The 144,179-nt window shown below is 42.6% G+C and overlaps 1 protein-coding gene across 3 annotated transcripts; it reads left to right on the top strand.

Moving 5' to 3' along the window:
- The first annotated feature begins 83,354 nt into the window (after positions 1-83,354).
- Positions 83,355-137,278, top strand: CTTNBP2NL (CTTNBP2 N-terminal like). 3 transcript variants are annotated; one of them, XM_047785003.1, is made up of 6 exons: positions 83,355-83,439; positions 96,752-96,875; positions 100,085-100,192; positions 125,117-125,347; positions 131,988-132,095; positions 133,185-137,278. In XM_047785003.1, the coding sequence occupies exons 3-6, from the start codon at positions 100,094-100,096 to the stop codon at positions 134,664-134,666; spliced, it is 1,920 nt and encodes a 639-aa protein (XP_047640959.1). In that variant the 5' UTR covers positions 83,355-83,439; positions 96,752-96,875; positions 100,085-100,093; the 3' UTR covers positions 134,667-137,278. The 3 variants fall into 3 exon arrangements, with proteins under 3 accessions (XP_047640959.1, XP_047640961.1, XP_047640960.1); XM_047785004.1 differs by lacking the exon at positions 83,355-83,439 and adding an exon at positions 83,463-83,752; XM_047785005.1 differs by lacking the exon at positions 96,752-96,875 and having other exon boundaries at positions 83,357-83,439.
- Positions 137,279-144,179: the final 6,901 nt, after the last annotated feature.

The raw sequence follows: 144,179 nt of genomic DNA, 5'->3' as shown, positions 1-144,179 counted from the left end.
TCCTCGTTTCCCATTCAAACCACATACTCCATGACAAGCAAGATGAATGGGCCTGGGAGGTTCCTGAGGAGAAGGGGAACGGCAGAAAGAGAGAAGGGAGATCCTGCTTCACTTTGTCCTCTCCCCACCAGCCTGACCCCACATAGCTGCCTCCCCCATCACCCAGAACTTGAACCCAGTGTTGCCTGGACCAGTCCAGCAGCCAAGCGGGGAAACCGTTCCCTTCCCTGACCCCTGTACCACATGGAAATTAAGTCACATGTCACTTAATCCATCCCTACGTTTCCAAGAAACACAGAGCTTCAGAAATGGAAAATTTGCTCCCAGATTTTCCTTCATTTTCTTAGTCCAAGGTCTTATTTTCTTTAGAAATGGTCTCCTCTGGTCTATCTGAAGTCCATCTCGCTGCAAATAAAGGTCATGTCCTCTAAGTGTTGACTTTGGTGAAGAATGAATTATAAACTGGCCTCCTTCCTTAGGGCAGAACCTCTGCCTATTCTTGGTCTGAAACTCTTAGGGGTAGAAGTGCTTCAGAAATGCTGGATCTAGCACTCCCTCCAAACCCATCCTCTTTAATGTGTTATTGGCCTGTGCAAATGGAACTGTTTGATTATTGCTGGAATGGCAAGAGGCCCCTTCCTTTCTCAATACCCTATTACATGCTCCAAGGCCACCCACAGGCTCTGCTACTTTACATTTGCCCTGCAATCCTTCATGCCAGTTGACTTTTCATCTCCAAATCCCTTTTCACATTAAACACAAACCCACACACTCTGTCCCATTTTCCTTTGAAATAAATCATAAGCCCATGCCAGAAACGACTCAGGGTGTTCTCTGGAATTTGTAAACAGCATTAAAGTCTTGTGGGAAATGTCACAGAGTGTTGGTCGGAATTTATTAAGTAATTTCTCAGCTTAAAATATATCTTTCCAGCCTGCTGTCTGACAACATTTACCTCTAATGGAATTTCATCCGCTCTTGATCACTAAGCACACCCCCATCCCAGAGGGCAGATTCCTCAGCTCCCCCCGTTAGGTTCTCCAACCGGGGAGATTTCCAACACACTAGCCGTGCCCCTGCTTCTCAGAAGAGAAGCTCCAGGATTCAGGCATTCTAGGACTGCCTGTCGGCTCTACGTTTCTGAGGGCACAAGCTTGCCATCACACTGCACACATGCGGATGCCGCTGGCCTTCGGAAAAGAGCCACAGTCAGCTCACACCAGGGCAGACCAGGGAATGGCTTGAGGAAGGAACCTTAGTTCCCCTAAGTCTCCATCAGCCCCCAAGCTGCCACAAACAAACATAGTATTTAAAGTAGAACCACTTTGCTGTACAGCAGAAATTACCACAACATTGTAAATCAACTGTACTTCGATGAAACTTTTAAAAATGGGGGGAAAAAATTAGAACCAGAACTTACTGCACAAAATAATTTCAAGACAAGTCCCCTAGTCTGCCTCCTCCTCTAAAACGACTGTCATCCATAAGCCCATTAGTCATAGAAATGGTGGCCCTTGAGATTTTTGAACTCTGGTTTCAACTATCAACTTACACATCCGTAAAGAGCAGCTGTTTTGTACAAAGTCAAAATTAAGTCGAGAAATAAGGGGGAGAGATCTCTCACACATAGATACTATTCTAGTCTACTGTGTTCTTACTAGCTCTGTCCCAGGCACTGTTTTCCTCCACCTTGGCCTCAGATCTCTTTGGTTCCAGGGCAGGGAGCGTTTCAACAGCACGAGCCCAGCATCCATCCATTGGGGCCTGAATTGGTCATGGTATTCTAAGCCCAGTATCCAGGGTGGCTAATCCCTAGACTTGTCACAACTCTGAATGTCAGTTTTTCTCCACTCCACACTACACAGAAGATAGTATACTATATCGGTCAAAACTGTGGACCCTGGGATCAGATAGAGCTGGAGTCCCAGTTCTGCTACTTACTAGCTCTGTAACCTTAGGCAGGTTGCTTAACCACTCTGTGCTTCCACTTCCTTATCTGTATAATGATGATAATATTAGTGCCTATCTTCTAAAATTGTCCTGAGAATTAAAAGAAGATCTGTAAAAAGCATAGAACAATACATGGTTGTTGTTTTTAAATAATGATTTATTAGTGATAATTAATAATTTTTGTTTATTTTTTAAATACTTGGTATTATTTTCTTATCTGGCTGGTACTATCCCCTTTGCTTCTCTTCTTCCAATTAAACCTACAAGTTCCTCAATCTCTGTGAACTAGTTCCTGCCTGGTGACTGGGAAAGGGACCCATACAAGTGTAGCCAACACTGGCTTCCAAATGGGGCTCTTCTCAGAGCGTTCTGACATTTTGTGGCAACTGGCTCTTTGTTTCCATCTCTAAGTCTCTGTTGCAGTTCGGCAGAAAAGAAAAGACGGGGTCTACCCTCTCTGTGGGTGCTCTCTCTGGCAAATGTTAGTTTGGCGATGTATTCTAGAATGTTGCTGGGTGTTGCTTTCAAGCCTAGAGGGTCATAATTTCCAAAATTCAGCTATTAGACTTGAACAAGTGGACTGACAGAACCTTGACCCCCTCCCTTCCTCTGGCACCACTGCTCTGATTCTCCATGAATTAACATCACAAAATGACCCTCACATTATATTTCCATGTTTGCTTTTTCAATAATCTGTATGTTCATCCATTCTAATTACAGACATGCTAAAATAACTGAAATAAAAATTCCAATATGCAATAATCCATAATAAAATACTAAAACATAAAAAGTGGGGCTCTTCTCCTTGCTCTTCCTCCTGCTCTGAGGATACAAGGGCATATTCAGCTCTCAAAAGGCTTTCATTTCTGAAACCGAAGGTAAAAGCGACCCTGCCTTCTTCCCAAGAGACTCCAAGGAGCCCCTTTCACATGGGCTTGGCCAACAGCTCCTGTGTGGTGGGTGAAGAACCAGGCCGAAGAGAGGTGAAGGTCATCAGAGACACTGCGACTGTATTTCTGAGGGTGCAAGCTCTACGGAGGTAGAACTAACAAATAAAGTTGTGATATACTTAAAGTATACAACACGACGATTTGGTATATGCTCACTTTATGAAATGATTCCCACAGTCAAATTAATTAACATATCCATCAGCCCATAGAGTTCATTACCTTTTCACTTTTTTCCCCTTCGTTCTGGTGAGAATGCTTAAGATCTCAACAAAGTTCAAGTATACTCTCAGCAAATTTCAAGTAGGCCATACAGTGTTACGAACTGTAGTCACCCAGCTATACATTCCATCCTCAGAACTCATTCACCCTGTAACTGGAAGTTTGTACCCTTTTGACCAACCTCTCCCGGTTTCTCCGACCTCCCAGCCACTGGCAACCACCATTCTACTGTCTGTTTCTATGAGGTGGACTTTTTAAATTGAAACTAGTCCCAAAGGCTAATTGCAGGATGGAAGTTAAAGCAATGGTTAATCAGAATAATTACAAAAGTATGGGAAAACTAGTAAGGAACAAGAAATCTGAGGCAAAATATAAATGAATTAAAGCTCACTGGGCCACGTTCAGAAGCCAAATATAGAATTGGAAGTGTGAACTTTTCTATTAGAAAATTTGTCCGTTCTGGAGCATATGTGTTCTATTTGAGTATAGCCCTTCTCCATTCGAAGAATACACATACAAAGGAGATGGAGTAGAAGGTGCATGTGCTGAAAAAAGTCTTATTTGGGGTTCCTTTGTATCTGGACTCAAGACAGTGCCCCACCTTCTGTTTGGCAACATCACTTTAAACATGTTACCAGTAATTATATGACGTTTCCTCACATCACATTTTAATTTGGGAAGACGTGGGAGACATCCTTGTTTCTTGAAGAGATTTCCAAATTAGTCTAAACTCACTGGAAATACACTGACAAACTCATAGTGGATGAGTTATATGTATTCTAAACTCATCTTATTTTTTCACCTTCAGAGGTGGTATTCTAATCTCGTCTCCAACGTCTAAAGGATATTTTGAGGAGATGGAATACGCCATATATTTATTTGTTAACTTTAAATTTTGGATTTTTAAACAAGTATAAGTTATTATGAGACAATATTAAATGTTTAATTCTTCCTCTTAAACCCTGATTAAATGAGTAAGTTATAGGAATAGTTCTACGCACCAAGACAAGCGCTCTGGTGACAAGCGGAAGGCAGGTCAAGTCCTGAACAACCAGAGTTAGAAAGCCTGAGCTGAGGAGTCTACGTGTGTTCCCCAGGGCTGTAAAATCCAGCAGTGAATGTGCAAAACCACAGAAAGAAAAGAGAGCTGGAAGACAAGTAAGGAGGTCAAATGCAAAGACCAGAGCTGAAAAATATAAGATATAAGATTAATTATAAATGAATTAAACCTACCAGCTCAAATTCAACAGCCAATTTTGCATTTGACATTTACAGGTATTTTTGTTGGTGACAGTTTTATTTCGTGTGTACATGTACATGTCTATGTTCTCAGAACGTATTCCATATTTATATTCTCCACATTTGTTAGGAGACTTATTTTTCTAGGAAAAAAAAATTGTTTTTTAAAAAGGTATGTGACCCTTCCTGTCTGCAGAATTGATTTTGCAAGTATTGCCCCTGGAAAGTCATTCTCAAATCTTGGTCTGTATCAGAATTCCTGGGAGACTCTGGAATGGCAGGGCATCTGCACTTTTTACCAGCTGCTCAGTGAGTCGGAGGACCACAGAAGCTTGAGAACCATCACCCCAGAGAATACTCCCTCCATACCCTAGAAGTGCTATGAGAAACTGCTACTTGGCACTTGAACTCTCTCACTTTTCCCTTTCATTCATACTTGGAAACTGGTTAAAATAAAAGGAGAGGAGTTCCCGTCGTGGCGCAGTGGTTAACGAATCCGACTAGGAACCATGAGGTTGCGGGTTCGGTCCCTGCCCTTGCTCAGTGGGTTAACGATCCGGCGTTGCCGTGAGCTGTGGTGTAGGTTGCAGACGCGGCTCGGATCCCGCGTTGCTGTGGCTCTGGCATAGGCCGGTGGCTACAGCTCTGATTAAACCCCTAGCCTGGGAACCTCCATATGCCGCAGGAGCGGCCCAAGAAATAGCAACAACAACAACAAAAAGACAAAAGACAAAAAAAATAAATAAATAAATAAAAGGAGAGTCACATAATGAGTAAGGACCCCTTTAGATGTTCCTCCTGCCCTCAATTTACCCATCTGGAGCACCTAGTAGGAAGACAGAGTTCACCACTAAGACAAGGCAACCTGGGGTGGGGGCGAGGGTGAGGGATGTCCTTATGTTGGCACATAAATGGGAGGTCAGAAAAAGAGAGTTAGGCCTGCAATGACCAAGGCAGGCTTCCTAATACAAGTGGGTATGGAAAGGAGCCCTGAAAGAGGGGTAGGGTATGCATAGATATGAACTTGGAGGCATGCTGCAGGGTGGGAGAAGGCTGCAATTTGAGGCCACAGGCGATTACCAAGTTTCTTCTCTTTGCAGTAGTAAGGTGCTACTTAAAAACTGCATTTAGCTCTCATAGGCACTAACTAGTTAAAGCTCAAAGTGGAGGAATTTTTTTTTGAGTCCACAAAATTTAGTACCAACTTAATTTTTATTCATTGTGAATCAATGCAGAAATGAGAACAGACCTAACACATTGTTGCTGAGTGTGTTCTGGAATTATGACACATTCTTGGCTGGAATCAGAAAGGTGGTGAAACTAAAGAAAAGGTCTTAGGTCTCCAATTCTACTTGTGATTACAATCCTGCCCTGCCATCTCCCAACAGGAACATCCTCAGGAATAGGAACTTAGCAAGACCCAGATTGATGGGTGTAGTGTAAAAATCTTCATGGGGTCTATGCAGTCCCACCCCTAAACCTGAGAAACCAGGGCTTCCGCCCTTGGCTCCACAGCGTGGAGACCACTGATGCCCACTCCTCCTCCTGATTATGCCCCTCCCCACGAGGTAAGAGGTCCACAGAACTAAGACACATGCCCACCAGGACTGTGATCTCCTTTCTAACCACGTTCTGGGTGGCTAGGACACTGGGGTTCTCTGCCTTCTCCCCATTCATCCATTCCCAAGGATGTGCAGTGCCCCCAACATGGACACACCTAGGCCCAAGGGAGAGGGTATGGACAGAGCTTGGAAAAGTGTGCAAAATGCATGAGGACTCCTATGAGAGATGGAAGGGAAGAGAACAAAGATAGGTGAGGAGAGCTTCCATTCCTTTTCTTTCTTTCTTTCTTTTTTTTTTTTTTTTTTTTTTTTTTTTTGGTGCTGCTCCCATACCATGCAGAATTTCCTAGGCCAGGGATCAAACCTGAGCCACAGCAGCAACCAAAGCCATATCAGTGCTGTTTATTGCCCATACCTCTCATTTCCAGAGAGACAGAAGCATTCCACTCTGTCTTCTGGGAGGAAACAGCAAAACCCTCTTCATCCTCTTTCTACTTCCCTCTAGTTCTGCCCAAAGGAGGAGGAAAAACGTCTGACCAGCGAAGTTGAAAAAATGTCTGTAAATGCATGGCTCAGCTCTTCCTGAGCTCTGTGTGTTAGAGACTCTACCTGCCTGCATCATCATTATCATCACTCCATGCAGGGATCAGTTAGAGAGGCTCAAAACTTCTCCATCCTGTGACTGGTGTGCTATAGACCCAATTCAGGGAGGAAAGAGTAGAAATCCTGCATTTGTCCATAGATCTGAGTTTTCCATTCCAGCAACAATCATACTTTACTCTAGCTGCAGACTCAAGGTCATCTTACGCATGGGGTGACACATGCACAAATCCCACAATGCCAAGTGTGAGATGAATCATGGCAGGCTCAGTGAATAATAGACAATAGGAAGTAAAAAGGGGGAAAGAGAAAAGAAACTTCTTATTTCTTGTCTAGAAAACAACTAGAACGAGAGATCAGGAACCACAGAGAATAAATTCCAGTGGGCAACCAGGAAGATAACAGTTGAAGGAAATAGCTTTGTCTCGAGAGAATACAGGAAAGGGCTTGAAAGGGAGATGGGAGTTAGGGGATGGCACTACTGGCATTTCATGTAGGCCACAGATATAAAAAGAAAATATTCAAGGGGACCTACCAGGACTCCAGAGGAGCAAATAGCCTGATTCTAGTGAAGACCTGGGATCCAAAAGAACCCACTGACCCACTGACTCCAGGGACCAAGACTGTCCGCATGATGTAAAAGTCCATCTTGTATGTTGAGCTTGGTCAAACTGCAGTTAATGACTCCACTAAGTGCCTGTGGTTTACCTAATCCTGTCTGTGTGTATCTTGAGGCCTGGAACTCCGCTCACTGTGAGGAAGGACAGTCTGGGTGAGGACCAGCTGGTTGGTCAGGACTGTGCTTTTGGACCATGAAGGAACCACAGTGCAGAGCTGGGCCCCAATCCCACAGTGAAAGTCTGAAAATGAGAGCAACTCTCCTAGCTCCTGCGGGGGAGACCACGGCAGTGACCACAGGGTCACACACTTTCATGCATGCTTCCCTTTCTATAAATTAAACGACCGTTGGAGGGTTGATTCGTTTTGTTTTAGAATTGCCTGCCCCCCATCTTGGGCTAAGTGAAGACACCTTGGCAGCGTGAAACTAACACTGGAATTCATAAAACTACACATTTGGGATGATTCGAATCCAAAGCTACAGAGATGAATTAACATATAAAAGCACAGAAGATACTGAAAATGAGGAACAGAAAGAAATAAAGAGTGCCCTTGGCGAGAAGAAAATTTAGGTGGAAAAAAGACATGGAAACAGAAGCAGGAAGATTTTTCTCAATGGAAAGGACGGTAAGAAGGAAGGGAGGGAGGGTGGGGTAGAGGGAGAAAAATGGGGGTTGGGTAGATAAATAATTAGGGAAAAATAAATGTCCTCCAAGTAAAATTATCTTCATCCACAGGAAAACGGGGCTACTTGCTGCATTTCATTCAACCTCTTTGTTAGTTGTTTCGTTTTTAAAAGCAGCAGGGAATGTCAAACAGCTGTTTTTACAGCTTCTGTTGCTTTGTCAAAGCTGGCCTGTGCAGTCTGACTGTTGGGCGCACCCAGACAGCAGTGCGGGTGGCAAGACGCTGCGTGAGCAGATGGGCCAAGTCTGCAGGCAGCTCCGCAAGAGACGGTGCCTGGCTCCCATCACACTCCTCAGCGCCCAGAACCAGGACCCCTGGGAATGCTGCTGGAGAGAGATAAGCAAACACTCCAGGCAGCATTTCTCCTTTTGATTTAGGAAAAAAAAAAAAAAATCACCTAGGGATAATCTTCCCTCAGTAGAAACAGCACAAAAACACAAAACTCAAAAGTCAGATGACATGGACTTGGGCCCCAGCTCTACCATTTCTGAGCTACGTGCCCTCAGGCCAATTGTTTCACCTCTGAAAGTCTGTTTCTCCATTTATAAAATGGGGACAATATTTCACCGGGTTCTCACAAGGATGGAATGAGGTGTTAACACCGCACAGAGCCTGGAATATAGTAGGCATTCGGTAACTATGTTAAAATCCCACATTTGGTTAAAAGAGAGAGAGAGAGGAGTTCTCATCGTGTCTCAGTGGTTAACGAACCCGACTAGGAACCATGAGGTTGCGGGTTCGGTCCCTGGCCTTGCTCAGTGGGTTAATGATCCGGCGTTGCCGTGAGCTGTGGTGTGGTTGCAGACATGGCTCGGATCCCGCGTTGCTGTGGCTCTGGCGTAGGCCGGCGGCTTCAGCTCCAATTAGACCCCTAGCCTGGGAACCGCCATGTGCCGTGGGAGCGACTCTAGAAAAAGCAAAAGACAAAAAAAAAGAGAGAGAGAGAGGTGGTAGAGACAGAGAGAGAGACGCAAAGATGATAGAGACTGAGGTCAAGATCAAGATCCAGGAAAGCTCTTCAAATGCACATTTGTTTTCTGATAAATGTATGAAGGGACTTTTCACACTCCCTCCCCTTCTCCCACTCCCTGCCAAGAGCGAAGCCACCTGGGAGTCACAGAGGTGGGCTCTCTTTTCTACCTCCTCTCCAAGTAAACCCGTAGGCAGCACCACTCAACCCTGCCAAGTCCAGCAGACATCTTTACCACGTAGGGGTCACCCGAGAAAGAGGCTTCCACCCCCGGTGACCTGCTTCCTCCTGTGAGTGACTGCCCAGTTCATGGTTCATGGGTGGTGGGGAGGGAGGAGAGGGCGTGTGGGGAGAACACCTGGGAGAGGGAAGAGACAAAAGCCCCAGATGATAAAGGGAGAGAACCTCAGGTCAACAGTGTGGCCAGGGTTGTGGTCAAAGGTCAAGGAGGGGTAACCCGGTTAGGGCCGTTTCCTCACAAGACCACGGGTCACAGGGCTCCTGTCAGCCCGTCTTTCTCATGGAGACGTCGTGGGTGTTTTCCCCAAGGCTTGGAGCATTACCCAGTGTTGCCCTTTTCCCTGAACGGTGTGTGACAGTCTGAAAGCACGGTGCTTGGCCTGGCTACTTCAGGGAGGCCTCTGGAGCCTGTTCTCACCACCTCCTTAGCTTGGGCACAGCCCTAACACAGGGCCAAGAACAAGACAGGCAGAAGTTATAAGTCAAGCTAACAAATTGTGAGATAAAATATGCTTTCTCCTCGACAAATACACCTTCATATGCCTGGAAAGTTTAAATCTAGAGTTCTCAGGCTCCTTGGAGTTCTGCTCTGGCATGTGGAGTTACAGGGCACTACCCCCAGGCTGCCTCCACCTCTTCCCACACTGGGTTCAGACTCATCCTCTAGGTACCACACACACACACACACACACACACACACACACACACAAGGATGTCCAGCCCACATGTCCAAGCTCTGTCCACACCCCCCCAACAACAGCCCATTCTATAAAGTTGCACTGTGGTAGAAGCTTATGCAAACACTAGAACCTGGCTTGGGGACATTGGAGCAAAGAATTGCAGGTTCCTAGGGGCCTGAAATGTCATGAATAAAGGGAGTCACGGGACTTAGATAGACATTTCCTCATGGCACCAAGGATCCCTTGCCCTCTAGGGAGGGTTATGGCTGAAAGAGGGCCATAAAATTAGAAGGCCTGTAAAGTTCAGGGTCCAGAGCAGGGACCCCTCTTGCCCAGAGCATCCTGCATCCTCATCAACATCCTGACCCACAGCAAATAGCAGGTCCACTCCCTGCCTAGGCAGTGAAGAGAGCGTCCCTTGGATTTGCTCCCCACCTGGGCTCCCACCACACTGGTCCAGCCATACTCTTACCAACTCCAGTCAGAAATTCAGGGTCACTCAGGCCCAAAGCTCCTTTGGGAAGGGACTGAGGAGCAGGGAGGGAGAGCCAGGGTGGAGACTGAGGCAGTCTGGAACTGAGCAGAACTGGGACTCCTGGGGCCCATCCCATTGTTAAGTGGGGCCCCCCACCAGACTTAATGGAGCATTTCTGCTGTGCTTTTCACAGTGTTGTGCCTCTAATAGGCTCCCCTGTTGGGCCGCTCAGGGCCCACACTGCCTCTGAGCAGCTGCTGTGCTGAGCAAGGGAGCAAGAGGCTCGTTTGCAGACCATGTGCCTGTCGCCTTCTCAGGAAGCCATCACAGCACATTCTGGAACAGGCTCCGAGGAGGTATCACAGTTTAGTGTAATTCATCAACTTCACAGCTGCTGCTTGGGAGGGAAGGGGCCTGGAGAAGCAAGTGCCAAGCTGCTCAGGATCAGGAGCACCCCCCAAGCCAGCCAAGCGAGAGGGAGACCAGCAAGAGTGGGCAGTGCTCCAGCCTGCCTCTGGCTCCACCTCCACCTGGTCAGAGGCCTGGACTCCTCAGAGGTAGTCAGCCCTTTGCCCAGGCCTCTGCTGCCTAAGGGCCCTGGGGGACCGGAACTCAGGGAGAGAGCTAGTCTTCGGCGTCAGAAAGATGGAATTCAGAGGTCCTTGCCTCATCCACGGGGTGTGTGATCTACAGCAAGTCACTTCGCCTCTCTAAGCCTCTATTAGCCGATCTGTGAAATGGAGGTGAAGGTAATTCTTACTCCCAGGCTTGACAGAAGTATGCAAGTAATTAAAATATTGAAATATTTGGCCAAGAGCAGTAGTTCTCAAAGTGTGGTTTCTAGACCAACAGCATCATTATTACCTTGCAACACCTTAGAAATGCACATTCTTGGGGTGCACCCCAGACCTACTGAATCAGGAACTCCAGAGCTGGGCCCATGTAATCGATGTTTTAACAAGCCTTCCAGGTGACTCGAAAAAGCAGGCTAAAATACAAGATGTTTTCACTGACCTAAAAAATCCTCTGTGCCCTAACCCCTGGCAACCACTGATCTTTTCACTGTCTCCATAACTTTGCCTTTTCCGTGACATCATATAGTTGGAATTGTATAATATTTAGCCTTTTCAGACTGGCTTTTTTCACTTAGTAATATGCATTTAAGTCTCCTCCACAGTGGCACAGTGGATTGGGGATCCAGCAGTGTTTCTGCAGCAGCACAGGTTTGCCCAGGTTCATTGTTTCTGCCTAGCATAGTGGGTTAAGGATCTGGTGTTGCTGCAGCTGTGGCGTAGGTCACAACTTTGGCTCAGATTCAGTTGCTGGCCCAGGAACTTCCACATGCTGCAGGTGTGGCCAAAAGAAAAAATTTCCTCCCTGTCATTTTATGACTTGATAGTTCATTTCTTTTTAGTGCTGAATAATATTCCATTGTCTGGATATATCACAGTTTATTCATTCACCCACTAAACGGCATCCTGGTTTCTTCCATATTTTGGCAATTATGAATAAAACAGCTATAAACATTCATGTGCAGGTTTTTGTGTAGCTATAAGCCTTCAACAACTCTGGGTAAATACCAAGGAGTGTGATTGCTGGATCATATGGTGAGAGTATATTTTGTTTTGTAAGAAATTGCCAGATTGTCTTCCAAAGTATTTGTACCATTTTGCATTCCCACCAGCAATGAATGAGAGCTCCTGTTGCACCAAATCCCCACCAGCATTTGGCATTGTCAATGTTTTGGATTTGGGCCATTCTCACACATGTGTAGTGGTGTGGTGTTGTTGCATTTCTCTGATGACCCATGAGGTAGAGCATCCTCTCAGATGCTTATTCACCTTCTATGTCTTCTTTGCTAAGGGGTCTATTCAGGGCTTTCACTCATTTTATAATCAGTTTGTTCATTTTCTGATTGTAGAGTTTTAAGAGTTCCTCTTATATAGTAAATAGTCCTTTATCAGATGTGTCTTTTGCAAATATTTTTCCTTCAGTCTGTGGCTTGTCTTCTCATTCTCTTGAGGTAAGTTGATGTTTTTTATTTTGTTTTAGTAACAAAGCGACAAAGGGTAAAGATAATAACTATTTAGGGAAAGGTGAGTGTTACAAGGCCTCTCAAACACCCCGCAGTGAGACATAGGCCAGATGGCTCTCACAAGTCCCCCTGCTCCTGTCCCTTATTTTCACTCATCTCCAAGACAAAGTTCTGTCCTTAGATAAGGAACCTTCCAGCCAAACTTCCCCAGAACAATTTTCTGCTTCACTAGACAAATAATCAGTGTTTCTTAACCCTTCAGGGACCACTGCCCTCTTTGAGAATCTGATGAAAACTGCAGGCCTCTCCCCAGGAAAATGCAGACACACACCTAAGCACACACATTACACACCATTCAGGTTTCTGCAGGCTCCTCAAAGCCCATGCAATGTTTAGTGAGCCCAGCTTAGGAGGCCCAGCTGGAAAGGAAAACAAGAAAGACTTGAGCTGTTCATAGTCAACCAGTCAGGGCACCAAGGGGCAAAGTGCCAGCCATTTCCTTTTCAAGGCAGAACCCGAACTCGCAGTCCCTGTCTTCCAAACCCTCCAGGTTCTTCCCTTGTCAGTGCCATGGTCTTTTGAGATTTGACAAGGAAATGAATAAAAACCGGTGGCCAGAACGTGGAGAGGTCATCCAGCCCTGGTGGCGCTGACCTCACGCAACCCCAAGCCAGAGTGAATGAGCTGTCCCCACCCCCACATCCCTGGTGGCAGCTGCCCTCCAGCTGCAGCAGAGCCACTCTGTGAAGGTGCCTCCCCTGCCCCACGAGGCCTTCTAGGGGCCCAGCTGGTAGTCTGGGGGGTGGGGAGGGGGGTGGCAGGGGCTTCAGTTCAGATAGGAGTCAAGCAGGAAGTAAGGGAGCAAGTGAAGCACCAAGGGTACAAAACATGAGGGACACTCACTCTCAGGGCCCTGCAAAGAGGCCATCAGCAGGTGTGTGGCCAGTGGCCTTCCCTGGGCACCGAAACAGCTGGCTGCCAGAAGGGTGCAGAAACTCTGGCTCAACTGAGATGAGTTGGTTTGTAGCCACCACAGCCACCTTGGGGCAAAGCTCCCTGGCATTTCACCAGGGCAAGCCCACATTTAGTGACCTTTGAGAGTGAGAGGGGGTTGGCTCCCATATGCAAAACGCAGCAGGGACCTTGTTAACGCCTTACACAGGGCACCGGAGGAGCTTGGAACTGCAAGGAGACATCTTTCTCCATGGCCCCAGGTGGGTGAGTGAGTGGTCAGGCCTGCTGTGCAGAGACAGGGGAACTCACCTCCGTGAGAGCTGGGTGTTGGGGCCGCTCCTCTCCAGGAAAGCCCTCCAAGGGCCATGCATGCACAGCCCCCCCGCCGGGGGGTCCCCCCAGGTCCTTCTGCCCCACAGACCCCAGTTCTGGCATGCCCCCTCCCTTCTCCCAATCTGCCAGCTGCCTAAGGCTTCCCCCACCTGCCAGGCTGGGGAAACGCCAGCACTCTAGAGGAGGGCAGCACCCACCCACCTGGGCCTTCTGCCCTGACCCTCTGGGGCCACTCAGAAGAGGGGGAGGGAGTGCCCAACAGGCAGGAACTGAGAAGTGAGAAAGGCGGGGACAAGGGATCATCAACAGCTCCTCAGGTGCAAGGACGGCAAGCCCCCAAGAGCTAAGTAGGGTGTGAAAGTCGCCTTAATCTCTTTTCAGAAATGCAGGTCCTCGCCCTGGATCTCCCATCATCATCATCATCATCATCATCATCATCGATCACCTCCCAGGGGGTGTGGAGCAGGTGTGACAGCAAGTCCTCAGCCAAGGGCTAGCCTCCCCGTTCCTGAACCATGCCCCTCTTTGTTCCCCTCATGGTCCCTCCATTACCCACACTTCATTCCACTCCCCTGTCACTGCCCCTACTGTGCTGGACCTTGGGAAAGCAGTGTGGAGGCCACCAAAGAGGTAGGGGACACCCAGGCACACAACAACCTAGAAGCTGAAGGTTTTCTCCCAATCCCTCATAGGTTAGGGAAGATGGTTTCTAGGGTTGGGAGAGTGAAGGCAGAGAACCTATAAAAAAATTGACCTGCAGAGAATGATGAGACTATAAATAATTTGAAGTCTTCATAAAAAGAACTTGTCACCGCTTTGCAGGCTTCAGGATGTCAGGACAGAAATGTCTGGAAGTCAGCTCTGTGGTTTGTGGTGCGGTGTAGCTCCCACCCCACTCCTGGGACATCACAAGATGTGCTGCCTTCCTGAGCCTCAGATTCATGACATATACATTTACTGAGCATCTTCATCATGCTAAGCATTGGAGATCAAACTAAGAATAGCTAACATTCACTTCTTGCTTCTGAGGTGCAGACACTATTCTGAGCACTTTGCTTATAGTATCTCACTTAATTCTCACTATATCCCCCTGAGGTAGACACTGCTATGATCCTCACTTTGATACAAGGACACCAGGGAACAGAGAAATTAAGCAACATGCTTATGTCTCCCAGCTAAGAAGTGGTGGGGCAAGGTTTGAACCCAGACTTTCTGATCCCAGGCCACACTCTTAACCATCACTGAACACTCCCTCTCAAGACAAAAACAGACACACTCTCTCTGCTTCATGATCTCAGTCAAATGAAAAGTATGGTCCATGGGCCATGCCCATCTTTATAAACATAGTTGTATTGGGACGAAACCACACTCGTTTATTTACCTACCCTTTATGTCTGCTTTCACACTATAATGGCTAAATTGAGTGATCCAATGAAAGGCACAGCCCACAATCTTACAATATTTGCTCTGGGGCTCTCTTTACAGAAGAAGTATGCCAACTCCTGGTCTAGTGAAATAGAACCATCTATCGCATCTGTGGGAAATCAGGAGAACACATGAGAGGATGGGAGGGACAATACTTTGAGCTCTTTGGTCTAAGAAGTGGTCACCACACCACAACCAGAGTATATCCAACTACTATTCCATCTCCAGGACGATCAGCCAGGATGATTTGGGATCACCCTGCTTGTAACTGTCCCACTGTCACTCAATATCCTAGACCCAGAGGAGACAGACGGGCACCCGCTGGCAAGCGTCATAGCTCATTACAGTTAGCAGGAACAGGTCTGTTCTCTGGGGCCCAGTCACTGCAGGCAGCTTGGGAGCTGGGGATCTCTGCCTCCAGCTGGAGAGGTTGCTCATTGATCTGGCTAATCATTCAGTATTTATTAAGCACCCACTGTGTGCCAGGCCCCAGGGTGGGTGCTCTGCTCATAAAGAGTCCCACTACGAATATAGTTCAGAGAGAACCCTACACTGGACAAGGATTAGACAGAAAGCATACTGCACCTTCTAATTCTAGGATGCTATGCTCCAGTGTTCTCTAGGGTTTGCTCCCTTGCAAAGAAGGCCTCCGTGCTCAGGTGTACACAAGAGAGGATCAAATTTGAAGAAAGATGCCCCCCATCTCTCTTCCTTCCAAGGCAAGCTTCCGGCTTTTTCCAATTCTACTCCCATTGTATTGCAGAGTAGGTTGCTCAGCAAATAGCACAAGTATATAAGGAAATACATATATAGATATACATATACATATATATAAAATAAGCCTCAGATTATTGTATTCAGCTTTGATTAAATGGCATCTAATGAAAAAACATTAGGAAAAAAACTAAATAAAAAAACTATTGACACAAGTGCTTTGAGGATGCAAAACCTGGGGTTGGCATGGGCCTCTGCTTAGATGAAAAAGGCTAGAAAATATTTACATATCAAATACAAAAATGTAGGTTAAATCCTTGCTTTTTCTGTATCTTGACATCATCAAGTTGAGTTTCCATCTAAGTATGTTCATGAAAAAAGATAAAGAAATTTCCTATAATATTGACTAGTTTAAAAGTTCTAAGGACTTGTAATCCTGAAAGCATTAAAGTTTGCTATAGGAGACAACATGTGTGGAAATGTTTGCTGTAGAAAATTGTTCACTTAAAGTAGCTCTGTTTATCAAAAGAGGTTGAATTTTCTCACCAGCCTTACTATGATTAATCCCCTGACAATGACCTCGCTGGTCTTGTTATAATTCAGCCAGTGAAAAAAACTTGGTAGAGCCTCTTAAAATTAGGAACATGACTAAAGGCATTCCTTCCTTCAAAAAAAAAAGGTTATTTTGAAAGTAAAATAAACACGCAGTCCTAACAGATTAACTTCAAAACACCATGCAGAATCTCCATTTTCCACAATAGGGGGATTCTCCTATAAAGTGGTTTAAAGAGACTCTGCTTGAAGATTTTTTCCCTCTCTAAGGCCAACATGTGAGCACATACACCTTCAGGTCACCAGCGTGTATTTCTAGAAGCTCAGCCCCTGCTCATGCCTCTGGCTTTACTCCAAGCCCGAGAAAAATACAGGCCATGAAACTATTCCACAAGCCTCTAGCCAGAGTCTTCACTACCCTCCTGGAGCTCAGCCCCCCCACCCCCCGCGAAGGCTCCGGAAGGCTGGTGGGGAGGCTGCGGTATTGGGGAGCTCCAGGGAGGACCCAGCCCACGGCCTCCTGAGCCAGAAGCCCCCCACCGGAGAAGCGGTTTGCTTTTTAAGGCATTTTCTCCTCCAAGTTAGGATCAGAGGAGTGGTGCTGGCTGTGGTTGAAAGCTTTTTGGGTTAAACACAAACACTAATGGAATGACAGTTGGAAAAAGACAAATATAGCATTACTGTGCCAGGCATCTCTCGGAGGAGGTGGCGAGATGGCCCTAGCAGAGCTGCCAGCAAACTGTGGGCTGGTATCCATCCTGACCTCCCAGGCCAGGCACATCCAGACTGGAAGGGGGACTCCTCCCAACACACCCCGAGCACATCCCAAGAAGCAGGTTCGGCTGAAGGTAAGTACGGCTCCAGAAGACTCAGAGTGAGGCTGGGTTTTGATCAGTTGCTCCATGGGCAATAGTTAAGACTGTTATCAGTTTCTGGATGAGTAAACTGAGAACCAGCTAGGTACAGGGAGCCATCAAACCCTCATGGGTTTTCAGGGGCTGAAGGATCCCAGACGTCCCAGGGGCGGGCCACCTCCCCTCCCACAGTGAGAGCACAGGTCCCAGTGAAGACCTCCAGGGAGGCAACTTCTTCCTCCTCTCTGCCTTTCCCTCCTTTCCGTGTTTGTCCTTCTCAGCATCTCCTTCCCCCTCCTTTCCTCCCCTCCCCTCACTCCCTCTCCTCCCTTCTTCTCAACAACCCCCCCACCCCCTCCCCATTTCCTCAACCTGGAGGCATCTACCTGTTGACCCTCACAGGGAGCAGTTTCTCCCAAACTCAGGAGACAGACCTGCTAGCGAGAGGGGCCAATACCATAAGGAACCCAGGTAGAGGCCAGGGGGTCACTGTCCTCATCCTGTCCTAGGGGCTGAGGCTCTACCTCCAGCCCACTGGGAAGGACACAGGCTTCACTTCAGAGACTGGGGTTTGATTCTGGCACTAACATGTGCTATCTTTGTGATTCTGCCGAGTCACTCTACTTCTTGGCCCTCAGTTTCTTTATCTGCAAAAGTGGGAATGATAATATCCATCTCAGAGCTGTAAGGATTCAGTGTTAATGTCGATAAAGTATCTGGCCCATGACTGCTGATCCATAAATGGAGTCTCCTCCCTCTTCCTTCCCTCTCCTTTCTGTAAGTCACAAGTGTGGCTCACTGATTATTTGTGACTTCCTTGGTGAAACAGCCCAGGAGGTGGGGCCTCGATCCATTCATGCCACACCCCACTGCCTACCCAGGTTGAGGACAAGTCAACATCTGCCGGGTGTGGCGTGTCTTCAGAAGGCCTCTGCTGAGCCAGGTCAGGAGACCGTGGTTAAGAGTCAAGTGGGACTGGATGCTGGGAGCAGCTGTGTGCAAAGGGAACAGAGTTCTGCAGGGCGCATGTGGTCAACAAGCTCTCCCAGAGCCTTTTGACAATTGAGTCCATTTCACCTCCTTATTTAGCCCTGGAGTGCTCACCTTCAAGAAGTCGATGCTCAGACAGCTGGCTCTAGGCCCACAGTTTGGCCCCCTGTGCTGGGTACTGCTGCCCAGAGTCTATGCTGAGATGGACCCGCTCCTCCAAGCATGAGAGCCAATCAGGTCTCCCCTCCCTGGAAGGAGTCTTATCCCTAGCAGCCGGGTGCACACACCTCTGTATAGTCAGGCCACTGGGTATTTTCCAAGGGCCTCCCTTGGCCCCTTTTCTATCCTTGAGAAGATTCAGAGACTATATAGAACCTAGAAAAACATCCACGGCTGTGCACTCAAAAGATTTTCTAGAATTAAAGCTATGATAATAACCAGTAACATTACTACAACACTTTGAAGTTTCTATAGAACTTTTGTCCATTTAAACCCTATCAAAGTAGACTAACTGCTCTAACAAATGAGCCAAAATTTCAATGGCTTAACATAATGAAAGAATTCCTTTTTCTTATCACAGATCAATGCAGGTGGGCAGAAAGGAGGGAAAGCTCTATCCCTCATAGACCCTGGGGACCCAGGCTCCTCGCATCCTAGGGCATTGCCACCCTAGCATCTCCAAATCCTTTACTTCTAGTGCACAGACAGGGGACGTTCAAGTATGAAGGATCCTGTGAGAGGCTTCTACGGGCCAGGCCTGCAGGTGGGGGAAGCAGTTCTACCTGCATTCATTGGCCAGGACTCAGTCATGCTGCCCCTCTAATTCCAAGGGAGGTTGGGTGCTCAGGAAGAAAGGAGGCAGGATTTGGTGAACAATACTGCACTTTCTTTGCTACAAAACCACAAGACAGGATCTTTTCTACAGAGCAGCAAAGTAAGGCTCAGAATGGCTGACATGCCCCAGATACCACTGTCAATGAGTGGACAGAAGCAAGGCTTGAATCCAAGTGTTCTGATTCCAGTCTATTCTTTATCTCACGGAGAATTTCTCCCTCCTGTGGATACATGTTGCTGAGCAAGTTACTGTGTCTTAAGAAAGACCGAGGTCCTGCTCACGCCGGTCCTTTTCTCCTTACCTCCAGGTATGGGAAAAGCCAGAGGAAAACTTCCTTGCACACCTCCTTCGCTCACCCCTTCCCTCGCCCACGCCGCAGGAGTGGGCCTAAGCCTCCTCCAGGGGCTCAGCCAGGAAAATAAAGACACCTTGGCCCACCTACATCTTTGACCCTGAGTAAGAAAACACGGTCCTTGACTTGGAAGAGTTCATAGTCTAATGAGAGAGACCGAAATGGAAGAAACAGCTGTAAATAGACAGGACTAGAAACCAACAGAGGTCTCCACGAAGTGCCACAGGAACCCAGACAAGCAAGAAATTTATTTTCTCAGAGAAAGCCACAGAGAATAAGAAACGTCTGTTCTGGGTCATGAGTCAGGGAGGCACAAAGGCCACAGAGGAGCACGTGAACAGACGTGAACAGGAGAAAAGAGATGTCCAGGCCAGTCCTCCACAGGAGACAGGGAAATCCAAGCCCAGGCCTCTCTCACCTTTTTCTGGGGCCCCAGGAAGATGGGGAGACCCTGAAGAAGGTCAGGATGTAGAGAGTCCCAAGGTTTTTATGCCTTAAGATAAAAGCAAAGTCCCCATATGGGTGTCCAAGGCTATTACTTACATAGAGTAGAATTAGCTGTTGCTTGTATGACATTTTGCTTTTCAGAGGCAATTTTCACACATTATCTCCTTTCACTCCTCATTTTGCAGATAAGGAAAGCAAATCTCAGAGAGCTTAGCAGCAGGACTAGGACTCAAGGCCTCACCCTGTCCTCTAAAACCCAGGTGTTTCCACCAGGACTTTTGTCAGTAGCTGGGAGGAGGGGGGACTGGGGGAGGGGCACTGCAGGGGCCTTTCTAAAATGGATAGAGGCATAGAGTTCCCGTCTTGGCGCAGCGGAAACGAATCCCACTAGGAAGCATGAGGTTGCAGGTTCAATCCCTGGCCTTGCTCAGTGGGTTAAGGATCTGGCGTTGCTGTGGCTGTGGTGTAGGCTGGTGGCTATAGGTCCAATTCGACCCCTAGCCTGGGAACCTCCATATGCCAGGGTTGCAGCCCTAAAAAGCAAAAACAAACAAAAACATATAAATAAAATGGATAAAAGTGGATAACTCACTGCTCATTCTTTTTCCCTCCTCTTTTCACACATGGAATTAAGAGGTACTTTTATGAGTCTGCTCCTAGAGGACCCTAGTTCAGTACCCCAACCTGAGGAATAAATGGATCTGCTCTTATTCTGGAGAAGTCCCACTTACCCACCCCCAGGCATCTATAGTTCTCTTCAGGAAGCCTCCAGTAGACAGAAGAAGTGGCAGAATCAGAGACAGATAAGAACAGAACCAGAGACCAACCCAGAGAGGGGCATCTTCCCATGCTCTGGAAACCTCATAACCCCACCTGAGACCCTAATAAGAAAGCAGCAAGGCAGCAGCCACTTTCTCTGCCGTGTCACCCCGCCTTCTCCCACCTCAGGGCCAGGAATTTCATTTCTCATTTTCTCAACCCTGCTCTGTTCTTCCTTTCAGCTCCAAATTGGATGGAGAAAGAAAAGACTGAAGATCATGTTTGCAGGGAGGTGCTCCGACCTCTCTAGGGGGTGACCAGAAGAAAGTTGTCCCTTCTGGAACCAACCAGGGCTCCTTCCTTCCCTGCCAGAAAACAGCTAGTTCTCTGGTGACTGAGAAAACAGGATGCTCCTCCTCAAGGACCTGAGGGCTAGGCACCTCGGGGACTGTAGTTTCAGCTTGGGGCACAGATTCCTCCAGAAAGAAGTAAGCAGACACCTCAGGGTAGGGGCTGCTCTCCACTCACTGTTCACTCAAAGAAGCAGGTATATTTTTCAAAAGGGAATATAGTGCACTCAAGGGATTCTTCTCTGATGTGTTATATCTGTTTATATGCAAAGCCCTATAAAGGTATGCAAATTAAATCACATGAAGTTATGTATTTGTTGAATAAGGAAGAATGTGGTAGCCAAAACTAAAAAGGGAGACTTTGGAGAGGGCTCTTCAGAGAACACTTCTTAGAGGAAGGGATCTGGGGTCTTCTTCACTGTGTTGAAAAATTCCTTCCACCATGCAATGGATGCTGCATTTATCACATTATATTCTAAAACATTTTTTCTTTTTTTGTATATACCATGAGTTCTTTGAGGCCAAAGTCTACACACCACTTATCTTTGAATCCCCTGTGTCCAGTGCTATGCCTTAGAGGAGCCCAATAAATACTTGTCGAATGGTTCATCTATCAACTGAGAGACTGTAAATTGTGGCCACCAAGAAATGAATGCTCTGTAAACTTAAGTCTGTGTTATTTCATTTTTCCTGTTTACCTAATTTCAAAGTAAAATTTCTTCCCCCCCCCCTTTTTTTTTTTTTGGCCATACCTGAGGCATGGAGAATTTCCCAAGCCAGAGATCAAACCCATGCCACAGCAGTGACTCAGGCCAATGCAGTGACAAGGCTGGATCCTTAACCCTCTGTGCCACAAGGGAATTCCCTCAAAGTAAAATTTCTTAAAAAAAAAAAAAAAAAAAGCAAAAACAGCTGTATAGCAGAAATTGACAGGACATTGTAAATCAACTATAATAAAAAAATTTTAATTTAAATAAGTAAATAAATAATTGGTGGGGAGAGCAAAAACAGTCTCTTTTGGTTGAACCACAGGAGAAGGATCTGCCCATGTCTAAGTGTAGTGGTAGCATGAAAGAAAATCAAGGTCCATTGCAATGAGAGAGGAAGACTGCATAAAGAAAACTGTCAAGCCTCCAACCTAGAAGAAATGGACAACTTTCTAGAGACATACAACCAGCCAAAACTGAATCAAGAAGAAATAGATCAACTGAAAAGACCAATCACCAGAAATGAAATTGAATACATAATTTAAAAAAAAAACTCCCTACAAACAAAAGTCCAGGACCAGATGGCTTCACAGGCGAATTCTACCAAACATACAAAGAACTTATACCCATAATTCTTAAGCTTTTCCAAAAGGCTAAAGAAGGAATAATCCCAAAGACCTTTTATGAAGCCACCATCACCCTAATAAGCCAGACAAAGATACTACCAAAAAAGAAAACTTAGGCCAATATCTTTGATGAATATAGATGTAAAAATTCTCAAAAAATTTTAGCAAACTGGATCCAACAACATATGAAAAAGATCATACAGCACAACAAAGTGGAATTCATCCCAAGTTCACAAGGATGGTTCAACACCTGCAAATCAATGTCACATACCACATTAACAAAAGAAAAGTCAAAAACCACATGCTCATCTCAATAGATGCAGAAAAAGCATTTCACAAAATCCAACATCCATTCATGATAAAAACTCTTACCAAGGTGGGTATAAAGGGAACATACCTTAACATAACAAAAGCTATGCCAAACCCATAGCCAGTATAATACTAAATGGAGAAAAGCCTTCCCTTTAAAATCTAGAACAAGAAGCAGATGCCCACTCTCACGACTTTTATTCAACATAGTATTAGAAGTCCTAGACACAGCAATCAGAAAAACAAAAGAAATTAAATGTATCCAAATTGGAAGAGAAGAGATAAAATTGTCACTCTGTGTGGATGACATGATATTATACATAGAAAACACTAAAGATTCCACATAAAAACTACTCTTACTCATCAATGAATCCAGCAAGTAACAGGATACAAGATTAATACTCAGAAATTAGTTGCATTTCTGTATACTAACAATGAAATATTAGAAAAGGAGTATAAAAATACAATACCTTTTAAAATCACACTCCCAAAAATTAAATACCTAGGAATAACACTGACCAAGGAAGTGAAAGACTTGTATGCTGAGAACTACACAATTTTTTTTTTTGTCTTTTTGCTATTTCTTTGGGCCGCTCCCGCGGCATATGGAGGTTCCCAGGCTAGGGGTCCAATCGGAGCTGTAGCCACCGGCCTACGCCAGAGCCACAGCAACGCAGGATCCGAGCCGCGTCTGCAACCTACACCACAGCTTACGGCAACGCCGGATCGTTAACCCACTGAGCAAGGTCAGGGACCGAACCCGCAACCTCATGGTTCCTAGTCGGATTCGTTAACCACTGCGCCACGACGGGAACTCCAGAACTACACAATATTAATCAAGGAAATTAAAGAGGATTCAAAGAAATGGAAAGATATCCCATGATCCTGGATCAGAAGAATTAATACTGTTACAATGGCCACACTACCCAAAGCAATCTACAGATTTAATGCAATCCCTAGCAAATGACCCATGATATTTTTCACAGAACTAGAACAAACAATCCAAAAATTTATATGGAACCATAAAAGACCCAGAATTGCCAAAGCAATCCTGGGTGGTGGGGGGAGCATGAAACCTAACTCTCCCAGACTTCAGACAATATTAAAAAGCTATAGTAATCAAGACAGTGTGGTACTAGCACAAAAACAGACATACAGACAAATGGAACAGAATTGAAAACTCAGAAATAAACCCAGACACCTATGGTCAATTAATCTTCAACAAAGGAGGCAAGAATATAAAACGTGAAAAAGAGTCTTTTCAGCAAGTGGTACTGGGAAAACTAAACAGGTGAATGTAAATCAATGAAACTAGAACACACCACTACACCCTGCACAAAAATAAACTCAATATGGCATAATGACTTAAACATAAGACAAGACACCATAAAACTCCTAGATGAGAACACAGGCAAAACATTCTCTGACATCAATCTTACAAATGTTCTCTTAGGTCAGTCTCCCAAGGCAATAGAAATAAAAACAAAAATAAACCAATGAGACCTCATCAAACTTTCAACCTTTTGCATAGCAAAGGAAACCTATGGAATGAGAGAAAAGAGTTTCAAACAATACAGCTGACAAGGGCTTAATCTCCAAAATATACAAACAACTCACACAACTCAACAGAAAAAAAAAAAAACTGAAAAATGGACAGAAAACCTAAATAGACATTTCTCCAAAGAAGACATACAGATGGCCAATAGGCACATGAAAAAAAATGCTCAACATCACTAATTATTACAGAAATGCAAATCAAAACTACAATGAGGTACCACCTCACACCTATCAGAATGGACATCATTAATAAGTCTACAAACAACAAATAATAGAAAGGGTGTGGAGAAAAGGGAACCCTCCTACATTGTTGGTGGGCATATAAATTGGTACAACCACTATGGAAAGCAGTATGGAGTACCTCAGAAAACTAAATATAGAACTACCATATGATCCAGCAATCCCACTCCTGGGCATATATCCAGACAAAACTTTTCTTGAAAAAGATACATGCACCCCTATGTTCACTGCATCACTATTCACAAAAGCCAAGACATGGAAACAACTTAAATGACCATGAATGGATTCAGATACGGTACAGGAGTTCCCGTCGTGGCTCAGTGGTAAACGAACCCGACAAGTAACCATGAGGCTGTGGGTTCGATCCCCAGCCTCGCTCAGTGGGTTAAGGGTACGGCCTTGCCATGAGCCGTGGTGTAGGTTGTAGACGCAGCTCGGATCCCGTGTTGCTACAGCTGTGGCATAGGCCAGCAGCTACAGCTCCAATTCGACCCCTAGCCTGGGAACCTCCATAAGCCACAAGTGCAGCCCTATAAAGACAAAAGACAAAAAAAAAAAAGATATAGTGCATATGCACAATGGAATGCTACTCAACCATAAAAAAGAACAAAATAATGCCATTTGCAGCAACATGAATGGAACTAGAGATTCTCATACTGACTGATGTCAGAAAGAGAAGGACAAATACCATATGATATCACTTTTACCTGGAATCTAATATATGGCACAAATAAACCTATCTACAGAAAAGGAAAAAACTAATGGACATGGAGAAGACTTGTGGTTGCCAAAGGGGAAGGAGAGGGAGTTTAGGGTTAGTAGATGCAAACTATTGCATTTGGAGTGAAGAAGCAATGAGATCCTGCTGTATAGCACAGGGAATTATATCCAATCACTTGTGATGGAACATGACAGAGGATAATGTGAGAAAAAGAGTGTATCTATATATATTTCCATATGTATATATATCTGGATCACTTTGCTGTACAGCAGTAATTGACAGGACATTGTAAATCAACTATAATAAACAAATTTTTAAAGAAAATTGTCAGGCCTCATGCAAAAACTCTTAAGGGAAACTTAATTAAAGTGTGCAACTACAAGGAACTACACTCAATATTTTGAAATAACCTACAATGGAAAAGAATCTGGAAAAGAAAATCTATTTTATATATATCTGAATCACTTAAAACTAACACAACATTGTAAATTAACTATACTTCAATATTAGAATGGCAGCTACAAAAAAAAGAATGTATATAAATTTTTTAAATTATTTTTTATAAAGTGTGTAACTAAGCCTCAGGTTACAGGAATTCTAAGAGCCATTCAATACAAAAGACCCAGGAAACCAGTCTAAGAGTAGAGGCCCATCAAAAAAGCCAATGGTTGATCCAGGAAGATCTAGGACCAATCTGCTAAGAAGAATTGCCATCAAAAGAGTCCCTGGAAAGTCATCACGAGGAACTTTTACAGGTGCAGCTCATCATGCTGTGGCACCTACCTCTAGGGTATCTTATTGGTGACATAGGTGGTGTGGGAGACCATTATAACTGCCTATTCTGACGGATCCTTCAAACTTTACATGTGCGTCCCTCCAAAACACAGGGAAAGGGACCCACATAGTAGAGTTTGATGACCTGAGGAAGTTAAGAAGGATGCTATCTGGGCAAATAAGGGACAGAGCTGGTTCCTTTTCATTAGTTAATAGAATTCTATTCCTTTCAAAAAAAATAAACAGATCTCCTGAACAGGGAACTCATTAATCAAGCACTTTCTATGTAGTAGACACAGTGGAGACAATCGTGCATTAATTCGCTAGGCTACACTTGGGTAACAAACCCCCAAATTTCAGCGACTGCAAACATGAGAAGCCTGACAGCTTCTCACGTGACAGCTCAGGAGGATGTTCAGGTCCACCCCCGTCATCTGGCAGCCTCCAAGGTCACTGTACCATTAGGGAAGGCACTCTCCCTCTCTGGGCCCACATTCCACTGGGAAGGAGATGGCGTCTCCCAACTGCTAGCGAGGCTGAGAGAAGCAGGGAGCTAAGATAGCCTTCCCAGGCGGCCTCACCCTTGGTCACCTGAGCTAATGAAGCACACTCAGTCACAGTGAGGCAATCACCGTCTCCAGGCTTGTTCTTGGGCCCAGTCCTCCTTGGCTGCCAGCTACCCCCTGACTGCAGTTCCCAATGTGCCTACAAAGCTGGGGCTCACTGCCCATCCCCAATCATGCCCTCATTCACTCAGTCAGCATGGATTGCTTGATTTCACATCCTATGCCAGGCATAGGGTAGGTGCTAAGGACACAGCACTGTATGAGCCATCCGTGGTCAGGGTCTCCATGGAACTTACATCCCCCGTGGGCAAGAAACCAACAAGAAAAAGCCAACCAATCATTAAACACATGCTTTCCTAGAGCAGTAAGAATTGTAAAGGAAATCGGAGTTCCCGTCGTGGCGCAGTGGTTAACGCATCCGACTAGGAACCATGAGGTTGCGGGTTCGGTCCCTGACCTTGCTCAGTGGGTTAACGATCTGGCATTGCCGTGAGCTGTGGTGTAGGTTGCAGACGCGGCTTGGATCCCGCGTTGCTGTGGCTCTGGCGTAGGCTGGCGGCCACAGCTCCGATTGGACCCCTAGCCTGGGAACCTCCAAATGCCGCAGGAGCGGCCCAAGAAATAGCAACAACAACAACAATAACAACAAAAGACAAAAAAAAAGAATTTTAAAGGAAATAAAACAGAGTTATATGAGTGGAAGGACTATGGTCAGAGGGCTACTTTGGATGGATAAGCCCTCTTGGAGCCCAAAAGGAAAGGAGAGCAGCCATACGCACAACAGGGGAACTTGTTCTGGGCGGCAAGTCCTAAGCCCTTGGGCAGGAACAGGTTTGGCATGACTACAGACCTACAGGAAGACCAGGGCTCGGGGAAAGGGGAGCTGAGATCAAAGAAGTCAACAGGGCCATATGACAAAGGGCGCACTGTGGCAGGACGCCCTTTGATCACTCAGCTAATGGTTACTGAACACCAACAAGTCGGGAGACTGAAGGCACCACAGTGAAGACGTAAATCCCATCCCTGCCCTTGTGGAGCCCAGACGTGCCAGGGCAGACCCAAGGTCAACAAACAAATGAAAAACAACATCACATCAGGTAGTAGTAAGAGCTCTGAAGGAGATGAAGCAGGATCCTAGGGTAGGTGGGCGGGGCTGCTACTGTGGACAGGAAGGCAAGGCCTCTGGTGAGGGCAGCAGGGATCTGGAGAAAGTAAGGGACTGAGCCACATAAGTGTCTAGGGAGCAGCATTCAGAGCACTCTCAGGATGGCCCGGTTACAGGAAATTCAGATGCGTAAATACTGCCCAGGGCACACTCATACTAAAAATAATTCATTGTTTATTTGAAATTCAGTGTTAACTAGGCATCCTGTATTTTTATTTGCTAAAGTTGGCAACTATAAGAGAGAGGGAAGAGAAAGTGTGAAGGCCCTGAGGAGGGAGCACACTTGGCATGTTCAAAGCACAGCATGGAGGCTCCTGTGGGGTGGGAGCTGGGGTTGCAGAGGGAGGCAGATACCAGGGTTTCCAGGGCTGTGAGGGCTAGGATGAGCAACTCGCAGCTTGGATTTTATTCCTTTTTTGTTTGTTTGTTGTTTTTGGGGGGGTTAGTTTTTTGTGTGTTTGGGGTTTTTTTTTTTGTTTGGTTGGTTGGTTGGTTGGCTGGTTTTTAGGACCCCACCTGCAGCATATAGAAGTTCCCAGGCTAAGGGTCGAGTTGGAGCTGCAGCTGCCAGCCACGACAATGTGGGATCCAAGCCGCATCCTCCACCTACACCGCAGTTTTTGGCAACACCGGATCCTTAACTCACTGGGCAAGGCCAGGGATCAAACCCGCATCCTCGTGGATACTAGTCGGGTTCTTAACCCACTGAGCCACAACAGGAACTCTGATTTTATTCTAAGTGGAATGGAAGACCTTGATGGATCTGGGGCAGCTATGTGAAGGACAGAAAAAACAGACAGAGTTGCTACCCTAATCAGCCTCCCCACAAAGGGTCAAAGAGAAGAGGTTAAAGATGAAGCTTGTTCCAGGTCTCAGTGTCCTGCTGTACTATACCTGCCACTGTGCAGCCAAAGAGCTGAGATTTGGGGAGTTTGGGGAACCACCAACTTGTATGGGACCATCATTCCACGTGCAGGGATCAGAAGCGTCCTCTCCCAACTCATCCTTCTCTCCTCCTTCTCGAGGTCTCTCTAATCGGTGGGAGTAAGAGGGTAATCAGAGTGGCCAGAGCTCAGGCCACCATGATTTCCTCATCCCCTAAGGAAAAATGCAGTTAATGCTGCAGCCCACAGGCCCGGGGCATAGTGCTGGAGCCCACTGGCACAGCCTTCACCCCACCACCTACTCCACTGCTTCTCTCCATTTGAAATGGGGCAAAGGCCATCCTGGGGGAAATTTGCAGTAGACTGATCTCGCTCCTTTTTTCTTGACCTGACTGCTCTTCTGTCAAGTCTAGGGTGGCAACAGTGGGAAAGAAGGGGCTGGGTTTCTTTGGGTCCAGCCACTGCTATCGATTTTTTCTCCTCTTGTCAGCAGTCCTGTGCCTGCGGTCTGGGCTCCTGGTGCTCCAGCTTTCCTCTTTAATCAACAGCAAGAGTAAATACAGGCAGATGCTGACTGGTCCCAGGACGCTCTGAAAACTTCTCACACTCAGCTTGAAAAGGAATATTTTCTGGGACTGATTTGAAACACGTGACTCTATGAGCATCCAGATTCCAGCTGAAAGGGGACAAGGAAAGAGCTGGGATAAAGGGGTCTGTCCATCAAGATGTGATGGAAGGGGTTTCTTTATGACTTCTTAAGAAGCTCTAGACCTCAAGTTCCTTTAGCAGCATCTGATTCCAATTTCAGTGGTTGAAGGATCCTCTACAGAGAGTATTGATTTAGGAATTGATGTGAGAGTCATACATCTACCTAGAAGGGGTTCTCCAGTGATTTCCCTCTGTCCTTGGCTTTGTCCTACAAAACATTTTCTTCAACAGCTTGAATAGAAACATGCCATTAACATTTACAGATGACCCAAAACTAGGGGGTGGCGTGATGGAGGGGGAAAAACTGAGCCAGTGCGATAACCTTGGGCAATTTGCTTAACCACACTGAGCTACAGTTTTCACCGCTTGTGAAATGACATAATACATTCTGCCTCTTTAGACTGTCATGAGGATTAACTGAGACACCCTAAGGAAAGCACCTATCCCGATGTCTGGCACAAAAGACACACTCAATAAATAGTACAAATTTCCTTCCCTCAGTTTTGTTGTCTGTAAAATGGGGACAGCAAAAGTAGAAATGTCATTAGAACCTGAAACCCAATGACTCTGGAAAGGAAAACTTAACTGTCAAGTAACTTCCACAGGCTGGAATAATAAGCCAGAATCAAGAAAATGAACATTAATAAGCCATGCAATTAAAAACTAATAACAGCACAGAGAATACAAGCTTGATAAAAATTTCAGTGAAAAAGACCCAAGAGTTTTAATTAGCCACAAGCTCAGTTTGACACAAGAGTGGGACACATTTACCATGAGAAGCTTATGCAATTGTAGACTATGTAATAATAGTAATGAACATATATTGAACACTTTACTATGTCCCAAGTGATACTCTAAATATTGTACCTCACTCATTTAATGCCCCCAATGACCCTGGGAGCTGCTGCTTTTATAGCTTGTAGATGACAAAATGAAAGCAGAGAGAAGTTAAGTAAATTGCCTCTGATCACAGAGCTTATTAAAAGCAGAGCTGGGACAGAAACGGCAGAGCTGTGCACACTTCAGACCACATCTGGAGATCCTGGGTTAGTCCCGAGTTCTGTGTCAGAAACACCACCTTGTCCCTACCCAGATGCCACCCCAGCCTTTCAACTTTTCTATGCCAGCAGGTTAGGAGGGGCAGTTAGGGTCGGCATCACTTAGAATTAAGCCACCTACTCAGGCCCAGGCTCTAAAGGCCAAGCCCTGACATCGAGACATTCACGCCCTTCAGATCATCTCACTGCCTGTCAGGCAAGGGACTATGTGCCTCGTGAAAGGGCATGTTGTCTCTGAATTATTACATCTCTTCCCCTCTCTTCTCTCTCAGCCCATTCAGCTGAGCCCCATAAGGTGACAATTACCTGCCACTGAAAATAATAGTACTGGAAAATGAGGCGGGCTGGATATTTCTCTGAAGTCTCATACCTTCTAAAAATTCATGCAAATATTATACTTTCCTTCAGACTATATCTATGTTTGTTTAATATAAAAATAATATTTTAGGCGACCTACTGCTGAGTAAAATTGATGCTCTGGAGTGATGAACCACAGTTTTCATAGAACCCCTGGCACACTGCTACATGTCTCCAATGTGAAAAACTCGGCACTGCAGCTGCATATTTCATAACATGGAAAGATGGCCAGGGCATATCACTAGGTGATAAGAGGTTACCAAGAGCATGCACTGTGTGGTTCTATTTTTGTATTCCCCTCTGGAAGGCTACATGTACACTAAAATGTTAACAGAGGCTACCTCTGAGCTGTAAGAATGTGGGTGAGTTCTATTTTACTTTTGCTTCTCTCTCTCTCTTTTTTTTTTTTTTTTGTCTTTTTGCCATTTCTTGGGCCACTCCCTCGGCATATGGAGATTTCCAGGCTAAGGGTCCAATCGGAGCTGTAGCTTCTGGCCAATGCCAGAGCCATAGCAACACCAGATCTGAGCCACATCTGCAACCTATACCACAGCTCATGGAAACGCCGGATCCTTAACCCACTGAGAGAGGCTAGGGATCAAACCTGCAACCTCATCGTTCCTAGTTGGACTCATTAACCACTGAGCCACGATGGGAATTCCTACTTTTGCTTCTGATATAATTTTTCTACAATATGAATGGGCATTATTTGTCGAGGTAGAATATGGGATTTTGGGGTGGTGGAGGGGTTTGGAAGGGATGCAGTTAGCTTGCTTTTTAAGATTCAAGAGTTCAGGAGTTCCCGTTGTGGCACAGTGGTTAACGAGTCCAACTAGGAACCATGAGGTTGCAGGTTCGATCCCTAGCCTCTCTCAGTGGGTTAAGGATCCAGCGTTGCCATGAGCTGTGGTGTAGGTCGCAAATGCGGCTCCGATCTGGCGTTGCTGTGGCTCTGGAGTAGGCCAGAAGCTACAGCTCCGATTCGACCCCTAGCCTGGGAACCTCCACATGCCACAGGTGCGGCCCTAGAAAAGACAAAAAAAAAAAAAAAAAACCAGATTCGAGAGTTTATGACAGGAATTCCTGTTGGGGCACAACGGAAACAAATCTGACTGGTATCCATGAGGATTCAGGTTTGGTCCCTGGCCTTGCTCAGTGGGTTAAGGATATGGCTCCCCAGGAGCTATGGTGTAGGTCGCAGATGCGGCTTGGATCCCGAGTTGCTGTGGCCATGGCATAGGCCAGCAGCTACAGCTCTGATTTGACCCCTAGCTTGGGAATTTCCATATGCTGTGGGTTCAGCCCTCAAAAGCAAAAAAAAACCTAAAAAAAGGTTTATGACACGCTGAATTTTTCAGACTCTTGCTTCAGCAGTCTGTACCTCTTGGACCCTGAGATCTTTGCCCTCAGAAGCAAGGGAGCGAAGTAGAATAAAACACCATACACACAATTTTAACCAGACATCCTCCCTGGCTCCCCACGTTGTTCTTTGTTAGTTTTGTCAGCAGTGACCTTGAATGTCTAGGATGCTCACAGTTCCTATCACCTTTGGGGCACCCCAGTGGTCAACCCCCAACTCTGCTTCACCTTATCTTACAGCAAAATATTTCTGTGTCCTGCCCACATCCTCCCAACAACGAGCTCCTGCCTTCTCACCTCCGTCCCCAATGCTGCTGGTTCACATGTACCACGCAGGTCAAGGAGAAAAGGCCTCCCCACATGGGACGGTCTTCCTCACACTGGATACTGCCTGGATCTTGTCACAACTCACTGTACATTTGGGAACCTGTGACTCAACTCTCGGCTTCTTCCCTGGAGGTCGCACCATTGCAAGTTCAGTTTCCCAGTCTTCTGTCTCCACTTCATACTAAAGACCCAATCCAAGCCCCCTTCCTATCTCATTCATCATGTCATTAATCATGATTAATTATTGGTAACAATTATTATGTGGCAAGTGCATAAGGATATCCATTTATATCCATTAGCTTTTTTTTTTTTTGTCTTTTTAGGGCCATACTCGCAGCATATGGAGATTCCCAGGCTAGAGGTCGAATCAGAGCTGTGTCTGCTGTCCTACACCACAGCCTCAGCAATGCCGGATCCTTAACCCTCTGATAGAGGCCAGGGATCAAACTTGAGTTTTCATGGATGCTAGTCGGGTTTGTTAACCGCTGAGCCATGACAGGAACTCCTGTATCCATTATCTTTTAAATTTCATGATAATCCCCTAAGGTAGATTTCACAGTTCTCATTTCACAGGTAAAGAAACTGAACTCAGGGAACTTGAGTAAAGTTTAAGGTCACCATTCTTATTATTTCCAATAATGAATATCATCACTAAGGTTAGTGTCTTAAAACTAACTCACAGATTTCAAAACCAATCTTATGTTTGCCATAGAGAAACTGTTGGGGGGCAGGGAAGAACTGGGAGGGTAAGAATAACATACACATCCTACTGTATAAAATAGATTAATGAGAACCTACCATAGTGCACAGAAAAATCTACTCAATAGTTTGTAATAACCTATATGGGAAAAAAAAAGAATGGATATATTTAGGAGTTCCACTAGAGCACAGCAGGTTAAGGATCCAGTGTTGTCCCTGAAGCAGCTCTGGTTGCTGCTGAAGCAGACGGATTCCCAGTGCAGTGGGTTAAGGATCTGGCATTGCTACAGCTGTGGCTCAGATTCAATCCCTGGTCCAGGAACTTCCATAAACCGTAGTTGTGGCAAAAAAAAAAAAAAGGATATATTTATATGTATGACTGATTCAATCTGCTGTATACCTGAAACTAATACATTATAAGTCAACTATACTCCAATAAAATTAAACAATGACAATTTTATCCTGGGGTTTGACTGGGCTCAGCTGGGTGGGTCTAGCTTGAGGTCACTCACGAGGTTGCAGTCATGAGGTGGCTGGGGATGGAGTCGTCTAAAAAGAGTTCCTTACTACATGTACATGCCCAGAGGCTGACACTGGCTATGGGCTAGGCCTCAGCTGGGCTGTCAGCCGAAACACCTACACCTGGCCTCTCCATATGGCCTTTCATGTGGGCCAGTTTGGGCTTCTTCACAAAATGTGACTGAGTTCCAAAGGGAACAAGATAGAAAGGTATGGCGTTTTTATGACCTCACCTCACACAGCATCAATTCTGCCATCTTTTCTTGGTTGTGGCATTCATGAAGACCTGCCCAGGTTCATAGGAAAGGAACACAGACCCCACCACTCAACAGGAAGAGGGTCACCCACTGCAGGAAGAACATGTGGGATGGAATGTGCTGTGGCAGCCACCTTTGGGAATCGAGGTCTGCCACAGTCACACCACTAGCGAGTTGGGTAGAGCCAGTATTTGAGCCCAGATAGCCTAAATGCAAAGTCTGTGCTTTTAAACCATGACAGTACACTGCCAAGAGAGACTCATAATGCCTCAAGCTCTGAGGCTGAAATACAGAGTACAGCACGTCATGAAGGCATCAACCAACACCATGTCTAGAAGAGAGAAGCCAAGATGCTGAGATGCCCAGGGAAAAAATGACACATGACTCAACAAAGAGTTGAGGATATTTAGTCTGAAAAAGACAAAACTTAAAAGTGACTTGGTGCGGTTCTCAAATCCATTGAAGACAAACATGCAGAAGAGGGAAGACAAATCGTGTCAACTTCTCCAGTGAAGAAAGAGACAATGAGACAGCCTTCTGCAGCAGTTCAGCAAAGAAATGGCAGAGAACTGGCTTTTAAAACCTTACTGGTTTCATAAGCAAACCATGTTTACCTACTGGTTGCACCTCTTTAGGCAAATCACTTATCCTCTCTAGGCCTCATTTTTCACATCTGTAAAATGGAAATAATAAAACCTATCTTACAGGTTATTAAAGATATGTGAAGCAACCTGACAGTAATTACTCAATAAATAATAGCTGCTGTTTTTGTTCTTGTTGTTGCTATTCATTAGAGCTATTCAACAATGAAATGGGCTGTATTGCAAAAACACAGAAAGACTTTTACGCATGACAATGAGAAGTATCTGGATGGGATGCTGGACTAAAGGCCAGGAAGCCCTGGGCCCTTTCCCACCTTGGCCTCCCCAGAGATGAAGGAGACCCCATTGCCCCTTGAATGGACTTGGCCTTGGGGCCTGCCGGGAACTTGGCAGCACTGTCTAAGAGAAAATAAGAGGAAACCAGGGAAGTACTGGGCTGAGAGGGCAGCACTGGATTCCTGAGGGAGGCCTGGGTGGAGGCAGCTAAGTCTTTGGGCAAAGGCAGTGACAGAATCATAAAGAAGTCAGCAGGATTCTGGAAGCATCTGTCTAGACTGGATCCATCTAGGCAGGGATCCTGGCAAGTCTCCAAGCCCAAGGGGAAGGCCATGGTGAGAATGAGTTAGGAGCTGGGGTCCCAGACCCCAAAAAGCACTGATTACAAATCAGGAAACCAAGACCTAAATCAGATCTAATAGCCTAGCAAACAACAACAGGGGCAAGAGAGAAAGTAGGGAAGGAAAAATAGGAGAGGGGGAACGTGATAAAAACAAACAAAGAAACAAACAAAAAACAACTTGCGCAGTACTCACTATGTGCCAGGCATGGTTTTAAACATTTTATGAATGTTAACTCACTTAACCACCAGAATGATCCTATATGTGTTGTCATTATCCCCATTTTACAAATGAGGAAACTAAAGTATAGAGAGGCTACTCCTTGCCTAAGTTCCCACAGCTAGAAGTTGTCAGTCAGGTCTGAACTCGGGAAATTTGGTTTCAGTGGTGTGATTTTACCTCTCCACTCTTCTGCCTGTCCAAGTGCATATATCAGTTAATTTAATTTTTAAAGGTAATTATTATTGCCTTTATTTTCAGAGGAGGAGAGCAGAAACTCAGAGGAATAGAGAAGCTTCACCAGGAGTTCCCATTGTGGCTCAGTGGTTAACGAATCTGAAGGAACCACGAGGTTTTGGGTTCAGTCCATGGCCTCACTCAGTGGGTTAAGGATCCGGTGTTGCCGTGAGCTGTGATGTAGGTTGCAGGCAAGGCTCGGATCCTGCATTGCTGTGGCTGTGGTGTAGGTCAGCAGCTACAGCTCCAATTTGACCCCTAGCCTGGGAACCTCCACATGCCACGGGAGTGGCCCTAGAAAAGGCAAAAAGACAAAAAAAAAAAAAACTCAATGACAAGGGAAGAGGGAACCTCAAATATGAACACTCTAGTATTTGTGGAAAAGCAACACTGAGAAAGAAATGCATCAATCACCAGATTGAAAAAAAAAAGAAGAAGAAGAAGCTTCACCAATATCAAACAGCTCATGGACAAGTGAGGTAGGCTATTAACGCAGGTCTGTCAGCTCCTGCACTTACACTCAGTCCTGGGTTCCACAGGCACAGGGATTCAGGATCCACCAGAGGATGTTTGGTTCCAGCTTAGAACAGCAGGACTTAATTGATTCTACTTGCTATAGCCAGGCTATGGGCTGAAGGTATCCTGGGCTGCCTTGGGCTGAGTGGATCATATCTCAGGGGGCATGGCAGGGTCTCAGTGCCCTTACAGGGACAATGTCCCCAAGGCAGGACAGCAGTTCCCTCCCCACAACCTGCCACTTCTTCCCCATAAATGGGCCTGGTGTCACAATGATAAATTCCAGTCTCTGATGGCAAAACTCCCAGGCCCCATCCTTGTCTGCCTATTTAGCAGCAAGACCTTTTCCTGACTCACTAGGGAAAACCTCAGAGGAAAAGGAAAAAAGACTGGGTTTCCAGAACATTAAACTTCCATTGCCACTACTGCCTGCCAATCTCCCTGCTAATCACTTGGAGAAAAGAAAGCCAGAAAGCCGATACACATCGGAGGGAGCTGGGTAGGGATGCTCACTGCAGCACTGCCTGCTGACAGTCCTTGTCTTTCCAGCCAGAAGAGACCTTGGAAGGTCAATTCCTCCCTCCTCCTGCCCTGGCCCAGGCTCACTTCATGCAGAGAAGGAAACCTGGCCCAGCCAAAGGGACAGTTCTCTCTCCATATTTGGTGACAAAAATATCAACCAGAGTTTATTTGAGAGCCAACAAAATATTTAGTAAGTACTGTCCTGTACCAGACACTGGGCCGATTAAAAAGGGCTCCAGCCCTCTTTCTCCAAAGTTTATCATCAGAAGCTTAAGGAGCAAGGAAGGGAGTAGTCCCCAGATTTGAGGATATAAACACTGAAAACCTTTCTCCTTCATCCTTGCTCTACCGCCTCCACCAGCACCCCACAGAGCACACATTCTCTCTGCCTTCCTCACTGGCTTTTTTTTTCTGGGAAAGATTTTCATGTGCAGCAACAGACTGGTCCAAGAGAAAGGTTCAGTGGAGTTTGACCAGCAGTGGGATGTACTGAAAACATCACCCAACTGAACATCCAGTTAGGAGATTAGATCACAAAGTGAACCTGGACCAGTCACTCAAGCTCAGTGACTCTTGTTTTTGCTATCTGTAAAATAGATTGCTTATACCACCAGCTTCATAAATTGTCCATCCCATTCCAATCACTTTAAATAAGCCTAGCCCACCATTCCGGCATATACAACCAAAGCACATTTTAGAAAAAGTGCACAAAAAAGAGTAATCCTTGGGTGTGGGGAAATGGGCCTTTTTGTTCACTGTTGGTAGAAGTATAAATTGGTGCCCCTTTTGGCAGGAGGCTGGCAATAAATTTGAAAGAGAAATTATTATACTCATCCTTTTCCTCAAAATCTTCTTTCCAGCAACTTAGCTTAAGATTTGTGAAAAGATACACATCATAACAGCGGTCATTACAACATCTGTTATAATTATTCCATTTTTATTATATCGTACCTACATAAAGTATATATCATAGATATTTACATTTTAAAGAACTGCCATAATAAAAAAATACAGAGCCAAGTATCCAACACCTATCATGAATAGGATAGTCACAATACCTTTAAAAGCCCCCTACATGCTCTCTCCCATCCAGGCATCGCCCTCCTCCCACTCCAGTAACCCTCAACCCCAAATTTTGTGCTAATCATTTCTTTCCTTTCTTTTTCTTTATGTTTTTTTTTCCTTTTCTTTATGGTTTTATCACACATGTATGTATCTCTTTTAACAAGAAAAGTTCTTATTTTTCCTATTTTTGATCTCAATCCAAATATGGTCAGTTTGTATATTTTGTCCAGGATTCTAGTTCTAACTTGATTTTTAACCCTACCAATTAGTTTATGATTATTATTATTCCATACAATCAATATTTATTTATACATTTACCATTTTCTTTCTCTACCACTTATTCTTGCATTTCAGATCTCCTTGTGAGGTCGTTTTTCTTACGTCTTGTGTGTATCTGTACTCTTTAATGAGTTTCTCTTTGGTGATCAATTATATCCCTTTTTTTTTTTTTTTTTTTTTTTGTCTTTTAGGGCCACACCTGTGGTATATGGAGGTTCCCAGGCTAGGGGTTGAATCAGAGCTATAGCCGCCGGCCTACCCCACAGCCACAGCAACTCGGGATCCGAGCCTTGCCTGCAACCTACATCACAGCTCACAGCAATGTGGGATCCTTAACACACCGAGCCAGGCCAGGGATTGAACTCGAGTCTTCATGGATACTAGTCGGGTTCATTAACCACTGAGCCACGATGGGAATTCCTATCACTTTCATTTTTTTTTTAATGTTTAAATTGTTTTTCTTTTGCCCTCATGTTTAAGAGAAAATTTTAGTGGGGGTAGAAGTCTAGCATCATATTTTCACTTAGTGCTTCAGAGCTTTCATTCCATAGTTTTCTGGCCTCTGTCGTTGCTATTGATAAATAAGCTGCGGGCAGAATTCTCATTGCTTTTTAGGTAATCCATCTTTCTCTCTGACTACTTTCAGGATCCTCTCTTTTTCTTTAGTGTTCTGTTTTTCTAAAAAAATGTGGGTTTCTTTTTCTTTATCTTGTTTTTTATTCCCAAGGAATGCTAAACCTGAGGACTGGTATCTTTCATCAGGACTGGAAACTTTTCAGTCCTTATCCTTGTTTAATATTTCTCTCCCATTCTCTCTCTCATCCTTTGCCATTCCAATTATAGGTATATTGTATCTCCTCTCTCAGTTATTTTTCGGCCATACCTGTGGCATGTGCAAGTTCCTAGGCCAGGGATGGAACCCACACCTGCTGAGCCACTAGGGAACTCTGCTCTTTCAGTTCTTTATATACCCTCACTTTTTCATCTCTTTGTCTTCCTACTGTATTCTAGGTCATTCCAGAGAAACTTCTAGAACAATAATTCTTTCCTCTTTTTTGTTTTTGGTCTTCTCTAGGGCCGCACCCATGGCATAAAGAGGTTCCCAGGCTAGGGGTCCAATCAGAGCTGTAGCCGCCAGCCTATGCCAGAGCCACAGCAACGCCAGATTTGAGACGCATCTGCAACCTACACCACAGCTCACGGCAGCGCCGGATCCTTAACCCACTGAGCAAGGTTGTAGGGATCGAACCTGCAACCTCATGGTTCCTAGTCAGATTTGTTAACCACTGAGCCACGATGGGAACTCCAATTCTTTCCTCTTAATTCAGCTGTGTCCAATTTATTGTCACATACATCGAGTTGTTCATTTGAATGATAGTAGTTTTTTATTTTCTAAAAGTTGTATCTGTTTTTCTTTTACATCCAACTAGGTGATTCTGATAGTCTTTTGCTCCCTCATTATACTTGCAATACTCTCAAAATAAATGTTTATTTTATATTCCATATTGTCCAAGTAGAGGTCATTACAGTCTTTGAGGAATTTGTCATTTATACTATGTCTCAGTCATGGTAATTTATTTCCTCATGTTTTTGTTGAATTTTGATTCTAAAATCTCTGTGCCTTGGAACTTTATCTATGAGAATTCTCTGAAACCAAGGTTCTTTCAGGGAGGATTTTTTTTTTTTTTTCAAGCACTGAGGAGCTCCTCAATCTAGGATACTTCAGTTTTCCCGAACGGAGTTTTGGATAAATTCAGGTTTAAGATTAGGAATTCTCCAGGAATACGTTTTTATCTATGTTTTGTCTTCTATTCTGTCAAGAGTCAAGGGTGATAAGTGTCTTCACAAACTTTCTCTTTCTACAAAGTGTGTTTTTTCCAGAGTCCAGCCTGCTTGGGCCCTGGGCTGTATCTCCCATCTGACCCATATTACCTATTAAACTCCAAATAGTCTCTAAGAAAAAGACTAGCTCTATAGCTCACTTATTCTTTCAGGTTCGTGTTTCCTTGTGCTTTTCATCTCTAAGAAGCTCACTTTATCTTCTGTCAACTCAGCCATGTACTCATGCATTTTTAAAGGAGGAGGGAATATATATATGTATATATATTCCATCATTTGGGGTCACACTGTCCCTGGAGGAGTTTCATGGAACATCTAGTCCATGACATTTAATGAAAAGATTAGTGTAATTATATTTATTGGCAAGGGGAAATGTCAACAAAAGAAGTGAATATCAAAAATTAAGTTGTATAATAATGTTCTCTCTGGACCATAGGCTGTTAGGTGATGCTTGCCTTTTGTTTTATGCTTTTTCCATAATGTTTTAATTTTTTGCAACAAGAATTTATTATTGTAACAAAAACAGTTGCCTCAATTTTACTCACACCACTATGCAGATGTGAAGACATTTGTGCCTTCTTTATTTCTCTGTATCATGCTTCATTGTGCTTATGGAGACTCCATCCTGGTGGGAATTATAGGACTAGGGAATAGGTGTCTAAAGGCCCAGATCCAGCATACAGGTCTCACAAGATTTGCTTGGCCTTAATTGCCACTCTTTCTTCCACCACACGTTCAATGAAGAGCCCTAGCCCCTGCCACCACTGCCTCCTCTCTTAACACCGCTTGCTATCTCAGCCTTCTCCAAAGTGAGGGCTTCAGCTGGTACTCCACTGTGCCTGCCATGGCAGCAGCCACAGCAGTCTGGTACCCAGGTCTGACTCAACAAGACCCATGAAGATTCTGGTTCCTCTCACCAGGTCCAGACTCTGATAGAGTGTGTATTTTGACTTAGTGCTTTGTAACAAATTATTCCAAAACTGGAGGCTTAAAGCAACACACACTTATCACACATTTTCTATGTGTCAAGAAGAGTGGTTTGACTGGGTAGTTCTGGTCAAAGGTCTCTCCCGTGACAGTAGTCAGGATGTTGACAAGAACTGCTCTAACTGAAGGTTTGACTGTACCTCAGTGAAGTTGGAAACTGGAGGTCCATTTCCAGATGGTTTACTCTCATGGATAATGGCAAGAGGCTTCGTGTCCTCACCATGTAGCTCTCTCCATAGGCTGCTTGAGTATCCTCACAACACAAAAGCTGACTTCTCCAAGAAAAAGTAATTTAAGATACAATGACTTAATCTATGAAATCACAGTGTCATTTCTACTCTATTTGTTAGAAGCAGGCCACTTAGACCAGCCCACGCTGGGAGGGGAATTAGGCTCATCTCTTGAGGAGAGTATGAAAGTATTTGTGGACACATTTTTAAACTACTGCAAAGGACCACAGCATAGGCAGAGGATCTCCTACCTCCTCAAAATCTTCGCAGAAGGGCCAGTTAACACAACCTCATTGTACAGTAAGACAAATGTTGATGAATAAAAAAGAGGAAAGAGTTAAAAAAAAAAATCACACCATTCACAGACTACTTCGAGGTGTGGTGGTTTCTCATGGCTCATCTGAATTAAGTCCCATGTGTCCCAACAACCCAATGGGTTTTCTTGTGAAGCTGTGGCGAGCTCATAATGCCTTTCTCCTTCCAGCCTTTTCTCCCCCTTATTCTTGCTACCCCCCCCCAGGACTGCACTATTGAGTAAAGGATTATTAGCATATAAGCTGTCTCAAGTTCTACGTTCTAGAAACTTTAGTTAGGACAAGATGTTAATCTTGGAAATTACTGATATTGAGATAAACATCTCTTTGGATGGCTCAGCCTCTTCAGAGTAAATGTTCAGACTTGCAGATTTCCGCCTCTGACTGACTCTTCCTTAACTGTCACCACCCTGACTCTTCCTTAACGGTAGCTAGGTAGATGGCAAAGTTTACTTGATCTTGTAATAATGGGCAAGGAAAACTAACTTCTGGTCAAAGTTGATCCCCTGCACAGAGTTATTCAGCTAATCTGGGTTATTCATCTAACCCGTCCGCAATTGATCCCAAATGACTTGTCAGGATGACACACTAGCACCCACAACCACACACCATAATTCTTGTTCTTTTTATCCAATTGCAAATTTCCCTGCTCTGTGAACATTTTTTATAATGATTTTTATTTTTTCTGTTATAGTTGGTTTACAGTGTTCTTTCAATTTTCTACTGTACAGCAAAGTCTGTGAACATTTTGTTCCAGTCCCAGACCTCTGCTCAGCCACAAACACTCTCAGCATCTCAAACATGGCAAATAAGAACTTCTAGGTTCTCCTGCATTACATGCCTGGGCTCCAAAGAACAGAAGAACTGCCTCAGTTTTATCTAACACCCACCTCCCTTCCCTTTAACTTCTGTGCATGTTTGGAGGAGTATAAGAGACATTAGGTACCATGCTCTTGAGTTCCTTCACACCATCAGAATATTTCTACAGTGTCCAGCATCTTGGTCCGGGGGCATGGAAAATGCAGACACTGGATTCTGACTCTTGTCCTTCCTCCATCCTTTCCTTCTTCCTCTACACCCCCTCAGGTGAGAGTGACTTCCCAAGTGCCTTCCATCACACCATACTCTGAATTACCTCTGCCCTATTATTAGTAAGGAAATTCCATGATCATATTATTGGCGGGAAGGGGGTAATCAATTTAGAAATTGATTTTGTTTCTATATAAAATCTTACTTTCAAGACTGTTTTGTCCTGATGGACTCAAAAACAGGAAGTTGCCTTTGAGATTTAAAGCTAAACAAGGAGCTCTTTGTTCTAGAAGGTTCCTGCCCTTCCTGAACCCCTAAAACTCACTGTTTTCATGCGTGGAGAGCTCCAAGAAAACAAAATTTACAAGCTATGGTTATACGTTCAAGATACAAGTTAAACATGTTCTCTATCCCCTTTAAGCAATTATTTCCTCACAAAGTACCACCACTGTCATTGATTCACTATTGAGCCCACCTCCAGCTTGCCTATTAAGAAGGCTCTTCTTAGACTTCCCATCATGGCTCACTGGGAACAAGTCTAGATAGCATCCATGAAGATGCAGGTGAATCCCTGGCCCCACTCAGTGGGTTAAGGATCCAGCGTTGCCGTGAGCTGTGGTGTAGGTTGCAGATGTGGCTTGGATCTGGTGTTGCTGTGGCTGTGGTATAGGCCAGCTGCTGCAGCTCCAACTTGACCCCTAGTCTAGGAACCTCCATATGCCATGGGTGTGGCCCTAAAAAAACAAACAAAAAATACTCTTCTTTATCACTTCTATCACTTCTAAAGCAAATGGGACCTAATCAAATCTATAAGCTTCTGCACAGCAAAGGAAACAATAAACAAAATGAAAAGACAATCTACGGAATGGGAGAAAATATTTGCAAATGATGTGACTGACAAGACCTTACTTTTCAAAATATACAGTTTATACAACTCAATAACAAAAACAGTCAAAAAATGGGTAGAAGACCTAAACAGACATTTCTCCAAAGACATACAAATGGCCAATAGGCACATGAAAAGTTGACCGTCATCTCTAATTATTAAAGAAATGAAAATCAAAACTACAGTGAGGTGTCACCTCACACCAGTCAGAATGACCATCATTAAAAAGTCTACAAAAAATACATGCTGGAGAGGGTATGGAGAAAAGGGAACTATCCTACACTGTTGTTTGGAATATAAATTGGTACAGCCACTGTGGAAAACAGTATGGAGGTTCCTTAAAAACCTAAACATAGAGCTATCATATGATCCAGTGTCCCATTCCTGGGCATATATCCAGATAAAATTCTAATTCAAAAAGGTACATTCACCCCAATGCTAATAGCAGCACTATTTACAAAAGCCAAGACATGGAAACAACCTAAATATCCACCAGTAGATGAGCAGATTTAAAAAAAAAAAAAAAAAAAAAAGCTGTGGTACACATATACAGTGGAATACTACTCAGTCATTAAAAAAATGAAATAATGCCATTTACAGCAACATGGATGGACTCAGATCATCATACTAAGTGAAGTAATTCAGAGAGAGAAAGACATCATATTCCCTTATATGTGGAATCTAACATATGATACAAATGAATTTTTTTTCCAAAACAGAAACAGACTTACAGACATAGAAAACTAACTTATGGTAACCAAAGGGAAAAGAAGAGGGATAAATTAAGAGTCTGGGATTAGCAGATACAAACTTCTACATATAAAACAGATAAACAACAAAAGGCCTACTGTCTAACACAGAAAATTACATTCAATACCTCATAATAAACTATAATGAAAAAGAATATGAAGAAGAATATTGTAAAAGAGGATACTCTTCTTTCTTCCTCCACATCCCAGTCCCAAACACTCAATCTTCCCCCTTTATAGGCAGCTCCATCTGGACCCATCTTCATGGCTTTGAACTTAGCAGCACCTTCAGGGTGTGAGTTCCTATACATATCCTTTTAACCCAGAGTAAGAAAGAGCTCTCTCCAGCCCTGTTGTCTCACCACAGTTGGGAAAGAGAGATCAAACACAAAGATGTTTTAAGACATGAAAAGAAAAGACATACGTGAAGTCACTTTGCAAACTGTAAAGCACTATAAAAAAATCAAGTATTATCTCATGAAAGAAAGTGTTGTAAACAGCTGAGAGAAGTACTTCTCCTAATATTCCCTCCTAAATACTTGCCTTTTGAATGATGATACTTGTCCCCAGGGGCCAGGAAGGATCAAGTTGGTATCAGTCATTTAAGAAAAAGGATGGAGCAAGAGAGGGCATCTGTAGAAAGTCATTTTCAGATGCATCTCAGCTGCCTGGACAACCACTTGCTTCGGGCTCGGCTGGTGGGGCAATATTAGAGAACCTGGCTTAGGGAAGGCATCCAAGTCACAACATGGTGGCAATCCAGAACCCCAAACCTTCAGGCAGGTCACTTTTGTGGCCATGGGCAAAGATCCATCCAGGCCACTGTCCAAATTCACTCTTCTGGGCAGAAGAAGAGCTGATTTATGTCTCCAGCAGGTATGCCAGAGAAAATTCAAATTGATCAAAAATTAAATATTCATAGGACATTATTCATTAAGATTCATCTCACCGAGTGGATGAAATGAGGCAAGGGAAGAAATTAGCTTGCTTGAGAGTGTCAAAGTGATTATGTGATTAAATTGCAATTTATAATTTCTCCTTCAAAAAAAGCATTACTTCTTGATTTGTGTTTTTTCCTCCTTAATGTGCCCCCTTGTTGTCTAGGCCTGAGCGAAAGGCACTCAGGGTTAATCAGAGATGGGAAGGCTCCACATACAGCACCTGGTCTCCATCCTTCCCCAAAAAACCTCACTGACTCCAAGAGAGGCCCTTCCACTGGGCCTTAGGCTTTGCTCTTAATGCTGAGGACACGGCCTTCAGAAGCAAGTAATAGTCTCCTCAGAGAGAACCAAACAAATCCCCACAGGCCCACTTAGCTGGATCACTGCCAGGCTCAGGCCACTGGCTCTTCTTCCTCTATTAAAAATAAATAAATAAATAAATAAACAACCAAACAAACAAACCAAAACACATGTAGGAAGTACATGGAAGATTGCCAGTGTCCCTACAGGGCGTACCTAGATGCTCTCTGGGGAAGTCCTCTTCCGGCCACCATCCAGATCCTTCCACAAGGAGGTATCTTTCTTTTACTCTTAGTTCTCCCTCTAGAACTTGATGTGGACCTACACAGAGCATCCTTGAGGCAAAGTCAGGGTCAGGTGATGACTTGCCAAGCTCACCCACTGAGATGCCTCACTGAAGGTCAATGAGCCAGTTCCCCATTTCCTGCCAACAAAGGTCCTGGGGGAGTAATCAGAGCCCAAGAGCCCAACAGTCCAGGGATGAGAGAGTAGGTGTTCCCTCAGTAGCCCCACCCTCTTCAGCTGGGGGATCCTCTCCACCACTCTTTCCATCTGGTGACTCCCAAGTTAGGCTAAGCCTGAATCCAGTTAAGAACCAGAGATACTCCCAAACACTTGTCACATAGAAGCCAGGAGGCTTTAGTTTCCCAGCTGTGCCCTCCAGAGTGCTGAAGATGCTGAGGACACGGCTGCCCTGAGAAGAGGAGAGGGAGGGGCCGCAGGGAGCAGCAAGCTCCAAATGGAGCCTTGCTTTTATCTGCTTCATACATTGTGCTTCTGCATGTGATTTCATTTCAGGAAAGGGTTTTGCTGCTAAAAATAATTTTAAAACCACCAAATTAGATGACCTCTCATAAGCCCCTCCAGTCCAGAAGCTTCTGCTTCTCTGACTTTAGTACAGAAACGAGAGGTACTCTGAGCTAGACAAAGCCTCCATTTTCTCCCTTCCCTTTGATTTGAGAAGAAAGGCAAATGGTCTGTCTGTCTGCCTTTCTAGAATCCAGAGTCTAGCTAAGATGCTATATATGGCTAAGAAGGCAGATGGCTAACTGTGTTTATCCTGCTCTGTCTCTCTGTCTTCTCCCATCTTGGCCATCACTGTCTCTATAACTTTGTGTCTCTCTACTGCTACTGCCCAATAAAGATTTAGAGGCTGGCTCCAGCAGCTGAGAAGGGTGGTATTAATTCCAAGCTTGTTTCCAAACACCACGGAGGCCTGCCCGGGTTAATTAGTTGTGCAGGCTTTTCTTCAAGTGAGTGAGCCAGCAGGGTTTTTTTACAGCTCTGTCACTGAAGTTATTTGTTCGTTTTCTGTTTTATTTGGAAATACACTTATCTGACAATAAATAACATCCACCATAACTAGGGCTGTTAAAGGCAGTGAGCAGTCCCTCCAGGGACTTGGGGGTCACAGTCAGGTTTTAGGACCCAGTCCCCCTACCCCAAAAGGTACTTCCAGGTCCTGGGAGAGGCAGGGAGGATGTGGGTGAGGTCAATGAGAGAAGGCTGGAGCAAGATGCGGGAATCAAAGGGCGATGGGGGTGGCTACAGGTGAAGAGGAAATGCCCCCTGGTGACCAGAGCCCACAGCAAGGGGGCAGGAGCTCGAGGGTCTCCGATGAAAGGCATTGCGAATGGGTCTGCAGCACAATATAGAGTAAAGGCAGAAGATTTGGTTCCAGGCCCATTTCCAGCACATATAAACTGTGTGACCTCAGGCAAGGGCCTAATCTCCATGCTTCAGTTTCCTCATCCATAAAATGACAAGGCTAATAAGCACTTTCTACTCAGAGTGGTTACAAATACTTAAGAGATAATGGAAGCAAACATATTACAAGAGCAAAAGAGATTCTCTCTCTCTCTCTCTCTTTTTTTTTTTTTTTTTTGCTTTTTTAGGGCACATGGGGGTTCCCAGGCTAGGGGTCCAATCAGAGCTACAGCTACCAGCCTACACCACAGCCGCAGCAACGCAGGATCCAAGCTGCATCTGCGACCTACACCATAGCTCACGGCAACACCAGATCCTTAACCCACTGAGCAAGGCCAGGGATCCAACCCTCAACCTCATGGTTCCTAGTTGGATTCGTTTCTACTGCACCACAATGGGAACTCCAAGAGACTCTCCTTTTTCAGATGAAAAGAACTGCTCAGGTAGACTACCCTAGAGGGTGCGGCCAGGACTCTAGGCTTCCCCCTGGGGAGAAAAAATTAACCTGAAAATATTAGAGAAGGAATTTGATGCGGGAGCTTCAGCCTTCAGTCCAAGAGGTCTGGGCTGATGACTTCCACATGATCATGTAGTTTGGCACATTTACAAGTTGACCGCAATCTCACTATGGCTAGTTTGGCTCTTGCACAAGCCCCAGTTGAGCAGATTCTGTTAGTCCAAACAAAAATGGTATGGGAAGTCCTTCACACCTATCTACAAGTACTTCCTTAGGGTTTTAGGGGTGACAGAGGGGGAGGAGAAAGGGGGCAGAATAACCACAGTATAAAACCAAGAAGGCAGAACAGAATATTGGAAGAAGGTTTGAGCCTGGGATTTAAATCACCTGTTTCTATCACTTTGTGGCTATAAACCTTAGAGAAGCTATTTAACATTTTAATCTCCTATAAGTTTTCTCATCTGTAAAATGGGCAGAATAATAGCACTGAGCTCCTGGATTATGGTGGGAGAACTAAAGGAGATAAAATATGTGACATGCTTAGGACAGTAGGTGGCATGTGGCAAGAGTTCCATAAATACTAGTTGTCCTTATAACACATAAAAACTAGTTAAGGCACCGAAGAATAACCTATTCACTCACATAGACATGAACTTACTACCAATTGAGAGCCTGAGAACCCAGGAAAGAATTTCAGTCCGATGGGGTTTAATGAAGAAATCCTTCCAGGAAGAAGAGCAACGTCAACACAGTTAAAAGGAGAAGAGACAGGATATTCTTGTATACTGCTGGGCAGTATTAATGCTAGATTTGCAGCCAAGGCCCACAAGAGAGCCAAGTAACCCCCAGAGAGCTACCAGTGAGCCGCCAGCAGATGGAGCCACCGCCTCCACACGGCAGGGCAGACAGAGGTGCCAGAACCCCTCAAATCAACCAGCACCCAGCCCAAGTGCAGTCAGGGTAGGAAAGGACTGCGAGACAGAGAGAGAGGCTGCAGGCCTGTGGGGACAGGTTAGGCCTGCCTCTCCCCTGTGGAGAAGAGACCGGGGTGGGGTGGGGGGCTGCTTTCCTGCCAAGATGCAAAGAGAAAGAGGATGCCCAGGCCCCACCATGCCTCCCAGGCACAGAGCGTTGTCAAAGAGCCCTTCAATTCCAGAAGCCCAGGGCTGCAGTCCATTGGCCTATTGGTCCCACACTTCCACTGTAAGAACTAAGATCGAGCTCCTGATATCCATACCCTGAGGTCTAGGATTATACTTGAATGTAAAGACTGTTACCCAATTCAGGCCTGGAGATTCTGAAAGTGGGAGGTCCACGGCCATACCCTACCTGGGGGAGCTTGAAGAGACTTGGGAAGAAGATGGGGGCAGCTCTCCCACCCCAGGTCCAGGTGGCCCTTGAAGTCAAAATCAGCTCATCAGGCCCTGTGGCTCCGCATGGAGATGCACAAAAGTCAGCTGTGGGGCAGGAGCGAAAGTTTTGCCCAGGTTGCTGCTGAATCAAGAATTGTATAGCTAAGCCACAGAATGGAGTGGTTGGGAGCCTCTATCACTGGTGAGACCAAAGAGAGGTGCATTGAGGGGGAGGGAGTAGGAGGAAAAGGTGGTCCTCAGCGATGGAGGAGGGCTGGGGTGAAATCTCCAGCATCTAATAGAACTGGGAAGAACCAGAAAGGGGTAAAGGACACCTCCTCCGTCCCTATAAGTCAGATCAAGGGACTTCTGACTCCCCATCCTTCCTCCCAGCCTCAAACAGAGATGCCAAGGCCTTGAAAAGGAAGGGGAGGGTGCTGCAAGCCAGTCCCCACTTCCACTCCACTGCCCCGAACAACCAGGGCCCAGCTTTAGCTTGTGCTGGAGGGAAGGGAAGAGAAGAGCTTTGAATCAAGTTTGCAATGAAAGTTTTAAAAATGTAAAAGATTGAGTCTTGATTACTGGAATGAGACTGTTGTAATAACCGAAAGCGGCTGGAAGGTTATGGAACCAGACCAAGACATCGTTAAGGGAGCTGGCCCCGGCAGGAAGGAGAGTTCTGGCCTGGTATAGCCGGGGCCAGTTACTGGAAGAAATAAAACTGTTTTGTGTTTATCCTCCAAGTTGAGACTCCCCAGTAAATCAGGCCCAATTACAGGCACACAGGAAGCAACTGGACCAGAGCGACCTGTGTCTCCACGGCTGGAGCGCCCTGAGGAAGGATCATGACTCGCAGGGAACACATCCTGCTCTTCCCCATTCAGGTGCTGTCACCCACTTCAGGGTAGAGACCTTAAGTGAAGGAGGGGAAAATCTGTCCTCAGGCTTTTAACTTAGACAGAGGCACTTAGAAAGAGGAACACGATGGATTCTTCTCACAGGAAGCGTCAATGGAATGCACTTGCAGGCAGCTGAAAGAGATGGTGCAATTTGCTGACTTCTGGTGCATTCCAGGAAGCATCACCCCTACCTCATACTAACACCGCCCAGTGGTCCCCGCCTGGGACAGCCAACAACCACGGAGGTCTTTGAGTCTCTGGGCTGAAAAAGGCAGGAGAGGACAAGTCAGGGGACATGACACAGGCCCTGGAACACAGAGGCAGCACACCCAGAGGGTGGTCAGAAGAGGGCCAGAGGGACTTAGTCCCCTGATGGAAAGTGAGAGGAAATGAAGTTTATAAAGAGCAGGGTGGAAACTGATTCATGGAACAGGATGTTCCCTTGGCTAATGTCCATCTAGGGGAAAGGGAGGAACATTGCTGAACGCCTGGACTCTATCAGGCACCATGTCCATCCTCATCTTGTTTAATCCTCCCAAACCCTGTAGGGAAGGTCTTCTCTCCATTTTACAGCTGAGGCAACTGAGTCAGAGTGGATGCCTTAAGTCCCACATTGCTGGAATTTGAACCTCAGGTTTGTCTGTGTAACATACATGGACATTGACTGCTTTTATTGTCCCTTCAATAAAGGACCTGCTGCCAAGATTGTTGGTTCTATGCCCCCAGCAGTTAGTTCCTTCAGGAACCTGTCAGCTTTTGAGCCACAGTCCTGTTCTTCTCAGGGGTGGCCCCCAGCCAATGGAAGAGCATGACAGTGGTACACAAGCCTAGCCCTTTTCTACCAACATAGAAATACTCTACCAAGCAGTCTGGCCCCAGAGTGCCCATTGGACTGGCAGAGGCTTTATCAGGTCTGCTTCATGGGCTGAGACCTCCTTCTGGCCACTTCTGTGTCCTGCCTTTTCCTTTCATGGGTGTTACTCCCCTTTGTACTCTTAACTCTACTTCAGCATCTGGTTCCCAGAGAACGCATCTGGGACTCCCAACGGTCTGACTCCCAAACTCCTGCTCATTCTGACTCTTCATCTTCACTTTCACTCACCCTTGGGTGACATTGCTGCAGCCCAGAGAATGGCTTCTTTTGACAGCTATGGCTTAAACCCTTCCAGAGGAAAGCTACTGAGGTCTAAGGATTAGAGGAGCTCCCAAACAGGTGCCCTTGGCTATTAGGTGCTCAATGCTCAAAGTGAGTAGCTAACATTCAACCATACTTTGAACTCTAAGTCCAATTAAATAGTTGTCCTCACTTTCTCCATTTCTCCCATGTCAATTCTACCACTTTAATTGCCATAACATGGAGCTGAGATATAGTTTTATTATATGCTATGCTTAATGGGAATGCTTTATGATTCCTGTATTTCATTTAAAAAGCAGATGAGTAAAAACAAAAAAAGAAAAATATACAAATTGTGCTTCATCAAAATTTAAAACAGCCATGTAGAGCGAATACTTCCTAATTCATTCTATGAGGTCAGCATCACTCTAATGCCAAAACAGTTTTTACCCAAATAAAAACAAAACAAAACACTACAGACCAAGCTCTCTCATGAACATAGATGCAAAAATCTTCAACAAAATATTAGTAAGTCAAATACAAAAATGTATATAATACACAAAGACCATGTGGGATTGATTTATCCCAGGTATGCAAGGTTGGTTCAACATTTGAAAACTTGTTAATGTAATCATCACATCAATAGGCTAAAAGAGAAAAAACACCTGATGGTGCCAATAGAGACAGAAAAGGCATTTGACTAAATCCAACAACAATTCATGATGAGAACACTCTGTAAAATAGAAATAGAGGGAAACATACTCAACCTGATAAAGAATATCTACAAAAACCTATATCTAATATCATATTTAGTGGTGAGAAACTTGAAGCTCCGCCACTAAGATAAAAACAAAGTAAGGATTTTCCTCTCACCATTGCTTTTCAGCATTGTCAGGAAATACTACCTAATGCAATAAGACAAGACAAGAAAAGTATACATATTGGGAAGGAAGAAATAAAAATGTCCTTGTTCACAGACGGCATAATCATCTATGCAAAAAATCTGAAAGGAGTGACAAAAACAAAAACAAAACAAACAAACAAAACCCTGGAACTAATTAGTAATTTTAGCAATGTTGCAGGATACAAAGTTAAAATATAAAAGTCAGTCACTTTCCTATACATCAGCAATGAATGACTGAAATCTGGAATTAAAAACATGATATCGTCTATACTAGAACCACCCAAAAGTGAAATATTTAGGTACAACTCCAAAAATTTTATACAAGATCTATGTAAGGAAAACTACAAAACTCTCATGAAAGAAATCAAAGAAGAATTAAATAAATGGAAAGACATACCATGTTCATAAATAGGAAGACAATATTGTCAAGATATTAGTTCCTTCAAACTTGGCCTATAGATTCAACACGATCTAATCAAAACCCTGGTAAATTATTTTGTGAAGTTCAGTTTAATGACAAACTGATCACAAAGGTCATAGGGAGAGGCAAAGCACTCATAATAGTCAACACAACCCTGAAAGAAAAGAACAAAATCAGAAGACTGACATTATCTGACTTCAGGACTTCTTAAGGTCACATTAGTAAAGACAGTGTGGTATTGGCAAAAAAAAAAAAAAAAAAAAAAGACAAATCAATGGAACACAATAGAAAGCCCAGAAATAGACCCACATAAATATAGACAATTGATCTATCATAAAGGAGCAGAGGTAATACAGTGGCACAAATAAAGACTTTTTAACAAATAATGCTGGGGCAATAAATATCCACAGGCAAAAATAATAACAATCTAGACATGGACCTTATACCCTCCAAAAAATTAAAGATGGGTCATTGACCTACATGTAAAAGAAAACTGTAAAACTCTTAGGAGATAACATAGGGGAAAACCTAGATGACTTTGGACATGGCAATGACTTTTTAGATACAACATGAAAGGCATGTTCCAAGACATAATTTATAATCTGGACTTCATGCAAATTTAAAATGTCTGCTCTATGAAAGACAATGTCAGGAGAAGAAGACACGTTACAGCCTAGGAGAAAATATTTGTAAACAAAAAATCTTATAAAGAACTGTTATCCAAAAGTACAAAGAATTCTTAAAACTCAATAAGAAAGCAAACAATTCAATTACAAAATGGACCAAAGACCTGACCAGACACCCTATGAAGTTATACAGACAGTAAATAAGCATAGGTAATGAGGCCCCACATCATATGTCATCAGGAAAATACATATTAAAACAAAAATAAGATACCACTACACACCTAAAATAGCAAAATCCAAAACACTGATAACAGCAAATGCTGACAAGGATATAGGATGATAAAAACTTTCATTGATTGCTGTAGAAACGCAAAATGGTACAAATGCTTTGGAAGATAGTTTGGTGGTTTCTTACAAAACTAAACATACTCCTGCCATACAATTCAACAATCATATTTATTCAAAGGAGCTGAAAACATATCCACACAAAAGCCTGCACACAGATGTTTATAGTATGTTTAGTCATAATTGCTGACACTTGGAAACAACCAAGTGTTGTTTTTCAGTAGGTGAATGAATAAATAAACTATAGTACATCCAGGCAATTAAATATTATTCACTGCTAAAAAGAAATAAGCTATCGAATCATGAAAAGACATAGAGAAATCTTAAATGCATGTTACTAAGTGAAAGAAACCACTATGAAAAGGCTACATACTGTATGATTCCAATTATATAACATCATAGAAAAGGCAAAACTATAGAGACCATAAGAAGGTCAGTGGTTGCCAGGGGTGACCGGTGGGGAGGGAGAATAGAGCATAGAGGATTTTTAGGGAAGCAAAAAATACTCTATATGATATTATTATGATGGATTCATGTCATTATATATTTGTCCAAAACATAGAATATACACACCAACAGTGAACCCTAATGTAAACTATGGCCTTTGGATGATAATGATGTGTCAGTGTAGGTTCCTATGCTTTAAAAAATGTACCCTTCTGTTGGGGGATAATGCAGGCATAATGCATTTGGGGAGGGGAGGGGAATGCACATGAGAACTCTCTACTTTCTCTCAATTTTGTGCGAAACTAAAACTATTCTGAAAAAAAAAATGAAGTGTTTTTTTTTTTTTTAATTTAAAACTTTTGTGCTTGGAGTTCCCGTCGCGGCGCAGTGGTTAACGAATCTGACTAGGAACCATGAGGTTGTGGGTTCAATCCCTGGCCTTGCTCAGTGGGTTAAGGATCCGGCGTTGCCGTGAGCTGTGGTGTAGGTTGCAGACGCGGCTCGGATCCCGCGTTGCTGTGGCTCTGGCATAGGCCGGTGGCTACAGCTCCGATTAGACCCCTAGCCTGGGAATCTCCATATGCCGCGGAAGCAGCCCTAGAAAAGACAAACACACACACACACACAATTTAAAACTTTTGTGCTTAAAGGGACACATCATAAAAGTACAACCCACAAAATTAGAGAGATATTCACAAATCATATATCTGATAAGAGACTAGTATCCAGAGTATATATAAAGAATTCTTACAACTCAACAATTAAAAGCGAGATAACCCAAGTAAAATAGGTAAGGAATTTAAATAGATATTTCTCCAAAGAAAATACACAGGCAATAAATATATCTTCATATATTTCAACGTTCAGCATGATAATATGCATTGGAGAAGATGTAGAGGAATTGGAATTCATACGCATTGCTGCTAAGAGTATAAAATTGTACTCTTTTTTGGAAAACAGTTTGTCAATTTTTTAGAAAGTTAAACACAGAATTACCACATGACCCAGCAATTCCCTCTTAGGAATATATCCGAGAGAATTGTGAACATATATTTACACAAAAACTCATAATACAGAAATGTTCATAGCAGCATTATTCATCATAGCCAAAAAGTGAAAAGAACACAAATGCACATCAATTGATGAATGGATAAACTAAATGTAGTATACCATACAATGGAGTATCATTCAATCACGGAAAGGATTGAAGTACTGGAGTTCCTGCTGTGGCGCAAAGGGATAGGTGGTGTCCCTAGAGCACCAGGACGCAGGTTCAATCCCTGGCCGGACACCGTGGGTTAAATGGTCAAGCTTTGTTGCAGCTGCAGCATAGGTCATAACTGTGACTCAGATCTGATCCCTGACCTGGGAACTCCATGCACTGTGGGGCAGAAAAAAAGGAAAGGAAAAAAAAAAAAGGACTGCGGTACTGATAGATGCTAGAACATGGCCGAACCTTGAAATCTATTATGCTAAGTGAAGAAGTCCTACACAGAAGGCCATGTACTGTATCATTCAATTTATAGTAAATGTTCAGATAGGCAGATTCATAGAGATGTAAAGTATATTAGTGTTTGCTGGGGCTCAGAGGAGGGAAAAATGGGGAGTGACTGCTTAATGGGTACAGGGTTTCTTTTTGGGGTGATGAAAATGTTCTGGAAGTAGATAGTGGTGATGGTTGCATAACTTTGTAAATGTACTAAAAACTACTGAAATGTGTACTTTTAAAGAGTAAGTTTTATGGTATGTGAATTATGTCTCAAAAAAAAAAATCCCTAAAACTGGGAATTCCCTCCTGATGCAGCAGTTTAAGGATCCAGCGTTGTCACTGCTTGTGGCTCAGTTTCCATCCCTGGCCTGGGAACTTCCACATGACATGGGCAAGGCAGAAAAAAATTTAAAAGAAAATAAAACTGTAGGAGTTCCTATCATGGCTCAGCAGAAACAAATCTGAGTAGCATCCATGAGGATGCAGGTTTGATCCCTGGCCCTGTTCAATGGGTTAAGGATATGGTGTTGCTGTGAGCTGTGGTGTAGGTCGCAGACTCGGCTTGGATCCGACATCGCTGTGACTGTGGTAATAGGCAGGCAGCTACAGCTCTGATTTAACCCCTAACCTGGGAACCTCCATATGCCATGAGTGTAGCCCTAAAAAGCAAAAAATAAACTAAAACAAAAATAATAAAATAAAACTGTAAGATTGCTAAAAGAAAACATAGAAAAACACTTTGGTGAACTTGGGTTAAGAGAAGATTTTTTTAGATGGCACAAAAATAACAATTTATAAAAGAAAAAATTGATAAATTGGATTTCATCAAAATTAAAACTTTTGCTCTATAGACATTGCTAAAAGAATAAAATAACAAGCCATATACTTGGAGAAACTCTTTGCATAAGATGTACCCAATAAAGGATTCCTGTCCAGAATACATAACAAACTCTGAAAACTCACAACAAGAAAGCAAACAACCAGTTTTTTCAATGGACTGAAGGCTTGAACAGATACTTCAACAACAACAACAACAAAATACGCAAGTGGAAAACAAGTATGTGAAAAGATGCTCAACATAATTAGTCATTAGGGAAATGCAAACATAAAACCGTAAGAGGTAGACTATGTGTCTGTTGGTAAGGCTAAAATTAAAGCGATGGCATACAAGTGCTGACAAGGCTGTAGAACAACTGAAATTTTTGTGGTTCAATTATTTTGGAAAACTGTCTAGCAGTTTGTTTGTTTGTTTGTTTGTTTGCTTTAAGTTAAACACATTCCTACCATACTCTGAGATATTTACCCAAGAGAAAAGACAGAACAAGTCCATAAAAGACTTGTCCAAAAATGTTCATATCAACTTTATTTGCAATAGATTCTGCCCCTAAGTCTTAAAGTTTTAGGACGGAATGATTCCAGAAGGCCTGCCCCTTCCCCAGATCCTTTATACAAATTTTTCCCTTATTAGAAAAAGGGACATTCACCTTACTGCCTGGTGAATGTCAACACACCTTTCAAGCCCAGATCAAATCTAATCTACTCCTTGAAGCTTTCCTTGTCTTCTTGAGGCAGAGTCTGAGACTCAGCCTGTGCTCTCCTAGAACCTGAGAATCCAGCCATATATCCCCTTGGTATTCTAGGTTGTAAGGTTTGTGGTTTCAGTTGTTCCCCCCAAATCCTAAAGGGTCACCACTTACAGTAATGTGTCCTTTCACTGAGACACAAGTTTGATTCCAGCCAGCTGTGAGGTCCCCAAAGAGGAGCAGCTGAGATGATGGGTGAGCCAAGCCCCCACCCGTCTCCAGGCCTTCATAGCCCAACCCAGCTCTGTTGGCCTCTACTTATTATAAAAGCTTTTTTTTCCTTTATGAAGAATGGACTGCCCAAAAGAAAGCTATCAACTTGTGATAGAAATGATGAGTGAGTGAAGCAGTCCAAGAAAGGGATGGTTCATAGCCAGAAAATAGCTTTATAAATTACTTTAATCTTTTATTAAGACTCTGGAAGCATCACTTAAAAATCTTAGTTGTACTTTACAGCATTTTATGGGGAGAAGTTATACACTACAGTGGCATTAACAGGATTGGAAATTTGAAAAGGCTTTGGGCCTTGCCCCTCAATAATGTCAAAAGCTCCCAGTAGCTCTAGGGAGCACTCATCACACTGCATTACAATTATGTGCTTAGTTCCCTCCCCTCTAGTCTAAGAAGTACAGTGGTCTAGACTCCAGAGCTAGAATGTCTGGGCTCAAATCGCAGTTCACTTCTTAGCTGGGTGACCTTGAACAGGTTACTTAACCTCTGTGTGCCTCGATTTCTTCTGCTTGAAAATGGCAAGTAAAACAGTACCTAATAGAGTTGATTTAAATGATTCAATATGGCAATACATAAAAAGCACTGAAGTCAGTGTCTGACTTATCAAAAAGTGCTTGATAAATGTTAGTAATTAGTTTGAGAGTTTCCTCTGGGGCAGAGTTTATGTATTAGGGACCTTTTCAAAATTTCCTAGTTCTCCAGTGGCTCATTCAGTTCTTGGCACACAATATGTGCTAAACAAGAGTTAAAAGTACAAATGAATGACTCAGAAAGTGAATGACTTATGGCTCTGCCACTTTGTTCCTAAAGCTGAAATTCTGTCTTATATAATGAGGGCATTTGGGTTTGGCTTATCCAGTATCCAGACAGCAATAACACAGTCAACATCCCCACCACTGTCAAGTTCACTGCTGCTATCGATTTGTAACAATGAGAGTCATGGCACTATGATGGGGAGAGGGCAGGAGGAGCAGAAAGGATAGTGGAGGATCAGAGCTGGCCTGTGTTTCCCATTTGGTCATGATGGTAGAACAAGGAGGGCTAGAATCAGACAAAAGTCATGAGAGAACAGAGCTGCCTTGGGATCCAGCCAACACTCTTGGTCCCCTAGAGTTTATTCTAACCTAGCACCCACAGTGACCCTATGAAAGCCGATCATGTTACTCCCCTGCACAAATCCTCCAATGGCTCCTCATTTTATTTGGAACAAAACCCCAAACTCTCACATGGCCTACAAGGCTCTACATGCTCCAACCCGCACTCTCTCTCCCATCTCATCTCCTAGCGCACTCCTCTCTGCACATTCCATTCCAGCCTTCTTGGCAGACACTGGCCTTCTTTCTGGCAGTCCCTCAAACACACCCAGAAGACACCCCTGCATGCAGTCTTTGCACTTTCTGTTCCCTCTGCCTGGTAAGCTTTTCCCTGGCAATTCATGGTTCACTCTATCACTTCATTAGGTCTCAGCTCAAATGCCACCTCATCAGAGAGGCCTTCTCTGTCTTCCCATCTAAAACTCCACAAGAGCAAGGACTTCATCTGATTGATGCATGGCTCCATCCCCAACGCACTGTCCAGTGCCTAGCACACAGTACTTGGTAAACACTAACAGACCAATAGGTGAACCAACCCCCAGGAATCCACCCACTTTCTGCTTCTGTCTCCCTCCCAGGGACTGGTCCTCCCCATGTGAAAGCCTCTCCCCAGCAGTGGGCTGTCTGCGTCCAAAGATGGTTCCTGCATTCCCAGCAGAATAAGGTGGATGGATTAAAGTATATTACTTGGAGAAGAAGAGGCTACTGGTTGTTGGGGACACTCGGGGGTCCCTGGTTTAACAAGATGAATTTGCTGGTGTTTTCAAGAAAAGCTATAAAGTATAAGATGTTAAAGAGAGAGGAGTACTAATCACTGTGACCCATTAAATAACTAAAGTAATGGAGGGGGACAGAGACTGAAAGATAAAAAGCGAAGACCTGAATCATTGGTGATGTTTTCCCCGAGGTAGGACTTAACAATATGCATTTTAACAAGTTTCCTGAGTGATTCGTAAGTAACCAGCTTAAGACAGGTCTTTAGAAAGACTTTCGAAGACTAAAATAAAAGGCAACACATTACAGTGGGAAAGGTACAGGCTATCACAGCCACACAGACCTGGGTACAAATCCTGCCATCACTACTTATCATCTGTGTAACACTGCTATTATTTGACTTCTCAGATTAACTCGGAGGTTCTATTTCTAGTTAGAGTCAATAATTACATCTATCCTATTGGGCTGTTGTGATGATTAAATTACAATACATATGATGTACCTGGCACACTGTAGATATTTAATAGATGGTAGTTTATTACTATTCTTTTTATGGCCTGTTTTCTGAGTGTTTACAACCTCCCTACTGTGTTGTATGGCAAACTGACATTCTTGCCCCTCTGCTCTGTGACCTCACAGAGGTGAAAATTTATAGTCGAAAGGGCCAGTTCAGCATATAGTAAAATCTTCAGCACATACCTTTCCTAGAATTCCTCTTCCTTCCTCCAGAATATATCAAGGAGCATATTTTTGCTCTTAACTACCCATTAATCATTAATAATAAACCCTGTATTTTTAATCTTTACCAAGGATTTCACATATATCTCAGGACCAAACCTTGAGGAGGAGATGGAACAGACACCACGATCACTCACAGACGTCTGGGAAGTGGCCTGTGTGCAAAGCTAGAATGTGGGTGCACTGAGATTTAGAACTTACAAACACTGCACTCTCCATTAGGCTACATTTTGCCATCATCAAGACCTTTTGCCTTTGAGGAAAAAGAGGCAGGGTTATCTATCTCCTGCCGCTTCCTGCCCCTCCCCTCTGGAGTATTGGTTGCAGAATGAGAGGGCAGCCAAAGTCGATCTCCCAAACTTGGCTGCACTGACTGCAAGGACGGTCTTGAAAAGCCTGTCCCATCCAAATCAGAGGTTGGCTGCCATGCAGCACCTCAGTTCTCCGGTTCAAAGCAGCCCGCCTTCTGCAACTCCACACCGCCACCTGCTGGACGCCGCCTTGCGCAGATCCTGGCCATCCACCGACCACATTGCCCTACAGTTCTCCCAGAGTCCCCTAAGCCATGGCCCCCGCCTCAGGGGTGCTTTGGAGGCCACAGAACAGGCTGGAACCGGGGGTGGGGGCGCGGGGAGAGCATCCCTATTTCTTTCGCAGTCTTATTGTAAATCTTAATCTATGATATTGGATTAATTCTTTGCTCTCTCTAAACTTCCGTCTCTACCAAGTTGTAACTAAAGGAGGATTGGGCCCTGACTTTCCCGGCCCTCCCAGGGTGAAATGGAACACAATAAGACACGCACTCTGCCAGATGGTAAGAATTGGGCCTCTGGAGAGGAAACTGCTATAAATTTCAGAACTAGGAGGATAAAAGCAGCAGCATTCCCAGTAAACAAATGAAGAAACTAAGTCCCAGAGAATCAAGGTAAGCAGCTGCAGGGAATAGACTTTCTTTATTCATTCATTTATTCAAAGACTCACTCCAATGTATAAATTGTGCCCCTACAATGTGCCTGGTACTGTGATATGGATGAAAACTCAATGGCTGTACTCTAAGTCTCTTTGCTGGAGCACTCATCACTTTTCTCCTCTCTACCTCCCTGTCACTGTTTTCCTTCTGAATATTTTTCCCTGTGTTCTTGGTAACCCTCATTCCACTAAAAACAAATTCTACATCCACAACACCCTCCAAAACCTTTCACTATGTCCTCCCCCTCCCTGTAACGAAAACCTGGCCTTACCCCAAGGACACTGGTTCCCTTGCAGTCCTCTTGCACAGAGGCGCACGCCCTCCCACATGAGTTCCATCTTCCAGCCAAGAAGAGTGCACTTGGGGTCAGCAGTCTCCCAGCTTCCCCTGCGAGTTTCACACTATGATTTTTCTACCCTCATTTAAAGCCCTCCCCAGACTGGATGGCTTGTTGCCCTCCACCTCTTCTGCTGTGACCGACCCAGCCCACACCAGCTGAGGACTCTCCGCTTATCCCTACACATTTACTCCTACAGGGGTCCTGAGACACATCGCTGAGGCCAACCCATCCAACAACCTAACCTCCTCCAAACTTTGTCCTGATCACGTCAAAGAACCTTCTAGGCTGCTTTCGGCCATGCTTTTCAAGGCTACAGTTGGACCAATACTAGCATGTCTCCACCTCTCAAAACTTAAACTTGAACATCCCACGAGGACCACAATCCCTCCAACTCTATTTTATTCCTCCCGCTTCATCACTCCCTGGCCTCACTGAGTTCCAGAACTTTAACCCCTTCATTGCCTCAGGGTTTATATACCCTCCTCCCTCAACCCCAGGGCCCAGCCCTTGGAAACCCAAGCTAGACCTCTGGTAAACAAACTGACTGATTTCTCATCAGCCTCATCAACGCCCTGCTCCCTTCTTCTACTCCCAAGCCCTGGAGAGCCCTGACCCCAAGTCAGTCCTACAAGCGCCCGCTCTGCCCTTATGCCTGGACTTCTGGGTCCTGGTGGAGAAAATATCAACCCTGGCACAAATTAGTCTTCTGAAAGGTTCTTCAGGGGCTCTTGAAGAACAGCTTTTCCCACTCTCCTGAAAGACCCCAGCACAGAGCCTGTCCTCCTACTTCACTGAAAGAATTAAAGCCAAGGACTCCCTCAGCTTCTCGTCCTCCTTCTCTCATGAAGACATCTGACTACCCTCCACACAGACTTCCTTATGATTCCCAGGCTCAGAGGATGCTCCTCTCCCTATTCAGAGTCAGCCTGTCCACCTGGGCATAAATTACCTTCCATGTTCTCCCCATCTCTGAAATCTCTACTCTCTTCTTGTATGAGTGTATCAGTCAGGAGACAGAAAACAAACCCTAATTTGAACAGGGGGGGTTAAGATAAAGAAGTATTAACTATAACAGAGGATTACCCTCTAAAGAGAAAGAACTCAGGGAGATACACAGATATGTGATATAGGGAACAGCCTCTACCTCTAAAACTCAGACTAAAGTAAATCTGGAAGCGGCCCCACCCCCTCAGCTGATATCTAACCTGCGCTGTAAAAGGTGAGGCCTTGACCCACTGAATGTCAGAAATGTTGTGCCAATGGCCCTCACCAAGAGGCCATCCTCTGTTGTACCTGAGAGGACACCCATGTGACAGATCTGTGCTTCACTCACTGCCCAGGAAGCCATCTGGGGTTCCAAAGGACACACTTGAGGAGGTGTTGCCCTGCAAAGCTTGCTGGGAAAATAGCTCTAAGGATGGCGTATTAGAAAGCCACACTCTGGTATGCTGGAGAAGCTGCCCACAGGGAGGGGCCATGTGCTGCTGGCCACCGTGTGTGTGGCTGGTTAAAGAACTTGGAGCTGGCCACCATGTGCTGCTGCTGCTCTGCTGCAAGAGACCACCAAGAGGAGCACACAGGACCTAGGAGGGAAAGCCCTTTCCTCCACTATCCCGTCAGTGTCACCATCCCTTTACTGACAAAGCTTAACCTTAGGACAGATGGCAAAGGAGAAATGCTCATGCGGGACCAGTTCCATTACCAGAGAGCAGGCAATGAAGACTGTATTTGGAGCAGAGCAGCAATACATTAATAACTGACTTAACTGCTATCTTCCACTGCCCTTTCTTTACCAGCTTCTGTCACTCAGGCTCTGAATGAATGTAAATGTAGCCGATTAACACATACACACACGCATCTCCAGTTCCTACGCTCCCCACTAGTTATGACAGTCTTTCTCATTTCCTTTTAAGCAACGCTTCTAGAAAATGCAGTTCTCTCTCATTGTTTTCTCCCTCCCATATTCCTGACTCCTGCTTCTATTTTAACCTGGCGCCAACTACCACTATCCACATAAATTTCCATAGTCAAACTCATCAATGAAACTCAAAGGATAATTTTTATCCTTATCCTTTCTAATTTAACATCTAAGCTCTTTACACTGATTACACTGACTCTCTCTTTCCTTGCATTCTGTAACATTCCTTTTGGTAGACTGTATTATTAGCTCCAAGTTTTCTCCTCTTCCAGCTTTGCAGCCTATGCCTCCTTGCCTCCTTTATTTTGGGCTTGGCTCTGGCACATGCATTGGCCGATGACATGTGAATTAAACTGACAATTGGTCAGTTCCCAAAAGAGACTTTTCTGCTTGCCCTCTCGCACTCCAGCCCTCAGCTATACAAAGCAAATGCCCAAGGTAGCCACTTCTCCATCAGCCTGAGTCCAGAATGAGAAACACTTAGAGTAGACTTGAATACAACCACAGTGGATCTGAGCTGCCAGAGCCAACTCACAAAGCCATAAACATGAAACAAATGTGTAAGTCATTGGGATTATAGGATTTGGCAGTGTAGCAAATTCCTGTGCTGAATAAAGTGCATTTGACTCTTTAAAAACAAAAGAAGTTCCCTTGTGGTGCAGCAGGTTAAGGATCCAGCATTGTCACTACAGCAGCTGTGACACAGGTTTGATCCTTGGGGCAGGGAACTTCCACATGCAGCAGGTGTGGCAAAAAAAAAAAAAAAAAAAGCCCAAGCCTCTGCAGTGACAACACCAACAACACCAGATCCTTAACCTGCTGTGCCACAAGAGAACTCTGAGAACTTTATTTTTTTAAACTAATCTTTACCTAGATTAATTAAGAAAATGAGAAAGAAATACATATTGTTAATATCATAATTAATAGAGAAAACTACTTCAAATTCTATAGATACTAAAAACATATGAAATATCTTACAATTTTATTTGTCAATTATACCTCAATAAAACTGAAGAAAAGTGATATGAAGTGGATAAATTCCTTGAAAGACAAATTACCAAACCTGACACAGGAGAAACAGAAACTCTGAATAGCCTTTTATCTGTTAAATAAATTGAATTTTTAATTTAAAAAATTTCCACAAGGAAAACTCCAGGTCAAAAAACCTCAATGAAGGAAGAAATTATACTAGGCATACTCACTGTAATAAAGTTCCCAGGACAACAGTAAGAGAGGGCAGTGGTGAGGGGAGAGAAAGAGAGAGAACACATACAGTTTGAAAAAGAGGAAGGAAATTTTTCTGTATCCATAGATGACATGATTGTGTATGTGGAAATCCCTAAGGAATCTACACCCAAAAAATGTGAAAACTAATAAATGAATTGAGCAAGATTACAGGACATGAGGTCAAGTATCAAAAATCAATTGTTTTTATCTAGATTATGAAAAAATTGAGGGAGTTCCCATCGTGGCTCAGTGGTTAATGAATCCGACTAGGAACCATGAGGTTCCGAGTTCAATCCCTGGCCTTGCTCAGTGGGTTAAGGATCCAGCGTTGCCGTGAGCTGTGGTGTAGGCCAGCAGCCACAGCTCTGACTCGACCCCTAGCCTGGGAACCTCTATATGCCGTGGGAGCAGCCCTGGAAAAGGCAAAACAAACAAAAAAAAGAAATAAAAAAATGTACTTTAATACCATTTAAATTAGCATCAAGACTCCTAATTCTGATAAAGATGGAATAACAGGAGCATTTACTCTTCTACCCAAAACAACTAAAGCACTAGACAAAATATATGAAACAACAGTTTTTAGACACTAGACATCAGACAATTATCCTTAAGAAAAAGGAAACAAGGGAGGTCCCTGACGGCCTTGTGGTTAGGACTCAGCACTTTCACCACTGCGGTCTGGTTCAAGACCTGGTTTGAGAATTGAGAACCTGCATCAAGCCACTGCACACCACAGCTGGGGGGGGGGTGGCCACAAACCAGATGAACCCCATGATTTCCTGTCAGGCTTTGGCACGAGAAGGGGAAATGACACATAGCCTAAAAGTCTTGCTCAGTTTAGATCATGCTGAAAATTCAAGGAAGTCAAGGCAGCTAGACTTCACAAGGAAGAGCATCAGAGACGAGGGAGCTGCCCTGAGAGGGAGCCCCAGAGATCTGCAAAGGGTCTCCCTCAAGGCTCTGGCTGAGTGTTGATCAGTATATTCATGTGAGGAAACTACCCAAAGCTGAAGAAGAAGAAAAAAAAAAAAACCCACCTGAAAGAAGAAGAGCAGGAAATCCTCAGGGTTCATCTCCTAACCAGAATGGGAAACTTCCTAATTTAAGGTCACCAGGTAGGATATTCAGAAGGGTATCGTTTCAGTAGTGGGCAGTATTAGCCATAGACTGAAAACAGTTCTGGTCATATCTAACAAAGCAAGCCTCAAAAGAACCAGTTTCCAAATAATTCAACTATGTTACAGAACAAAGTTCAGGTTGTATACTTACAGGAATACAAAAACATCCAGCACCCAACAAGGTAAAATATATGGTCGAATCCAATCAAAAATTATAATATACAGGAGTTCCCGTCATGGCGCAGTGGTTAACAAATCCGACTAGGAACCATGAGGTTGTGGGTTCGGTCCCTGCCCTTGCTCAGTGGGTTAACGATCTGGCGTTGCCGTGAGCTGTGGTGTAGGTCGCAGACGCGATTCGGATCTCGCGTTGCTGTGGCTGTGGCGTGGGCCGGTGGCTACAGCTCCGACTCAACCCCTAGCCTGGGAACCTCCATATGCCGTGGGAGCAGCCCAAAGAAATAGCAAAAAGACAAAAAAAATATATATATATATATATGTATATAATATACAAATAAGCAGGAAAACTCAATCCATAATGAAAAGAAAAATTCATCAATGAAAACTGACCTAGAAATGATACAGATGACAGAATTAGTAGACAAAGACATGATAGTAGTTACTAAAGCAATATTCCATATGTTCAAAAAGGTAAAGAAAGGTTAAGCATGTTAAGTGAAAGCATGAAAGATTTTAAGACTAAACCAGAACTTCTAAAGATGAAAATGCTTGAGATGAATAACAGCATATTAGACACTGAAAAAGAGAAGATTAGTGAAGTTCAAGACATGGCAACAGAATACTACTCAAAATAAAACACAAAAAGAAAAGAAACTACAAACAAAATTACCACAGCATTAGTAAGATGTGAGACAAGTTTCAATGACCTAGTATATATGCAACTGAACCCTAAAGGAAAAGAGAGAGAGAGGACGTCAGAAAAAAAATCTTAAGAAATAATAACCAAATTTTTCAAAACTTTGTGAAAGTCTTAAGTTCATAGATTCAAAAAGATTAATGAACTTCATGCAGGAAAAACATGAAAAACCAAGACACATCATAAAATTGAATCAAAACATAAAATGATTAGGGATAAATTTAATAAAATATATGGAAAATTAGAAAACATTACTGAGATAAATTAAATACCTAAATAAATGGGTTGAAAGGCACAACAATGTTGTCAACTCTTCCCAAAATTATTAGCAGATTTGGCATAATTCCAATAAAAATCTCAGCAGGCTCTGTTTTGTAGAAAATAACAAGCTGACTTTCTATGTGGAAGTTCAAAGAATGCAGAATAACAAAAACTATTTCTTAAAAAGAAGTTGGAGGACTTATACAACCTGATGTGAAGTTTTGCTTATTCTAAGTACAATAATCATTATAATGTGATACTGGAGTGAGGATAGACAACATACAAATGGAATTAAATAGACCAGAATTAGACCCAAAGAATGGCCAAGAAGCACATGACAAGATATTCAATCACTGGTCATCAGTTAAATACAAATTAAAACCACAAAGTACAGGATTTCCCATTGTGGCTCAGAGATAATGAACCTGACTAGTATCCATGAGGATGTGGATTTGATCCCTGGGCCCACTCAGTGGGTGAAGGATCCGGCATTGCCATGAGCTGTGGTATAGGTCGCAGACATGGCTCAGATCCGGTGTTGTTATGGCTGTGGCAGCTCCAATTCAACCCCTAGCCTGGAAACTTCCATATGGCACAGGTGCAGCCCTAAAAAGAAAAAAAAAAAAAAGACACCACAAGGTACTAGAATTGCTACAAATTAAAAATAGTAACAATACCAATTGCAATGAGAATATGGAGCATCTGGAAATCTCATATATTACTGATTAGAGCGGAAAACAATATAACCAGTTTAGAAAGAAGTGGCTAATCTCTCAAACATACTCTTAACATTGACCAAGGAATTCCATTCTTATGGTTTACCAAGACTTGTGTAAAGACTTGTACACAAATGTTCATAATACTTCATTCATAATAGTCCCAAACTGGAAAGAACCCAAACGTCCATCAACAGGTAAGTGGGTAAACAAATCATGGTATATTCATACAGTGAAACTTTACTCTGAAATAAGGAACAAGTTATTGATCCATGCAGCAACACTGATGAAGTAAGATACGAAAGAGTATATGCTGCATGATTACATTAATAGGAAATTCTAAAACAGTCAAGGAGTTCCCACTGTAGCCAGTAGGTTAAGAACTGGACTGCAGTGGCTCAAGTCACTGTGGAGGCACAGGTTTAATCCCCAGCCAGACACAGTTGGTTAAAGGATCTGGTATTGCTGCAGCTATGGTGTAAGTCATACCTGCAGCTTGGATTTCAATCCCTGGCCCAGGAACTTCCATATGACAGGTGCAGCCATAAAAAAATAATAATAATAAATTAAATTTTAAAATAGGCAAAACTAATCTATTATGATAAAAATCAAATCAGGCATTCCCATCGTGGCGCAGTGGTTAACGAATCCGACTAGGAACCATGAGGTTTCGGGTTCGATCCCTGGCCTTGCTCAGTGGGTTAACGATCCGGCGTTGCCACGAGCTGTGGTGTAGGTCGCAGATGCGGCTCGGATCCAGCGTTGCTGTGGCTCTGGTGTAGGCTGGCAGCAGCAGCTCCGATTCGACCCCTAGCCTGGGAACCTCCATATGCCGCAGGTGCAGCCCAAGAAATGGCAAAATGACAAAAAAATAAATAAATAAAATCAGTGGTTGCCTGATTTGTTGTCAAAACTTCACTAGAGGAGTCCCCATTGGGCCTCAGTGGGTTAAGAACCCAGTGTAGTCTCCATGAGGATACACATTCAATCCCCGGCCTTGCTCATTGGGCTGAGGATCCAGCACTGCCACAAGCTGCAGGGAAGGTCACAGATGAGGCTCAGGTCCTGCGTTGCTGTGGCTGTGGTGTAGGCTGGCAGCTGCAGCTCCGATTCAACCCCTAGCCTGGGACCCTCCATATGCCGCCAGTGAGGCCCTTAAAAGGAAAAAAAAAAAAAAAAAAAACTACATCAGAACTGCCTGCAGGCTGCTGAAGTGGTAGTATCTTATGGTGGCGTATGTCTGGGAACTGCACACTCAAAGTGGGTGTGTAAATTACACCTCAGTAGGTAGTTTTTTGAAAAGGAAATAGAAGAAAAATCTAATTAATCCATCCCTCTCTCCTGCCTCCCTGCCTTCATCTATGCTTCGTGTAAGCAGATACACTGTGTTGAGCACACAGTAAGCACTGTGTACATATTTGTTGAATGAATAAAAGATGGAATCACTCACAGGCAATATCTCCTTTCCTTCCTATATTAATTAAGCTCAGGACCAATATGTTTTACCCTAAGCCTGTCTCTCCCTCCCTTTGGGAAGCTAGAAAGATAGAACCTTCTTCCAGGCTGACTGTGCAACACTAAGCAAATTCTCACCCCTCTTAGGGCCTCAGAGGCTCACTATAAAAGACATGGGTTTGGGGAGTTCCCATCATGGTGCAGTGGAAATGAACCCAACTAGGAACCATGAAGTTTCAGGTTTGATCCCTGGCCTTGTTCAGTGGGTTAAAGATCTGGCATTGCCATGAGCTGTGGTGTAAGTCACAGACATGGCTCAGATCTGGCGTTGCTATGGCTGTGGCATAGGCTGGCAGCTGTAGCTGTGATTAGACCCCTAGCCTGGGAACCTCCATATGTCGCAGGTGCAGCCCTAAAAAGCCAAAAGACAAAAAAATAAAAAATGAGTTTGGAGCCAGGTAGAAGCAGATTCAAACTCCTGCCTATGGTTGATATATCTTTAGCATGTTCTTTTTATTCTTTGAAGTTCACTTTCCTTATCTATGAAGTAGAAAGACTAATATCTATATTCTAAGGTTGTTCTGAGTATTCAATGAAATGGAAGGTTACCACTACCTGGCACATAGGAAGTGTCCCTAAATGCCAGTGCATTCTCTTATCCCTCCCCCTCCCCACTACCACCTTGACTCCCACCCCAGGAGAGGGAGGGAGAATGGAATTGGTGTATATCTCCCAATGGCGCCTGCTCAGAGTGGCAGGCTTATTTCAAGATAAGGAAAGATGCTCTCCACCTCCCCCTCGAGCACCATGGTCACCGCTGGAACTGCCTGCACTTGGTATTCTGGGCAGATGCAGCAGCTGCAGAGGTGCTGTTATCTGATGGAGCATCTGTCTGGGAAACTAAAGAAAGGAAAACCGTGTTTGGAAAGTATATGCCTCCCTCCCCAGGTAAGCAGGAGAAATAATGGAATTCAAATTGGAATGACCATGAGATAAAACTCCTGCCCACCAGGTGTTTATCCCAGTTCATAAAAACAACTACTTTAAGGTAATGAAAAAAACCCTCCCTGTTGGGGAAGCAAATGGAACCACATGTATCTAAAACAGTTTGAGAGAAAACAGCAAATTCAATGAGCAGACAGCGAATGCATGTCAAGTAAAGTCAGCACAGGCTGCCTCACTCACAAACACTCCCCGCCGACCAGGCTCCAGGAACGGCTGGACCCCTCGAAATCATACCACCCATCAGGAAAGCACATGGATCTCCTGCCAAGCCCACAGGCCTCAGCGGGAGGTAGGAATGCTCCCCTTTCTTTCTGTACGCAGACCCCAAGAATTCCACTGCATTTCTGTTTCTTTAATGCTGCCCTACCAACTCTGTGCCTTAGGACACAGTCCCCCATTCTGCCTTTCCCTGTTGTCCCCAAAGATAAGCACATAGGAAAATTCGATGTTAATTACTAGAAGATAATAGACAGGGAGGAACAAAACCAACAAAAATGAAGCCATTATGTATTTACCTTATTTGTAAGGAGACCAAATGTCCCTGTTTGCACAGGAGAGCCCTGGTTTTTTACCTATTGTCCTGATGTCATGATTAATATTATCTTTTTTACTTTCAAAATTATCTATGTGTAGTCACAAAGTAGAATAAGTTATTCTATTTATATGGCACTTACTTTGTGTCAAGCATATACCCATTAACTTATTTAATCCCGAAAGCAATTCTGTGAGGTGAGAAACATTTTTAAAATAATGAACTTGAGGCATAGAGAGGTTGAGTATCTTACCCAAGGTTATAAGAGAGAGTTGGTATCTGAGTCAGGATTTGAAGCGAGGCAGTCTGGCTTCTTAACCACCACGGTAGGCTAACTATGGCCAAGCTTTAAGAAATCACTTGCTTTCATTTAATATATATTGTTCATGCCTACTATGTGCAGACACAACACTGCAAACTAGGAATCCAACCATGAACCAGGCAGAGTCGCTGCTCTCAAGGAGCTGTTTGTCTGGGGGAGACACAGATATAAATGAAAGGACAGGAATTCCCATCGTGGTGCAGCAGAAATGAATCCGACTAGGAACCATGAGGTTATGGTTCGATCCCTGCCCTTGCTCAGTGGGTTAAGGATCCGGCATTGCAGTGAGCTGTGGTGTAGGTCGCAGACACAACTTGGATCTGGCATTGCTGTGGCTCTGGCATAGGCCAGCGGCTACATCTCCGATTAGACCCCTAGCCTGAGAACCTCCATATGCCACTAGCACAGGCCTAAAAAGACCAAAAAAAAAAAGACAAAAATAAATAAATGAAAGAACAGAGAATAAAGTACAGGGTACACTGAGGACAAACAGAATGGGGGGCCGCAGGGTAAGTAGCATCTAATCTGGCCTTAAAAGATCAGAGATGGAGTTCCCGTCGTGGCTCAGTGGTTAACGACTCCGACTAGGAACCACAAGGTTGCAGGATCGATCCCTGGCCTTGCTCAGTGGGTTAGGGATCCGCTGTTGCCCTGAACTGTGGTGTAGGTCGCAGACGTGGCTTGGATCCCGAGTTGCTGTGGCTGTGGTCCAGGCCGGCAGCTACAGCTCCGATTCGACCCCTAGCCTGGGAACCTCCATATGCCACAGAAGCAGCCCTAGAAAAGGCAAAAAGACAAAAAATAAAAATAATAAAAATAAATAAATAAAATAAATAAAGTTGTCCTTCCTTTAAAAAAAAAAAAAAAAAAGATCAGAGAAAGCTTCCTGGAGGCAGTGACACCTGGGGAGAGTCCTAAAGAAAGAATAGTTAGCTGGACTGGAAGAACAAAGAAAGGGCAGTGCAGGCAGAACAGCACATGAAAAGATCCTGAGGCCAAAGAGATCTTGATGAAGTAAGGGAATTCAAGTAGTTCAGTGGGGTACTAGTGCTGCCTGGGGCTGGGGCAGTAGCAAAAATTGGAGATGAAAATGTAAGCAGAGGCCAAACCAAGAAGGCATGTGGCTGACATGCTCATGTTTGCACTTTATCCTGAAGTTAATGGGAAACGCATGATTTTCTAGGAACTTAAGCAGAGAAGTGACCTGATCAAACTTTCACTTCACCTTTTTTTTTTTTTTTAATTTTCACTTTAGAAAAATCTCTATGGTTGCCATGTAGAAATGAATGGAAGAGGGAACAGCTGGAGCAGACACAGGAAGCCCAGGATCCACAGGAGGGGGAAGGCGGCTTGAACTAAAGTAGTGATAGGAGATATGGAGAGGCCGGGTGCATTGAGGAGATAACACGGACAGGACTGGGGGATTGGCGGGATGTGGTGAGAGTGGGAAGAAGGGGGGGTCACGGATGCCACGGACACATTCTATCCTATCAGAGTGGAGCCCAAGTCATCCTTATTTGACAGTCATCTAAGTAGAGGTGGTCACTGAGCCATTGGATTAGGTGGCTCACCCAGGCGAGTGCATAAAGTGGGAGGAGAAAGAAATGGCCACAAGAGGAATGGGAAGGAGAGGGAGGAGACCAGCGAAGAGAGAGTGATGTCATCAGAGCCACCAAGAGGAGGAAAAGAAGAAGAGTGTCTGAGGGTGCGGGGAGCACAAGTTTGGGCCCAGACATATCCACGTGGCTTAGCAACAAGATGGTCATTGGAAATCTTAAGGGAGCAGTTGCACAGCACAGGCAGGAGCGAGAATACAAAGGCAGAGGACAGGATGGAAGGCGAGGATGGGTCTCAGAAAGCTTGGCATTAGGGAGGGGGGAGGGAGGTAGAAATGGGGTCAGGTCCTGGAACAGACACTCTGTTCCCCACTTTCTGGCTGTGTCCTCTCCCTCCCGCCCACCAGTTCTACTGATAAATACCACAGGGGAACGAATGGCTGTAATAGAAATAATTAAGGAGTTTCCATCATGGCTCAGCAGAAATGAATCTGACTAATATCCATGAGGACACGGGTTTAATCCCTGGCCTCACTCAGTGGGTTAAGGATCCGGCGTTGCCATGAGCTGTGGTGTAGGTCGCAGACGCAGCTCAGGTCTGGCATTGCTGTGGCTGTGGTGTAGGCCGGCAGCTACAGCTCCAATTGGACCCCTAGCCTGGGAACCTCCATATGCCTAGGGTGTGGCCCTAAAAAAAAAAAAAAAAAAAAAGACAAAAAAAAAGAAAGAATTAAGAAATCTCACTAAGTTCATATTGCCATTTCCCTGTTTTATAGTACTGGTCACCTGGAAAGCCCCTCGAGGACTTTACTCCCAACGGTGTCTTTCACTAGGCTGGCAGCCATCAGGGCAGAACTAGAACCATCTCCACTAGCATCCATCCAGGAGAGCATCTGTCTCAAAGGGATTACCTGTATTCCTGAGAACCACCCAAATGGATCAGTGGATGCCTTGGATCCCTTTTAGATATTACCTCAATTCCAAGATCATTTATTTGAGTAAACATCAGGTCCCGGGCACTGAGAATTAAGTAAACATCAGGTTAGGCATTGAGAATTAAAATGTAAGTCATGGTCCTGGAGGATCATCCTAAGGAAATTTTTCAGGAGAGGCACCTATAATCTCTGGGCTTTACAGGCACCTACAAGGGTATGGCCCTAGGTTTCCCCCCAGAGGGTTTGCAGTGGGTTGAAATAGGCCTTAGAAGGTTATGTGCCTCACCACAAAGCCTGGGGTTATTACCACAGCTGGACACTAGAAGGAGTTATTTATAGAGCACTTTTTATAAATAGTGGACTTTCACTCACTCATTCATCCATCCATTCAATAAATAAACATTCAGAGAACACCTACTGTGTACAGGCATTGTGTTAAGATACTGGAGATAAGAATCATGAGCAAAATAGACAGGATCTCTGCCCTCATGGAGCATACAAATGAGTTATGAAATGCCACATTAATCAAAATAAAGGCGCATATGCATAGTTACACTTTGTGACACATGCTACTAAGGCAAAATACTGGAATCTACTCACTCTATTGTGCTAAGGAAACCTTCCTGAGAAAGCGAACTTGCAATGAGGTCTGAAGGAGGCTTTCGGTAAAGGGGAGGAAGAGCAGCCCAAGAACAGAGAATAACATTAGCAGAGACTCCGAGGAACAGAAAAGCAGCCACTGCTGGAGAAAGAAGTTACTCGGACACTTGTTAAAATGGTAAGGAAGACTTTTCTCAGAACTCCTGCCGTGGAGTTGACACTATAGCCACAGGGGAGAGAGGTCAGGTTCATCTCCTAATCCAAACCAACGAATGGGGATTTATAGTCAACCAGCAGAGTGGGGAGCTCGGTGGACAGAAAATCACTTAAGAGAAGACATCAAGGGTGGGGGGGTTCTTGCTAAACCAACTTAACAGGATTCTTGCTGAAGCCAGGCCCAGGACTTAAACACCAAGGCGAAGGAGGAAGCACTTCATCAGACTTGCTGGGAGTGGACTGACTTAGCAGGATTCTTGCTAAAACTGGGCCATGCAGGCCCAGCAAGGCCAGAAAGCAGGCTGGGGACATCAAGACCTAAACTAAAGCCTGACTGAAATTTGGTGAAGGCGAGAGTCTTTGTCCCCAGTGTCTGAGGCAGAGAGAGCAATGGACAGAGTGGCACTAGGTGATCCTGGAGACAGAAGCAGGAGCCAAATAACGAGGTTCTCTGTGAACCAGGTTATCCCAGGAGCACGGAAATGATGTAACTGGGAGGAAGGGTTGTGACGTGAACGGATTGTGTTTTCTTAAGATCTAAACAGCCTGCTGTTTGGAGAGTGGCCTGGAAGGGCATGGGATTTAGGCTAGAAGACCACTTAGAAGGCTGCGCTGCCCTGCAGAGACAAGGTAATGGACAGACCAGGTAGTCTTGGGGGTAGGATCAGAAGTGGAGTTGAGGTATACAGGCAGTGAAAGTGACAGGACTCAGTGAGAGGTTGGTGGTAGGAAGAAAAAGGATCAACAAATCTCCCGTTATCTCATTTCATCTTTACTACAACCCTGTGAAACGCATCATTATTTTCTCAATTTTATGGATAAGGGATTTGAAACTCAGCATAGTTACTGACCTACCCAGGCCACACAGTCAGTAGGTCTGGCTCTCAAGTTTCTCCCCTTTCCTGACACTGCACAGGAGTTAAGCCGCTGTGGAAGATTCCACTCCCTTTTGCGCCTCTGAAAGTTACACCTAGTTGATATCTCCAGCATTGTACTTCATCCACAGCATTCCCTGTTTGCCAATGCAACAGGAAAATAAAGCACAGAAGCTGTTGCAGTCTGAGGCAGGTGACCTCCAAGGACAGTACAAATAGATTCCTCTGCCAGAGAAAGTTATCTTCATGGGCTTATCTGACTGTGAAAAGTGAGGGCCCCCTGGGTAGAACCGAGATGAGAAAGCTTTGGCAATAAGGAATTAAATCGCTCTGCATGACAAAGAGGAATTTTGCATCAGGGACCATGGCCTTCACTGCAATCTTAGTGCCCGGCACACAGAAGCCAACGTATATTTCTGTTGAAACTCTGGAGGTAGGGCCCAGCGATCTGTGATTTAACAAGACCTTCGGGTGATTCTGATACACCCTCAAGTCTGAGAACCTCAAATCTTTAAAAACCTTTTTAATACCACTCGTGCCATATTAGGTCCCCAAATCCTCAGAGAACAGCTGCTGTACACAACAGTCTTTTGTTAGTAGCGCTTTGGGCAACAAAGGACAAACACCAGCCATCCCAGAGTTTCTGACAATGACCAGTAGCAAAGAAAATCCAGGCCAAGGCCAAGCTGGAGCAAGATTAGAGAAGCAGCTGCAGCTCAAACTGACCCAAGAGCAAATGTGAGATAAACCCTCAAATGTATAGTAAACACTTACTATTTGCTTCCCAAATGTCTATCCCCATTTGGGGGGTAATAAATGAATGAATAAATGAATGAGTGGATTTTCATTTCAGGTTATATCCTTTTCCTACACTTAATCCATAGCTTTAGACAGAGCACATGACCTAGATCTAGCCAATCAAAGCAGCACATGCCCCTGACCACAACAATTGGGTTCAGGGTTGAACACATTGTGCAAGCAGAGCCAAGAAGACAGAGTTGGATTCTTCTCAGACAGGAAGGAGGGAGGTGCTCTTTCCTATTGCATATGACTGGATATGAAGCCCAAGCTCCTATGCTTATTGCCAGTTGAGAAAGAAAGCATGTCTGAAAACAGAACCAACTCTACAAAAGAGGAGTTGAGAAACACAGAGAGAAATCTGGTCCTAATAACACGTTTGAGAAGCCAGATCAAGCCTCATGTGAAGTCAGTCTACTCCTGGCATGGGCCACGGCATGAGCCAATAAAAACTTGCCTTGACTAGTTTGGATGGAGTTCTCTGTCTCTGACATCTGGAGGAGTTCTGATTATGATGTAATACAGTGGGTTGAGTTATTTTGCTTGGAAAGTGTGGCTGCAGAAAGCAGGACAACCTGGGTCAATCACTTACACAAATCTACTTCCCCTCAAGCCTGTGAGTACCCTGAGGTATGGAATTGTGAATTTCTTGTGGAAATGATACTAGGTTCTCAATGATTGTTTTAGGAATAAAGAGGGGACAAGAGGAAGGCAGGGTGGCAGAGAGAAAAGGGGATGAGAAATGTACAGATTCTTCCCAGTGAAGCAGGAACCCTGGGTCTCCTGGACACTTTGCTCAGGGTGGACTAGACCCTGCAGGGGCCCAGGAGGAGCCATGAAGCAGAAAATGAGGGCATAGGAGCTTCTAGCACCAGTCTTCTCCAAAGGGCCACTTACCAGGAAATTGCCTAGAAATGATGGTTCAGCCATAACCCGGTCATTACTTTCCCTACAAATATTTCTCACTTTTTTGAGCAACAAGGACCCATTCAGCCAAATGTGTGGTACCTCAGCTGAAATAACAGTCAGAGGGAAATGTGTAATTAGCTTTCATCAGATTGAAACCTAAGCGCAGCCTGGCTCAGCCGAAGCTCTGTCTCTGGCTGTAGCACAGAATTTATTTACTGCTTACTGTCAGGTCATGTGTGAGGAAAAAGGGGGGTTGGGGGATAGGGAAGGAAAGAAGACCAGCCTTCCCGCCAGCTTCAGCCCTTCTGGCAGGGCTGCTCGGCCCAGAGCTTTGTCTGAAGAGCCAGCAGAGACAGAAGGGGATCTGGCTCCAAACTTTTGAGGAAGAAGGCACCTGGGGCAGAAGAGGAGCGGAAGAAGGGAAGAGACAGAAAGGGAAGGGGTTGGGAGAAAGGGAAAGGTTAACTTTTTTTTGTTTGTTTGTTTTTTGGGGCCTCAGCCGTGGCATTTGGAGGTTCCCAGGCTAGCGGTCCAACTGGAGCTACAGCTTCCGGCCTACACCACAGCCACAGCAACACGGGATTGGAGCTGCTTCTTCAACCTACACCACAGCTCATGGCAACACCAGATCATTAACCCACTGAACGAGGCCAGGGATCGAACCCTCATCATCATGGTTCCTGGTCGGATTCATTTCCATTGCACCACAACAGGGACTCCGGAAAGAGTTAATTTTTAATGAAGCAAGTCAACTTAAAAAACTGTAGCCACGGAGTTCCCGTCGTGGCTCAGTGGTTAATGAATCCTACTAGGAACCATGAGGTTGCGGGTTTGATCCCTGCCCTTGCTCAGTGGGTTAATGATCCAGCATTGTCGTGAGTTGTGGTGTAGGTTGCAGATGAGGCTCAGATCCCGCTTTGCTGTGGCTCTGGCGTAGGCCGGTGGCTACAGCTCCGATTCGACCCCTAGCCTGGGAACCTCCATATGCCTCGGGAGCAGCCCAAGAAATGGCAAAAAGACAAAAAAAAAACAAAAAAAAAAACTGTAGCCATGGAGTGCTCATTGTGGCTCAGTGCTAACAAACCCAGCTAGTATCCATGAGGATGCAGGTTCAACCCCTGGCCTTGCTCAGTGGGTTAAGGATCCCGCGTTGCCATGAGCTGTGGCATAGGTTGCAGACTCGGCTTGGATCTGGCATGGCTCTGCCTGTGGTGTAGGTTAGTAGCTGTACCTTCAGTTCAACCCCTAGCCTGGGAACTTCCATGTGCCATAGGTGCAGCCCTAAAAAAACAAAAAACAAAAACAAAAAAACGGTAGCCAACTGATATCTTCGCCCACACCCCCGCTGACCTGCATGAGCACTTGGAAATAACAAACATAATATCAATCAGTTTATCAACTCGTCATCTTGCATGTGTTTTTCAGTCATAATGTAATAATTTCAAAGATAATGAAAATGAAAACTTGAGACACATCCACAGAGATGAAGAATATTCTTCCAGGGCCCTATGACTGCTCTGTATTTTGGGAGTGAGGGGAGAAATTAAAAATGACTCAAATCCTTGGGAACTTTTCTGGATGATTTGGGAACACCATGATTTTCTCATCTACTTCCAGGAATTTTCTATCTGGGCTAGACTGTGCCCCAGTGACTTTTCCTTTTTGCTCCTCAGTGGGCTTTGGGTACCCCATCCCCACCGCTTCATGGGGGCATGTGAGTTCCCCAGAGGAGGAGGGAGACAGGACTCAGGGTCCTCTGGTGTTCCCCCAAAGGCCCCTAACAGCAACACCATGTGCAGTTCCCAGGGTGCTGTCCCCTAATGCTTTCTCCCAAGCAAACTCTTGCTGGATCCCAGAGCCTTCAGCTTTGACTTTTTCATTGCTGTCCTATCTCAGGAGCCTATTTTGGATCTGGAGCTCCAAGAAACCACATGGCCCCAGGTTTCTGGTCCTCAGGAAGGGCTGCCAGGCAGTGCCAGTAATGGAAAGAACAGTGAATCACACAGTCCTGAGCTCAGACCCACCTCTACCACCCACAGCTCCATGAGGCAATGGTGGAATGGAAAGAGCGTGGGACTGGAGGCAGGAGGACCTAGCTTTTTTTTTTTTTTTTTTGTCTTTTGTCTTTTGTTGTTGTTGTTGCTATTTCTTGGGCCGCTCCCGCGGCATATGGAGGTTCCCAGGCTAAGGGTTGAATCGGAGCTGTAGCCACCGGCCTACGCCAGAGCCACAACAACACGGGATCCGAGCCCACGTTGGAGATAATCTGCAACCTACACCACAGCTCACGGCAACGCCGGATCGTTAACCCACTGAGCAAGGGCAGGGACCGAACCCGCAACCTCATGGTTCCTAGTCGGATTCGTTAACCACTGCGCCACGACGAGAACTCCAGGACCTAGCTTTTTGACCTCAGGCAAGCATCTCAGTTACCCCTTTCTGAAACTTCCTAAATCTCAGGGATCCGTAAAATGGAGATAATCATAACTATTTTAAAGATTTGCTGGAGTTTCCGCTGTGGCGCAGCAGGTTAAGGATCCAGCATAGTCTCTGCAGCTGCTCCAGTCGCTGCTGAGGCACGGCTTCAATCCCCAGCTCAGAGCAGTGGGTTAAGGATCTGATTTTGCCGCAGCTGCAATGTAGATCAGAGCTGCAGCTTAGATTCGATCCCTAGCCCAGGAATTTCCATATGACTTGGGTGAGAGCGAAAAAGAAAAAAAATAATGAAAAGTAACGATTTGCTGAGAGAATGAAAAGAAATAATGTGTCTGGTATGAAGTAGGCACTAAATAACTGATCAAAGTTCTTATCATTGCATACTATGTGACCCTTAGCAAGACACTTAACCTCTCTGAACTTGCCTTCTTATGTGAAAAACCCAGAAGTAATAATTATCTCTTAGGAGAATTACAGAATTATATCTGTAAAGGATGATATGGATTATATATGTAAGGATTACAAGGACGATATCCGTAGCATACAGAAAGCACCTGGCCTTCACGGTAGACAATGTTAGATGTCTTCCCCTTTCCTTCCCCACCTCCTCCTACAAAATTCAGGATAAGAGTTTCCTGGCACCTTCATGGTCAAGCCGGCCCCAACGCTTAGCTAAAACCAGAAGAATCTGTCCCTGAAGGTACTTTTTCTCAACTGCTTGTTCTTGGATCTTCCTACCTGCTGTGCTCTGAGCTCACACCCTAAAAGGAAAAACTGTCCGGTGAGAGGCCTCCTTGGAGCGCTCCGGGCCAGCCACGGGGAAAGCTGACAGCTGCAGGACTCGCCGCTCACCACGAGGGGGAGCAATAAGATCGAGAACACAGTGAGGGCCACGCCCAGAAATCTCTCAACTTCCTGGTGTCTCAGTCGCCCAGGTTGGGCGGGTCTAAACTGAAAGAGAGCCTTAGGGGCTGCTCGTAAAAGCCTTCAACAAGTCAGGAGAGGAAATTCTGGGAGGCGAGGAGAACACACCATCCCTCCCGCTTCAACCTGGTCCCAGCCTCTGCAGAGAGAGCTCTCTCTGATTTGGAGACTGCAACCTCTGGATACTCTCCTGTAGGAGCCAGCTGGAGGCTCGAGGAGCAAGAGGAAGGGCAGACAGGCGAGGTCACTTTTCCTCGTCACTACAGCTTTTACATCTCGGTCACCCGGCATCTTAGTAAGCCTCAGTGGGTCAGAGCTAGAAGGAGTCTTCTCAGATATGATTACAGGAGGGCTGGGACCCAAAGAGGAGAAAACTTGAGCAAGATCATCCCTCCTAGAGTTTACCAAATACTTTCACGTCCATCCTTTCGCTTGGGTATTCCTAACCACCTGGTGTTGTAGGCAGGAACTATTAGTCCATCTTAGGAGTGAGGAAATAGGTTCAGGGCAGTGCCCACAGCTCTCCTCTCCCTACTAAACTTTCATTGCTACCCACTTCTCCCTCCTCTCTTGCTTTGCTCGGGAAGATTGCCACTCAGCTCCAAGTATTCCATTAATCAAATGTTTAAATATTTGTTGCATTCCTCATCTTCCTCACCCATCTAGTATGATGGAGAGGTGATAGAGCAGGGTAATTATGAGAGTGCACTTTAGAATCAGATCTGAGTAGATATCCCATGTTCTTCTCTTATGAATCCCATGACTATGGACCTCTTTGCCCCTCAATTTCCTCATCTGTAAAATGAGAATATTCGCACCTATATCCTGGAATTCTTTTAAGGGTTAAATGAGATGTACTGTAAAGCAATTTCATAGTGCCTGGCATATAGTAAAGGCTTGAGAAATGGTCCTAGCATATATAATTATCATACAGTTATAGAAAAGAAATGATCTTTAGGAACGAGTTCACTACTATCATGCCATTACCAATGAAGCTAAATGGAGTTAACTGGGAATGTTACTTTGTGAAGTAGTTTTGCATACTGTTTTGAGTGGTTCCCACCCCACCCCCCAAAATTCATGTGCACCTGGAATCTCTGAATGTGAACTTCTTTGTAAATAGGATCTTTGCTGATATAATGAGTTAAGATGAGGTCATACTAGATTAGGGTGAGTTCTAAATCCAGTATGACTCTTGTTCTTATAAGAGGAGAAGAGGACCTATAGAGATATCAAGTCACAGAGGCTGAGACAGGGGTGATGCAGCTGCAAGCTAAGGAATGCCAAGGATTGCTGGGAAACCCCATAATCTAGGAGAGTAGTACAGAATGGATCCTGCCTCAGACCCATAGCCACCAATACCCTTCGCCAAGGAACTGAAACGTCAACACCTTGATTTCAGACTTCTAGCATCCTGATTGAGTGAGAATACGTTTCTGTTGTTTTAAACCCCCCAGTTTGTAGTAATTTGTTACAGCAGCACTAGGAAACTAATACAACTTGTGGCAGCGGGAGGAATCCTACAGAACTCCCAGATTTGTTTACTTCCAGTCTAAAGCACTTATACTCCACCATTTCCTCCCCAAACCAACCATAAACATTTAGGTACACCTACCTAGGAAGTTTACCAATTTGGAGAAAAATTAACACACTCTATAATCTTTAGCACTTCTTAATAAATTGTTACCTGACACACAGTAGGCATCTAATAAATACTTACTGCCACGTTGATAAAATAATAGACATAAAAATGCTAAGTTGTGATAGAAAATAAATAGCCAATAAGGACAACAAGCACAGGGAACTATACTTAATACTTTGTAATAAACTTTAAGGGAAAAGAATCTGAAAAAGAATATATATATATACACACACAAATGTATATACGTGCATATATATACATATATGTATAACTGAATCACTGTGCTGTATACCTGAAACTAACACCACGACATTGTAAGTCAACTATATTTCCATTTTTAAAAATTAAATTCAAATGGTATGTTTAAAATGATATGTTGTTATACAAATTTAAAATATTACAAACCCACTTTCAACCTCTGTGTACACCTTTGTACCACACTCTAAATTTATGCACACATTTTATATATTTGAAGCATCACAAAACTTCAAGTTCACAAGACCTGCTTCTTTCACCAGCCCCAGAGGTGATAAATTAAAAGGAGAGCAATCTGAATACCCTTAGGACACTGAATCCCACAAAGCAAGGATGATCTCATTTTGGCTGAGTCCTCCTACACTCAGGAATGGACATGTGGGAGCTCAGGGAGTCAAGGCAGCTGCTATAAAGGAAGTAGGCACCAGGTCAGCCTGGGAGTAGAGCTGGGTGGTGGTAGGTTAACAAAGGGAAGGAGGGGCAGGAGGGAGGAGCTGATTCACTGGGACAACTTAGAGTGACTCACTCAGAAGCCAGCAGAAAATAGCCTGTTCTCCCACATCTGCCTCATTGTCAGGCAATGAAGCACTTCCTCATTGCACACCCATAACGCAGGGCAAAGGGGAGGAGGAGGAAATGGGATTTTTCAAATTCGTGGGCCTCGTCCAGCACTTAAACTCTGTGTTTTTAACCATTCCGGACATTTTGTTTCATTTGAAGTCAGTATGTATTGAGCACCTACTGTGTTCCTGGCCCTTCATCTTGCCTTTCAGATTGTCAGTCTCCTGCATACGGAGAATGATGCCCTTCTGAAGTTCTCTACATCCTACTTTGTTACTTCAAAAGCACTTGGGCTGCTGTTGAGCACCTCAGTACAGTCTTTTTGTCCTTCTTATATAGAGATGATCCTCTCAAGCCTACAGTCAACAGGGGGAGGGAAGGAGCTTTTTTCTGTCTCCAATGCTGTTTTTAGTCATCCACTCTCTGGACCAGTCCTCCTTATAAGAGCAGATGTGCAGAATGTAGCATAGTTCACTGATCCTTGTTGGAAATTATTTACCATTTACTACCTCTATGGCTTTATTTGATTTCTCTGAATCTCTATTTTCTCATCTGTAAGATGGACAGAGTGCTATCTATCTTACAGGTTAGGAAATATTTTTCATATGGTAGTGAAGATTAAATAAGATACCATTATGTGAAAGTAACTGGCACAGTGATGACACTAATATTGGTTTATTTTCTTCAGTCTTCCCTCTTGATCACACAGACTGACCACATCCCTCCACTAGACTGTAAACTGCTTGAGGACAGGGCTGCATCTGGCTTGAAGCAGTCTGCCTGGGTGAGTACATGACCCCTAATACTGTTTTGCTTAATAAGAACTGTGAAGATTAGAATAATATTATTAAAATTTACACTATTTATGCATCATATTGTAAGTATTTATTACATTATACTAAAAATAACAGGTCATTGAATCAATCTGTGAAGTGGAAAATGAATCCAGAAACCTTGACCTCAGGAAGGGATGCATCCTCTCCCCTCTCTGGATTATTTGGTCCTGGTAGGGCTTGCTGCCACCAGCAAGATCTGCATTTCTGTGTTCACAAGGGACAGACATTCCTTGCATCCTCTACTGTTCTTTGTCCCAACGCCACTGCAAAAGCCCTAGCCCGGGGTATACTGGGGCCAGGGACACAAGAAAACCTTGACAACCAGATTTTATTCGTTCCACCCCCACCTGGAAGGCAGGTCGGGCCGGGTTTGTGCTCTTCCGGAGCCACCCGTGTCCCCGGCTCCCCGCCCGGAGGGGTCCAGAGCTACTATTCTCTTCTAAAAGTAAAGTGAAAAGAGAAGTGGGGGGATGGTCCTCCGGGTTTTTCATCTTTGCGTCCTTGCTTCTAGCAGAAGCTCATCCAAGGAAAAAAAGAGCAGGCAAGCCATGTTACCAGGTTTTCAACAATTATTTCTAAAATAGACACTAAAGCACACTTCACTTATTAACATTTTGGATGAAATGAAACATTAATATGCCGGATCAATCAGGGCACCGGAAACCGGCCTTTCTTTCCTAAGCTTCCCGTACCACGACGGTAAACACTAGCCACAGTCCTGTCAGGAGCCGCATCGAAGGAGGAAAGTTGCAGAAGCCCGGCGGGGAAAGGCGCGAGCCCACCCGGGAGCCCCGGCCGGAGAACGGCGCTTCCTCCCGGAAATGACGCGCACTCAATCCCAGCTTGGCTCTCCCCAAACAAAAGGGATCCAGGGGCCCCGGGAGGAGCGTAAATGACATTGGAGAAGCCCCGCCTCCAACCGACTCGGATTGGTGCGGGGGCTGAAGAGACGAAGAGACGACTGGCCCTGCGGAATGCCAATGCCCCCGCCTGGCGGTTGAGGGGCGGGGCCTCCGGGGGCAGTGGATGGAGCGGCTGGCGCAGGCGGCCGGGAGCCGAGTCCAGAGCGCAGGGAAAAGGTAGGAGCCACTGGTGCTGGGGCTTGGCGGTGGCTGGGAGTCCGGATTCTCGAGAGAAGAGCAAGGGTAGGACCCCTGGAGTCCTCCCGCCACCGTCCCAAATGCCACTCGCGCCCATCCCTTGAGGGGGCGGGGCGGTCTCCTCTACCTCCCGGTATTCCCAGAGGAGGCAGCTCCTCATCCTTCGTGGGTGCTCGCAGCTACTTATTGTCCCCCTTCAATCCCAACTCCCCAGAAGGGGCTGCCCTTCTGACAAGTCCCCCATTTAAGGCCCCCCTCGCCCAGCTCCTCAACCTTGGAAGAGGACATACAGGTTCGTATTCTGTAGTCTGCCGCCTCCCACCCCCATTTTGTACCCCGGGAAAGACAGACATTCCCTTCCTACACCTGTCCCTGCCCACTGTGGTGGGACCAGAGCTCCTTTCATCCGTAAGATAAAAATCAGTGTTTTCAAAAAAGAGAGAGGTCGAAGTAAAAATCAAAGACCCGACCTAGACATCCAGCTCCAGGGACGAAATCAGCCTTCCCCAACCTGGGTTCTTCCCATCCCCCATTCTCTGATCCTCAGCCTTCCTCCGAAGCCCCTTGGGTCCTCTTTTCTCTCTTGGCGAGGGCTCACCTGTTTCGAGACTTTTTTAGATTCTGGAGGGAGGAGAAATAGGAATCTTCCCCACTCCCCTTTGTACCTTTACTCTCTATTCTTTGAGGGAGAACCCAACCTCTAAGGGATTTTTTTAGGTTTGAGTTGTTTCATTTTTGCTTTACACCCTACTTCTTCCCTGAGATCTTGAAAAACCATCCTTATTGTGTTTCAAAGTGAGGTGGGCGTGTTGGGTATCTACAGGGTTGGCCCTGTGTGCCTAGGAATGCAGTGTATATTGTTGGACTGTCAGTGAATAACAGCATGCTTTCAAGTGAAACAGTACAGATAAGTAAATAAAGAACTTTACATTAGGAATGAGTATCTCCCAGTCTAGGGTGGGCTCCTCTGTTGCTCAGGGAGACTGCAGTTAACCTTGAAGGTATAATTCCTTTGAAACAAAAGGCAGGAAGTGTTTGAAAAAAATTCAGGTTCAGTGGTCTAGGTTTATGATTAATCTGGTCCAGTGGCCTTTGGTTAGTCCTTAGCCCTGATTTTATGGTAGGTTTTTCCTTCCAGGTGATACCGATATATATGCAGGGAGAGAGTTGTTGATTGATCTTCTAAGACCAGTATCTTCTACCAAAATTCAGGGGATGAAAATTGAAAGTAAATTTTAAATCTTAGAGACAAGGATAAAGAAAAGCAAGGTAAACTCTGGCTATTCACACACATGACTACCAAAAAGTGTCTCTGTAGGTTGCTCATAAAGGCCTTCATTTTGTGAGGTGCAGAAGAATATTGATGGTTTTGGCCTAATGTTAATACCATTGAATCCCCAGTAATCATCTGTTGCTAGCACTTTCAAATATTAAAATTTGCCATATTTGTTAGCATTGCTTCTTTCGCTTTTAATTTGAAGTCTTCTGCTGTTATCTTCAGCCAAAGATACTGAGTGGGATGCAAGGAGTTAGAATCACAGAGGACTGTCCTCTACCTTCCTGATGAGACTTTGTGAAGGTAGACCTCCTGAAGGTAATTAATTCTGAATAGTTAGGTTCGAAGTTTTCAGAGCCAGTCTTGGTGCCCACAGATCTGCTCAGTGATTGTTTCCAGATCTCCAGTAAAAAGGCTCAAAGAAGACACTGCAGAGGCTCTCTCCAGTAGACACAAAGTCTACTGCGATAGGAGGGTAGGATGTGGGCCCCCAGCAATATGCAGTAGAAAAAACTAAAAGCAGAACAGGAAATCCCAAAAAGATATATCTCATTACATGAGCAGAGAACAGAAAAAAACTAAGGTAAGAGACTAAGGAAGCCAAAGTTGTAATGATTGCCTGAGCCTTGATGAGCCCAGAGGGAAAAGCAAATAATGCTCTTTGACTTACTTGGCACAATAAACAAGATCCGTTTGACACACGTTTGGATCTTGGAAGTCTTTTTTTTAGCTTTTTTAACACCTGTTTGGTGTTGAAAAGCATAGTACGTGAAGATTTTTTTATGTCTACGTCTAATCTATCTCATTAAATTATAAATTCTTTGGGAATTCCTTTCGTAGCTCAGCAGTTAACGAACCCGATTAGGATCTATGAGGATGCAGGTTCCATCCCTGGCCTCGCTCAGTGGGTTAAGGATCCGGCGTTGCCGTGAGCTGTGGTATAGCTCGCAGATGTGGCTCAGATCCTGCGTTGCTGTGGCTGTGGTGTAGGGCAGCAGCTGTAGCTTCATTTCAACCCCTAGCCTGGGAACTTCCATATGCAGAGGGTGCGGCCCTAAAAAGCAAACTAAAATAAAATAAAATAAGTGTTTGTTGAACTTAGTTTGAAGCTGACACCTTAGGGTAGACTAGAAAGATAATTTACTGATAAGATATGGTGCATTTGTTAATATAAACAATCCATTTCTTTTTGCCTTGATTTAACTTTATTTTTCCTATCTGCTATCTTTTGAAACTCTAATATTTTAAGTGACTCTAAAATACTGAATTTTGTGTAAGAAAATATCTGCTGGATAGATATATAATTTTGTTGTCATGAAATCTGAACCAGACTGATTAGGGTAATCACTGCTAGTTATTTTAGGATTTAATTTTTCTAAGAATTTGACCTGAGAGGAATGAAGAGCACACTAGGAACTGGTTTTTGTTTAAGAATGATTTCTGAGTGTTTGGTTTTGACACATTACTGATCTACTTTTAGATTTTTTTTTTAACGGATTTTTAGTAGATTTTGTGTTTTCCTAAATTAGCACTAAGTACATGAGCAGGGACACAAACTGTTGTGGGTACCTGAATGGAACCATACAGAGTGACTATGGTGGGCATATGGGGAACACAGTGGATCCGTGTCTTGGCAGAATCAGGTTTGCAGTGACTACAGTTAATCTGCAGAATAGGATTGGATGTATTGGCTTTTCCGAAGAACAGAAAATGGTGTTTCTTGGATGTTTCTAGTGAAATGATATTTCACTTTTCATGTGAGTTAAAGAATTTAATGTTAAATATTCTTCTACTCCTTTAGCATCTAAGCAGAGGTAAAGAATTAGTGTCTGATTTTCATTACTGGTTGGGTTTATTTTAGATTTTTCAGTATATAGCTAAGATGCCTAATTAGGGGGAAACAAAGCTGGTATATGTCACGACTTCAGACATCTGATAGGAGGGTTTTTAGGCCACTGAATTGGTGTTTGGGGGCATGATACAAAAAGCAGAGATTTATTTTTAGAGGAAGTTTTTCTAGTCTGTAGTGGCTTCTCAGCCTGTTACTAAAGGCCTTTTTTTTTTTTTTAATTTCCTGAATGTTTGCTGCTAATAACTAAACATCAAATTTTCCTAGTCATAGTTCAAAGCATTTCAGTGAGAAAATGGCTTATTTATTGTGAGCCTATAAAGTGTGGTAATTTACACACCACAGACTTTAAAGGCAAACCTGAGTTCAAGTCCCAGCTCTGTTGTTCTTTGCTTTGTGACCCAGGGCAAAGGCAAAGTTTTCTATCCTCACAATATCTCAGTTTCCTCAACTGTGACATGAAATGACTTTAAGGGGTGTGGGGTTTTTTTTTTTAAAGGAATATATAGATATATATATATATGTATCACATAGCAAGGTACCTAGCATGCAGGAAGCACTCAACAGTTGGTAGGTATTATTGCCATTACTATTAGTACTTTGCATGTGAGTTAAAGAATTTAATATTAAATATTCTTTTGCTCTTTGGCATTTAAACAAAGGTGAAGAATTAGTGTCTGATTGTAGTTATTGGTTGGTTTTGTGTTAAATATTTGCGTATATAGGTAAGGCTCCTAAGTAGAGGGAAACAAAGCTTGTATCTGTGATGATCTCAGTCCTCTGATAGAAGGATTTTTAGGACAGTGTATCTATGTTATGGAGTGTGTGTGTTTCATAATTTTGTTATGTACATTATATTCCTTGAATTTTCTGGCCCTGGAAAAACAAAGACAGGGATTCAACCATTTGATGTCTTCTCTCTGATTTGTCATTTGTTCCATTCCAAACCATCTTAAGTACCTCCACTCTCAGTGTCATATAAATGGTTTTGCGGATACTGTGATCTTGCTGCAGGGTTATGTCTACTGTAAGATTTAAGGGATTTTCAGTGGTAATTTTGATTGACAGTAATTTTTGCCTCTGAAGACAACTCCTTCACTGCCCCCAAAGTAAGGAGCAATCATAGGAACAACCAAAACAAAGGAGAAGAAACCTTGGCTAAAGGAGTTAAGAGTGGAGGTGGGGGAGTCGAGGACAGGGGTTTGTGGGTAGAGGAAAGCAGGACTACAAGCAGGCATTGAAGTAAAGAATGTAGTAATATGGTTCTCCTCTGCCAAGTATTTCCAAACTCTATATTTCAGGTCTAAAGCGAGAGCTTCCAATCTAAATGTGTCCTTTGCTGCTGAATGAGTCCTTTCTGCCTTTGGAGCCACAAAGAATGTAATCCTTAATTGTTAACTGAGTTCAGATAGAAACTAGAAAGGAAAATAGGAGAGCACAGGGTGGTAAGGTTTACAGATGAAAAAAACTCCTGACCCTTGAGCCTAAGCATCTTCGTGGACCCTTTGTGCAGAGCTGCTGGGGAAGTGAGGCCGAGTGTGCTCTGGATCTGCTCTCCTAAGAGGGTGAAAGCCAGGGAGGATGGAGTGAAGAGGGAGAAGCAAATGGTCACAAATTTTTTTAGCAAGAGATAAGTATTCTAAATCATAATGGAGAGAAGAAAGAAGTGACAGGTAAGTTGTAGGAAAAAGAGAGAAGCACTAAATTTGGGTTTTTCTGGAGGGAGAAGTGCCCCCATTCCTTGGTTTCTGCTAAGTATCCTTTCTCCTGCAATAGGTCATACAGGAGTGAGGACAGAACCAACCTGGTTCTTAACTGGTTTAATATTTGACAGTGCAAACATGATCTGGTCCAGTCCTGTATGTCAGCTTCTTCTTATTGTCTCCTTCTGTTCAATTGAAATTTTCTGAGAAGGCTCCACCCCTAAAGACTTCTCCACTTCTAACCTTTAGCCTTCACCATGCTCACTGACTTAACAATTCTTCTTGGGGGTCTAATTACTTCTTGTTCAGCATGTCTCATATCACAGTCATCATTTCCCCCCAAAAAAACAGTTCCTTTTCTTACATCCCCCTTTCTATTAATGGCATCATCATTCTAGTCACCCAGTCTTAAAACCTCAGCTGATCTGGCATTTTTTCCCCTCCTACCTCCTTAAATGGAACCAGTACCAAATTACTGTAAATACTTTATGAAATCTTGCTTGCCTCAGCCATTTCCTTTCCATTCTTCCTGCCACCATCCTAGTTCACACATTTTAGCCTTATACCTCTATTGTTACAGTTTTCTCCCAATGGCTTTTTCTGCTTCCAGTGTCTCTTCAGTCAAATCAGTGCTGTAATTCAAGCTTTAACCTTCCTAAAACTATACTTCTGTTACGATATTCACCTAGTGTATAATGTTGTGTGGCTTCTTATTTCCTAAAAGATAGTCCAGTTTTGTTGGCTGTAATTCAAAGTACTGCACGGTGCATTTCTTTTCAACCAGCATTTTTTGTGTACTCTTGTGAACCACAGACTGCTGGGTGCCAAGTTTATCAAGTCAAGTAAGACAGAATATTGTCTAGAAGAGCATAGTCTTGTGATATAAAAGACAGCTATTTAAATAGATAAATTGATATAATAGAATGTGATAACTGCTCCTGGGTTATAAATAGAGATACATACCCATTATGCATTTAATGTAATGTAAAAGATAGCTGTGATATTTTTAAGAAACCCATTTCTTAGTCATTACAAGTTAAAATTGTGACTGTATTAGGAGCTGTCAAAATTCAGTGGAAGCAAAAGCATGCTTTTCATTTATATCCTAAAGTCACAAAAAACTTGTCTAGGCAGAAGACTGTCCATTTCTCTTCCCAAGTAGTGTGCAGAGACCATCGACCTGAATAAGTGTTCCTAAGCTGATTTTCCCAGGAACTGTCCAGACCATCTCCTCCTTGGAGCAGGTCAACTTGCCAGGTTAGAAGGAATAAACTTACCGTGATTTCCAAATTAGACACATGAGTGATAGAAAATGACGACTCATTGGAAAAAGGAAAATGTCATTAACCTTGCCGATGAAACCAAGTATATGTTCTCCAAGGATGAGAAATAAGAGAGAACTGACCAGTCACTAACTCCTGTAAACCATTCACTATCCTGTTAGAGTGTATATTGTCATCCCCATTTTATAGATGAAGGTTAAGTGAATCAAAGAAGTATGAGGTGGTAGAGGCAGGATGCAAACATAAGTCTGTAGGACACCAAAATCCTGCACCTTCTATTGCAACACACTGCCTCTCAGAAGAGTTACTGTCCCCGGAGAACCTTGGACCAAAAACAATCAGTAGGTAGGTCTGTTGGTCATTTTCAACATACTAAATTGTTACACTTTTTTAAAAAGTCAGCTGATTAAGAAGACAAAACTTAAAAGGCAAAACATCATCAGTTATAATATTCTATGACAGGCTTTTGTGAAATTTTTTACACATAGCTAAAGCACAGATACCTTGACTGCATTATGGTTCATTCTCCATACCATACACTCTGTTTCTTCCTGATTTGAAATGCTGATGGAATCAGTGACTTCATCCAACATTAATATTTGAAGGGTTCTTGTATTCCAGGCTGCCTGTAGAATTCAGGACCATAAATCATTTTATTGGAAATAAAGTCAGTCTACATGTTGTTATACCCTCATTGTGGTATTTTCCAAATCATGGTGGAAAATTTAGGGCAGTGATGGACAGATGATATAGACAGATGTACATATTTCAATGAAATCATGGTATAATTTCATTTAAATAAAGCAAAAAAAAATTTTTTAAATAAATAAAGCCAACTGACAAATATACCTGAAATGGTAATTTTCTAATATTAGAAGACATTTTTTAATAAAAAATTATCAATGTAAAAATTATTATTCATTTTTCATTAACATATATTCCAGTAGCTTAATTAATATTTTTCTTCTGGTTTGGCCTTGTCTCAGATGAGAATACTTGAAAAGGTGTAAGCAGATATCCAGGTAGACAGACCTGTTTTTAATAGCGTTGTGCCAGATGTCCTCATTTTGGGGGGAGAGATGTTTGAATGCCTGCTTATGGGCATAAGGCTACTTCCTTCTTTTCTTCAGTATACATATAAATTTTGTTGGCAACATTTAGGAGAGACAATGAGAAAAGCAGATGTATACACATAGTCAAAGAGGCAGACATTCACACAACACACACACACACACACACACCCAGAGAGAGAGAGAGACATGAGAGATGCGTGAGTCTTAAAACAGAGCTAAACAAAACAATAACCTGATGTCCATCATGGTGTCCCAGAAGGTGGATGAGACTGGATCTTAATAGCTTTACTATTTAACTGTAATCTTCAGCAATTCACTTAACAACTCTGGCCTCAATTTTCATCTGTAAAATAAGAGTGCTAAATTAGATTATTTCTGAGATCCTTCCAGCTCTGTGAATCACACTTTAGCTGATAAAATGAGAAAATCATGTGTAACAGTGGTTACCAAGTAGCAGTGGTTACTAAGGAAGCCCTCAGATTCAAATTCCTTTTCTGCCACATACTAGCTGTGAGACTGAGCAAGTTGTTTGGCTTTTGTACCTCAGTTTTTGCATCTATAAAATGGGGGTGATGATAATGACTTTGTCAGTAATTGTTGCAGCATCTACCACCTAATGTTGTGAGGACTGAATTAATACATGGCAAGTACTTAGAACACGTTAATGTTTAGCTCAATAAATGTGTATCTTTTTTATGATTACTTATTTTTTTTTAATCTCTTGTCTTTTTAGGGCTGCACCCATAACATATGGAGGTTCCCAGACTAGGGGTTGAATCAGAGCTGTAGCTGCTGATCTACACCACAGCCACAGAAACTTGGGAGCCGAGCTGCATTTGCAACCTACACCACAGCTCATGACAGTGCCAGATCCTTAACCCACTAAGCAAGGCCAGGGATCAAAACTATATCCTCATGGATAATAGTCAGGTTTGTTAACCACTGAGCCACAACGGGAATGCCTATGATTACTATTATGGCTTGAATTCTTAGAAAACTGTACTGTAAAACTCTGAGGTAGTGGTAAATAACATTGATAAGCTCAATTATGTCATTATTAATTTCTATATAAGTATAAATCCAGAAAATCTGATATTTTAGAATGTGCTTTGAATAGAGTAATGAAAGGGTTTTTTTCCCCTTGCTTTTTAGGGCCGCACCCGCGGCATATGGAGGTTCCCAGGCTAGGGGTCCAATCAGAGCTACAACCGCCGGCCTACTCCACAGCTCATAGCAACACCACATCCTCAACCCACTGAACAAGGCCAGGGATCAAACCCTCAACCTCATGGTTCCCAGTCGGATTTGTTTCTGCTGTGCCATGATGGGAACTCCAAAAGTTTTTTTTAAGTATTGACTTTAAAGAATATTAGCTTTATTACAGGATGGGTCGAGGCCTACTTCAAAGTATATATTGGATAAACAAACATCTCAATCCCTTACTTAGCACTTCTGTAATTTCTTTGTAAGTACACTATTCATATTATATTTCATGATCCTGAAATTTACAATCTCTAAAACTGTTTCAAAACCATTCTGTTTTATATAATTCTGTCCATAGTGTGGTTGGGAAAAGCAGACTGATTGAGACAAAGCAAGGCATTCCTTGTTATGGAAACTCTCCTGCTAAGGGAAAGGCTTTGATCTAGTTGCTGTAATAATCTTTAAAAGTCGTAAATGGTAGGTGCCTCGTTAGTGCAGTAGGTAGCGCGTCAGTCTCATAAAAATAGTAAATGGTTAGCATGTTGTGTTAGTTTGCTAGAGCTGCTGTAACAAAGTACCACAGACTGAGTGGCTTAAACGACAGGAATTTATTTCTCACAATCCTGGAGGCTAGAAGACAGAAATCAATGGGGTAGCAGGACTGGTCTTCTGAGGCCTCTCTCTTTCACTAGTTATATGGCCGTCTTCCTGTCTGTTCACCTGGTCTCTCCCTGTCCCATGTTTGTGTCCAAATTTCACTTCTTATAAGGACACCAGTCACATTAGATTAAGGCCCACGTAATGACCTCATTTTAACTTCAATTACCTCTTTAAAGACCCTGTCTTCAAATACAGTCACAGTCTGAGGTATTAGGAATTAGGACTTCACTGTATCACGTTGGGGGTAGGGGACACATGTTATGTAACACATAGACACTTAAGGATCCAAATGGTCCAGCGATATCTTTTACCATCAGCTGAAAGAAAATTGACTTGACATTTATATTAAAGGTTATGTTGCATAGTATATGTTTTTCTATCTTGGTTTTAGAATCTTTCTAAATAATAATAGCAAGAACAACCCTCTTTAGTAAATGTACAAAAGATCTGCTTTTGTGATTAGAAAATTATTTTCTGATAATATTTTTTATTATAGTTGATTTATAATGTTCTGTCAATTACTACTATATAGCAAAGTGACCCAGTTATACATATATACATTCTTTTTCTCATAATATCTTCCATCATGTTCCATCACAAGTGATTGGATGGTTACCTGGGCTATACAGCTGGATCTCTGCTTCTCTACTCCAAATGCAATAGTTTGCATCTACTAATTCCAGACTCCCAGTCCATCCCATTCCCTTCCCCTCCCTCTTGGCAACCACAAGGCTGTTCTCTATGTCCATGAGTTCGTTTCTATTCTATAGATAGGTTCATTTGTGCCATATTTTAGATAATATTTTGACATGTTTTTCTTCACTAGCCTAATCCTAAAATGCCAAAAGTGGAATGAGAGATATAATTTGGAATGTTGTCACTCTCTTACTCCCAAATGCATAAATAATTCTTCAAGAAAACCAGAAATGCCAGAGGGTGGGAAACTTAAATCTTGAGATAGTCAAGGTAATGTGTCAACACCTTTCATCCCTAGATAGCAGGTTGCTTTGGATGCATTTTTTAAAATAGTGTACTCTTGTCCATTTTTAAATTTGATATTTATAAATGTGTTATTTTTTTTAATTTCATATATACTGAGTTTTTAAGGAACTACATTAGTGGAAAGCCATCAAACACCCATTTGTATGTTGACTCTTTGAATTTTTAGAATTAACTAGCCTCCCAAATTTTGGTTTTGTTTATATGTATTAGAAAGAGTTTACATAATTGGAGCAAATTTGCTTTATATCTTTGCTCATATCCTATCACTGATACTAAAAACTTACTGAATGGGGAGTTCCCTGGTGATCTAGTACTAGGGTTTGACTGTTTTTTTGGGTTTTTTTTCTCTTGTCTTTTTAGGACCGCACCTGTGGTATATGGAGGTTCCTAGGTTAGAGGTCTAATCAGAGCTGTTGCTGCCGGCCTACACCACAGCCACAGCAACACGGGATCAGAGCCGAGTCTGCAACCTACACCACAGCTCACAGCAACGCCAGATCCTTAACCCACTGAGCGAGGCCAGGGATCAAACCCGCAACCTCATGGTTCCTAGTTGGATTCATTTCCACTGCGCCATGATGGGAACTCAGGGTTTGACTGTTTTAACTGCTGTGGCCTGGGTTCAATCCCTGGTTTGGGAACTAAAATCCTACTACAAGCCGCTGCACACTGTAGCCAAAAATAAATTAACTGATTAATTTACCAAAAAAAAAGAACAATTTGCTGAATGGCCTAAATCTCATTCAATTGTAGTCCAAGTATAAACTCCTTAAATTTGTTATCTGAGCATATAATAAGTGATTTTTATCCAATTTTGCAAGAATGATCTCCTTGGTTAAAAAAAAAAAAAAAACTGCTATATATATATACTAGCCAAGTGGACTTTTTTTTTAAATTTATATAGATTTTTTTGAGGTGCTTCTATGTTTGAAAATATATAGGAGTTAAAAATACTGTTTTTTCTCTTTCATGTCCTGTATCACCCACCACTTAGAGATAAAGCCTTCAGTTCCAGGTAAAGACATACACACACCCAGATACTAGACAGACAAACATCTTTCTTGTACTCCACCCTGCCCCACCTTACTACTTACATAGGTGTAGAAACTCGGGTGTTTCTTTTTCTGCCACCCAATCTATGTGGTAAAAAAGCAACAATGCCTGCTGTCCTATAGAATGAATTCAGTATTCCAGAGCAAAGGGTGAGACTTCCTTAAGAAGGAAAAGGTACAGTCAGAACCAGAATGAGTGGAGGTTGGATAAAGAGAAAACATCAGAATAAAATGAACAGAGCCCAAGCCACAGCAGCATACTCCCATGGCAAAATCAGCACTGCTGTTCAAGAGGTACAGTGGAGGTGTGAGGCCAGTGTCCTTTTGCTGCCTATAGTTCTTGTGGCTGTTGGCACATGAAAACTCATACAGAAGAGACTCATGCTGTCCTGGCTATTGGCCCTGGCTATGGGCCCTGACTTGGTGAGAAGTAGCATAAGAATAGACCAAATGGTAAGCTGGGCAAAATCATGTTGAAAATCACCTATTATAACTTAGAAATAGGAAGTTCCCATTGTGGCGCAGCAGAAATGAATCCAACTAATATCCATGAGGATGCGGGTTCTATCCCTGGCTTCACTCAGTGGGTTGGGGATCCGGCGCTGCCATGAGCTGTGGTGTAGGCCGACAGATACAGCTTGGATCCCGCGGTGCTATGGCTGTGGTGTAGGCCTGGCAGCTGTAGTTTCAATTTGACCCCTAGCCTAGGAACCTCCATATGCCGTGGGCGTGGCCCTAAAAAGCAAAAAATAAATAACTTAGAAATAAGTTTCATACTTAGTCCATTAACAGGCTTTTTTCCAGGGTATTAAAATATGTATAACTTTATCTTTTTATTATATGTATTTAGGAGCTTTTTTTTTTTTTGTCATTTTGTCTTTTTAGGGCCGAACTCACGGCATATGGAGGTTCCCAGAATAGGGGTCAAATTGGAGCTGTAGCTGCTGGCCTTCACCACAGCCAGGGCAACGCCAGATCCTTAACCCACTGAGCAAGGCCAGGGATCGAACCCACAACCTCATGGTTCCTAGGCAGATTCCTTTCTGCTGCACCATGATGGGAACTCCCTAAGTACATGTTTTAATTGACAAAACTAAAGCTTAATAGAGCTTCAGCTAGCTGTACCATGGTGTATGATGATAACGTATCCAGACAACTTGTCCACAAGTGGTTTTTATTTCAGATTTATGGACTGTAAATTTAGGCATTTTTTAAGCAGAAATATCTGCATCTGAACTCTAAGGAAAGATGGGTCTTGGAGCGATTCTGCTGGAAGGAATGAGCTGAGCATCTGGTTGAAATGATCTTGTCTTTCACAGTTACTTAATGGATGACGACAATGAGAAGTAACGGCTCATTTAGAAACTAAGCGGAGAATGAGTCTGTAGACTCTAATGTGGTCATGCCAAAAATCTGGCAGTCATATTTCTGATAATGAATATGGAGTCTGAAACAGCCTTTTTCTGAAAATCCTAGGCCACAAAATTTATATATTGGGCAGAAATTGAAGTCAAATGGACTTGGTTCTTTAAATTACAAAAGTTACGTCTTATCAAATATAATTTAGGGCCTACTTTTTTTAAGGTTACTGAGTCAAATACATTATTAGGAAAACATAACCAAAAATTACATATAATTCATCATTTAATATTTGAAAATAAATAGGAAAAAGTAGAAGCTGGTATGAGTAATAAGCCCTACAGACAAAGTTGAGATGGTGACAAGTTGATTTGTTGGTTTATTGATTGGCAAGAGGTGAGGGGATGAGACTTCCTCACATGAATTTGGCAGTTGGAAAAGTTCAGTTGTAACTGTGTTATTTTTCTGTCTGAGTGCATTGTTCATGAGTCAAGGTGGTTCAAGCAAATAGGCTTTTGTCATTCCAGGGAGAGAAAGTCAGTTTTTTCTAGTGACATTTATAAGATAGTCCTTGAAATGACAGTGGACATCTTAAAGATTTTGAAAGCCCTCACCTTCCTCAATTATAATTGTAAAAGGGAAGTAAGATTCCTGGTATTTTTCCTATCTTACTCAGCTAAAGCTTGAAGAAGTGGCTATTCTCTTCTTCCTCGTCTGTATCAGCCTGCAGCTGTCAGGCCTCATCAGCTACAATGACAGTTGACATTCTTAGGATTTACCAATTGTTTATAGTATAGTCACATAGACAATAAATTTCTTATTATTTTGCAGTATTGGACACCTTTCCACCATGCTGATGACATTTTAAATATACTTGTCAATTTTCCCAAATTTTAACTGAAGAAAATCTTAAGAATTTATACTTGAGAAGCAAAGTGTGACTGCCAATTATCAGGTCAGTATTACCCCCACAGTCACCCCAAACCCCAGGAACATCACTAAAACATAATACAGTTTTACTATCGTTCATTCGTATTTCATACAAAAAGTTATTGCAATGTCTTGTGTATTGAGATTAGATTCAAATGTAAAGGACCAGCAAAGAACTACTAAATTTTAATATTTATAAAGAATGGTTATGGGAATATGTGAAAACAGACCTGTTGGGTTTGAGTTTCACAGCTGTGGCCCTTTTTATCCTCTCGTGTCATATTTGTATTATATTCACTTCATGTAGGCACCAAGGTAAATAAGCTGGTACATATTAGTAAAATGTTCCAAATATTAAAATGTGTTCGGGAGTTCCCATCATGGCGCAGTGGTTAACGAATCCGATTAGGAACCATGAGGTTGCGGGTTTGATCCCTGGCCTCGATCAGTGGGTTAAGGATCCAGCATTGCCATGAGCTATGGTGTAGGTCGCAGACTCGACTCAGATCTGGCGTTGCTGTGGCTCTGGCGTAGGCCAGTGACTACAGGTCTGATTCGACCCCTAGCCTGGGAACCTCCATATGCTGTGGGTGTGGCCCTAGAAAAAACAAACAAGAAAAAAATGTGTGCAAAAGTGACTTACAAATGTAGATGTAACAAGAATCTTTTTGCCATTGGCAAAACAGTCTTGAGTCACTTTAATTATAAAGCAGTCTAGCCTAGGCAAGAAAAAGACCAAAAAAAAAAAAAAAAAGGGCAGCCCAAGCCACTTTTTTCTGAAGTCATTCATCTTGGCTGCCCCCAGTTTTGATAATGCCTTTCTTAGAATTCTTTTGGGAAATAAGAGAGGATTGTAGGTATTAGTAATTAACCATTGATCAGACTATATCAGGAACTTGGCAAGATATTTTATATTTATTAACTGAATCTTCACAACAATCTCATGAGTAAGATATCACCATCCCACTTTCACAGATAAGAAAACTGAGAATCAGAAAATTTGCTAAAAGTCACACAACTAGGACAATGCCAACCTGGCGTCTCTCTGACCACAAAGCTCTGTGTTGTTTCCAACATACCATCTTAGGTTAAGTGTAGCTTTATTAGGTCTCTTGTTTGGTGAGACCTAATAAAGGTCTTTTTTTTTTTTTTGCTTTTGCTTTTTAGGGCCGAACCCACGACATATGGAGGTTCCCAGGCTAGGGGTCCAATAGGAGCTAACAGCTGCTGGCCTACGACACACCTGCAGCAACGTCAGATCCAAGCCACATCTTCAACCTACACCACAGCTCACGACAACGCTGGATCCTTAACCCACTGAGCAAGGCCAGGGACTGAACCCACATCCTCACAGAAACTACATCAGGTTCTTAACCTGCTGAGCCACAACAGGATCTCCCTGTTTTTGGTTTTCTTAGTTCTTATTTTTAAAATAACTGTTGCGAGGTCTCTGTGATTCTGAAGTGAGAATCACTTACTAGCGGCTAAACCTCACCAGTTAGAAAGTTAGTCATTAGAGCTAAAGTTACATTGAACGTATTTTACCATGTGGCAAAAGATTTGTACAACATCTCCTGGAACAACTTCTAACACAGTGAAGTATGCATTTTCTACATGCTCTCATTTGCTCAAAGGCAGTAGCTCTGGAAGGAATCAATGACTCTTTTGTGTGCCTGAAAGTTAATGTGCTCATAGAAGTTGGAAATTATTGGAGGGTGTGTGAACTAGTCATGTTGTGATTCACTTTAAAGAAAACTATATGAGAGTGGTAATTTGGAAGTAAAGAGTGGGAAAGGGAAAATAGTTTTTGCTCTACTTTGTAAGTTATTAGTCAGAAGATCCTTCAAAGATTGTATCGCAGCCTAACTTCTATTTATATGTGCTTTATGAGAAATTAATCTCATAGAAAGGATTGAGTTTTTGCCATGCAATTTGCCATTTAACACATTTTAAAAAATAGAAAGAGTTCCCTAATGGTCTAGTGGTTAAGGATTCAGCATTGTCACTGTTGTGGCTCAGGTTTGATCCCTAGCCCAGGAACTCCTGCACCCTGCAGACGTGGCCAAAAAAAAGAGACAAGACTTCATAGAAATGTGAACTTGATAAGTCAAATAAGTTCAGTTTATAGTAGCCTGGCCAATTAAGATTTTTAAACAATATATTTTAAGAAGTCATTTAAAAGCATATCTGGGAGTTCCTATTGCAGCTCAGCGGTAAGGAACCCAACTAGTACCTATTAGGACGTGGGTTCGATCCCTGGCCTCGCTCAGTGGGTTAAGGATCCGACATTGCTGTGAGCTGCAGTATGTAGGTTGCAGACCCAGCTCAGATCTCACATTGCTGTGGTAGCCTAGGCCAGCAGCTGCAGCTGCAATTTGATCCCTAGCCCAAGAACTTCTATATGCTGCAGGTGTGGCTCTAAAAAGACCAAAAAAAAAAAAAAAAGCATATCTGTACATGGTTACATTTAAGTCTTACTTTACTATATGAAATATAAATATTGTGATAGATGTTCTCTGTGAAAGTTGACAATTTAAAGGAAAAATTTCTCCTGTACTCCCACCAAACATTATCTTTATTCAAATTCATTTCAGCCAATTTCAGAGGGACTCCAAACTGCTTTATATACAGTTTGCAATTCAGTTTTCTAAAACTGGAGTATCTTTTCATGGTGTGATAATTTTTCAGTGAAACAGTTTTGATTATAACACAAATTTACCTGAACTTCTAGTGAACAAAATTAGTGACCAATTCCAAGACCTTCTAGGATGTTTGTATATAATAAACCTGGAGAAAAAATGATGAAAATTTCATCTTTGTGAATAGTGGCGAAATCAATAATTAGAGTGAATTTTCTTTTCTTTTTTTCTTTTTAAGGCTGCACCCATAACATATGGAGGTTCCCAGGCTAGAGGTCAAATTGGAGCTACAGCTGCTGGCTTACACCAGAGCCACAGCAACACCCAATCCAAGCCGTGCCTGCAACCTACACCACAGCTCACAGCGACGCCGGATCCACAACCCACTGAGTGTGGCCAGGGATCAAACCCACAACCTCATGGTTCCTAGTCAGATTCGTTTCCACTGTGCCACGACAGGGACTCCACCATTTCCTTTCTTAAAGCATTTTTTACTGTAACTGTTGCTCTTATCTATCTCACTTTATTTTTTCTTTAATAATAATCAAATTAACTCTATCTCCTGGATATTGTCTGATTGTTGTCTTTGTTTTAGGCTTTCAGGATGAATCTGGAGAAACTCAGCAAGCCAGAACTCTTAACACTATTCAGTATTCTTGAAGGAGAGCTTGAAGCAAGGGACCTTGTTATAGAAGCTTTAAAGGTATGTTAAAAAAAAAAGAAAGAGAGGTCATCATATGTTTAAAAGCCATTTCATTGGTTAGCTATGGTATGACTGTAGCCCCATTTGAAGGTAAGAGGCCTGGGTATATAGATAGAGATACCTGCTATAGCAGCCACCTATATGGTATGATTTTAGGGACCCCGAGGAAGCCTTTCTGCCCCCAGGTAGTTCCTTTAGTCGTTAGAACTTCTTTCTTTAGCTTAGCTGTTTCTGAATGCCAGCTCCTTGAGAACTTGATGAGATCTGCTTCCTAAAAAATGCATATGTATACCCATATACATAATTCAGGATATAGGGAGTTCCTATTGTAGCTCAGCGGTTAACGAACCTGACTAGTATCTATGAGGATGTGGGTTCAATCCCTGGCCTCACTCAGTGGGTTAAGGATCCGGTGTTGCCGTGAGCTGTGGTGTAGGTTGCAGACGAAGGTCAGCTCAGATCCCAAGTTGCTGTGGCTGTGGCACAGGCTGGCGGCTACAGCTCCAACTGGACCCCTAGCCTGGGAACCTCCATATGCCATGGGTGCAGCCCTGGCAAAAAAAAAAAAAGGCCCCAAACCCCCCATAATTCAGGGTATAATATCTGTTAAAATAGGGTAGGGGTTGGGGAGGTGGCATGTGAGAACTCTACTTTCCACTCAGTTTTGCTGTGAACCTACAACTACTCTAAAAAATAGTCTAATTTAAAAAAACAAAGGAGCATAATTCCTTTCAAATGTCTTAAATCTTGGTAAAGACACACTGGAAATAGGGACATTTCCCAGTCTGTCTTGAGATCAGATCTGGAGAGGGGAAGAAAAGAAAGGGTATCTTGTGTGAGTAGTAGGAAGATGATATTCCCAAAGGAGAGGAGAAATAAGGAAAAAAAAAAAAAAGAGGAGACTGGGGCATGCTGAAGAAAGCAAGGTCTGCTAAGTGCAGCTGAGCCTAAGTATCTAAGAAGATTTTTATAGTTAAAATTTTAAAGGATATATTGATGTACATTTTAAAGCTTATCATTAAAAGGTTTATGAAGTACTTTACTGCATTTTCTCAAAATTTTCCTAGCTCCTTATTAAATGCTATATTAACATTTCATGCGTGTTCATATGAAGCTCCTTTGTTGAAGATTTTTTTATAGCAATGAAGATCATTTTTTCATTGCTATTCCAGGAGGCTTAGAGAATCGGGAGAAACAAAACCCCTCAGTAGAGTTCATACAAAAAGCTGTATCTCTTTAGCATCTCTTCTTTTTTCCCTTCTGGAATTGATACAGAGTAAATGTGTTCATTTAGTCATATCTGGGTAATCTTTTCTTAGATTAGTGCTCTGAAATTATAATTGTGATGAAAGTAAAATTTAAACCCATTATTTCTATATGCTGTGAAATTGAGTCAATTTGTTTTTTTAAGTCTGACAGACAAGGACTGACATTTCTGTCTAATTAAATATACCTTAGAGTATTTTATCCCTGAAAAATACTGCTTTTTTGTTTTCCCTTGTGGCTCTTTAATGTGTGCTAAGTAATTTCTAGTGGTTTCACTTTTCCAGAGTGCATGAGGCAGTAGCCTTCTGATGTGAGGGTGGACTCGGTCTTAGTTTCTTCCTTTCCCTGCTTACTCTGGTCTTGTTTTGCATGGTGTCCCTGGAGATGACATGTTTATGGCTTTGACATACCCCTAGTCACATGTTAAAGTTTATTGCCCAAATCTTTGCCTGTTGTGCCACTAAGCTGAACTGTGTGATCTTGGTCAAGTCATTCAGTCTGTCTGAAACAAAGCTTGTCTAATAATAAGAATAAATGATAGGAGTTCCCGTCGTGGCGCAGTGGTTAACGAATCCAACTAGGAACCATGAGGTTGTGGGTTCTGTCCAAGCCCTTGCTCAGTGGGTTAACGATCCGGCGTTGCCATGAGCTGTGGTGTAGGCTGCAGACGCGGCTCGGATCCCGCGTTGCTGTGGCTCTGGCGTAGGCCGGCAGCTACAGCTCTGATTGGACCCCTAGCCTGGGAACCTCCATATGCCGTGGGAGCGGCCCAAGAAATAGCAAAAAAGACAAAAACCAAACAAACAAAAAAACCAAGAATAAATGATAAATACCTAATATTTCCACAATAACACTACAATTTGCATGGCATTGCAAATACTCAGCAGTGCAAGGTCCACTTCTTTTATTTTTATTCTCAGTGTATGTCATGTACCCATATCCAAGGAACAGTCAGTGGTTGCTAATCATTTGAATGGATGTCTCTAGTGTGCCCTCAACAGTGCCTGATTTTCTGATGACTGCCCTGCCAACCTATATTACATTTAAATGTTCGCTCTAGTTGGTGACTCGTTTCTGCCACATCCACAGGACTTCCCCTTTTGTCATTGTTAAGGATTTCAGTGTACGTCTTTTCCCTGTACATCCCTGAAAACTATACTATTTCTTATGACCCCATCCCACTCTTACCAGTAATCCTAACCTGATTAACCCAAGACACACTCCCATTTGTTACCACATGTTTATCTGATCAGTGAAGAGAAAAAAAAAACAGAATGTATGGGGAAAGTTTGAGCTTGTTCCTAATTCTCACTTTTAATGCCTGTTGTTTTTCCTACTTCCTTCCCCTATTCTCATCTGAGACCCTTGGCTCTCCTTTCCATAGGAATTATCAGATAAGAACTGGGAGAGTTCCCGTCCCTAGGCTGAAACAGGAAGTGCTTTGTTCATGGTGACTCCTTTCAGAATTCAGAAAGCATTTTCCAGGAGCAGCATTATTATAAATAGTAATTAGATTTTAGAAAACTGCAATGGTTTGGCAACGTGCATTAAATAGACTCACCTGAAGATCTATCCCTGTTTACACTAAAACTCCATGAAGAAGTTTCTCATAAATATCCCGGTTGACTTACAGGAGTTCCCACTGTGGCACAGTGAGAATCTAACTGCAGCAGCTCAGGTCACTACAGGGGGGTGGTGGGGGGTTCGTGGGTTCTATCCTTTAAAAAGGATCTGGCATTGCCACAGCTGCAGCATAGGTCTCAGCTGCAGCTCTGATTCAGTCCCTGGCCTGGGAACGTCTATATGCCACAGCTGCAGCCATTTAAAAAAAAAAAAAAAAGAATCTCAGTTGACTCATACAGAAACTTGTGGCCCTTACCCATCTCATAATTGGGGTAGAAGTTGGGGAATGGCTGCCTCTACCAGAAAAATCAGAGAGTGACCTTATTTTCTTTTTGCTTTTCAGCCTTAGAAATGATACAAACCTGTAGAGCTTTATGTGTTTGTTTTGTATCCTCAGCACTTGGCATAGTGCCTAGCACAGAGGCTCAATAAATATTTGTTGAAGAAATGATTGTGCCATTGTGGAGTATCATTTTAAGATTGTCATAGTATTATCAAATGAATTATTAAATTTTACAGCCTGCCCTAAATGTGCTGAAACATACTGCCTCTGGTTTTAATGTTAACAGACGCTTAGGTGCTTGTTGCACATGTTTTCCTAAAATATCCTTTTTTCTACATGAATCCAATTTTAGTTACGTTAGGCAGCTTCTGACAAGTTGAAAGAGCAGCTCGAGAAGCAAGAGCTATAATTAAGAGAGTATTTTGATATGATACCATTCAGAATTAGGCACAAGTGTTGTATTTAGTCTGTGCATAAAAAGCCTGTAAGTGGTGAAGTTCCCTTCTGAGGCTTAAACTCTATGCAGTTTAGGTGAAATGAGTAAGTTCCCCCAAAGTGGTCCATCTTTTAAACAGTCTATTGTTAGATAAAATGAATAGCAGCTGGGGGTCCAAACTGTTTCAGTCCTTTGAGAGAAGCAACTGCCATACTAGATTCTTTCAAACAAAATGAAATCTTGTTTTATTTGTGGGATAGTTTTTGGTTTACTTTAGTTGGTTTGTTTTTGTTATTTTTGTTTGTTCTGGTTCTGTAGTCCGTCACGATTTTACTGCATTCTTTCTATATAGCTCTTGCTTAACAGCAAGTACTGTTGCTCCTCTTGGACTAATACAACAGCTTACTAATTTTCCTCCATTAAGTATTCTTTTTAATTTGTGTTTAGTTGGTTGAAAAGGTTTTGGTCTTTGTCCCAAATAGCTATGACTGGTTTTTCCTTTCTAAATTAAAAAAACCTTATCTTTTTGTTTTTACTTTCTCCTTACCTTCAAAATAGATTTTTTTTTTCCTGAACATAAAATCGGTTCTTTAACCTTGCATCTCTGAAAAAAACCATGTGGTTCACTGTTGCTGTTAAATAAATAGTAGGTCACATTGGTAAGGGTTGGATTTATATAGTTTCCATAGTTTGTAATTATATCCTATCTATAGAATTATAATTATGAAAGAGCTTCATTCCTTTCCCAAAATTCCTGCAAATTGCCAGATTGCAGCTACACCCTTATAGAGCCCCCACAGTTCTTTTTCTCCCACAAATATAAAAGCCTCCTCACTCTTCTGTTGCAGCCAAGACATATTTGGCACAGAACCAGGGAAGCCAATAGAAAATAATGTAATATTCGGCTTCTTCTCTATTTGAAGTCTAATTCTTACAGAGGCCATTTATACAGTATTTGGTCCTAGTTGAACTTTACATAAAGTGATTTTCTGTTTTAGAAGAGATTACATCAGAGAAAAGCATTCTGAATGGAAATCTCTCCCTTTGACCACTTTCTTTTCTTAAATAAGAACACTGTGGGAAATCCTTCCACAGAGAAAGCAGATTACATTGCTCATGAATCAGGAGGTTGGGGTGGGACCTCACAGTTCAATAAGAGAGGCTCGGCTCATTATTCTGAGAAAAGCTAGGAAAGGCTTCCCATAGTCTGACTACTCTAGAGGAAGATGAGGGAAACTTAATTTTAAAAATTTGGAAAAGAGATTTGACTTCCAATAAAAGTTAAATAGTTTGAGTTTTTTACATTGGGTATATATTATATCTACACATCTCAGAGCTGATGCAAAGCCACACATAGCTATGACTAAGTAAAATCTGTCCTGTATTAGAATCATTTTATTTTAAAGCTTCTGCAACAATAAATGGTAAAAATATTACAACTTTCACAGAGAGTTAGCTCAAAGAGTCTTGAATTCCTTTCCACTGATGCCACAAGCATAAAACAGGTATAATTCTTCTGAAGTCTAGGAAAGAATTTTGTTGTTTTTGGCCAAAAGCCATTTCAGAATTTCCCAAGCAAGAAAATTTAGACAAAAATGGTGTAGTTAGGACAAAGTTAGAAATATATTTAGCATATAGGACTGTAATATTTAACTCTTGTGAGTTTTTTAAGCAGCCAGGTTAAAAATAAAAAATCTAAATGACACATATATCTCTGTGGTGAAACAATAAATGATTTACGTTTGCCAAAAATATTCTTAAAATAATAATAATTGTAAGGCTTTTATGACAGTGCCAAAAATACAGAACAAAAGTTATCATGGAAGGTGCTATGGCTCAAGAAAATCACAAATACAAGTTCACTGTAAGTTGAGTCTGACATCTGCTTTTGGTCATGGCCTTGTTTCTGTTATGGAAATAGATTATTATAATGTCTGGTCTGAGATGAGGAAAATGAAACTGAATTTAGATATTACCATATGTTGTCCTATACAGCAAGCTTATCAAGTGTGTTTGCATTTTTTTTAAATCAGATAATCAACTCACTTAATAACAGACCTGTGGGAGTTCCCGTTGTGGCTCAGCAGGTTAAAAACCTGACTGTGCCTGTGAGGATGTAGATTCAATCCCTTGCCTCACTCAGTGGGTTAAGGATCTGGCGTTGCCCCAAGCTGCGGCATAGGTCACTGATGTTGCGGCTCATATCTGGTGTGGCTGTGGCGTGGGCATGCAGCTGCAGCTCCGATTCAGCCCCTAGCCTGGAAACTTCAGTATGCTATAGGTGTGGCCATTAAAAAAAAAAAAAAAAAAAAAGAACCTCTGAATATACTTAAATGTACTCAAAGTTGAAACATTCTTTGTCACTGATAAGCCTGAATGTAACAATTCTTTGACCAAAAATGATCTATTGTGATAGATGATTTTTAGGAAGAGCTTTTAGGATGGGTGTGGGTAGTTGAGATCTTTGATAAAGATTACATAAACATAATAACCCTATATATACAAACATACAGTACTTAATAACCCTATATACCCAAACCCAAAATATAACTCTGAGAAGTCCAATTTCTTCCTGGATATAAACTGGAATATTAGGAAGCAAACAGAAGTTTATTTAGGGAATTAAATTATGAGGTTTTTAAATTTACCTTCATAATCTTTACTATGAAACATGTTTTAGAAGGGAATCAATCAGTTGTCATTTGGGGCCATATTTTCATGTATTTTTTATAGTTGGCTGATATTTTTTATTCCTAGTCTGAGTAATGTTCATACATGAAATCCTAGCTATATTAATATATGCCTTGTATGCATATTGTATCTGGCTTGTCATTTCATACTCTTAACTCTATCTTTTGAAGAGCAAAAGTTTTTCATTTTGATGAAGCCTGGTTTATTAATGTTTCTTTTATGGATTTTGCTTTTAGTATCACATATAAGGAATCTGCCTAACCAAAGTCAGAGAGGTTTTCTCCTATATTTCTACAATTTTATAGTTTTAAGTTTTACATTTGAGTCTATGATACAACTTCAATTACTTTTGTTACATGGTACAATATATGGATCCAAAAAAAATTTTTTTTTGTATTTCAACTGTTCTTAGCCCGATTTGTTAAAAAGATTATCCTTCCTCTATAGAATGGCCTTGGCACTTTTGTCACAGTCCATTTTCTGTATATTTGTGGGTTTATTTCTGGACTCTCTTCTGTTCTATTGATCTGTTTGTCTACCTTGATGCCCATACTACATTGTCTTGATTACTGCAGCCTTTTACGTGTCTTAAAAATCAGGTAGTGTTTTTTGTTTTTGTTTTTCCTTTTTTGGCCACTCCATAGCATATAGAGTTCCCGGGCCAGGGATCAGCCATAGCAACTCAGGATCCAAGCCGCATCTGCAACCTACACCACAGCTCATGGCAATGCTGGATCCTTAACCCACTAAGCGAGGCCAGGGATCAAACCCGCAACCTCATGGTTACTAGTCAGATTCGTTTCTGCTGAGCTACAATGGGAACTCCTCTATATGAATTTTAGAATCAGCTTATCAGCTTCTCCAAAAATCCTATTAGAATTCTGAGTGGCATTGCATTGAACTTGTAGATCAATTTGGGGAAAATCAACATCTTAACAAAACTGTATTTGCTAATCCATGAACATGGTACTTCTTTCCCTTTATTTAGGTCTCTCTGCAATGCTTCGTATTTCTCATTGTATAGGTCTTTTGGCATCTTTTGTCAGATTTATCACTATTCATATTTTTTATGATTATTATAAATGGCACTTTTTAGAGCCGCACCACGGCATATGGAAGTTCCCAGGCCAGGGACTGAATCTGAGCCACAGCAGCAATCTGTGCTGTAGCTGCAGCAACACCAGATTCTTTAACCCACTGTAATGGGCCAGGGATCAAACCCAGGCCTCCACAGCTACCCAAGGCACTGCAGTTGAATTCTTAACCCACTGCACCACAATAGGAACTTCATGGCATTGTTTTTTAAATGTTACTTTCTCATTGTTTATTGCTGTAATACAGACATGAAATTGATTTTATATATTGATCTTTATCCTGCAACCTTGCTAATCTCAATTTATTCTAATAGCTTTTTTAAATAAATTCCATTGAATTTTCTACAATCATGTCTGCAAATAAAGATAATTTTACTTATTTCTTTCCAATTTGATTTCCTTTTATTTCTTTTTTTGCCTTATTACATTGACTGGAACCTCCAGTACAAAGTCAAATATAGGTGGTATGGATATCTTTGTCTTCTCCTGATCTTCAGGAGAAAACGCTTTTTCATCATTAAAGAAGATGCTGGCTATAGGTTTTCATAAATGTTCTTTTTCAGATTGAGGAAACGTCCTTCTGATCCTAGTTTGCTGAGAGTGTTTATCAGAAATGGATAAAAATGTCATGTGCTTTTTCAATAGGTTAAGGATCCAGTATTTTCAACTGCAGTGGCTGGGGTCACTGCTGTGGTTTGAGTTCAATCCCTGGGCTGGGAACTTCCACATGCTGCAGGCACAACCAAAGGAAAAAAAAGTAAACTCTTGGTTAATGGCCACGTGAATTGGGTGGTACGTCCTCATGATGGACTCTTGTGTGGCTATTTTAAAGTATGATGCACATGATGAACTTTTGTGTTCCTACATTGTGATGCTAAATTTACAAAGCAGATCATAACATTAAATATATCCTTTAGGAGTTCCCGTTGTGGTGCAGCAGAAACAAATCTGACTAGTGTCCGTGAGGATGTGTGTTCGATCCGTGACTCGCTCAGTGGGTCAGGGATCCGGTGATGCCATGATCTATGGTGTAGGTCACAGACACGGCTCGGATCCTGCATTGCTGTGGCTGTGGTATAGTTTGACCCCTAGCCTGGGAACTTCTGTATGCTGTGGGTACAGCCCTAAAAAGCAAATAAATAAATAAATCCTTTAATCTCAGTGATAAAGAATAAAAGACTCAAGTAAATAGATTGAAATTTGAATGTTAATTCTGGTTGTCCCTAGGTGTGGAATCATATTGCATTTTAATTTTTTCATTAAAACTTCTATATTATAGTAAATTAAAATCAGAAACTTATTTTTAAATAGCAATAATCTTGTACAACAACTTCTTGCTCAAATTTCTGTTTAGTAACAGCCTTGCTCTAAGAAGATAATTTAGCCATATATTATTTACTTTGTAGGAAAATATATTAGAGCCATATAGAACTATAGTTGAATTATTGCCTTTTTGTTGTTCTTGATATTGTTAATATTACTCTTTTCCAACTCACCCTAAATAACTCAACTGTCTCTGCCTCAGAAACCTATGTTATAAAGCTATCCAATAAAAAGACCACAGAGTTTAGGGGAAGAAGAAAAAAGGCTGTGATTAAAGATATCATACCAGTCTAAAGAAGCATCTTTCAAACATTTTTGAAATACATTTCACCGTTTTGCCACAATCCAGGACACACATACATACCTACATACATATATTAACTAAAACAAAAATTTCACTAAAATGTACACTAATTTTATATTTTACTATACTATATTTATACTATACCATACTGTAATCACTATTTTTTTTTTTTTGCTCTTCATCTTTCTGCTGATTGTGACCCCCACTAACCTAGGTTCATGATCCTGTCTAGAAATTTATGCTACAGATGTACTTGGACCTATACAATAAAGTGTGCATGTAAGGGTATTTATTGCAGCATTGTTCATGACAGCAAAATGCTAGAACAACTTATGTATATATTAGTAGGGTTCTGGTCAAGTAAATTATGGTATATTATACAGTAGAATACTCTGCAACTGTTAAAGAAATTGGGAGCTAGATCTTTATGTATAATATTCTCCAAGATATAGAAAGTGAAAAAATAAGGCCCAGAACAGTGTACCCAGTAAAAGAAAAAAGAAACAGTATTAAGTTGCAACTGGTTTGGCCAGAAATACATCTAAAAGCCTCTTCCTTCCTTCCCTTTGGTTTGGTTCCCTTCAGAGTGGTAGGATATCCCAAAGTGGTCTGCCCTGGGACCTGGGAAGGGAATTAAATTAGTAAAAGGAAAGTACCAGGTGTGGTGGTGGGTTATTCTGGCCAAAAAGAGCCAAAAGAAGCAGGAAAGGCTGGTCATATGTATGGGATGTCTATAAATTGGTTATCTATAAAAAAGAAGACAGCATTCTTAAGTGATTAAGTATCCTTGCTGCATTCAGAAAAACACTGAGCTCATATATAACAGCGAATTCTTAAAAATAATTGTCTGATATTAGCTATTCTCCAAGATAACAGTAAGTGAAAGAACAAGACACAACTTTTTATCATGTCATCATTTATATTACAAATTGTGGCATTTAGGGCTTTGAGAGTGAAGGTACCAGAAAAACAACCACAGCTCTCATTTAACTGACATCTTCCTTGGGGCAGTTTTTCTTATGCCTTTGAGGAGAGAAAGGAGAATTCATCTTGTAAAATGCTACCTATTTAGAGAACACACAGTTCCGTAGCAGTTGGGGAAAACTTCAGAAAAGGTTATAACAGTGGGGAATTTTGTTGCATTTTTCAACCTGAAACTAAAACAAATGAAAAGGGGAAACAGCTTATTCCTGTTATTTTGACTTCCTCTTATTGTGTCTTCCTTGCATGCGTTAGCTTTGTGATTTGGGATTAATCAGAGGTTATTTCTGGTTGCCCCCATAAAGAAAAGAGAGAAGAAGACAAAGAACATGCTTCTAAAATTAAAGTCTGTGGTCCTTCATTTAATATTTCAGTTCAGCCAATTGTAGAAATGAATTGAAAGACAGGAGGAAACTATCTTGTGTGTTTGCTGAAAATCTTTATGGAAAAGGAGGAACATTTACAGAATGAAGCTGAGAATTTTATTATATAGGATATTATTTCTTTAGAAAAGTAAGCAATTTATCTATTCCACCAAATTCTTCTCATGTATACACAAAGATGCTCACTGCAGTATTATTTAATACATTGTATTTGAAAGCTACAAACAGCCTAATTTCACTTGTCCATCAGTAAAGTATAGGTACATAACTGATTCACCTGATTATGGATTATTACATGATTGCTTTTTTTTTTTTTAAAACAAGCAAAAAAAGGCTATGTACTTACTGACTTAGAAAGCTCTTTAAGGCACAGTAAGTGAAAACAAGCTGCACAACAGTTTTACAGAAAATAGTATCTGTGTAATTACACACACACACACACACGTATATGCTTGGAAAAGGTATGGAAGCATGCCCATCATACTAAGAACTTTCTGAAAGGAAAGAGAGATTGGGTTACATTTAGGAAAGACTTAAGCGTTATCTATGTAGTTAAAATTTTTATTTTTTTATAAGAAATATTCATTTGCTAATGGTAAAATGAAAATTAAAATTATATTTGCAAGAATTATAGTATAAGCAGTGGGTTGGCAAGTTAAGAACAATGTTTACTTTTTAACTGTCTTCTAGGTAGTTTATACTTCTCACAGAAATCTATATTAATTTGAAAATGTAGTTAAGGAAGTAGAGACCAGCATAGATGCCTAGGGAAAGCATAGGCTTGTTATAGATCCCTAATATCCCTACCTCTACATCCCTAATGTTCCCCAAAAAAAGCAGTAAATTTCTGACTGATTTTCAAATTCTGCCTTTGTGCAGGATACCTAAGTTATTCCTTGAGAGTGGATTCTTTTATACATCATGGACTCAAGTAAAGCTGACAGTATATGTATGAGAAGCCCCATGATTAAAATTTCAAGAAATTTAATATCATAGCAGGAGACCTACAGCCCTTCAAAGTATTTTTCCTATCTTTAGTTTCATATGTGTAATTCATAGTATTTCATTGTTTAACAACAAAAAGTGTCTTCTGCCTCAGTAAACCAACTTCACCTAGTGAATGCTAAGATACGCCTAAGTTCAAAAAAAATTTTTAATCTAATTTGATACCTAACATGTTGTCTATTCAACAAAAGACTGAATTCATTGGTAGAAATGAGTATGAGATTATATTATTATTTAATTCAGAAGTCTTCTTAATGATTTGAAATTTCATATCTGGAACTCTTCATATAAACATACTCAATAAATTTGTGTATACTTCTATCATACCTAATGAATTTCTCTTTTTCTTTCTACTGGATTAGTGATGGTATGAGAATTTATTCATGCTGACAGGCTTCACAGATGGTGTATTTTCATCTCTCTTTTCTTTATATTTAGTATTTCTTTTTTTCATTAAATATAAGCTTTATGGGGAGGGGGCGGGCAGGTACTGTATCTTGCTGCACTGCATCCCAAATATCTAGAACCTAGTAAATTCTTCAGAAATACCTGTCATCTAAGAGAATAAGTTAAGGCCCTTTAACTCGAATGTATTTAAGCTCCAAAAAATATATTTTTGAGAAGAGAGGCTTACCTATAGTGATATAGTTTGCCAACTAAAAATTGTCATTCACCATCTGGTCCTACTAGCCACTGCAGTTGCTGACCTTCACACCCGAAAGGAGTTCAGGGCAGAGAACAGGAGTAAGGCCCTCTGTGCCTTGGTAAAAACTGACAGAACAGACCTTCAAATAGGTATTTTCCGATTTTATGAGCCCAATTTCTCATATGTAGAAAAGCACTGAAATCATTAACAGGGACACCCGCTTCTCGTGACTAGCAGCCACCTTCCGCCAAGACGTGTGCTTGATTGCATGTATTCTCTTCACCAAAATCACTTGTGTACAGACCTCCCCAATCTGAGAGGCCGTCTCCCAGGCTAGAGTCCTCATTTTGACCCCAATAAAACTGAAGGTGGCGTCCCCTGCTGGCTCAGCAGGTTAAGGATCCAGCATTGTCACCACAGTAGCTGGGATTGCTGCTGTACCACCGGTGTGATCCCTAGCCTGGGAACTTCTACATGCCATGGACGTGGCCAAAAAAAAACCCTTAACTCACAGCTTCCATGTTGTGCTTTTTTTTTTCAGTCATCAAGTTTCACAACTTAACTGTTGCTGATAATGCCCATGCAGTGACATTATTTATATCTCACTCATACTAAGAAAGAACAATTTGTTCTTCATACAGGAAATCGTTGCTTTGTGTTTGCTTACATATTCATAGTAGAGGATACCAAATAATTAGGCTGTGTATCCTTGTTCACTACGTATCTGTATTCAACTAAAACAAAAAAAATCAACTGACGTTTTACTTTGGTATCCTTTCCTGTCAATTTGGGATCTGCATTCCCTGATTGGTTAGTAAGGGGATTTTATGAGTGTCAGAGAAAATGGTACAGTATTTTTTTAAGAGTACAGTATTGCTTGTCTGTCTTCATCTGTCTAGATATCTACAAAAAATATATATTGTCTCCCAGACTTTTCAGCTAAGAACTCCATGGGTATCTGTCTAAATTACACAAGTCCTTTTTCTGTCTTTCAGAATATATTTATTTATCCCTATTTTTCCAGTGTTGTTTTTGGTTTTGGCTTTCCCAGAATCTTCATTATCCTCCCTTTCTCTGCCTTTCAAATTGATAATCTCAGTTCTTTTCTCTTTAAAATCTTCCTGTCAGTCTCTTGTCTTTCCTTTCCTGGCAGTATCTTTCATCAGTGGGACAGATAACCCACATCAGATCTAGAAATCATTAAAGGAAAAGAATACTAGAACAAAATCTTAGAGGCTTAGAATAGAGCCAGTTTTCATGTTCTTTATGGGATTAAAATATCCCATTCTTGTCCCTAGTGACTTTTAAAATTTCCTAATGGGATCATCACTCTTTAAAATAAAAAGGAAGGAAGGGCTTATATATCTCCAAACAAAGACCTCCTGTTCTTCTTCTGATCCAGGCATGTTCTAATCTCCTTCAGTACACTTTTATCATGAAGATAAAGGCAGTCTTGGCTTGGGATTACTGGAATTAATAGTAGCAGTGTTCAACTTTCATATGCTCAATTTCACCATACATTCAGTGCCTTACTGTAGTGAGGAACGTTACCAGTTTACTTTTTTTTTTTTTTTTTTTTGCTTTTTAAGCCACCCCCATGTTATATGGAAGTTCCCAGACTAGGGGTCGAATTGGAGCTACAATTGTCAGCCTACACCACAGCCACAGCAACACCAGATCTGAGCTGCATCTGTGGCCTACACCACAGCTCACTGCAGCGCCAGATCCTTAACCCACTGAGCAAGGCCAAGGATCAAACCCAAAACCTCATGGTTCCTAGTCAGGTTCGTTGACTGCTGAGCCATGAAAGAAACTCCACCAGTTCACATTTTAAACTACCATTGAACACCCCACAATGCATTTATAACCCACCTTTTACTTTTCATTCTTGGCTTCTTTACCCCTCTCCCCATCCATTCTCTAAAGAAAAACTATTCTTCCCTAATTAGGGTGCCATGCCACCTGTATGACTGCTGCTTGAAACCAAATAGCTACTACCTTCCTCTACATAAGGCTGCAGTGACAATAGAAATTGCCATCCTTCCATCCTCTGACTTGTGACATGGAGCTTGTTAGGATGTATAATTAGCACTGTCCTTGCTTCTGTTTGCCTGCCCTGATGTCTTGTGCTCACTGCGGTGTAGTTCTCAAACCACATTGGTCCCCCTCTTTCATTCTACTCTGCTCTACACTCCCCTTGACTTCCCCCACCCCCACAAACTTCTTATTCCTGTTGACTTGATAAACATTATCAAATTATTATTAACACTTCTCAGCCAAGGAAGGACCCTTATCCTAAGATCTCACATTTGAGCAGCTTGTTTCTTGCCATGTTTCCTTATGGTATTAATTTGTGTTTTGTGATTTAAGAATCTTCTTTCAAACAGATTTTCAGGTTTAGACCCATTATGCAATTACACCACTTCAAATCCTTCTCCACAGAATCCTCTAACTAGAGGAAGAAGATACCCTTTCACATCTAATTTAGTGAGTTTTTTGTTTGTTTGGTTGGTTTTGGCTTTTTAGGCCCAATCCTGTGGCCTATGGAAGTTCCCAGGTTAGGGGTTGAACTGGAACTGCAGCTGCTGGCCACAGCCACAGCAACATAAGATCCTTAATCCACTGAGCAAGGCCAAGGATCAAACCCGCATCCTCATGGATACTAGTCGCGTTCGTTACCACTGAGCCATAGCAGAAACTCCTAGTGAGCTCTTTTTTAATATTTTAACATGGAAGTTAGTTTCTACTCTGTTAATACATAGTGAGCAAAAGAGCCTGAGCATATCTGTAATAAAGATGTCTTTCAAATTCGTAGTTACTTAGTGTCACTCAGTTATGGTCTGTGGCCTGGGTCTCCTTATAGTTTAGAGACTGTTCTTGAATTGTGTGGCCCCCTGCCACCTCATGGTGTTTCCTGTGATTCAATAAATTGCTGATAGTCCCATTTTTCTGCCAGAACCCACCCACTTCCAGGGTTGGCCTTTTCCTTCCTATTCCTTATGAGGATAAGGTCTGAGTCTTAGAAAGTTCTGATCAAAGAAATTGTACTTGGTGTTCCTCTAAACATTAATGGTATTGTTTAGAAAACATTTAAATAAGCAGAAGCAGCTTGTTTATTTCTGTTTAGGCCTTAAACTTGTCTGGCAAATTTTAAGCTCCTTGAGAGCAGAGGCCACATTTTACCTGGTCAAATCTCTATCCCCCTATCCTTGCCCACATCACTTAGCAATATATAGTACCCAGCAAGCATTAAGTATTCAGTATAAGCATTGAAAGTATGTGTCCCTATGAATGATCCAGAAAATTTTCTCAGACCTCTGCAAGGCGGATTTTGATTGTCTAACCCTTATAACAGACTTTTTTTTTTTTTCATTTGTATATATGCTGTTAGGCCAAACTTTTCTTGCTTTGTGGGTTTTTATAATGTTCATCAGTTTAATAATTCTGACTCCTTTTTATGTCCATTAGAATTTACATATTTATTATAGCTCAAAATGTTAAAAATCATAGATTCAGGAATCAGACTTTTTAGGTTCTAAACTCTATTTTAGTGTTTTTTAAGCTTTTTGACAGGGACACGTAGTAAAAGGTAGACTTTGCATTGTGACCCAAGGGACACATGAACACATGCATGTGTGTGGGCACACACACACATACACACACATCTCTATTCTTTGTTTTTTGTTTGTTTGTTTTTTGGGGTTTTTTTGTTTTTTGTCTTTTAAGGGCTGCACCCAAGGCATATGGAGGTTGCCAGACTAGGGGTCAAATGGGAGCTACAGCTGCTAGCCTACTCCACAGCCAGAGCAACTCGGGATCTGAGTTATATCTGTGACCCACAGCTCACGGCAATGCCAGATCCTTAACCCACTGAGTGAGGCCAGGGATCAAACCTCCATCCTCATGGATACTAGTCAGGTTCGTTAACCTCTGAGCCATGATGGGACCTCCACACACATCCCTATTCTTAAGCCAGAAGAAGTTTCTCAAAACAGTGCTTACAACATTCAGTGCTCTGTGAGGTTTTCTATTCTGTTCTACTTCACTTTTAAGCTACCGATCAAGACCTACTAAATTGAAATTCATTTCTATGAAGTCCTGGGAAATATCTGCTTATATGTATTACTCATTCAGCTAACATATTCAGAACTTACTACTATATACCATTTACTGTTCCCCTCCACTACTAAACTGGCTTTGTGACCTTGGGAAAGTTGCATGTTAATGTTCTCTTTCTTCTATAAAATGGAGGTAGAGTGATGTCTACCTCCAGAGGAGCACTATTGGGATGAGATGAGGTATGCAAGCACTGAGCGCACTGCTGGGTGCATAATAAGCACTCCAGGAGTTCCCGTCGTGGTGCAGTGGAAACGAATCCGACTAGGAACCATGAGGTTTCAGGTTCGATCCCTGGCCTCGCCCAGTGAGTTAAGGATCCAGTGTTGCCATGAGCTGTGGTATAGGTCGCAGACATGTCTTGGAGCCCAGGTTGCTGTGGCTGTGGTGTAGGCCAGCAGCAGCAGCTCTGATTAGACCCCCTAGTCTGGGAACCTCCATATGCCACAGATGCAGCCCTAGAAAGACAAAAAAAAAGCACTCTGGTGTGAGCACCTCCTTTGTTGTTTCTGCTGTTGTTATTACTATTAAATTACTTTGAACTTCCCATTGTTTCTGAAACACTATATATAAAGCATATATTCCATATAACTTAATTTTTCCCTTAAACTCACATTATATATATTTGTATTTTTAAACTAGAGATATAATTTAAATGTAGTAAAAATTCACAGATCTTAAATGTTCAGTTGAATAAGTTTTGACAAATGCACACATTATTTGACCTACTCTGCTATCAAGGCATAAGTAATCACATCACATCAAAAAGTTATCTTATTCCTCTTCTTGGTCACTTGTCCCCCGCATACCCAGAGGCAACTGTTCTGATTTTTTTCACCATAGATTAGTTTTGCCCATTAGAACCGAGTCACACAATATTTTCTTTCATGTCCACCTTTTTTTTGGTTCCGTTATAATGATCTTCAGGTTTATCATTGTCATTGTATGTGTCAGTAGTTTGTTTCTTCTTACTGTGGAATAGTATTTCATTGTATGAATGCATCACATGTTATTTATCTGTTCTTCTAGTGATTGATATTTGATTGTTTTCAGTCTGGGGCTATTATGAATAAAGCTGCTCCAGGGAATTCTGTAAAAGTCTTTGTGGATATTGTTTTCATTTTGTTTAGACAAATACGTAGAAGTGGAATTGCAGGCAGGCATTTTCTAACTTTATGAGAATCTTAATTTCCACCATTTATACTCCTACCAGCCATATGAGAGCATTCTAGTTACTCCATATCCTTTCCAACATTTGATGTTGTCAGTCTTTAGTTTTAGCCTTTGTAGTGGCTGTGTACTAGTATCTTCTTATTGGTTTAATTTACATTTCCCTGATCACTAATGAGTCAAGCACTTTTTCATATGCTCTTTGGCCATTCATACTTTATTTTTAGGTTGGTGATCCACCCATTTTTCGTGTATGGAATGAAGTAGGTGTCGATTTTCATTACATTTTAAGAGATGTAGGGTCCTCTAAATAAAAGAGATTAAGATCTTATGCATCACTAAAAATTATACTTTTAAATAATTTATATTCAAGCATTAATTTGTTCAGCTCTCACAGAATCCCTTTACACATTTTCTTCCCCACCTCAAAAAGTTACTTATGTAGACCCAGTCCAGGATGTATATTTAACTTGTTTCAATCACATTCATAAACTAAAATTAAAAAACAGAAGAAAGACAAATAACTCAACATACGTATTTCAATTTCATTAGGAGTTTTCTCAGGATTCTCTGGAATTTGAATGTTGAACCAGCTACATTATACTGTTTACCGTATTCCTCCACAAGCAAGTAGTGTATTAGCTAGAAGTACCACACTTGTAGTTATTTGTACCAAACTTTACCATTTTTAGTCTTCAAAAGTATTTAGCACACTGTAGTATAAATAATCGCTTTTATAAATATCTGAAGTTGCAGACTCACTCCAAAGGGAATCTTTGAAGTTCATTCTACTTCAGAGTCAGTTTCCTAAATATATAAATTGATATTTCCTTAAGTGATTATTCTAATATTTTTTAACTAACAGAGAAATGAAATATTCACCTCACTAAAGTGATGAGAGTAAGGAGAGGCTAAGACTTCAGGAAAGAGGCTGGAAAGTAAACTTCGTTATATGTCTTGGGCTTAAGGCAAAAATGCAAGATATAGGGAGAAGAAAGATGTGTGATACGTGCTTTTTCCTTCGAGTCACTTGCAATCTGGGCAGGATGAAAGAAAAGTTGGAAATGTTTAATAATAAGGCAAGAAATAAATACCGATTGACCACATTACATAAAATGTCACATAGCAGTTCAAGATTGATTCCAAATGAATAGAATATTATTGGTTATCCAGGTTCCTGATATATTTTTAGTGATGTGGTACTTTTGTTTTGCTTTTTTTTTTGTCTTTTTGCCTTTTTCTAGGGCTGCTCCTGTGGCACATGGAGATTTCCAGGCTAGGGGTCTAACTGGAGCTGTAGCCTCCAGCCTACGCCACAGCCACAGCAACTCGGGATCCAAGCCACATCTGCAACCTACACCACAGCTCACAGCAATGCCAGATCCTTAACCCACTGTGCAAGGCCAGGGATCGAACCCACAACCTCGTGGTTTCTAGTCGGATTCGTTAACCACTGAGCCACGACGGGAACTCCTTGTTTTGCTCTTAATAAAGATTTCCTAGCCTGATCCAGTTTCACAGAATCTTAACTCTGGAGGATCGGATTTAAGTCACTGAGTCAAAAATAAAGGAAAATCTATATTCTAAATTTGGTTATTGAAATTTTCTTTTCTTTCTTTTTCCTTTTTTTTTTTTTTTTTTTTGCTTTTCAGGGCCGAATCCGCGGCATATGGAGGTTCCCAGGCTAGGGGTTGAATCGGAGCTATAGCCACTGGCCTACGCCACAGCCACAGCCACAGCCACACTGGATCTGAGCCTCGTCTGTAACCTACACCACAGCTCATGGCAATGCTGGATCTTTGCCATGAGCAAGGCCAGGGATCAAACCCACATTTTAGTTGGATCTGTTAACCGCTGAGCCACGACGGGAACTCCCTCATTATTGAAAATTTTGATTCATATTTATAGTACTTTGTGCCAGGTACTATAGGAAGCATTTACATATTAAAAATTTTTTTTCTTTTTAGGGTCGCACCTGTGGCATATGGAAGTTCCCAGGCTAGGAGTCAACTGGGAGCTACACCTGCCAGCCTACACCACAGCCACAGCAACATGGGATCCGTTCCAAGTCTGCGACCTAACAGCTCAGGGCAATGCTGGATCCTTAACCCATTGAGCAAGGCCATGGATCGAACCTGCATCCTCATGGATGCTAGTCAGATTCATTTCTGCTGAGCCACGATGGGAAATCCTCACTCATTTAATTTTTCTAACACACCTATAGGTAGATTGTTACCCTCATTCTACAGATGAGGAATCCAAGGCACAGAAAAATTATGGTTGTTGCTGAAGGTACACAATAGAAAGTAACAGTGACAAGATACAATCCAAGTTCTCTTGGACTCTAAAGCCCAAAAAATATTAAAGAAAATGAGCATATGGAAAAGGCCAGATTTGAGAATACGGCATTTATGGTCCAGTTGAATGAACACTGGGTTTTCAATAATGTATTAGAAATATTTTTTTAAATTGTGAAAATTGCCTCACTTTCCTCCCATGATAAATTTTGTGCCACTTTCCAAAAATGAAAGTTTAACTCAAATGAGGCTAAATTTGGGAGTTCCCGTCGTGGCTCAGTGGTTAACGAATCCAATAGGAAACATGAGGTTGCGGGTTCGATCCCTGGCCTCACTCAGTGGGTTAAGGATTGGGCATTGCTGTGAGCTGTGGTATAGGTTGCAGATGCAGCTTGGATCCTGTGTTGCTGTGGCTCTGGTGTAGGCTGGCAGCTACAGCTCTAATTAGACCCCTAGCCTGGGAACCTCCATATGCCGCAGATGCGTCCCTGAAGAGCAAATTAAAAAAAAAAAAAAAAAAGAACCATTTTGGTATCATGTTCTTTTGTCTTTCTAGTCTGTGGCATAGAGGTTTTCAGATATTTTTAAAGGCATGATGTTTATACTGCTGATTACTTTTACAAATATCACTTCAGAATGGGCAATAAATGTCATCTTGTTATGGTATCAGCCTGAGTCTTAAAAATAAAACCTTGTTCTTAAATATAAACCCCCAATTAAACAGACTGTAATTCTTTACCTTTACATTTGGAACCACTGTTCATGTTGGTGATTATCATCCAAAGAATAAAGACACTGATTTCCTATTTTAAGACTGTAATATATACATATAAAATAAATTATACCATTATTTACATAATATATTATTGAACTATTTATGTGATGACATGACATTTTATACATATATAATTAGTATTATTATTTATTATAAAGAGAAGATGACTACTTCCTATTTATTTTTGTAGTTTATCATAGAAAAGCTGAAATTTTTGGAGAGGAAGTGTGGTAGACTCTAAGAATATTATGTGGTTTTATTTTCAGTTTTCAGTATTAGTGGGTTTCATTCATCCCATAACAGTAAAAATAAATGAGTAATAGATGATCAGTATGTTTGTCTGCTGTAGTGATACCCTCTATCATTGAATCTGTCTAACCAGCCAATTATTGTACTGTTGTCTGAAATTAAAGATCATTGTGTTTTCTGACAAGGTAGGAATTTATTTTTATTTATTTATTTATTTTTGGTCTTTTTGCCTTTTCTGGGGCCGCTCCTGCAGTATATGGAGGTTCCCAGGCTAGGGGTCTAATCAGAGCTGTAGCTGCCGCCCTACACCAGCACCACAGCAACTCGGGATATGAGCCGTGTCTGTGACCTACACCACAGCTCACAGCAACACGGGATCCTTAACCCACTGAGCAAGGCTGGGGATCGAACCCGCAACCTCATGGTTCCTAGTCAGATTCGTTAACCACTGAGCCACGAAAGGAACTCCAGGAATTTCTATTCAGTTAAAATATACATTATCATTGAAGTAAAAATAATGAAATTGATTGATTTTAGCTGTATTACTGAACTCCTCCCCCCAAAAGTCAAATTCAGGTCACTTTAAAGTTCTTACAAAATAGCTGAGATATCATTAAAATAGTAAATAAAATTCAGCCTTGACAGTTTTTAGTATAGGTACTTATCCTCCATATTTTGACCTGCCATGTAAATGGCAGTGGTAGCATATCTAGTCATTCAGCTTGAGAGCCAGGCTCCAAGGTGGCGCCCAGTGATCACCCCCTCCTAAAAGTCACACCTTTATGAATTTGCACCCCCGCCCCCACACACACACACCAGAGTTGGTCTGTGTGGTTGATAGAATACATCAGAAATGTCACTCCTCTGAGATTAGGTTATAAAAGACCCTGGACTTCCATCGTGGTGTTTCTGTGCCGTTCCTTCAGGTGACTGTAGCCCTGGCCAACAGCTTGGCTGCAATCTCATGTGACGGGGCCAGAACCACCCAGCTCAGCCATCAATCTCTCCCAGATTCCTGACCATCAGAAACTGTATGAGATAAAATGCCTACTATACATTAAAATTTGGGGGTAATTTGTTATGCAGGAATAGATAACCAATACACACCTCTGCTAAAGCTCTTCTTTCATGGGTCAAATCTTAACATCTCTTTTTGGTTATTTTTGTTGTTCTTATTTGTGCTGTTAAGCCTATAATCCATACAATTCACGTGACTGAAACATTAAGGTGGGTGGAAAATAACTATATTCTCTCTCCCACTTTCCAGTCCCGTGTTTGGTATGTAATAAATATAGACTCTTCCCATATTTGGATCCCATACTAGAATGTACTTAAAAGAATTGTTTTGTGACAAGAAGCCTTTTTAAGATTATTCCACAGATTCTTTTCATTTATGTGTGAAGCCACCAATTTTATATAACTTGTAATTACTATGCAAGTGATTATGAAATTACTGTGAAGCACTTCAAGAGAAAACAGACAGCTTAACAACTATTCTCAGACTAGTCTGAGACCTCACCAGAGAAGCTCCTCATCTTTTACTTATAACTCTGTGATGCTTATTAATTATACAGGATAATAATAGTATGGGTTTTGAAAAGTCATATTTTTAAGGATTAGTTAACTATATGCTCAAACCTGAGAGACAGCTTCTCAGCAGATGCGGAATCGAGACCACAGGTTGTACTCCCAGTTCTGCTCTCCCATTCTACCTTCTCCATGGTGTTCTGAAAAGGAAAAGGTCATAAAAATATTCAGGTTTACTTTTTCCTTTTTGCCCTACTAAGACAATGTTAGTACCAAAAAAGAAAATCTTGTTTCTATGGTTAATCATATAGAAACAGTAATCATGAAAGATGTGACAGAAAAGTGGAATTTCAGCTTCTGGAAGAGTCTTTTCTCTTGCTTCCTTTGTTTGCTTTTCTAAACATGGATTTGCCTTAGGATATCATTAGCTACAATAGGTACTTTTATTGAATCCTGGGTTATCAATCTCATGTTTTTATACTTGAGCATAAAGAAACAGATGTTCTTAGTGAAAAGAAAACATTGGTGAGCCCCAGGTTGTTTGACATTATTGCTCTTAAAAATGTAACTAAAAGATGGCTTTTTATTACTCTTGCCATGCTTTTAAAAAATAATAATAGCCAATTTTGGAATTGGTCTTGTCTTTCTGCATCCTAAATGGATGAGATCATTTTGAAATTTTACTGAGAAAATTTGGAGCTGAAAAAAATAGAATCGTCTTTCAAATCTCTCCCCGTCTTTAATTCACATGCTCACACCTGCACGTGTACATACACACACTTGTAATAGGAGGATGGTTATCTATAACTTAAAGTAACAAGTAGATTTTGCCCTTCAATTTCTAGTATACAGATATTATCCAAATACTCCAATAACGTCATTACTCAAAGATGGTTGTAGTCAAGCCAGAAGCAAAACCAACCTAGGGCTTCTAACTCTGCTTGGAACATTTGCTGACTGATACCTAACAAAAATCTGTAGCACAAGACTAAGTCCTGGATCTTGCACTTGGATAGTCTCTAATGAAGGAGGGGACGTCAGATTTTCAGCATTGAAACATACTTCTATGTTAAAGAAACTCCATGTTAGTTCTCTTGTGATGTAACGTGTTAGGCATCTGACGTTATCACTGCAGTGGCTCAACTGGCTGCTGTGGCAAGAATTCAATCCCTGGCCCACAAATTTCCGCATGCCATGACGCAGCCCAAAAAAAAAGAAAGAAAGAAAGAACAAAAGAAACTCCATGTTTATTTTCTTGAGAGTTTTTGTTTTGTTTTTTAAGCATGGTCATTGCATTGTGTATTTTTCTTTGCAAATGGGTTCCCATTTGTAGGTGGTAAAAAAACAAAACACGGTTAATGTCACTCCCAATGAAATTATGTTTAAAAATTGAATAGCAGTAGTCTTTATAACTCAATTTCATTTGAAAGCTTAAATTATATAGTACTTTTCTCTGTGGTTTTTGAGACCATATTGACTCTTCATTTTGTGTGTGTGTAAAATGTCTTAGGAACCTTTTAAATGTTTGTATAGTAATTTTTAATGTCACTGTGTTTACCTGCATGTAGCATGTGATGCTCATGTGAAGTTAGTGCTTCAGGTCCTTCCAAGCACAGATAAGAAGGAAGCCTAAGAATCCCCTTCCACCCACTTCTGATCATTTTGGGCCTGACTTGGCGCCCAGGCCCAAAGCCTGAGGCCAGACCCCAAGCACCAGCCCCCATAGGGAACTGCTCAAGTTCCCTCTCATCCCCAGAGCTCGCCAAGCCCTAAAGGGGACAGAAAGGAGGGTGGAAGATAGCAACTGAACAAAGACTAGGAGAGTGGGTAGAACTTGGCAGCAGGTAGAAGGGCTTTTGTCTGCCCCTCTAGTGGTGAGTACCTCTGCCCTCTTGACCCACCAACAGCTGGGTGGGTTCTGTACAAACAAATCACAGACGGTCCTCTATTATAATGTAACACATATTTAATGTCCTTCACTTATCTACAGCCACCTTCTTAGGTCTCTATATAAACTCCTAGAAGAATTATGCTTACCCTATTTTATTTTATTTATTTATTTTTAGTCTTTCTGCCATTTCTAGGGCCGCTCCCACGGCATATGGAGATTCCCAGGCTAGGGGTTGAATTGGAGCTGTAGCCACCGGCCTACACCACAGCCAAGCAATGCAGGATCCTTAACCCACTGAGCAAGGCCAGGGATCAAACCCGCAACCTCATGGTTCCTAGTCGGATTTGTTAACCACTGAGCCACGATGGGAACTCCCAGCTTACCCTATTTTAGAAATACAAATGCAGTAACACAGAAAGAGTAGCTGTACCTGTTGGTAATATAAGCATTCATAAGCCAAGGCAGTTGAGTGTGGTGATTAAGGACACAGACTTTAGAGCCAAGCTGCCTGGGTTTAAACCCCAGTTCCTACAGCTTGCTAGTTGAGGGAACTGGAAAAAGTCCCTTGACTTGATATCTCTGTAATAGTTTTCTCATCTGCAAAATGGAGCTGATAGCACTACCTCATGGGCTGTAAAATTTAAGTAAGCTAATGTGAATCTGAATGCTCAAAATAGTGTCCAGCACATAATTAGCTCCATATACACATTAGTTCTCACTAATATGCTGTGCCCTCTTTCTGATGTTACTTCAAACTAACCCTTTAGTTTGATCATTTAGACATTAACCTTTAATGTCTAACTCTAGCAAATCCCCCCTCAAAAGTATTTAAAAGCAAAATGCTTATTTTCCTTTCTTTCCCAGGCCCAACACAGAGACACTTTCATTGAAGAACGCTATGGAAAATATAACATCAGTGATCCTTTAATGGCACTCCAGAGAGACTTTGAAACACTGAAGGAGAAGAATGATGGCGAGAAGCAGCCAGTCTGCACAAACCCACTCTCAATTCTCAAGGTGGTGATGAAGCAGTGCAAGAACATGCAGGAGCGCATGCTGTCGCAGCTGGCTGCTGCTGAGAGCAGGCACCGCAAGGTAGGTTCACCTGCTCACTTGTGCTGTGCAAACGCCTGTGAGGAGTTTATAAATAATGCCTGATGCTTTCTCAGCTGCCAGTTCTCACAGAAATTCAAGTGGGAGGTCTCACAGGGTTAGAAAGCCCCCTTAGCTTATTTAGAAGCCAGGAGATAAAAAACACAGGTTATTCCAGATGTTAAATTGAGGGAGTGTGCCAGACACATTATTTAAGACTGCATTCCTCCTGATATGACACTCCAAAAACACTCAGTGTGTTTTTGCAACTCTTGATCATTCAAACTTTGGCAACAAACTGTGGTTTGACCAAGCCTTGTAGTTGAACGTAACGTTCTCTATTTGCTTGCTTAAGTGATAAATAGAAAGATATAACAGGTATTTGGGGAATGCTATATTAGAGAGGGAGAATTTACCTGACTCTAAAATACAAGCCAACAGATTATTTTTATTTATTTCTAGTTTTGCATTTCCTTGCATTTTACTTCTCATGAAACCATGAACAGTCCCTAGGGTATTTACCTTAAAGCTGTTCTACCCTACTAGGGAAGTTGAGTGTGTGTTTCCAGGTTTTACAGCCCCTGAGATAGGAAGGCAAACCTGTGCATTCCTCTACCTCATCTCATTGGAATTCATCTAGTGCTTGTGATTTCATTCCCCGACTTGTCATATACGGCTCAGATTTGGCCTGGAAAAGATGCTTGGCGAGAATCTGCATTTTTAAAAACTACTGGTTTAGATTTAGATCAACAAGGGGAGACTTCAGCGCATTTTAGTAGGAAGCATTTTATTCTGCAAAACTGGGTTAGCAGCTGCAGATTGATGGATCTTAGCTTACTTTTATGGTTACCTGCTTTAAAGAGCCATCTGCTTAAAATGCATCTGACAAAGTGCTTAGGCTTAGGTCTTGTCCATGATTTTTCTTTTCCCTTCATAGGGTCCAAATGAAAGGCCATAGTGGAAGTTCTTAACCATGAATGGGTCCCAGATGTTCAATGATTCCCCCAGAAAATACACAGAATGCCAAAAGTTTATGCATTTTGTAGAAAAACAAATTTTTTCCCATATCTTTACTTGAATTCCCAAAAGTTCTTGAAGGAGTTCCGTTGTGGTGCAGCCGAAACAAATCCAACTAGGCACTATGAGGTTGCAGGTTTGATCCCTGGCCTCGCTCAGTGGGTTAAGGATCTGGCGTTGCCCTGAGCTGTGATGTAGGTTGCAGACACAGCTCAGATCCCAAGCTGCTGTGGCTGTGGCGTGAGCCGGCAGCTATAGTTCCAATTTGACCCCTAGCCTGGGAACCTCCATGTGCTGCGAGTGCAGCCCTAAAAATACCCAAAAAAGACCCAAAAAAAAAGCTCTTCAAGACACAGAAAAGTTTAACTTCTGGCCTAGATTGAAATAATCTGAAGACATTTGTGCCCCAATTTAAAACATATCAATGGGTTCAAGTTAGTGACCTGTAATTTAGGGGCTTTTACATAATATTCTGAGAAAAGCCTTCACATCATCCTTCTTTAATTAGCAGGCGTGTTCGTGGTGCTGAGGGGCTGGCAGGCTCCCATTCACATTGCAGGTGTAGTGCTGGGATGATTTGTGGCTCTAGTTGCTTGGAGAGGGAAGACTTTTTAGCTCAAAATTCCTTAACACTATTTTTCAACATAAGGTAGTGAGTGATAATATTTTAAACCAACTGCCTATCCTTAAGTGTTTTATCAAAATAAAACACTGACTACTTAGAAATCATCATGGTACCTAGAGATTTGTAATGAGGGTGCATGTAGTCCCAATTTGCCCGAGAGAATTCCAGTTTATGCCTGTTGTCTTGGCATAGTTATTAACAATTCCCCCTTTGGCTCTCAACTTGTTAGTGGTTTGAAGGGTCAACTATATGGTCACCCTGCTTATATGAAAAATAGGGTTTAGTTCACCTCTTCTCATTCCCTCTCCTCCTCAGTGTTAGAGACAACCTCTTTTTTCCTTTTTAATCATTAGTTTTGGTAGCTAACTTCCTTATTTCTAATATACTGCTCTCTTGCTTTATCAATTTTAGACACTTACATGACCTTCTTTTATTATGGATGTCAATTTTGTTCTCTTAGACCCCATCTCCCTTTCCTTTCCACCTCTACCATCTTCCTCAAACATAATCTCCTTTCTTCACTCTCATCTTCTGTCATGTTATTCCCAAATCTGGAGCTTGTCACACTCTGTTTCTTCAGAGGATAAACATCTGGTGTATTCCTGGGCGTAGATGCCTGGCTAGGTGTTCTGTGTACAGGAATCAAGTTGAGGGGGCAGATAACTCTTCTGAAAATATAGGCTTGGAGCCAATCCCCTTGTTTTCTATCCTACATCTCATCTCTCCTCTGCAGTATTTGCCACCTGCAAGTTCCATATATTCCCCCCATACCCAAGTAGTTACACTCCTCCAGCCCTTTCTTTTTTCAGAATGCTATTAAAATGTCTTGTCTTTGTCTCTTTTTTTATTATAGTTGGTTTACATTGTTCTGTCAATTTCTCAAAGTCTTTTTTTTTTTTTGTACTTTCATTCCATTTCTACAATTTTAGAGGGCTGTCCAAAGGAGAGGAGATGATCCACCACATTTAGCCAAAAGCTTTTCTTTCCATTAAATTGAAAAATTGGATTTTTTTAAAATTGGAAGGAAGTACATAAAAATATTTTCACTTTCGTATTTAAAAAGAACTTCTGTGTCCCAGAAAGTTTTCTCTCTCCATTTGTAACAATTGTTAGGAAAAATAGTAAGAAATGGCCATTGGGATGACAGTGCTGTAGCCAGGAGGGCCAAGAGCCAAGGCACCTCCAAAGCATGAGCAGAAGCTAAAATGAAATCCATAGCCATTGGAATATTATGCAGTTGTAGGCAGGATTATGTGGGAAAATGTCCCTTTATTTTTATTTATTTATTTATTTTTTTGGCTCTTTCATTTCATTTATTCCAAGGTTCCTCCTCTTTTTTTTTTTTTTTTTTTTTTTTTGGTGGTCTTTTTGCCATTTCTTGGGCCACTCCTGTGGCATATGGAGGTTCCCAGGCTAGGGGTCGAATCGGAGCTGCAGCCGCTGGCCTACGCCAGAGCCACAGCAACGCAGGATCCGAGCCACGTCTGTGACCTACACCACAGCTCATGGCAACGCTGGATCCTTAACCCACTGAGCAAGGCCAGGGATTGAACCACAACTTCATGGTTCCTGGTAGGATTCATTAACCACTGCGCCACGACAGGAACTCCCAATGTCCCTCCTCTTTAAAGAGACCACTTCCCAGTTCTTTATCCTTCCCCTTAGACCAAGACAGGTGATAAGACATTAGTACAAGTGCCCACATGATCATGATGGACACCTCTCTGGAAAAAGACTTCGATCAGTAACAAAATAAATACTTCTGGGGAGTTCCCCGATGGCTCAGTGGGTTAGGGATCTGGTTTGTCACTGCTGTGGCTTGGGTCACTGTGATGCAGGTTCTTTTTTTTTTTTTTTTTTTTCCTCAAATGAATTTATCACATCTATAGTTGTATAATGATCATAACAATCTGATTTCACAGGATTTCCATCCCACAGCCCAGGCACATCCCCCCACCCCCCAAACTGTCTCCTCCGGAGTCCATAAGTTTTTCAATGTCTGTGAGTCAGCATCTGTTCTGCAAAGAAGTTCCGTCTGTCCTTTTTTCAGATTCCACATGTCAGTGAGAGCTTTTGATGTTGGTGTCTCATTGTGTGGCTGACTTCACTTAGCATGATAGTTTCTAGGTCCATCCATGTTGCTAAAAATGCTGGTATTTCATTCTTTTTGATGGCTGAGTAATATTCCATTAGGTGTATGTACCACATCTTCTGGATCCACTCCTCTGTCGATGGACATTTAGGTTGTTTCCATGTCTTGGCTATTGCAAATAATGCTGCAATGAACATTGGAGTACATGTGTCTTTGCGAGTCGTGGTTTTCTCTGGATAGATGCCCAGGAGTGGGATTGCTGGATCAAATGATAGTTTTAGATTCGGTTTTCTGAGGACTCTCCATACTGCTTTCCACAGTGGTTGCACCAATTTACAATCCCACCAACAGTGTAAGAGGGTTCCTTTTTCTCCACAGCCTCTCCAGCACTTATTGTTTGTAGACTTTTGGATGATGGCCATTCTGGCTGGTTTAAGGTGGTACCTCATCGTGGTTTTGATTTGCATTTCTCTAATAATGAGTGACGCTGAACATCTTTTCATGTGTTTCTCGGCCATCTGTATGTCTTCTTTGGAGAATTGTCTGTTTAGATCTTCTGCCCATTTTTGGATGGGGTTGTTTGTTTTTTCGGTATGGAGCTGCAGAAGTTGTTTATAAATTTTAGAGATTAATCCCTTGTCAGTCGATTCACTTTCAAAGATTTTCTCCCATTCTGTGGGTTGTCTTTTTGTGTTGTTTAGGGTTTCCTTTGCTGTGCAGAAACTTTGAAGTTTGAGTAGGTCCCATTTGTTTATTTTTCTTTTTATTGTCAATACTCTGATAGGTGGATCTGAGAAGATGTTGCTGTCGTTTATGTCAGAGAGTGTTTGGCCTACGTTTTCCTCTAGGAGTTTTATAGTGTCTGGTCTTATATCTAGGTCTTTCATCCATTTGGAGTTTATTTTTGTGTATGGTATTAGGGAGTGCTCTAATTTCATTCTTTTCCATGTGGCTGTCCAGTTTTCCCAGCACCACGTATTGAACAAGCTGTCCTTTCTCCATTGTATAGTCTTGCTTCCTTTGTCGTAGATTAGTTGGCTGTAAGTGCATGGGTTTAACTCTGGGCTTTCTATCCTGTTCCACTGATCTATATGTCTGTCTTTGTGCCAGTACCATGCAGTTTTGACAACTGTTGCTTTGTAGTATAGTCTGAAGTCCGGGAGCCTGATTCCTCCAGCTCCATTTTTCTTTTTCAGGATATCTTTGGCTATTCTGGGTCTTTTGTACTTCCAAACAAACTTTAAACTATTTTGTTCAAGTTCTGTGAAAAATGTCCTTGGTAATTTGATAGGGATTGCATTGAATCTGTAGATTGCCTTGGGTAGTATAGTCATTTTGATAATATTAACTCTTCCAATCCACGAGCATGGTATATCTTTCCATCTATTTGTGTCATCTTTGATTTCTTTCATCAGTGGCTTGTTGTTTTCAGAGTACAGGTCTTTTGTTTCTTTAGGTAGGTTTACTCCTAGGTATTTTATTCTTTTGGATGCGATGGTAAACGGGATTGCTTCCCTAATTTCCTTTTCTGCTTTTTCATTGTTAGTATATAGAAACGCTATCAATTTCTGTGTATTGATTTTGTATCCTGCAACTTTGCCAAATTCGTGGATAAGCTCTAACAGCTTTCTGGTAGAGTCTTTAGGATTCTCTAGGTATAGTATCATGTCATCTGCAAATAGCGATAGTTTTACTTCTTCCTTTCCAATTTGGATTCCTTTTATTTCTTTTACTTCTCTGATTGCGGTGGCTAGGACTTCCAGAACTATGTTGAAGAGTAGTGGTGAGAGCGGACATCCTTGTCTTGTTCCTGATCTCAGCAGGAATTCTTTCAGCTTTTCACCGTTGAGAATGATGTTCGCTGTGGGTTTTTCGTATATGGCCTTTATCATGTTGAGGTAGGTTCCCGTTATGCCCACTTTCTGAAGGGTTTTTATCAGAAATGGGTATTGGATTTTGTCAAAGACTTTTTCCGCGTCTATTGAGAGGATCATATGGGTTTTATTCTTCAGTTTGTTAATGTGGTGTATCACACTGATGGATTTGCGGATATTGAAGAACCCTTGCATCCCTGGGATAAATCCCACTTGATCATGATGTACAATCCTTTTAATGTATTGTTTGATGCGGTTTGCTAGTATTTTGTTGAGGATTTTTGCATCAATGTTCATCAGTGATATTGGCCTGTAGTTTTCTTTTTTTGTGGAGTCTTTGTCTGGTTTTGGTACCAGGGTGACGGTGGCCTCATAGAATGAGTTTGGGAGTATCCCTTCTTCTGCAGAAAATGTCCCTTTAAATTGTTATTCTCCTTAAAATTGGGCTTAATCCTTTGTCAGCAGGTTAATTAAAAGGCATAGTGAAAACTCTTAAGATCTCAATAATTGAGACTTTTCACAAGCAGGATGAAGTCAGGAGAGTCTTTTCACCTCTTATCTAACTATATACAAAATGTTTATATTAAGCATCCCACAGCTAGGATGGCACCTATTTGAAATATTTGATTTCAGGCTTCAGTCTCTGGTGCCTCCAGGGATTTGAGCATCGAGAGCGAGCTTTGGCTCTCAGATTTCCATGGTCCCGCCTTGCTTCATCACCTACACCTGTCCCCTGGTCCTACCAGACCTAATCTCTGAAACCTTCTCCAGCCCTACAACTAACAAGTTGCTCTCTTCTATTTACATGCCACTTTGTGTATACCTGGGGTAAAGTATGTATCGTATTGTTTCCTAGCACATAGCTTGCATATCTTTCACCCTGCCAGACAGTGTGCTCCTCGATGGCCCTGAGTGGGATTTACTTCTTTATCTGTCTAAGGAATGATCTTGGGTGCTCAGATAGGCACTTACTATTTAATTGTGTTCCAAGTATAACCCTGATATTTGGAATTGATTCTTTCTAATTCCTTAAAGGTGATCCTAGACCTTGAGGAAGAACGGCAGAGGCATGCACAAGACACAGCTGAAGGAGATGATGTCACCTACATGCTGGAGAAGGAGAGAGAGCGGTTGACTCAACAGGTAATTAAGGTTGAGGCTAGGAGCAGCATTTGCCTCGAGTATGATTTCTCAAAGATTATTTTGCAGGGTGTAAATTGGTGTTGCTCAAGAAAAAAAAATGGCTTTGTAGTCAAATAAATCTGGGAATTACTGGATTAAACAAAGTTGAATAGGTTTTCTGACTAATTTGTTAGACCCTTTAGCATGCAGGAGCATACCATGGATCCACAACAAGATAGGGTATTCCATGTTTAGCAAATCTGTGCTTTCATAAAATCTTTTTTTGACATAGATCACTCACTATGGGACTATCATTCCATAGAATACACTTTGGGGAACACTAACTTCATGCTCTCCAACTTTCTTTGACTTAAAACTCTCAGTAAGAAAAAGATTTTACATCACAAACTAGTATACAGCCCTACATATGCACACACCTAAAACAAAAATCTCATGAAGTTATGCATAACCCTTACTGCTTATACTACACATTGATATTTTCTCTTCTATTTCATTTATTTTAAACTTTGATCATGGCTGACTGAATGGTTTCACCATCCATTAATGGGTCTCAGAGTCTGAAAAACACTGAGTAAAGGTTCCTTCAACCCTTTCCTCTCACTCTGTGCCTTTAATAGGGTTGGGATGATGATTAACACAGATGGCATTTGTATAAGAATGATTCAAACGCAACTATTTGTTTTTAGGACCAGAAAGAATTACTACTGAAGCTTTGAAGGGTTTGTTTTCAGCAGCATTCATCACCAAGTCTGATTTATATGGCTTTCTGCCTTCTGTTTTGATTGGTTCTAATCCTCTGAACTCTCCTCTGATATAAAACACAATGATGATTCAGATTCCCACTAATAACCCTGAGACAGGATCAGAACTCGAAGTGCCTCCTAAATTATCAAAGAAAGATTAAATTGTAGTGTGTACATTTTTATGTTAGGTGTTCTAATATTTAAAAAATATTTGCTGTAAGCACATGGCATAGTAAGTAACCCTTTGTGCAGTGAACAATGAAGCAGGACACTCTACTTGATAATAGCTTCTCAGTGTATCTGTTTTCTTACTCTAATCAAGATATGCGGTGGCATTCTTTTCTAGTTGGAATTTGAAAAGTCCCAAGTGAAAAAGTTTGAAAAAGAGCAGAAGAAGCTCTCCAGTCAGCTGGAAGAGGAGCGCTCCCGCCACAAGCAGCTCTCCTCCATGCTAGTGCGAGAGTGCAAGAAGGCAACCAGCAAGGCGGCCGAGGAGGGCCAGAAGGCAGGAGAGCTGAGCCTGAAACTGGAGAAGGAGAAGAGCCGTGTGAGCAAGCTGGAGGAAGAGCTGGCCGCCGAGAGGAAGCGGGGCTTGCAGACAGAGGCCCAGGTGGAGAAGCAGTTGTCTGAATTTGACATTGAAAGGGAACAACTGAGAGCAAAGCTGAACCGAGAAGAGAACCGGACCAAAACTCTGAAAGAAGAGATGGAGAGTTTGAAGAAGATAGTGAAAGACCTTGAGGCTTCGCATCAGCAAAGTAGCCCCAGCGAGCAACTGAAGAAACTAGTAACCATGTCTAAAGGCACCATGACTGAGCCGCCTGTGCTAGTGTCCGTATTTTGCCAAACGGAGAGTTTTCAGGTAGAAAGAATCCATGGGAGCAGCACAGCCAAGGTGACAACCCCTGGGCTGCCTGGTCCCACCACTCCTACTTCCTCTTATGCAAAAACCAATGGCCATTTTGACCCAGAGCTGCAAACTACCAAGGAGTTGATTACAAGCAGCAGTGTAGAAAACCAAGTGCTTCCACGAGAAAAGCCTGTGGGACTAGCCCAAGAGAAAGCAGTAGAGAATGGAGGATGTCCTGTGGCAATAGAGACTCCAGTCCCAACGCCTAGTCTCCTCCCTTCCAGCGGGAGCTCACCATCTCCCAGCAGCACTGCCTCTTCCTCTCTCACGTCCTCTCCTTGCTCTTCACCAGTACTAACCAAGCGCTTATTAGGGTCATCAGCTAGCAGCCCTGGCTACCAGTCATCCTACCAAGTAGGGATCAACCAGCGGTTCCATGCAGCTCGGCACAAATTTCAGTCCCAAGCAGATCAGGACCAACAAGCCAGTGGTCTCCAGAGCCCTCCGTCCAGGGATCTATCTCCCACCCTCATAGACAACTCTACCGCCAAGCAGCTGGCCCGAAACACAGTCACTCAGGTGCTCTCCAGATTCACTAGCCAGCAAGGGCCAATCAAGCCCGTATCTCCCAACAGCTCTCCCTTTGGCACAGACTATCGAAATCTGGCCAACACTGCCAACGCAAGAGGTGACACAAGCCATTCACCTACTCCAGGGAAAGTGTCCAGTCCTCTGAGCCCCCTGTCTCCAGGAATCAAATCCCCTACTATCCCCAGAGCTGAGAGAGGAAACCCTCCACCCATCCCACCCAAAAAACCTGGCCTCACTCCTTCTCCATCCACTACCACTCCACTGACCAAAACCCACTCCCAGACCTCCTCGTTGACCACCACAGAAGACCTTGCCAGTAGCTGCTCTTCTAATGCTGTTGTAGCTAATGGCAAGGACATCGAGATACTTCTGCCGACCAGCAGCTAGTCCCTAGAGTCCCTAGGAGGGAGTCTCCACATTTGACATTCCATCAGATTTTGTCCAAAAGCTCAGTGTCAAACCACTGAGTCAGATCGTGTTATTTATTTTGATAGTAGCTGAAACCATCTGTTTAATACATTTAGTGTATTTCACTTTTTTGTATTTTTTTTAAGTAGAAACTGAGTAAGTAGGATTTTTATGACTCACATCTTTGTACTAAAGCTAGAAGGGCACCTCAAAGACGTCTAAGCTTCACCGTCACCATCATGTTATGATGGAGAAAGCTAAATGAGTACGAGTACCAGGTGGTGATTTGCTGTCTATTTGGGGACTAGAATCCCTCAACACTCACTTTGAATTATGCAGAAGTCGTTCATGCAGATTTTTATTCCAGATGAACATGTTTAAAAAGTGCCTGAAATTAGACTGCCATTTGAATGTGATTCTGCAGCAAAAACACAAGATGGATCATTTAACTGCAAAAAAAATGAGATCCTCCGTGAACTCTGAATGTTAAAAACCAACACTGCTTTTAATACTTTTACTATTTTTAATATAAGCTTTGTGTTCAGAAACAAGGCTGCATAAGTAGAATGGGAATCCTAAAGGTGGGTGTGAACTCACCACAAAGCTGAGCTTTATAGAGCCCTTGAGAAGCCGTCCTGAACATTAAGCAGTTGGGGTGCTGATTTTCTTGTACTTTTGAAAAATTACATCACTCCCAGTTTCCTGTGTAAATTCTTGAATAGAATGAAATCACATCTCCTTCAAAAATGTCTTCAGGCATCTACTGTTTTGTAAGAACTTCTGATTCTGAATGCTTTTACTTGAATAGGAAATGGTTACTCATTCCGTATAAAAGTTTTGCAACAGAATGAGATCTTTATTCTGTAATCAAAAAGCAATAACTTGAAGTTCACTGTCTTTGTAATATTATAAGTCAGAATGATACCAGTTTTAGCAAATTGTTACACTTATTCTCCAAGCTGCCAGCACTTGGTGTCTGTATCTGTGGAACCAAATTAACTTTTGCCTAAATGGAAGTATACACATATCTGTATAGATACACACCCTTTTACGTGTTTAACATACACACTTAAACACATAAATATTAGTGTGATTATATATTTGGAGTTTGCAATATAGCATAAAAGAGGAGTAGAAATGCATGTTAAGATTACCTCCCAAAGCAACTAGATGTAGCAGGGACCCAGTCAATTAAAGGAGGGATCTTGCCCACAGGGAGGGGGACATTTCAAATGAAATCAGGTCTTCAGCATCATACAAAGACAAGGCCAAACCAACACAGTGTCACAAAACTGTTCATATAAATGAATGAAATAGATCTGTCACTCAAGTAATATGACAGCTGGGAGCAGTGGGGCTGGTAGCAACCCGAAGTGTCCAATTCCTGTTGAAAGGGGGCCCCTCATTCAGCTGCAGCTGCCTGTTGCCATGCAAGAATCCTAGGTCAGGGTTACCAGCTCCACTTTTTTATGAAATCCAAATTTTCACAAGAAACATTCTCATTTTTAAATATCAAGAACTAATCCAAAAAAACTTAAATACTGCTAGTTAAACACTTCTGCAGCTGGATTTCACTAACAAGCTGCCAAGTTGCAACCTCTCATTCTAGAAACTTCTGTCATTTCCATCATAGTGAGTTTGTGAAGACAGAAGCCTCCAGTCCAGACAAACTCTATAGTATAATGACTGTCGTCCTCAGCCCAGCTCAGACATGGCAGTCACATGATTTTGTGTCCACAGGGATGGAGAAGCCTTGGTGTCCTCACATACATTCTTCCAGCCAACATTTATCCAACAGCCAGTGACCTGCTATAATGTAGACCTCTTTCCTCTCAATCCAGTATGAGTTGATAGGGGAAAGGCAGGTGATGGAAGGCAAGATAAATCACTGTGGAGTATATTGGTGTCTTCCACAACTTTTGGCTTGACTAAAGCCAATACATTAAATACTGTTAATGCCCGAGTGGGTTCACCCAGTGAGAAGGGGTTATCTTAAACTGCCCAGAGCACTCACGTGTTAAATTGTATTCCCATGTGTAGTCAGGTGAACCGTGTTGATGATAAAATAGCTGAACTTTCTAAACAGGAGAGGGGGCTGTAATCCTAGAGTGTTATTACCTCTCTTGCTTTAAATGGTAATCTTACAGGTTGCATTCTGCTCTTCTTTTGTTTTGGCATAGATATATATATAGAGAGAGATACTATAAGTTTATTTCTTAGGAAGTGCACTGAATAATGTATTTCTTTTACAGTGTAATATGGGGGTGGGGAAATACGAAAGAAATGCGTATTTTTGCTAGTTGCCTATCTTCTGAGATAAGTAAGCACAATACTGCAATGGATCCAAAAATCCAGTTAGGTATTATAGTATTTAAGTTTGCTGTAGATTGTGTGTGTACTAAGTAAAAGTTCCATGATTCACAATTTTGGTCTTAGCCCATGTTGCTAAAGTTGTGTTAACTGGCCAACAGATTATGATGATGTGCAACACAAAAGCCCTAACTAGTCATTAATATTTGTAAAGCCAAATGTTCCCTGCAGAAGTCTTCATCCATTTTATAGCAGACTACATTAAAACAAGTTAAATGATACTGTCTGGGGGAAAATAGTTTCGTTTTGTATGAAGTGAAGAGTATTGCGCAACAGGGCCTGTTTTGTTGGGAAGGAGCAGATTGATGAAAAGAGAGCACTCGTTCCTGGCTTTAAAAAAACCAAATGAAGTCAGTGACCCATCCAGGTTAGACCCCTAAAGGAGCAGGGACATTGGTTTTCCTTAGAATGTTAGAGCTGAAAGCAGCCTTCACAATGATTCAGTTTAACTTTTAAACCATTTAGGGATTCTGGACCTTTTGAGAATCTAATAATAGCTAGATTCTATATCCAGAAAAATGTACATACTTATGTGCAAAATTTGGTTGACGGCTTCACGGTGCCCAGAGACCCTGAAGCCATCCACGAATCATGTATTCTGAGATAAGAATGCCTGATCTTGTCCAGCCCTCTCATTTTATGAATGAGTAATGCATCTCGTCTCCCAGTTCAGTGCTATTGCTGCTCCACTGTTAACAAATGCAAGTGTAGCCGGACAGAAGCACTTGAAATTCCTTTGATGTACAAAAGATGTTCAAACAATGTGGGTGTTTACATATCTTAAGTTCCCAACATTTAAGCCAATTAATGATCATTTCAGCAAACACTGGTTATATCCATTTTCTCATAACAGCCTGTCAGCAAGGCTGCCTTGTCAATTTTTGTGTATATATGTACATATGTAATTTATAAAGAGCACGTCTCATGCTTACCCTTGAAACAGAACTTCAAATGTCTTTTGAAATCCTGCTTCAGAATAGGATGTGTTTTTATAATGCTGAATCAGAAGCTGGCAGTGAGCATTGTTTGTTCCACAGAAATTGCTATAAACTAATTAAGAAACCTTGAGAGCCTATCCACCCATCTGCTCACATATCAGCGGCCAGTTCAATGGTAAAAGAAGGAGAAAAGAAACTGGGGTAGTGGTCCTCAAACTTTACTTTGCCTAAAGGAATCCTGCTAAGATGGAGACTAGGGGATTGGGCCTAGGGGCCAGATGGAGCAAGTGATTTGAGGATCACATTTTGAGAAATAGTGCCTCATAGCCCTCACCTGTTCTTTCACAAGAACTTGTTTGCCTCTAACCTAAGAAGGTATCTTAAGCCATGGAATCTGTTTTTGCCGGAATATCAATGATATTTGGAGTCAGAAGTGCCTACTTGGATTCCAAGCTCCATGTTCTTGCACAAGGGCACTGTGAGGTGTTATTGTCCCCACTGTGCTCATGAGGTGGTTGAGGACCAGAGAGTTGTATGAGGGACCTTGGTAAGTAATGGGGAGTGGATTGAAAATCAGTGCTTTGCTCTTTCCGTTACCTGCTTCCCAATTGAGAATCTCCTGAGTCACTTATTATGCCAACCCCAGGCCTTTCCTGCCAGAGATTATGATCAGTGAACCAGGGTGGGGTTTGAGATAAGTGTCTGGGCTGATTCTCACCACCAGGCAGGTTTCAACCCTGCAGGACATGGTCCTGGCTTTCATCCCCCGAACCTAGAGACCTTTACCAGGTCAGGTGAGTGGAACAAAAACAAAACATCTTTCTTATTCCCCTCAAGCAACTCATGTTTCTTAGCTATTTAAGATGAGACAAAAACCAAAGTAGCCATTATAGAAGACCTCAGAGTACCACAATCTGGTTGGGGGTGCACACCATACAATGCAAAAAGTTATCAGAGTCAAATAACGGCAAGTGGGGTTAGAGCGCTGTATAGGGCCATCAACGGCGGTCAGAGTGAAAAGAGCTCTTAGTGGGCAGGAAAAAGTTAACTAGAAAAGAAGCAAATGTCTGTCCTCCTCTGGCTTCCTTTCTCCCTCCAAAGCATTATTTCCCTGGAGCTCTGGGCTCTCTCCCTGTGTTTGCATTATGTTTCAGTTGGCTTGTCTTGGCCTCAGGGTGAGGTCTGAGAGGGGCACAGGAGGGCCTCAAGCACTGAGTCCTGTTTCGGGGGGCTGTATGCTGTGCTCTCTGCAAGGACTTGGGGCTGGTGTAAGGAGGAGCCCCCAGGCCACAAGCACTCTGCAAATCATTCTCAAATAACTTGTAGGGAAAACCTAGGAATGGCAAAAGGCGAGTTGAGAAAGGACCTTGTCGCCAAAATACTGCATCACCCATAAATATCCTCTCTTACCCTCTCAATCTATTAGCAAAAGAGAAATGACAGATCAAGCTTTGAAAAGAATCAGATGGGTCTTTCTGGGACACCTGCAAATGACTAACTCCATCGGAGGGATGTAGAAGCTTCTCTGCCAGTGGTGTGAACCTGCTGCTGCTGTTAGGCAGGAGGGGCACAGGGAAGGTCAGGTGGCTGTGCCCCCACGGCTGAGAAATGGTTGCCTCGGAGAAATTACTGGGAAGTGTAACAAGATTGACCTTATCCCTGAGGAATCACCTACTTGATTTGACAGGAGCCCTCCTCACCAACTCAGCACGGCAGACGCTCCAGTCCCCTTTCAGGAAGGAAGGATTTATTTCCCTAGCTGCAGGAAACTCTGACAGGAAATAGCCCTTGGCTGTAACCCTTAACTGAAAGAAATCAATTTGACCAAGGTCACATCTTCCATAGGCAGTTCCTATCCAAAGACTGATGTAGCGTATGAAGACCTGAGCCCCCTTGTCCCAAATCAAGAGAGCTCTGAAGGGTCAGCCCCACATCAAAACTCCCTGTAGGGTTGGCTGAGCCCTCTACTGACACCGTAATTGCAGCTTAACTTTCCCAACTCTTCACCTTCCTCCCTTCCTGTGGGTCCCAAGGAGACTTCCTGGTAAGCCTCCTGCACCTTAACCTCTCCAACTGTTCCTTCTCATCTTAAGTCCACTAAAGGTGGGTAGACACAATTTTCTGAGTATCTTATTTGGTGCCCAGCTCTCAATCAGGTGCATTATATATGTTCACTTAGTCCACACAACTCCTGAAAGAGGTAGGTTATTCTTCAATAAAGTAATGAAGGCCTACTGAGACTCAAGGTTCTACAGCAGAGCAGGACTGCGTCAGTGGCACAGCTGGAATTCACACCTTCATCCACTTGGCCCTCAAGTCCACTCTCCTCCCAGTGGCAGTACTGTAGTCAAAACTAAGTAGTAATATATTCGGGGAGTTCAGAATATTAGCCTTAGTCATACACCAACTATGAGCCCACTGGTTCGCCAACTTTCTTTTGAGACTCTGAGGTAGGAGAGGACACTGAAGGAGAGGGCTTTGGTCAGGAGAAAGGTGGGGGATGATCACCTACACTGGTGGAGTCCTCAAATGTTAGAGTGATCAGAAAGCCTCAAGACCCTGGAGAGTCTGGTGCTACGTACACAGACAGGGAGAATGAGGCCCAGGCTGAAAAGTCAGTCTGACTCCCTCTTTCTGCTTCAGCTGCCTACTCCTTCCTGAGCTGACCTGGGACCAGAATTCCTAACAGAGCCCAGGCTGCTCCCTTGGGCTCTCACCTGCTTGCTAACCTGTGACCATGTTCACCTGGGCTGCTCCATATTCCAGGCCTTGCCCTCTGCCTGCTGGCCTAGGGCTGCCTGCCTGCGGTGCTGGTTGCCTGTCCTCCTGTCCCTGAACTGGTTTGACAGCTGAGGTGAGGCTGGGGGTGGAGAGGATTGTGGGACATCTACTCCCAGACTGTGCCTCCATCTGCAGCACCAAGTCCAGGAAGCACTTACTCATAAACATGCATTGCTCCTCAAGGGTGGGCAAGAAGCCACCAAAGCCACGAGCATCTATCCCTCCCTGCTTGTCAGTCTGACCTGCCACACCTGGTGGTGGGGGAGGGGGCAGCTGAATGCATGGGGAGAGCCTCCTCCTCCGTCTCCTCCTAACCCTCCTCAACTCAAACCCATAGCTCTTCCAGGAGAGGTCTTCCACATTCTCAAGAGATCATCTCCCTACTCTGCAGTTCCCATCCCCGACTCCTCCGCTTCCCCAGCCCACCTAGCTCAAATCAAAGCCTTTCAGGACCGTCTGGCCTCGGGGTGTCCTCAGGGTGGTGGCCACAGCATACAGGCCCCTTCTTCAACCCTAGTATGTTTTCTTCTGAGTCTTGGTGAGTCAGCACCACAGGGCCACATACAAGGCTCCTATTCAGGGCTCATTTTCCTTCTGCTCTAACTCAGATCTTGGCATCGCTCTCTCTCTCATTCTCTATGTGAGCCTTATTCTCACCACGGGAAAGCTCTGCTCCCTGCCCTGTGCCTCCTGGTTTTCCCCCAATACCCCACCCCCACACATGCCCACATTCCTCATCCTTACCTTCTGAGAGTTTGCAGTCCCCTCTGGATACAAACATAAAGGAAGCAGAACAAAAATAGAAATGTTAAACTACTGAATTTCTCATTTTCAATGTGTATTTGTTGTTGCTGGCTCTGTGCAGCCCCTAAGCTATACTGAGCATGCACACACACACACATTTGCTGTGCCTGTCACTTATTCAACATGTGTTTATTAAGCACTGAGTCTGTGTGAAGCTTCATGCTAAAGGCTGGAATTTTCACTCTGATGGGGGAACAAGCCTTGCATATGTGACATCTTGGGGCAGTGCTAGGCATGATGCAGCAGGTGCCCCAAATGGGGGAATGGGGCCGCAAGTGCCTAAGAAGTTCAGCAGAGCAGGGAAATCATGTGGCTCAAGAGACACTGGATTTAAGTACAGAGAGGGAGGAAGGATACTGGTTTGTGTTGAGAGTCGATGTATATGTGGGACATGGTGATGCAAAAGTAGAAGCAAGCAAAGTCGTTCAAAACAAGGACTTTGCCATTCTCTGCGTAACCTGGAGCAAATCAACCTTGCTAGCCTTCATTTCAGCATCTGCAATGAAGATAGGAGACCCTCCCTCTTACGATTTTGTGAGAATTAAATGAGATAAAACAGGCAAGTGCCTGGTACATGGTGAGTAGTCGGCGGCGGATTATTTGCAGCCTTTGTGGAATGGAGCAGTGGGCGGGCGAAGAGTCTGGCCTGAGGGAAGCGCGTCTAGAGGCGAAGCTGGTGAGGCTGCCGCGGGCCGCCCCGCCCTTCGACGGAAAACTGAATTGCTGGCGCCCCCTGGTGTTTCGGTCACTGTGATTCTCTGCACCGAGGTCCAGCGCACACCCATCTCCCCGGGGAAAGGTCGGTCAGCGGTCTGGAAGAGACCCGCTTCGCTGCAGCGGGCAGGGATGCGTCCCATCCCCAGGTCCCCTCCCCTGGTGGGTAGGCAGAGCCACAGTCCCTGCCTTAGGGATGGAAGCCCAAACTAGTAGACGGGGAGGAATAACAAACAGAAACCACCTCACAGGGTTGTTTTGAGCCTTAACTGAGCAAATCTAAGACTCCAAACTAGTCAGGGCATGAGTAAGCACCCAGCAAGTGATAGCTACTAGGAGCTATTAGGGAGCTCCTAGAACGTGCCCAACAAATGGTAGGTGATCCATAACTATTTGTTACACAGGAGTCTATCAACATTTATTTATTCATTCGTCCACTTAATTATGCTCCAAAAATATCTTGCTCCTCCTATACTGTTGATGCTCCTTTAAAGAAAAAAAAGATTTGGAGTTCCCTGGTGACACAGTGGTTAAGGATCTGACATTGTCACTGCCGTGGTGCAGTTAAACTTCCATGTCCTGCTGTATATCACTGGAAACTGTATCTAGTCACTTGTGATGGAGCTTGATGGAGGATAATGTGGTAAGAAGAATGAATGTGTGTATGTGTGTGTGTGTGTTACTGGGTCGCTTTTCTGTACAGTAGAAAACTGACAGAACACTGTAAACCAACTATAATGGGAAAAAAAAACATTAAAAGAAAAAAAAAACTTCCACGTGCCTCAGGCACAGCGAACAAAACACAACAACCCTTAGTAAACCAAGTAAGTGAGCAAGAGCCAGCACTCTGGGAGGAAAACAAAGAGATGTCATTCATTCAAACATCCATCCAATAGCTCCTACCAGGTGCCACTCACTGAAGGAGGCAGTTAAGGGCTTTAGGGGCCGTAAGTGCTGGTAGGAGAGCCTGTAGCAAACACGGTATTATGTGAACTATAAGAAAAGTAGGAGGCTGCTCCCAAGCCTTTTGAGACCACCCACACTCTGTCTATGGAATGCGTATTTCCCAGGGCCTCTCACCTTCAGAGATGGCCCACGCTCCGCCTATGGAGGGTGTGTCTTTCAATAAACCTATTTCTTACCTAGAACTTTGCCTCCCGTCGAATTCCTCCTGCATAAAGAACCTGAGCTTCAGTAAGTCCTGACACCAGTTTCACTTGTTCAAATAATGCCGCATGCAGAGACCTTAGCCCTGGTCCTTCCGACCAGAGTCCCAGTGTGGCAGAGCCGTGCTGACATCAGCAGACGCCTGGCGCCCACTGCGATTCAAGATGGCGGCAGCGGGCTGTGCGCAGAGACGCTGCGCCCGGCTGGTCCACCTGCAGCAGTGCCGGGGGCAGCACCGCTCTGCCAGACTCGCGAGAACTCCGCCGGGCCGGCTGACAAGCTCCTAAGAGTTCCCTTCCTGGCTCAGCGGTTAAGATCGGACTAGGATCCGTGAGGGTTTGATCCCTTGCCTGTGAGCTGTGGTGTCGGTCACAGCCACGTGTCTCAGATGCAGCATTGCTGTGGCTGTGGTTGTAGGCCGGCAGCTACAGCTCCGATTCGACCCCTAGCCTGGGAACTTCCATATGCCGGGAGTGCGGCCCTAAAAAGCAAAAAATAAAAATAAAAAAAATTATTAAAACAGCCCCGCCAAGAGTCTTTCAGGGAGATCTTGTAATTGTGAGTGCTAGCTTGCACCTCTCCCTTCTTTGATCAAAGACTAAAGCTTTCCTTTGCTTCTGAAAAAATAAAAGATTAAAAACAGGAATAAGCTGGGAGTTTCCCTTGTGGTGCAGTGGAAACAAATCTGACTAGTATCCATGAGGATGTAGGTTCGATC

Source organism: Phacochoerus africanus, chromosome 6, assembly GCF_016906955.1.
Source record: "Phacochoerus africanus isolate WHEZ1 chromosome 6, ROS_Pafr_v1, whole genome shotgun sequence".
NCBI lineage: Eukaryota > Metazoa > Chordata > Mammalia > Artiodactyla > Suidae > Phacochoerus > Phacochoerus africanus.
This window is presented reverse-complemented; position numbering and strand designations above follow the sequence as displayed.

What these genes read in the sequence shown, in the direction of transcription:
- CTTNBP2NL (XM_047785003.1), top strand. Translation starts at nt 100,094, where the DNA reads ATGAATCTGGAGAAACTCAGCAAGCCAGAACTCTTAACACTATTCAGT. An exon ending in TTGTTATAGAAGCTTTAAAG is followed by an intron (nt 100,193 to 125,116) that starts GTATGTTAAAAA and finishes TTTCTTTCCCAG; the next exon opens with GCCCAACACAGAGACACTTT. An exon ending in GAGAGCGGTTGACTCAACAG is followed by an intron (nt 132,096 to 133,184) that starts GTAATTAAGGTT and finishes ATTCTTTTCTAG; the next exon opens with TTGGAATTTGAAAAGTCCCA.